This window comes from Eimeria tenella, genomic scaffold (genome assembly GCF_000499545.2).
Source record: "Eimeria tenella Houghton genomic scaffold, Eth_scaff23, whole genome shotgun sequence".
Lineage (NCBI taxonomy): Eukaryota > Apicomplexa > Conoidasida > Eucoccidiorida > Eimeriidae > Eimeria > Eimeria tenella.
In genome coordinates, this window is record NW_013542157.1 from 69,635 (window position 1) to 174,107 (window position 104,473).

At 51.2% G+C, this 104,473-nt stretch overlaps 18 protein-coding genes across 18 annotated transcripts in view, besides 1 other annotated feature; 9 read left to right on the forward strand and 9 right to left on the reverse strand.

The window, feature by feature from the left end:
• ETH_00016900 (UBA/TS-N domain-containing protein, putative) overlaps positions 1-3,728 on the reverse strand; it is a gene marked incomplete at both ends in the record, with an annotated part of 24,410 nt that extends 20,682 nt beyond the window's left edge. The window contains 7 exons of the mRNA XM_013374791.1: positions 111-513; positions 729-968; positions 1,098-1,875; positions 2,177-2,546; positions 2,649-2,769; positions 3,202-3,342; positions 3,582-3,728. Coding sequence (XP_013230245.1) covers positions 111-513; positions 729-968; positions 1,098-1,875; positions 2,177-2,546; positions 2,649-2,769; positions 3,202-3,342; positions 3,582-3,728 — 2,200 coding nt within the window. The remainder of the gene's footprint in view (positions 1-110; positions 514-728; positions 969-1,097; positions 1,876-2,176; positions 2,547-2,648; positions 2,770-3,201; positions 3,343-3,581) is intronic.
• An 8,392-nt stretch (positions 3,729-12,120) lies between these two features.
• On the forward strand, positions 12,121-15,417 carry ETH_00016905 (GPI transamidase 8, putative; the record flags this gene model as incomplete). Its single annotated transcript, XM_013374792.1, has 10 exons — positions 12,121-12,311; positions 12,436-12,491; positions 12,896-12,997; positions 13,277-13,428; positions 13,969-14,074; positions 14,320-14,427; positions 14,562-14,620; positions 14,740-14,777; positions 15,101-15,150; positions 15,323-15,417. 10 exons carry the CDS (start codon positions 12,121-12,123, stop codon positions 15,415-15,417), a joined length of 957 nt encoding a protein of 318 aa, XP_013230246.1.
• A 363-nt stretch (positions 15,418-15,780) lies between these two features.
• Positions 15,781-20,283, reverse strand: ETH_00016910 (protein kinase (incomplete catalytic triad), putative; the record flags this gene model as incomplete). Its single annotated transcript, XM_013374793.1, has 14 exons — positions 15,781-15,972; positions 16,184-16,254; positions 16,525-16,600; positions 16,887-17,089; positions 17,208-17,317; positions 17,448-17,564; positions 17,772-18,019; positions 18,176-18,246; positions 18,468-18,600; positions 19,056-19,130; positions 19,367-19,436; positions 19,685-19,834; positions 19,953-20,028; positions 20,277-20,283. The coding sequence occupies 14 exons, from the start codon at positions 20,281-20,283 to the stop codon at positions 15,781-15,783; spliced, it is 1,599 nt and encodes a 532-aa protein (XP_013230247.1).
• A 3,501-nt stretch (positions 20,284-23,784) lies between these two features.
• ETH_00016915 (uncharacterized protein) lies at positions 23,785-24,838 on the forward strand (the record flags this gene model as incomplete). Its single annotated transcript, XM_013374794.1, has 4 exons — positions 23,785-24,214; positions 24,344-24,399; positions 24,517-24,616; positions 24,705-24,838. The coding sequence occupies 4 exons, from the start codon at positions 23,785-23,787 to the stop codon at positions 24,836-24,838; spliced, it is 720 nt and encodes a 239-aa protein (XP_013230248.1).
• A 7,084-nt stretch (positions 24,839-31,922) lies between these two features.
• Positions 31,923-32,126, forward strand: ETH_00016920 (uncharacterized protein; the record flags this gene model as incomplete). The annotated part of the gene is made up of 1 exon (XM_013374795.1): positions 31,923-32,126. One exon carries the CDS (start codon positions 31,923-31,925, stop codon positions 32,124-32,126), a length of 204 nt encoding a protein of 67 aa, XP_013230249.1.
• A 354-nt stretch (positions 32,127-32,480) lies between these two features.
• Positions 32,481-37,826: a repeat region.
• A 3,997-nt stretch (positions 37,827-41,823) lies between these two features.
• On the forward strand, positions 41,824-46,475 carry ETH_00016940 (uncharacterized protein; the record flags this gene model as incomplete). The annotated part of the gene is made up of 4 exons (XM_013374796.1): positions 41,824-42,636; positions 42,790-42,974; positions 43,199-43,532; positions 43,674-46,475. The coding sequence occupies 4 exons, from the start codon at positions 41,824-41,826 to the stop codon at positions 46,473-46,475; spliced, it is 4,134 nt and encodes a 1,377-aa protein (XP_013230250.1).
• Positions 46,476-47,487: 1,012 nt separating this feature from the next.
• On the reverse strand, positions 47,488-51,926 carry ETH_00016945 (uncharacterized protein; the record flags this gene model as incomplete). Its single annotated transcript, XM_013374797.1, has 4 exons — positions 47,488-50,076; positions 50,218-50,551; positions 50,776-50,960; positions 51,114-51,926. 4 exons carry the CDS (start codon positions 51,924-51,926, stop codon positions 47,488-47,490), a joined length of 3,921 nt encoding a protein of 1,306 aa, XP_013230251.1.
• Positions 51,927-55,533: 3,607 nt separating this feature from the next.
• Positions 55,534-60,030, reverse strand: ETH_00016950 (uncharacterized protein; the record flags this gene model as incomplete). The annotated part of the gene is made up of 10 exons (XM_013374798.1): positions 55,534-55,748; positions 55,941-55,989; positions 56,209-56,382; positions 56,488-56,612; positions 56,821-57,312; positions 57,506-57,707; positions 57,856-58,537; positions 58,686-58,969; positions 59,193-59,536; positions 59,898-60,030. 10 exons carry the CDS (start codon positions 60,028-60,030, stop codon positions 55,534-55,536), a joined length of 2,700 nt encoding a protein of 899 aa, XP_013230252.1.
• Positions 60,031-60,677: 647 nt separating this feature from the next.
• On the forward strand, positions 60,678-60,938 carry ETH_00016955 (uncharacterized protein; the record flags this gene model as incomplete). Its single annotated transcript, XM_013374799.1, has 1 exon — positions 60,678-60,938. The coding sequence occupies one exon, from the start codon at positions 60,678-60,680 to the stop codon at positions 60,936-60,938; it is 261 nt and encodes an 86-aa protein (XP_013230253.1).
• Positions 60,939-61,537: 599 nt separating this feature from the next.
• Positions 61,538-65,183, reverse strand: ETH_00016960 (uncharacterized protein; the record flags this gene model as incomplete). Its single annotated transcript, XM_013374800.1, has 3 exons — positions 61,538-63,326; positions 63,736-64,206; positions 64,504-65,183. 3 exons carry the CDS (start codon positions 65,181-65,183, stop codon positions 61,538-61,540), a joined length of 2,940 nt encoding a protein of 979 aa, XP_013230254.1.
• Positions 65,184-66,726: 1,543 nt separating this feature from the next.
• On the reverse strand, positions 66,727-69,083 carry ETH_00016965 (uncharacterized protein; the record flags this gene model as incomplete). Its single annotated transcript, XM_013374801.1, has 7 exons — positions 66,727-67,091; positions 67,287-67,397; positions 67,738-67,844; positions 68,037-68,143; positions 68,476-68,549; positions 68,742-68,840; positions 69,023-69,083. 7 exons carry the CDS (start codon positions 69,081-69,083, stop codon positions 66,727-66,729), a joined length of 924 nt encoding a protein of 307 aa, XP_013230255.1.
• A 4,629-nt stretch (positions 69,084-73,712) lies between these two features.
• Positions 73,713-76,034, forward strand: ETH_00016970 (uncharacterized protein; the record flags this gene model as incomplete). Its single annotated transcript, XM_013374802.1, has 1 exon — positions 73,713-76,034. The coding sequence occupies one exon, from the start codon at positions 73,713-73,715 to the stop codon at positions 76,032-76,034; it is 2,322 nt and encodes a 773-aa protein (XP_013230256.1).
• A 1,792-nt stretch (positions 76,035-77,826) lies between these two features.
• ETH_00016975 (uncharacterized protein) lies at positions 77,827-80,410 on the reverse strand (the record flags this gene model as incomplete). Its single annotated transcript, XM_013374803.1, has 3 exons — positions 77,827-78,185; positions 78,283-79,657; positions 80,084-80,410. The coding sequence occupies 3 exons, from the start codon at positions 80,408-80,410 to the stop codon at positions 77,827-77,829; spliced, it is 2,061 nt and encodes a 686-aa protein (XP_013230257.1).
• Positions 80,411-83,655: 3,245 nt separating this feature from the next.
• ETH_00016980 (uncharacterized protein) lies at positions 83,656-85,380 on the reverse strand (the record flags this gene model as incomplete). Its single annotated transcript, XM_013374804.1, has 4 exons — positions 83,656-83,932; positions 84,068-84,152; positions 84,260-85,155; positions 85,271-85,380. The coding sequence occupies 4 exons, from the start codon at positions 85,378-85,380 to the stop codon at positions 83,656-83,658; spliced, it is 1,368 nt and encodes a 455-aa protein (XP_013230258.1).
• Positions 85,381-87,780: 2,400 nt separating this feature from the next.
• On the reverse strand, positions 87,781-89,426 carry ETH_00016985 (uncharacterized protein; the record flags this gene model as incomplete). The annotated part of the gene is made up of 2 exons (XM_013374805.1): positions 87,781-88,453; positions 88,696-89,426. 2 exons carry the CDS (start codon positions 89,424-89,426, stop codon positions 87,781-87,783), a joined length of 1,404 nt encoding a protein of 467 aa, XP_013230259.1.
• A 994-nt stretch (positions 89,427-90,420) lies between these two features.
• Positions 90,421-92,396, forward strand: ETH_00016990 (uncharacterized protein; the record flags this gene model as incomplete). Its single annotated transcript, XM_013374806.1, has 4 exons — positions 90,421-90,486; positions 91,114-91,370; positions 91,906-92,009; positions 92,173-92,396. The coding sequence occupies 4 exons, from the start codon at positions 90,421-90,423 to the stop codon at positions 92,394-92,396; spliced, it is 651 nt and encodes a 216-aa protein (XP_013230260.1).
• A 1,432-nt stretch (positions 92,397-93,828) lies between these two features.
• Positions 93,829-97,151, forward strand: ETH_00016995 (uncharacterized protein; the record flags this gene model as incomplete). Its single annotated transcript, XM_013374807.1, has 7 exons — positions 93,829-94,221; positions 94,422-94,933; positions 95,372-95,514; positions 95,737-95,823; positions 96,106-96,339; positions 96,445-96,506; positions 96,786-97,151. 7 exons carry the CDS (start codon positions 93,829-93,831, stop codon positions 97,149-97,151), a joined length of 1,797 nt encoding a protein of 598 aa, XP_013230261.1.
• Positions 97,152-97,914: 763 nt separating this feature from the next.
• ETH_00017000 (nucleoside diphosphate kinase, putative) lies at positions 97,915-101,391 on the forward strand (the record flags this gene model as incomplete). The annotated part of the gene is made up of 8 exons (XM_013374808.1): positions 97,915-97,956; positions 98,381-98,818; positions 99,006-99,168; positions 99,314-99,399; positions 99,595-99,662; positions 99,780-99,889; positions 100,063-100,326; positions 101,015-101,391. 8 exons carry the CDS (start codon positions 97,915-97,917, stop codon positions 101,389-101,391), a joined length of 1,548 nt encoding a protein of 515 aa, XP_013230262.1.
• Between the last annotated feature and the right edge of the window lie 3,082 nt (positions 101,392-104,473).

Consider the following 104,473-nt stretch of genomic DNA (forward strand, 5'->3'; position numbering starts at 1 on the left):
GGTCAGCGCTGAACTCCGTAGCCCCCGCTCTAAGAGGACTAACTACAGGGAAAGCCTGGAAATAGCCTAAAGTCTAGGCCCTAAAGCCAGCCCCAGTTTCCCCCGCTGACTTGGTTGTACGAAGGCATGTATGACGCTGTGTGTGGTGCCAACTATTGCGGAGTAGGCCGCCAAAAGGTGCATGAGGGTCTGCATGCGGTTGAGGTCATTTTCAAGTTGGCGCAGGGCCCCCGGCTTGGCCACTCGCTGCTCCCAAGAGCGCAGCTCGGCCTCATCGGCCGCCTCCACAACCACGTACTCGATCACCGGCTGCTGCTGCTGCTGCTGGCAGCAGCGGCATTTGCTGCTGCTCCTGCTGGCTCTGCTGCTGACCGCCGTGTGGATCCGAGACACGCGAAAGGGCCGGTCAGCAAAGGGGTTCGCCAACAGCCGCCGCAACAAAGACAGAAATAAACCGTAGGGAGAAAACACACCGACAAGACCAGCGGTTTGCCGATATAGGGTCTTGTCTTCCTGCAGCAGAAGCCCCAGACAACAAACGAAATACTCCGATGCTCAGGTCGCAGCAAGCAAGCAAAACCCCAAAAACCGGCGCCAGCTGCAAAGCCGCAGACTGGTGTCGAGTGCTGCAGCAGCAACTGCTCTTGAAGCTGCTTTCGAGAAAAAAGAGACTGCAAGCGCGCCCCAGGCGATGTCTTAAGATTTTAACAATTGCAGTTGCTGCTGACGAGGAGGAGCGACAGAAGGTCCGCAGCGAGGAGAAGAGTGCGGGAACTGATCCGTTCTGCATGCTTCAGCAGCGCCGCAAACTCCGGAAGCAGCAGCGGCTGCTGCTGCAGCATCTGGGAGAACTGAGCCGGAGATACAATCATCAGGCATGACAGAGAACACAAATAGACGTCGACCAAGCCGCCGCGGTACGCCGGACAACGCAGCCCGTGCAGTAAACGCATGCGATGGCGCACGGCCTGAAACAAAAAGGCAGCACCAGCAGAAGCAGCAGCAGGAGCGCAATTACATAAGAAATGGCAGAATCTGGCAATGCCACGTCCTGTCTGCTGGCCTTCAAACTCCATCTTAGAGTCCCGAGTCCGTACCGGATGGTGTTGCGGCGGTATGTTGTACTTGCGAATAATTGCCTGGCAGTGGGCCTCGAGGGCTCCACAAGCCGTGCAGTCTCTGCTGGAGCTGCTGCAGCAGTCCGGTGTGCTACTGGTGGTGCCGCTGCTGCAGGAAGCAGCAGCAGCAGCGGTGCTGGTGCAACAAGACGAGGCGGTCCCATCAAGATGGGGCACTGTGCGGCGAGAGAAGCCGGGCAGCAGCAGCTCCGAGCAAAACAACCTCACGGTGCGCGCTGCTTGCGGCTGCTGCAGCTGCTGCGGCTGCTGCTTGCTGCTGCTGCTGTCGCTGGGATGGTCCACCATCATGGCGTCACTGCAGCCACTTCCCCTCCTGTCTGCTGCAGCTGCTGCCGCTGCAGCAGCAGGAACACTCCACTGCAACTCGAAGAACCCGTCGATGTCCGACGGCAGCTCATCGGCGAGACAAAACGATAGGAGGTCCAGCCGGTTTGCCGCTGTTTCGCTGTTGCCGGCTGCTGCCGCTGCTGTTGCTGCTGCTGCATCGCCTTCAACCGCCATGCCCGCACCGTCGCCGGGGCCGCCGCTGCCTCTGCTGCTGCTCCTGCTGCCGCTGCTGCTGCTGCTGAGCCGCGGCAGAGGGGGCGGCGACGGCGAGTGCCTTGCGGTGCGCGCAGCTGCCAGCTGCGGCTGCCGCTGCAGGACAAAGGCGTCATAGGCCACGGGTCTGAAGCAGAACAGCGAAAGGCGATTCCCGAAGTCGGGGCAGTCCCGCGGAAGGGCATTTCTTCGGTTGCTGCAGCGCAAACGACACAGCAGCGAAAGCCCCCCTTAGGCCTGGGCTGCAGCTGCGGGGGCCCTGGAAGGGTGCTCTGCTGCTTGTTCTTAGGGGCGTGGGCCCTTCTGCTGCTCCCGCTGGGGCCCCAGCTGCGCAGCTGCTACGCAGCTGGGGCCAGCAGCAGCTGCTGCGCAGTAGCAGCGCGGCTCGGGCCACCAGCAGCAGCTGCGCAGCTGCTGGGCAGCAGCTGCACAGCTGCAGCAGCTGCTGCTGCGCAGCAGGGGCCAGAGCTGGAGAGGGCAGGGACAGCGGCAGTTACCGCCTTATGAAGCCGTAGCAGACGGCGAGGAGCTGAATGGCCCCGCAAACTATGGGGAGGCAGAAGGACTCGAGCAGGGCAGTGACGACATCCACGGAGGCGTAGAGAAACTGGCAGCAGCACAGCGCAGCAGCAGCAGCAGCAGCAGCTCCCCTGCACACAGAGCGGCCTCTGCAGGGGCCCCTGGGGCCCCCAGGGCTACCCTTCTGAAGACAAGTCGCGGGGGCCCCCGGCTCGCCGGGGGCCCCCAGGGCTCCCTCATTCCCCCATAGTGCACTTGCCTTGGAGGAACAGTTCTCGAGCACAATGTAAGAAGTCTCGAGAATGGCAACAACAAGGGCTTCACAAGGGACAAAGGACGGGGGAGGCTCTGCACGCAGCACAAGTCGCAGGGCCACTGCCGCGGCTGCCGCTGCTGCCGCTGCTGCTGCTGCTGCTGCTGCTGCGGGCTAGGTAACTGCGCTGAACCTACGGGAAGCTGCAGCCTCTGGCGCAAGCCCCGTGTGCACTGCGTAGGCATTCAGGAGATCGTCAAAGCGGTTTAGGGCCGGCGCCCACGCAGACACATCCCCCTGCCGTTCCCACATCCAGCCCTGCGCACACAGCAGCAAAGCCCCGCGCCCGCGTGCTGCTGCCTTGCTGCAGCAGCAGCAGCAGCAGCAGCACGACAACCAGCAGCAGCAGGACGACCAGCACCCGCAGCGGCAGAACAAACGCCAGCAGCAGCAGCAGAACATGCAGCAGCAGAAACAGTGCAACAACCAGCAGCAGTAGCAGCAGCAGAACAAATGGCAGCAGCAGAACAACCCGCTGCAGCAGCAGCAGAACAACTCGCAGCAGCAGCAGCTGCAGCAGAGCAACCACCACCACCAACACAACTAGAGGCAGCAGAACATCTACCACGCCCCGGTTGCAAGCTCTGAGCTCTTATTGTCCTAAAATGCGTCTCTGATGTGCCAGAGCGAAGAAAGGGGCTGATCACTTAAACCCTAAACCCTAAACACTAGCCAACTCCTCCGCAGTACCTTGAAGGGCCGCAGGTGGCCTAGAAGGTCCTCATCTTTGCAGGTGGAGATGGCGATGATGAACTGCCTCTGCGTTTCAGGAAGAGAAGAAAGTGAGAGGAGAAAGTTATCGCTCAGGCAGGCGGCCACCCGCATGGTGCCCTGTACGTACACCGCAGCAGCATACCTCCCCCCTGTGGACTGTCCCCACCAGTCAGAACACAACTCAAGTCTTTAAGAACAGACTTGGCTGCTGCAGAATTGCCAGCGGCCTGCTGCTGGTTTTGCTGCTGCGGCCACTGCTGCTGACGCACACGCAGCTGCACTAGTGCTGCGCTGCTGCACTAGCGCTGCGCAGCAGATGAGGCTGCTGCGGCTGCTGCAGTCGCGCAGAAGGCGACGTTATCGATACAGCTGATGCAGCGCGTCCGCCTCTCCACTTTCGCGGACTGTTGCTGCTCTTTCTGCTGCTGCTGCTGTTCCTGCTGCCCCAGCCGTTTTTGCTGCAGCATTGGCACGTGCAGTTGTGGAGGGCACTGCCGCGCCATTGACAGCTTCTGTGCCACACGGGAGCAGCGGCGGCTAATGCAGGCAATGACAGCAGTCCAAACAGCTGCTGGCAGCGCCGTTTTAGTGAATGTCCTTGGCTACGCCCCACAGCGCTGGCTACAGAACACCCTGGGAATTATGGGATTTCCGAGGCCCATTTCAGGGTATGAGCTACTGCGGGAAGCCCGCCGGTGTTCCCAGTGGACTCTGCGTCGCCTGCAAGCGTACCTGCGGAGAGAAGGATGGGGTGGGCTGTCGCGCAGTATACCTGCAGGTGTCTGAGTGGTGTGTGGAGACATGCGGGGCTTGTTTTCAATCCTGTGCTCCTGTTGGCTTCTTTAAGAAACCCTGGAGAGGCTTTGTAATGGGTTTCTGTGTCTAAACCCCCCGTTCAAGGCTAAAGACGACGAAACGAACCCTGCCGAGGTGGCACTAGGCGGCTGCGGCTGCGCCGGGAGGGAAGGCGCAGCGGGCTGATGCAGCAGGGAGAGAACAAGCGAAAGAGAGAAAGGGAATTTATACTTGAAAGCTGCAGAAAGAAATGGCAAAGTTAAAAGACGGGTTCCTACCAAGCGCACCGCACCCAACGCCGAGTGTATCTTCACGTTGGGCATGCAACAACACAACACGTACGCCACCGCTGCTCTCTCAGCCAAGCTTACTTCACTTGTGGGAGGAGCGAAAAGAGTTTTCCAGCAATTTGGCACGCTGCAAGCTTTCTAAAGAGCCTCCAAGCAGCAGAAGGGTGTATCTACATCCGCAGATGTGCACAGCCGCTCCCGCCGCAGCAGCTGCAGCTGCTGCTCCGCTGGACTGACTGCCCTTTCCTCACCCAACAAATCCTTAATAAATCCTAGTGGTCGCAGGCATCGTCGTAAAGTCACTTAGCCAACTGTCAGTATTATTACAGGGCTCCCATCCCTTCCCTTCTCAGCAACCCCTGCACGAGCGAGAAACCCTACAGGTGTCGACAAAAGGTATCAGCAGCTAGCTGTAGATACTCTAGACGCATGCATCAGCATATGGGTAGTACTCAGATCTAAAGGAGACTCTGTAGGCCTCGGTGGGATCGTTGGCTTTCTCTGAGAGTAGAACTGCTGCAAACTTGTATAGTCAGCACTGAAAAACACGGCTACGTGCAAGAACGATGTTGACGAAGTCTGAATGGAGGAATGCTCGGTGCTATAAATGCAACGCGACTATACAAAACCCACGATGAACCTGTGCGAACGCTCCCCAAATTCCCTGCTTTGTGCGTTGAAAGTGGCACTGTTGTGCAAATGAATATCGCCCATGCAATTGAGAAACTTCCGCTCGGAGTTAATGCCAGCGGTGAGGACTCGATATTGAAGTTTAGCCTGTCCGTTAGCAAAAGGCGCTATTATTTAGCTACGGCTCCTGGTTTAGGTAGCCTGTTGCGATTTCTCTTATCGAACAGTCGCGCCCTTTGTAGAGGCTGACTGCCGGTAAGCTGTATCCCAGCGGATGTTTTCCTTTTATATGCACATGCCTCAGGTGTCTTTACATTACGGATGAAGAGGCTAGCTTCAAGCAGCGTCTAGCGGGATCCAGCTTTAAGATTGTTTGTCTGGTGCTCGGCCGACTTTCACTTTAAAACTGGCGAAACTAAAGGAACAAATTCCTTCAGGATGAAGCCGTCGCGAGTTTGTGGCACTACAGCAATTGAAATGCTCTCAGAACGTTATTTACATCCTTCGTAGCTTCATGACACACTTTGGTAGTTGGCTCATATCCAATGAGTGCTCCCAACAAGTTTTGGTCAAGTAAATTCACCTTCCCCATGAAGGCTCGATTAGTCGCTCAGAGCTATACGACGCCACCCTCGCGTCATCGCTACTGCATTATTTTAACCGTGGAGCCATAACAGAACTCTTAAATACAGTACACGTCCTAACTCCATTATACAGTAGCAGCAAAATGGAAAAAACTGTAGCGGAGGCTGACTATTTGCTGATAAAGCAAAGCTCTACATACTGTAGACATCCATTGAAGAGGTATGCCATCTGTGAAGGGTATCTCGTGATGCTACTGCTCGCAGTGTGCATTCCACTGCCCTCTACGGCGGATGGCAAAGTATACATGGACTGAAATCCTGTGCAGAGTTGCCTGCACTGAAACTTGTCAGGCTTTTTGCAAGTCTCCATCTGTGAAGAAAATCAAGCAGCTAGCAGCCTTACCCCAAAGCCTCATCAATTTCTCCCTGGTTATGGCTCGTATATGTATAGTAATATGCCCGAGCTACTTTATAGGGAAATGCTCCGAACATACTGTACAAGCGGAAAGCAACCTAAAGAGCAGTCATTTTATGTGACGTTGCTCTGAAATGATCCCCGCCACAGGACGTTTTACTGATTGTCGCCACTTGCGACCCTCTCTCCCAAAGTGCAATTAAATTCATGTTGCTCCGTGAGTTGCCGGAAAAATCGTTCAAGGATGCAAAGATAACGCTCTGCCCTGAGCTGGTAGCGTTAAAATTACGTGCTTATACTGGTTTGAGACGTGGTCGGAGTGCATGAAAGGCTAGTCGATACTACCTTGTACTTCCATAGCTTAATGACTGAGCGAAAGGCAGTCTGTCACTTAGCCGTCTTTTTTGGGCCACTGGATCTAATGAGGGTTTTCGTCGGGGTCCATTCATGAACAGTAAAGACGTATCCGCAATGTCTTTAGTATAGTATGAAGTCGCGGAACGCAGAAGTTAGAAGCGAGCACGATGGCATCAAACGTTTCACTGTTTAAAAATGTTCACCTCGCTCTCTTCAGAGCTGTCGCGGTGTTTTGTAAGGAGTTTGTGTCGTGATCTCTGTTGGACTGGCTCGTCTTGAGCCTGAAGTGCACGCAGCGATACCCTCTGTCATTTCTCACGTCAAGCGGCCTGCTTTTTAAGTTACGGAAGAGCAGTACGAATTTTAGCCGTGGCAACGGAACACTAAGCCAGTTCGAATTCGCTCATGTTTGCCAAAAGAGTGTGTTGATATGGTTTTTCGTCTTTAGTTCCTTTATCCTAATGTGAGGACTCTATCATTTGAGAGGCAGATGCAGCGGTGCTTTTGACTCTTGCGCCGTCATATCTGACAATCGTCTTCCCAGAAGGCCTGCCCTGAGCGCATCTTGGGCTGTGCCACGCGAGGCCGGCACTCTCCTCTTTCCGTTTGGTTAATGCCGTCCGCTCGTATTCTGGACTTGTCGGATTGGAAACCCATTACTCACTAACTAATCGAGTCCTATGATCAAATCATATTCAATTGTTTCTACCAGCAAGTCGCTTGAAAGGCATTTACGTCGACATGACATTTTTAATCCAGTAACTACACTGTCAGTACTCAATAACTCGTCGTTTGCCATACTAAAAGTGCACTTCTCAGGGAGCTGCCTCTACAGCCCATGGATCTATAGAGCTGTGCGACTTTCCGTCGCATAGCTCTTTAGACCCACTGACTGTATTCATTTCCATAAATATCTCCATGTACGTTGACTGCATAAGCTCTCTTGTACCCGCGCCATTTAGAGGCTCCAGGCATTTTCCAGCAGCGTCTTCTTCTATCATCTCATTCAACTACTGTCGCACAAAACCAATAGCTTCACCCAGGCTAACAGAGCTCCCACTTCCCCCACCACCCTCACGTTCGTCGCGCATTACATCCTCTAGTTCTCCCTCTAAGTTCCCAACCTTGAGGTAGACTTATGCCACCGATTGAGAGGGGCCGTTCTATAGTCTCGGCAGGTTGATCCTGATAATTTTCTAGGCTCCCTAGCTGTTTCCGCTAGATCCGGGAGCGTGCCCTCTCTAAACGGGTCACTTCATCTCTACCTCGCCTCTGGCGACTTGGACATTCACCTCCGCAACGCTGAAGTTCGCTTACTGTATCGCTAGGTTTCGCTTTGTGTACGATCACGTGGTGGAGGTATTTTTATACCACATGGGATTTCCCGTTATTTACTGCGCGCAGGACAGTCCCTGGCAAATTTTGACCCATTTAAGCAGGCCTCTTATGCGTGTGCATGACTATGGGATTTCCTGATCGGGCCCCTGCTGCTTGGAAGTTTTTGGCCCGGTACTTTCTTGAATGACGCTCTCTGAAGCCCTTGATCTTGTCGCATTCCCCAGTCTTTTTCCACCGTTTTCCCGTAGCCGCTGTCTGCGTTTTGAGCAGACAGAGTTCCACTCACGTACGTGTACCGCTTTTCTGTTACGGGAACCAGGACTCGCAAACGTAAACTGAAACTGCCGCTAGCTCCGTTCAAGAGGACCATTCTACCTTCCCGCCTTTCGCGATTGTGTTATCTTCAGCGCCCACGAAAATTTGCACCCTACACGCTGAGCAGTTCTTTCCTGCCTCTATTGACATGCTGCTGCCTTATAGTTCTGCAAAGCGTGCCGTGCACACCTGGCGACAGGCCTTCCGTTCGCCACAAGGTACAATCTTTGTAACCGCCGCTTCACTAGGCCCCCACTCGCCAAATTTCATATTGCCGCTATGTTATACTCACTGCAGTAACACCGTGCTCATGAGGTAGTCAGTTAGTTTCGAGCTCCAACACGTTCTGCTGAGCGCCATTATTGGTTAAACGGATTTCCACTGTGCCTGCAAAGGTCCTAATCAGTCTCCTTCTCATGTTCCAGTGGTTTCTGATGCCCCCAAAAATAGCCTCTACAAACCCTCATATTTTAGGAGTTTTCGTAAGAGCTCTAGCTTTCGCAGTGAGGAGTTGAATGATGTTAATCTCGCTAGCAGCTATACCTGCGGCCCCGGAAACCAGAGGTGTACTTAAACTGTTGTTTTTCTCTGCCTTTGGGTGCTCTTCACGAAAGCTTACGGTTGCCTCACTGCGTGCTCGCTTCGTGGACACATCCGGCAATGACCCTCCGGCTACGGGGGATCGTCTGTTTCAAAGACGCATACCGCGCCTCGAGGGCTATCGCTCTTAAGAAGGCCCTAGATACTGGACTGTCAACAAATTACAAAGAATTCGGCACACGCAGTTGTTCACGAATTCTCGCGAGAAGCGAGGAATTGTAGTTTGCCAAACGCAGTTTCATGACTACGGAGCTCCCTATTAGCCGCTCTGTATGCCTTTCTGCAACTCTTATACCTTATAAAATTACCCAAAACCTCTAGCATTTAAGAACAAATGCCAAGACTTTCAAGTGGAACCGGAATAGAGCTGACCTCTGGCCGTTCTCCCCGAAGTGTCGCCTTGCACAGAGTGGCTGCAAGTTAGTATCGTTAGGATGCTCAAACCCTGAGCTCGGCTGCGAAACTCTCCGCGTCAAGCCACCGTCATAGCCTAATCTCTATGAAAACTTTATATATGTTTGTTTCAAATGCATGGCATTTAATTTTTCAGCCTTTAATTTTGCCTTCGTGCTGGAATGTGGCGAACAGCAGTACAGCTTGGGTTGTGCCATGTGCCAAGAATGACATATCTTTTGCTATTGTGCAGCATATCCCCGTAGAGCTAGCTTTTAGTTCCAGGAGAGTTCTCTAGGTACAATCTAGTTCACTGAGATTGTACACTGCCGGATATAATAAATTAACTGATCTAAAAGGCGTCCTCCAAAGGTCGAAACAATTTAAAGACAGACTTAATAACGTGAAGAAGAGAACAAGGCATGATTGATAGTGAAATTTGAGGTACAATTTTCCCGGCGGTCGTCTGTGGAATCCCCCCTTGAGGGACAGTTTACGTCATCTGTCTAAACGTTTATCTGCATACGTTTGCATCGATGGCGCCTTCTTTGTGTGGTTGAGGTGGACACGCGATGTAATTAAATCCATGCCAACTCTTCTTGCTACACACGTTGCGTTACGTTGACGTTAACACGTTAAAAGGCTTTCATTCTACGGTCACTGAGCCACTGTACTTCCTCCTTTGTGGACATGTGTTTGGGTATATGTGTGTTTGTACGTGCATATTTGTGGTATTGCTAGAGTTGTGATGTAAGACACATCCAATATGTGCATGATGCACATGAGAGTGTATGCCCACTTCCACTTTAGCTTTTGAGGACGACACGCTTGAAAAATCTAAAACATGCTGCAGGTGTAACTAGCTAACACGCGATTCCGCGCGACGTCTCATTAGTTGCAACGAACGCGGAAGTGAGGAAGATCGGCAGTCCACTGTTGCCAGGCAATGCCGTGGACTGAGCTGGACAATCAGACCAAGCCTGAGCAGAGCCAACTAGGATCGTGGAGAGAAGACATAGCTGCGGCAGCCCAGAACAGTCCTGATTAAGTTTCTACCCTCGGGCTGCAGAAGTTGTTAACGCGGCAGCTATGCCTCTCCAGAATCGCTTGCTCCAAGGTTTCCCGTAGTCTTTGCACCTCAGCAGCCAGTTTTTGAACTGTTTGCTCATACTTAGTATCTTCGCTCACGCCCATGGAGACTGGGGGTGCAACCACGTAGCCCCGTGCCATTTGAGAATTTTGTAGAACTTTCAGTTTCGATTTGAACTCTTCTACTTGCTTTTGTTCGGGGTCAGCACTGCGTAATCTCTGTGCAGTGTAAACACCCCAGGAGCTCCCTGACTGCTGCGAAGGCGCCTTTCCTATTTTAAAAGTTTATGTCCCTTCAAATTCCCATGGCTGCTGTTATATATGTAGAGCTGCGTATGTAGAGCTGTGGAGTGACTCCCCTTTTCATCTGTGGTAGGGTGCTCCATAGACAGTCTTAGCACTGAGCAAAAATAGTACAAACGCCCCAATGCGGACAAAAAGGGAAGCGTAAAATTGCTGGGAACTTTAATGAACAATCAAACAGATAGTTAACCTGTCCCAGTGGAGCATATTGTGGCTGTCAGCAGCAAGCGGGGCCCTTTGAGCAGACCATGCAAACTTCGTCCAGTTTAATAATAGCAATAGCCGATAGGGCATGTTTACCTTCCGTGTGTTTTGTGTGGCTTACTTTATGTCCCAAGTCCACTTACGTGCCTTGTCGTTGTGCGTAGCACAAATGCAGCGCTGCGTGTGAAATGCCGTATCTCGCATTGAAAATAATTGAAATCTTGCTATATGAAGTTTCCTCTTGTCTTAAATTTAGCGTGCCACGTAGTGGTAGCTGTTGGTAGGATAGAACTGGCTCAGCACGGAGGCCAAGTGGGTTTGGGACTAATAAAGTTGAACACACTGAGCACTGCAAACAACGAAATGCTTCTGCAAGCACTTCGTTGCTCCACTACAATAGTTTTTATTTAGCATGTAGTAGGGAAAGAAGTACTTTCTTAGCTAGGAGCTGACTGAAGCTTTGCTTGTCTTTGCGGCATTGGTGAGACGCACCAAATGCTACGGATCCAGCCTCACTTTGCAGGTGCAGACTGTTTCTCCGGGCAGTCGTATATCTAGCAGTGTTATGAGCAGATTTTCACAAAGAAGCACATTAATAGCTACAGATGCAGCCACTTTTTCTGTCCAAAGCATTCCGAAGCCTTCCTGTCGATAACCGTGTACATAGCACTGTTGTAAGCAGATTTTCACGAAAAACCACAGCTCAAGTGCCTCCGCATATGCAGAAAAGTAGATTTTGATCTTCTATAAGGACAATGCCACGCGGCAAACCTTTTGGCCCAAGGGGGCAGCGCCTGCTGTCATTACTTTGCACTGCGATGGTTCTAATACATTGTAAAAGTACACAAAAGAGTTCATTCTTACTGTTTGTCCTAGGTTTGGGGACGCTGTGACCCTGTGGGTTCGCGCCATCAACGGCTTAGCAGGCGCCCACTTGTATGCGTACTCGGGTCAGCATATCGGTGTTCTAGCTAAATGGCTGCGAGGTCTATAGATATGCAGGTATAAGGGCCATACAACGAACACTGCAGATTGTAACGGGCTAATGAGTTCGAGGCCGCTGAGCGCTGCGTGGTTCAAATGGAGACCCACTTGGAGAGGCTAACTCATGAACATCAGAACGTTAAGTCTTCTTCTGTAGAACGTAACTCTGCAAGAATTTGAATAAAAGGTAATGTTTCGAGTGGTTGCCAATTAACAAGGTGATACAGAGATCTTCGGCGTTCATCTTGCAGTCTTGCGCCGAAATGCCACGATGGAGGGAGCAGCGGGCTTACAGCTCTCCCCAACGATACGTAGTCCGTAAGGGAGGCATTCAGATGCATTTTTCGAGTAAAGGGTAATTACAGGAAGAAAAGATACATTTCCTGCGCTTTTCAATGTGCTCAAGCGGACTTCACTGCAGCGGCTGGCTCTAGAACGACTCCGAATGAGGCTACACCGATGTCTTCCTCATGTTGAAGAGTCTGTCGAAGCAAACCAAGCTAATTTTATGTTATAATTTTGTACCTCGGGTCTAATGCTGTAAGAGGGGGCCCCATTTTCGCCCGAGTGCAACTTGGAACCTCTGCTGTATTCTTCCATGGAGTTTTCTCGGCGCTTCGTTTTGCTGAAGGACGTGCTATTGAAGGCCGGAACCCCTAAGTACCGGTTAGAGCAGTTAACTCGCCAGCTATATGCTGGCAAAACCACCGTGTCTGACTTGAAGGCACTCGGCACTCAGGCGAAAAATGCGATTGAGACACACTTCGGTCCTGATTTGCTAACGCTGAGGTGTGTGTCTGTCTCTGAGGCACCTCGGGCAAGAAAAATACTATTTGAGTGCAAAGATGGAGTTAGAATCGAAGCTGTTGCACTGAAGTTTGCCTCGCACACTTCCCTCTGCATATCTTCGCAGGTGGGCACTTTTCTGGAGCTGGGTATTGTCTTCAGTTTTCGTATTTGCTCCTTGCAGTTCAGGAAAGAATGGCTTTATGGATAGTTGTTGTGTGCTTACCTTTATAGAATGCAGCATGTTTAAGCAAGAAATGTGAGGGCATTGAAGCACTGGAGCATGCTGCAAACCGCGCTACACAACAGTCTGGATGAATTTAATCATCGCTTTCATAGAGCTGTCGTGTTTTCCTCAGGCTGGGTGCACTTTCAACTGTAGTTTCTGCGCCACTGGTAGGCATGATGTTCGGCGCCTGCTGCTCTCCACTTCCAGGCTAGCACGTCTCTGGAGACTTTTTTCCCGAGCTGCAATAGGCACATGTTCCAACAACTCCCCCCCATTTGCTGCTGCTGTAGGATTTTCGCTAAGTTAAAATGTGAGCAGGCCAAAGCGTCACAATTCCTGTTCATGTATTTTTTTTAAGGGAAGGTTGGCCTTAAACGGCAGCTGAGTGTTGACGAAATCTCTGACCAGGTGCTTTACTTCCAGGCGAATGGGATACGAGCTGACTCTATATCTTTCATGGGTATGTCACATATGTGGAGTTTGGGGACTGGAAGTCGACGTATGCGGAATAGATAGAATAGCACCTGCGCGGCATAATTGAACCCAGCCTTTTGCAGACAATGGTGTGGCAGTCTGAATACCGAAGAGCAAGTATTATGATGCGCTCAGATATAGGTGCATGCGTGTCTATGCTTCGTATGTGTCGTGTGCACGCTAATTACCTGAAGTATGGTAAAGGCGCCCGTTGTCCACTGCTTTTTAGCCAGGAAGTGGAATGAACTTGCTTGTCGTGGTGCAGGCATGGGGGAGCCTCTTGCAAACCCTCGTGTCTTCGAGACCCTCAAACTACTAACAGACCCCAGAGCATTTGGCATTTCGGCACGGCGTTTGAACATTTCCACTTCAGGCGTCCTTCCAGGCATAAAGAAGCTCAATGAGCAACACCCACAGGTGCGGTGTAGGAAGTACCATAGCTGAGTAGCCTATCTCCGCCGTGAGGTAGCGGCAGGAGATGCAAATGGTAGGCATATCACTCATCTCTTCTTGATTTGGCCTGAATTCTACAACAGCGAAGGAAGAGTTTTCTAAGAACCTGGTCGTTTGTTCAAGGCCGACGTCCTGCATGTTTACTTGTGGTTCCCCTCTCTGTACGCAATGAGGCGTTCCCCTGAGCCCTTTGCTTGCTAGGTTAACTTGGCATTTTCTCTCCATTCCCCCTTTGCGGAAGAGCGCAATATCCTGGTGCGTCTGCAGTGCAAACACATTTGGGGCAGTTTCTCCACCAGCTGTTTGCAAATGAGCAAGTTACTATCAAACAGAGCCATGGACGTGGACCTTGTGACGCATCTAGAGAACACAGCACCTATGTACTCTTGCGAAGTTAATGAGGCTGCCAACGAAGCTTGTTTCAGGTATCTCATGTCACGAGCCGCACATTTAATAAATCTAGGTAAACCGAATGGGCACTGCTGACTTCTGTGTATTGCTCAGGTGCCCGCCAACCGCATGTACCCATTTCCGGAAGTATTCACTCTGCTCGACGAGCGCATTGGCTTGACGGGCCGTCGTGTTTGGATTGCATACTTGCTGCTTCAAGGCAAGTATCCGGAATTAAGGGATTGGAGCTCACACGATTATTCCTTGTTCACCATTGCTGTCCCCCCTATCCTCAAAATGTGGAGCTCATTATTCCTCCAAACTCTTTCAAGTGCTGCTCGTTGTGCTCGACAAGTACTTGGGTTTGCCGCACGTCGTTACTTCTAAATGCCTGACCTGACAGGTGCAAGGAGTTCCCACGGGCCAGCCTTTAATTCTGTAGCCTGCGAGGTACTTACGTTTCAGGCGTCAACGACTCTGTCGAACACGCAAAGGCCCTTGCGGCCCTTATCAGGAGTCGCCAACGAGAAATTAGACATTTGTACCACGTATCATTAATCGAATACAACGACGGTAGGTCTTGATTGCTCTTCTAGAGAGAACAGATAATAGAGGTTGTGGCTGCGAAATACGTATATGTGGGTTTGGAGATTGTGGTGGGGACGTGAACAGTCCAGTGATAAGTGATGCACATTTGTTGGATGCAGGGAAAGGGGTATCGATGTCGCTGCAGCGGTCTGACGATAGACATCTCCGGCTATTCGAGGTATGCGCTAGTCCAACACTTCCAAGTATACAAATTCCCATGCGGGGGGGTTTCGATGCGCAAGTGTCACCACGCACCGCACAATGTAAACACATCAGCTGTGATTTTGGTTTCCGTAGGATGTCCTCGACAACGCGCACATCTCACATTCCCGCAGGTGAGTTGCTCGACGGTTACTGCTAGTTCTTGAGTTGCCCAAACATTGGGAGTTTGTAAGTTGTCGCAAGCAGCTGAAATGTGACGGCGTCTTTGGCGTGCCGCTGTGCGCAGCAGGTTGAAGCCCTGAAATGCGTATATGTTCTACTGCTTCGTAATCCTGCTGTGGAGTGAACAACACGAGTCCGTTTGCAAAACGGCATAGGCTTGAACAATCTTAAATATATGTATATTGTATAACCACCACAAGTGGCAGGGCTACGCCTTGTTGCCGATGTTTCCCGAAACTATTCCAAGTGAATGCCGTGTGAGGTGTGTCTACAGAAACTACTTCGGACGGGAGATCGATGCAGCATGTGGGCAACAGTGTGCAGGTGCGTAATTTAGCAGCCGGAGTGAACCGAAGAAGCACTGAGAAGGCGCTAAACACGCCGCTCCAGCGTAAAACATGCACTTCACGGTCACCCAAGTCTCTGTAAACTGAAAATTCCCAGTTGTTCTCGACATTTTGGTAGTGTGCGTATTGTGCTCTCAAACTGGGTGCAGCCTATGATCCAGAGCCCAAGCGGATAGAATCTGCATGCTCAGTCCAACTTCGTGGGGCACCCTGTGAGGCGCGTGAAGCTCCACAAATGCCATAGCGGGCCTATACCTGTTGCTTTACATTTGCTGCCGTCTACCGAGTAAGAAATGATAGCCCTCACAGGAAGTGCTTCCTGGCGACCACCAATAACTGTACAGATCATATAAATTGCGCCAGTTCTGCTTCGCCTCATCTGCTCGCTGTGCAGCACATACCAGCCTGGTGCCATTCTCTGTGTACTAAGGAACCCACATAGTACATCACATACGTACATTGGAGAGGATCCGCCTAAGGGGGTTCCCCCTGTTGCTAGCGCCTATACGTGGTTAAAAAGTACACAGATGTTCACGAGCAGGCTACAGTACTAACAGATGCTGCAGCTCTATACAAGAAGGGCTTCATATGTGGCTATGCGCCCAGGTCACATGACAGTGCAGGTGGATGACTCATTTTTCTTCTTTGGTGTAGGTGGACGAGTCTGCGTCCCCATTCCTGGAGGAGTCAGGGACTTGTTTAAGTATAACTCTTCGGCCGGTGGTTTCCCGAAACCTAGAAGTTCGGCGGCTCCACGAACCCACTCCGATGCTTGAAGAGTCCAGCGGTCTTGCGCATCCTGTAGCATGCCACAGTGGAAAACGGCTATCCAACGAACCTCAGGCTGCAGCTTGTGTGGTCGCCAACTGTGGCTAGCGTTAAGTAGTGCTGTCCGCCATCGAGATGAGGGGAGCACTGAATTCCTGTTTAGTAGTGCATGCACTTTTTCCGACGAAACAACTGTTCAGGTTTAGCGAAATGTGGGTAGATGAGCTGCTGCAGTGACGCACCACCAGATCCTTGAACAGTGGCCTTTCTGTAGGGTTCATTGTTAGCATCCGACTGAGTAGTGAGGCCAGTTCTACATACAAGGCAAATGTAGGCAAATGTAGGCGAAGAAAAGCGATACAAGAACAGTATACTGAGTAGCATGTGCAGAAGATACAAACGAACTCAAGTCAATCAGGAGGAGCCATCGTAACTGTCCTCCGAAGGGCAACGCTACGTAAATGATTTTTGCACAGCTGCAGGGCTTCAGAATCGTCGCACGAATAGCTGCTGCCTTATATCCAGACACTTCTGGCACATTGTTCCCACGGCTCATAGTTCCTACAGTTACCTGCTGTTGTACCTGGGGCTGCTGGTGAATCGCTATTCTTCAGTTTCTCCAGTGCTGCTGTAAGCTTCTTCGGCTTATCACGATATATCTGCGGAGAGACGGACAACGGAGTACACTCACACACGCACGTTTGCACTCGCTGCTTCGGCTTTACCTGGAAGAAGCAGCAAGTAAACCACGCTACAGCAATGGAAGGAACACCTTCCTTCCAGATATACAAGGCACGTAGGAGATTCAGCTGCGGACAAGGCTGCAAAGGGTTTCGCTGTCCAGTTAATAAGCGCTCTCCGTGAATGTCCACATGCGAAAAACCGCATGGTTCACTCCACATGTCCACTGTGCGGTAATAATGAGATTTAAAAATGAAACCTCACCGTCACATTCTGTAATGTGGCTAGCTGAAGAATGACAAGGCCTAGACAGAACACGTCATGCTTATGAGGAGACAGCGTGTTTACGTAGGCAGATGGCCGCTGTATCCGCCGGTCATACAGTGCAGTGTAGTACTCGGGAGAGCAGTAAGGGGGAACAGCAGCTAATCCCTTCGCCACTTGTACAAGCCACCGTTTAAATTCGCCTGGGCAAATCCGCAAGGTGATTACAATAGCAGACGGCGTGAAGGGGCGGCATGCTGTCTTAGTCGGAGTAACATACAGATAATGCTAGTAGTTTGAAAGGAAGGATGGTTTACGTACTTGGAGGGACGAAATCGCCGATAAGGAGACGAAATCCGTCGTCTGAAACCATAATGTTGTATGGGTGAATGTTGCCGTGATACACTCCGTAGTGCTCCAAGAAAGCCATGCTGCGGCGCAAAGCCATGCCGTCCCCTGTTTTCGACTCTGCGCAACGGGTGTACTAAATGTGCCGCGTCAAGTTGCGCTCAAGATATCTGGCACTTCCAAGCAGAAAATTACTGGCAGTGTTTACCATACCATGAAACTAGGTTCCTTGCATTCGCCAGCAGGAGATCCGCTTCGTATGCGTATGTGTTCGTTTTTCCAGCCAGAGACTTCATCACCGCGCCAACGCTGCCATTTTGCATGAACGGCCTGCAACATTAACGCTGCACTTCCCCAACTGGCTGACAGCGACACAATTACCGTAAATCATGCCTGCTCTTTGCAGTTATTCATGCCCGTTATTTGCGCAGTAGCAAACTGCTAAAATAAGGCTCACTAGGAAAAAGTTACGTACTCGACTTAGTTCTCAACTGCGATGCCGTCTACAAGCATAGCATGCGCTGTACGTTGGCTCACGTGATAATGGCCGCACCAGACATAGTCTTTGAACCGCTATGAGTGCGGCTCACAGTGGCGGTGTGAACCACCGGCAGTAATCCCACTTGTTCAAAATTGAATTTTCCCTTTTCTACGATGTACCGCCAACAGAACCTCATAAAAGCCTCAGTTTCCTTGACAAGCGCATTTGCAGCGGCATCGTCGTAGGCCGCATCACTCCGGTAGAAGACACGTCCGTCTGCAGCTACGGCCAGCCCCGGATCCATCTGACACAGTCACTTTAAAAGCACTTCCCACACATGCGAAACAAAGACAAGCCAGTTTAGGTCATGCCCATCAGCTCAGGAAGCCGTATAACTGGTCGCATTGCATGCGCTAAAAAATAGAAGACTATTAGTGTGGTCAGCATGTAAAGGTCTTACAACTTTCGCGCAAAAGACTGTCGGCACGTCACGTATTTTAGGTGCCATTTTCGGTGCTGCAACTTTCTTGCCTGAAAACACAACGGAAGGCAACAGCAAAGTAGTGCGAAGACCAAATTGGGCTTTGCCGCGAAGTATTTCTTGAGAAATTATGTTGCAGTTGACAAACAACCCGTTCACGTATTCACGGCAGTGAACACAGACCATCCAGCCTACACTGCCAAAAGGCATGACATGGTAAACATATTCGGGCCTATCTCGTAGACAATATGCCTAGGCAGCTGCTACATACCTTTCTTTGCTGCTCTTTTGGCTTCCTGCTCGAGACGTTCCTTTTCTGCAATTGCCATGGCTTGTGCCTCTAAATGAGCCTGGACGAGCAAGTCGTGGCTGAAGTCCTCCCACGGTTTATCCAGCCTCCGAAGCTGCAGACGCGCTAAGGTTCACATCAGTTAGCTCTGAGGGAACCCCCAGTAACGATATAGTCGACAGAAGGCCATGCCAAACACAGCCGTACTTGTTGGCACTAAACCCAAAATCCTACAGCTCTATGGTCTACGTGGACCCTAAGAGGAACGCTTGCAGCGCTCTGTTGAGCTTCTAATACTACCGAACAAGTGAAGACAAAAAAGCTGGATCCGCGCAAAGCTGCTAGTGTGCAAGAGGTAAAGTAGTCAACACCGTAAGTATGGTCTTGTTCAATGAGTGAAAGCCACGTAAAGCACCATGCATCACACAGCACTCCATAACGCGTTTTCACGGAACGCTGATCCATAATATTCGCCAGCTCGAATTTACATTGCAAACACAGCACCTCAAATTTTCATTAACCGCCATGCAAGCTGCTATTCTGCACAGCAGTGAGTAAATTCTAGCTTACTGCTATCGGAAGCTCACGGCGTTCCCAGGTGAAATTAAGGTTGCTTGACTCAAGCTCCTTTAGCTTCTTCTCGACCTAAGCACCAAGCAAGTTAAAAAACCTTAAGCAGGCTCTACCATGCTACCTATGCGGCACTGCCTTAGCCTATTTCTGTGCGCGCAACGCAAACTGCTAACAGATGGCTAGTACAAGAAATCAAACTACTGTTACTGCGCAGTCTGCCGCTTTCTGCTTCTTCAGATTTCAAGTGGTACGCCAGCAAACGGGAAACGAATGCCAATGTACTAAAACACAACGACGTCTCTACCCACCTCCTCTAGTTGATCTTCGATATCTGTCTTGAGCTGTTGCCTTTCTTCCAAAAGCACTTCCGGGTCCTCTCTTTGAAGGCACACATAGCACCAGTTGTATACATTCCGCTGAGGTATGCCTCGAGAATGGAATTCAAAGAAGCGACTGCATTGACGGACTTCCATTATATTTCACTCTGCCACAACGCCTATGCATAACATTGTCCAGTAACTTTCCAAGTGTACTACGCCCGACGCCAACAGCAACCAACGCTTCTACGAAGTCTATTCCGCCTCAGTCAGCCTGCCCCCCATACACGAACTTTCCGCTGTAATTACCTGTCATGGGGGTCAAATCTCTCTGCGTAGTCCATTTCATCGTCATAGTGTTCATCGTCTTCGAATGCTTCTTCTTGCTCCTCTTCCATGTCTTGAGCGGCTTGGTAGATGCCGAGATCGAGGCGGGCAACTGCTTCCTCGAGCTTCGCTCTGCAGCAGCACAGGCCCCATTGTGCTCGAGCAACATAATAGTCACTGAAGCAGTAAAACCACTGTCCAGGTACAGATGTCCGACACGGTACAATGTAGGTCCAACAGGCTTCCTTACTTGCGCTTTGCTAGCTCTTCTTTTTGGGCGTTTACGTCGTTTTTTATCAACCATGTTTCGCCGTGGGCTGCGCTGCCTGATAAACATTGCCAGGCGAAAACGCAAAAAGCTGGCTCTACATCTCTGCTTAAACCTAGTGGAACCATCTCCAATCCAACCCCAGGAGTGTTGCTTTACTGTCAAAGATAGGAACCGAATGCCGGAAACTGCACAGCTCTTGCAGATCAGCCCGCATCCCCAACACCCACAATACTATACTTCCTGCTGCATGTGACTGGCTCTTGTTAATACACATGAAAACATATGTATTGTCAGTGTCCTCACCAGGCATCCTCTGCAGTGCAACGAAACCCGCAGGCCACAAAATGCGTTCTCCAAGAACACCATAGTTTGACACCGGGAGACTCATCTTGCTGTGTCCTGTGGGCCGCTTGCCTCCAATAGGTGCTGCTTTCTTTCCACCATCCACGTTCCGTATAACATGTGCACATTGACCTCAAAGCGGTCACTCCGGAGTGAGGAGCGAACCAGCAAAACCCGTCCTCTTGGAAGCCACACTACACTCTTTGTGGCCTGGCTACCGCAGGAAGCAGACGTTGATGGGCACTCAAGGGCACTCAAGAGCAGCGCACTACATTTCTATTCACCAGTGTGGAGCTTTAAGGCCTCTGCTATCACGAGAGGCAGCAGAACCGATGCAGCAGTAGCGCAAGGGATGAATGGCGCGGAGGGCCTGAACTAACCAGTGACTATTACCACTCCCAATTCAGTAATTCAATGGGTATAAACCTTGGTTGAACAAGTACAGTACCGAAGCACCTCAATCATTCAAAAGGGGAGCACGAACAGGGAGCCACAGGCTCGAAGCTCAACTGCAGCATGAAATGCAGGTCTAAGTATAGGCAAAAGCTTTAAGCATTTATAAATATGTATGATTCTGCACTGTTATGGGGAGAAATATGCAGGATCGAATCTGTTGCCTCCTGCGGTTTGAGCGCCCAATCTTTACTTTCAAACATTGAGCCACTGGTCAACGCAGCTGGCAGGCGGTTCCTGCATGCGAAGTGCAACATATCCTTGACTTAATCAATATCCTTGTTTCATATTTCAGACTTCTGATAATAACAGCATTTTTGTCGCTATCATTATCAGCCAGTGCCGTGCTTCTGTCTTGATTGTGAGCCCGCGCGTGTTCAATTACGACACCCGTTAAGTTTCACCACGGCGAATGACCCTGGCCGGCAATATCCCAATGAATGGATTGTTTTAATAGTAATGATAGCTTTTTCGTTCACAAGAGAACCATACACCGTAATGACAGTTTCTACTCGGCGTGTGGGCAACAGCAGTTCATAGCACTTTAGTGGTTTGTTCAACGGGCTGGTTTGCCCGCATGCCAAAACAGCTGCAAGTGCGCTATAATACACGAGGGCAACACGGGTAAGAAGCTGCAGTTTCAGTCGCTAAAAAAATGACGTCAGGGATGCGCTAGAGGGAGGCAAAGGAGTCAAGGCAGGCGCTGTTTGCACCACTGATTTTGACAGTTTCCGAGTGTAGCACTTTAGGAGGATTACAAAATGAAGTTAAACTTGTCCGTCTTCCGTTTTTCCCAAAACGTGAATGGCGGGCTGCAGCAGTGCGGGAGAGACTCTGTGGTCCCCAGGGAACCAGGAGCAGATGTTAAAATAGCACCAATGGTAATGGTGCTTTCTAGCATGCGCGCTCATAAATGAAGTTTAACGAGCTGAACTAGTGGGTCAAATTTGACCACGTTATGCAAGGAGGGAAGTGCTGCAACAATTGCACACGAGGGGGGTGGGACGCTGTGTCTTCAGCCGACGGGAAGACACTTGTTACTTTATGCTGGGACCTCGACTGCGGATTGCAACGGCAGTCGTTGGGACTGATGTAAAAAGTATTTTTGCAACTTCGGTCCTTTCATTTCAAGTTGAAGAGAAGGGAACGCTTCCGTCCTTTGTCGGCTCTGTCAACGGGGACTGTTGTGCAAACGAGGCTTCCCGTGCACTCTCGGGGAAGCTGGAGGATAGCTTCCAGGCCAGCCTGCTACAAGGAACCACGTGGGAGCCACTTTGTACCCACGTAGATAAAGGGCCGTCCACTCGGCTCTAGAAGCGCGAAGTATCACAGGTGTTCTGGGTACACATGGGCTTTAAAACTGCCCTGCCTAAACGCTTTTGCTCCGGGCTTTTCCCTAGGTCTCCAGTTTTGGCCGCCATTTGTTGAATGAGATTTATCTGGTCAACAGCTGCACCGCCGCCCGTGGCGAAGGGGAAAAGCTGCCGTATGGTCTTGTTGCCTCTGTAATCTCTGATGCTTCTAGAGCTAGGCTTTTTGGTTGGCTCTAATACATGTTCGCTGTGTACTGCTGGTTTCCCGCTTAGACGGCGTTTTCTGGACATCTTTGGTATGGACTCCTCAGGTGCTCTTGCAGCCCGGCCGCTGAGGGGATGCAGGGCGTTCTTTGGGGATACACACTCTCTCAAGGTCCAAAAGTTAACTGGACTTGAGCTGCTATCTCCAAGTGGGGATGTACAGTGGTACGCTTTTCGCAGCGTATAAAACCAGGCATGGAGTCTACTCGGTTCTTCATAAGTATGACTGTGCTCTCGGGTCACCTCAGGGCGATGCTGTGCGAAAGAAATCCTCGCTACACATTCTCTTCAACTCTTTGAACCCGGAGCATACTGCAGAGGTCGCAGGCAGAGCACTATATTCGACCTCTGGCAGAATGGACCACACTGTGTTTGGCAAGGCTGGCCAGGCCCTTGAATGACTTGAAAAATTCATTGCTATAATTCAGGGACTTAATGCCCCAAACGGCACCCATGGTGTTTTGCGCGACAGTGTCCGCGACAGTATTGTCTACACTAAGACACTCAAGTGAAATGCACTTATGTGAAACAAACGCAAGTGAATTCTGCATCTGCCTTCAATTTTGCGCCCACGCTGAGCAAAGTTTTTGCTTCAGGGCATTCCAGGAGGCTTCTGGGCGCCTTCCTTGAGTGTGAGTGAGAAGCCGCTCAGAAGGCTCTAAAGTAGAGGCTTAGCACAAGATATGAATCCGCAAATGAGTGCAAATGTACAAGTCACCAGGCTTTACACTTCCGAAGACACCCTACATAACAAGAAAACGCAGGTATCGTCGCATAACATCAGGTTATGACTCGTCACCAAGCCCTTCTAGTGACACTTGGCACTATCACTTACGTCAGAAATAAATAAGTTAAGCAGACAAAATGTACGAAGCATAGCTCTGCAAGAACCACTGCGGGGAAGGCTACAGAACTTCAACCCCACAGGCCACAACAAACAGTCTCAGCTCTGCCCACGCCAAGGCCGAATTCTATGGATAACCGCGTCAACATATCTACGACAGTTCTTGAATTCTAAATTTATCTTGTAGGCAAATGTTGGTGGTAACGAGTTTCGGAAAAAATTGCGCGGAACGCTTATTCCTTCCTGGTTGACCTCCATGAGTGACAGAACGTCACTAGTGCTTCAAGAAAGCCAGAAGCGAAACAACAACCAACTGATGATGGCGAAGGACCCAGACATTTGCATCGATTGCATAAAATAGCAGAGATATTAAAAATACTGGCATTCGACGACAAATGCTTAATGCAACATACGACACCATCACTGGGTCCCCTTCGGGGACAGTGGTGGTAGCGGGGTATAATAGAGGCAGCCAAGCAGCAGCTCGCTGCTATACGCGTTAAGCTTTTTATCTATTTTGTGCTGTCACCATGCGATACGAGGTTCTATAATTTTTCCACGTTGCATTTACTTCGTAGAAGCACCTGCCTTGCAAATGGTGGCACTTGCACGCCGCGGTCTGGCATTCTTGGTGATTGCAGCTTGCGCAGCCTCCGCTTTGGCTGCAGAAGAAGCCGGAGGAAGTGAATCGTTCATAGCAATCGGCCTTGAGAAATCACCACGACCAGAGGGATCGCATCCTGCGAGACTTGGAGTCAAACCCATCCTTGGTGGAGCGGCCATCGGTACGGCCTTGCTTGCTGCCATTGTTTACTTTGGCTTGAAGGTCCTCGGCACAAAAATCGTCGAGGTAGACGCTAAGGTAAGTGATGCAGAGGCCTTTGCCGTTCCCCCTGAGATTACGGACGGGGATTCGTTCTCCCTCACGTTGATTGAAAGTTCCGTGCTACGACTATGCAATATACGGCTACTTTTGCTTCAGGAAGCTGGAAATAGGCTCGCTGAAGAAGTGTTAAATCTCACTTGTGAGCTAGAAGGAAGTGACTTGCGACAAGAATAGCGAAATTTTCGTAGCACCTCGATTGGGTTTTCGTAGCATCTCGATTGAGCTTGCGTGCTGGGGCTGCAGCTGGGCTTTTTCTGTTTGTCCGCAGCAAGTTTTACACTAGTAACTAAGAAGTACACCGCCTGGATTGAAATTACAGCACAGGTAAGGCGCAAGCGGTCCCACGACTCGGGATTTGTCACCAGAACATCCCAAAGATTGACTTACCGAATGTGTTGTAGTGCAATGTTCGCAGCAGCAGATGCGATGTGCCCTCTGCAGCAACCAATTAGTCCAATCAAAAAGTTGACTGCTACTGAGAAGCGAACCTGGAAGGAAAGGAACTCAAGCGCTCTTCAAACTTTCCTTGATTGCGGAAAAGGTAGGTCATTTTGCGGCTCACTTGTAGTATTTTCCTCTCAAGAAAACTACGCGTGTGAGCTCTATATGTTGCGTCGTGATGCTTTTAGGGGAAGGCGAATCAACCTGTACTGTACAGGTTGCCGGCGTCCCGGTTACCATAGTGGCCGACATGAGGCGGCCAAACCCCCAAACAAATGAAACAAGCGACCCATCATCCGGAGCGCATCCCAAAGACCAATGAATGCATTGGCCAGCATGTCAATGAACACCAGCTCCATGTTAGCAGTGGTCAACGCATATGCATGCTCACAGTGTAAATTTTTCGGCAGGTCTGAGCCATACTTTGTGGTGTCCCTTAGTAAATGCCATCAACGAAGGGATTCCCAGCCAAACCTTCGCGGCCAGGGATAAGTCGCAATTTTATTACGCGCATCTCCCCTTGCAGCTTTCACAACGTTCACTCGCAACTGCAGTTCGCGTCTCATTACGTCAAGTTGACGAGAAAACAGCACACAGGAGTATATGCGCGCACTGAAAGTAACGCGATGCAGAATCTTGTTACTACTGTTAATAGGCTCGAGTACCCCCCGCGGCCTAGTGATTCCAGTAGTCTCACGAAGCACAGATCACCAGTGAGGCTATTATGATTGGACGGTGCCCTCTCCTTTTTCAGTGCTTGGATGTCACACCCTACAGGTGGTGCGACATGCATGCGCATGCCATCAATTATATTTCCGCCCTTAAGTGCAGCAGAATGTCGGGGTGGGGTGGAACCTGAAATCCCCGTACGCCGTGCCACACGGTTGCCTTCATCCCTTCTTGATTCACGAGCAAGATGAGCAAATGCAGCGGTTGCCTGGCTGTGGACAAACTGCGCGGTTTGCACGCGTGCGCTGTACACGTAAGTTTGGTTGACCTTCCCGATAAGAACGGACATTCACTGGAGCATCGTGTCAACCGTTGGGTTCTTTCTCCGTGGACTGATTGCCACAATCCCCAGACGTTGGGTGTTCCAGGGAAAGAAAGGTGAAAAGGAAAGGCTTGCATCTCCGGACACCAGCTGGGGGACCTGTCTCAACCAGAATCCAGCTTTAAGGGGCGCACGTAAAACCAAAATGACTTCCGGCACTTCGGAAGGGAACCCCAGTTCTACTTCTAGGACAGTAGGGAGGAAAGGCCTCGCCCTAACCTGCCATATACCCCTAAAGGACAGGGTGTTGTTCACGGGCCAGCTGCGCAAAATTCTTAAACTTGCCACACGGTTGTTGGACAAGGACAACGACAAAAGCTTCCCACCCCGCAGAGCTTCCCAGAGGCGCGAAAAAGCTTCTGCTTCGCTAGCTCCAGCGGCGCTCCTTATCGCTTCTGCCGCTGCATTTGCTGCGGACACGTCTGGTATACCTCCCGCATCGCCATTCTGTGCCTTCCAGTGGACATCCCATTCCCCGGACATCATAGCCTCCGCATGCTCTGGAATTGACGAATTCCACGAAGGCAGTACTGCAGGCACGCTCCGATGATGCGGCATAGAGGTACAGACTCTGCTACGGCATGCTGCAGGAGTGCGCAAGGATTTTGTACCAAGAAGAGAGAAGCTCCCGAGCAGCTCGCGACGGGCGGCGAGGTGTTCAATCGTGGGGCGAGACAGCAGTGCCGCTGATACTTCCCTTCCACCCCCCGAGCATAAAGCCACTGCGAGAAGTAAAACAAGCGACACCGTTCCGGAACAGTATTTTGCTGCCGCACAATTTCTAAACCCTTCAGGTATCACCAGGCACATAGGAAGTCCCATCTGGTAGTTAGTGCGCCGGTAACTTCAGTTAGTTGTACTATACGCGGTCCCAAAACCAGCTTTTCCATCAAAATTTATTGTTTAGCCTGTAAAGAGAACAGAAAAAGCGCTGTGTGACAACTCAGTTGCTGGAAAAAGATAAATCGAAATGATGAAACCCATGGGAGTCACGTCCGTAGCTCCGTGATTTCCGGGTGTCTGCACACCATAAACCAGATTCCCAAGGTACGCAGACAGTGGTGGTTTTCCATTGAGAAACAACGTAAATTCACAAGATCTGGATGGTCATAATTGCAGGGCGGGTTGAGCTGGGCCTTGTTGACTATGTGTCACCACACTCGATGCTGCTCAAATGACAACGATGTTAACCCTTCAGCATTTGAAGATGTCCCATAAAATATCGAGCATCCACGGGGTGGAGTTGAAGCATTTCCATCTGTGGGTCCGAAAAGTATGTCTACAGATGAAGCCGAAGATTGATTGCATGCTGGACGACCACTCTAGGGCTGGGGCTTCAAAAGCTACCTATTTGCGGAGAAAATTTTCAGGCAGTTTTAGCAATACATAGAAGTCAGTGAAACAAAAGCACAATCAAATGTGGCAAAGGAAGAACATGCAGTTTCACCTTACGTTGGGCAGCGAGCTGTAGAAGTACTTTGGCCAAGGGCTTAATGGGAAGAATGCCCGCACCGCGTTCAGTATTCAGCAAAAGGCAGCAGGCGCCATGGGGGATATGATGTATGCTTGCGACTGTTTGGGAGTGGAGCATTAGTGTCTGGTTCTTGAGCTTAAACAACTTGCAGCCCCACAAGAAGTTTCCAATGATGACTGTGAGGACAAGCTCCCTCATGGAGCACAGGTAGTATGTCACCACATCAACATGCGGAAGCTCAATCGCGGGGGAGGTATGCACGCTTTCACTGACAAAAACGTATGCGTTCTCGCCTCCACGCACTCTGGCGGTAGATGCTCATTCCCTACAGTGTCATCACCATATCTACATGCGGAAGCTCAATGGCGGAGGAGCTATGCATGCTTTCATTGACAAAAGCGTATGCGATCTTGTCTCCACGCACGCTGGTGGTCGATGCACATTCCTTACAGGGTCCTCACCGTTCCAAGATGTAAGTGCGCATTCCGCACGTTGCCACACTACTAAGCACTAAGCACTAAGAAATGAATGACGACTTTCAAACTACAATAAATATATAAACGGACGAGGCCCATCTGCCTCGTCTCCTGTGGTTGTAAGTCAGAGGGAGAGAAGGGAAGCAGACAACATCCAGGGAAGCGGGAGAGGAACCCCCGGTTCTCCTATTTAAAAACTGCAATGATAGCTGGCTGCGAAAAAAAAACGGGGAGTCAACGTAAATGCGACGAAGTTGCACATAATTTCCCCTGCCGAGAGGGGGCCCGACAGGCAAATGCGTCGGGGGTAACACCCTGTGCAGCGCAAGCCTCGGACCTCCAAGCCTAAGAAAATGCCCGAATTCATCTCGAAATTTACAAACAAGTCAATCGGTGCCCACTGTCATGGTTCCCAATCCACCTCCTACCACCCGCATGGGAACTTATGACGAAGAATGCTATCGCCATTGGGAGACGTGTTCGCTCCACCTTGTTTCCATTATGGCTGCATGACCCTCAAATCAAATGCAAGGACGATTTCTTCGTCACCTACTTGGAGAAGAAAGGATCTTTCGCCTTCCGCTGAAGACAACAAGGGGAAGACTGCATCAAAGTAGTGACAAGGTTCACAGCCAAGTTGGCGACGCTTATCAAGCAAACCGTAAACTGATACCCACATTTAATGGTTTGAAGGAATCTTTGAATGGAGCGTCCGCTGTTCTTAAGACATGACTCCCTTGCGCTTCCTTGTAATTTTTTCAATGCCTGCTTTGCTTTCCCCTGAGGACACATCGACCCGCTCTTCCGCGTTGCACCATAGAGCGCATCCAAACAATACAAATCGCCAAATTTTACTGACGGCATGCAGACGCTGTACTGCTACGCACCTCATATATGACTTCAACCCAGGCAGTGTATGCCTCAGTGGACAGAGTGAAGCCGTCTGCATACATCATCAGAGGAGGCACTGATACACATTATGCGGGGGACGTCGACAGGCAAGTAAGTCTAAAAATGGCTGCAAGGACTTATGGTTGTACACGCACCCACACCGGAAAAAACTACTTCTGCAACCTTTGAGCCGGCCGTCTGCGGAACACAACAAGCGTGGCACATAGGACTGTGCTCAGAAAGGAAGAAGGAGCCAAATCGATGTCTCATACTCTGTATAAGCACATGTCAAGATGCACTCGCACTTCCCACCTTGGAATCTGTTTGGACAACCTTTTTGCCGAGCACCTTCAAGCCGAACAAGAGAAGGGCAAGAAACAAAGTCGAGCCAACGGCTGCGCCAGCAAGCACGGGATTGACTCCCTTTCTACCTGGAATAACAGCTTGACCCTCATTTGTCTCAGATACTTGAGCAGCAACATTTTGATTTCCTCCCTCTACTTCATCGGCCCCCAAAGCCGTAACTGCGCAAGCAGCGATTGTCAACAGCGCGAGGCTGTGACAGGCTATTGCCACCATCCTAGAAATAACTGTTTCTGGAAAATTGAGGTGAGATGAAAAGCTAAAAGGCAACAAAATAATAAAAAAGGCGAAATAAACGTTGACCTTAATGTGAAGAAGTCTTGGTAGAGGCAGAGCATGCAGAGGTGCCATCACCCTACGTCATTGCCATGCGTTCTGTGCGCCACCCCACGATCCCCGCACGTGACCTGTTTCAACGAGAAAGCATTGGAGTGCCAGATATAATAAACACGGCATTCATTCTAGCTTTCGTTCCTTTATTGTGGTTTAGAGCTCCATTTAGGGTGAAGCACAGTTTTTCAGCTGCAAAATTCCTTCCTTGCGCGTGGTCCAACGCTTTGCCTAGTTGTTTGGACACACTCGTGATAGAGTTCTTTTTTTTGCGCCTCACCTCTGCAAACTAAATCAGAATCAGAATGCAAGTGTATTTGGTTTTTCATCGAAGCAGTCTGGAACTTGGAGTCATTTACCTCCGGCACACCCGTAAAATGGGGATGCGCTTCTGCAACGCACGTAGCGCTGATCGCTCACAGTCTCTGTGAACACCGCGAAGCTAAGCTTGCACTTAACTTGCCTGCATGACTGAAGCGCAAGTAATTGAAGTTTCAGAACTTAGAAGGCCAAATTCTGTTTCAATTTTCTTCATGAGTGGGATCTGAGACAACAGCAAGCAACGGTAGACGGTGCCTTTACTCCTCGATTGTCCACAGCGCAGTGAGTCAATGTTTAAACAAAAGCGCAAGGACCATTTATTGTTATCGGTTGACTTTAAGTAGACAAAAAAGAAAGGAAAGTCATGCCAAACTGACGAAATCAATTTATCAGCAGGCGCATTGCAAGCTGGAGAGGTAACCCCCTTACTCCGAGAGCGTTCGTAACATCTTGCAGGCTTGCACGCAGGTTCGTGAATTGTGAAGGAAGAGTTAAGGTAATTAATATATGGTTTTCCCTGCAGTAGACAGTGGGAGCGAAGAGTCCTGGAGACTTTAGGGATGACATGAGCTCTGTGCCCTTAGTCCTGATGATATGCAGAGGTATACTAGCGCTCGGCTACCACTTTTGCAATTCTCTCCCTTAAATTATTGGCATGTTTGCATGCATGAGTGTTCAGGTGCCCTTATTTGCAAACATTTTGGGCTTTGGTCTTTTTTGGTGACAACGTACAACTAGGCATTGCTCACATAAGGACGGACGCTTTACTTCGCTGCGCACTCGTGTCAACAGCGAATGCGCATCTTTTCTGTTAAAGAAGAAATGTATTGAGGTCTTTAAGTGGCATAACAGTGATCCCCCATGTCAGTCCCGGGATTTTCCCCTTCCACCTTCACTGAGAGTGCTTAGACGGTGTACCTAAACCCTAAACCCTAAACCCTAAACCCTAAACCCTAAGTGTTTAGCGCCGGGCGTAGGGAAAGAACAGTTCTGTTCACGTTAGAGCTTTTTATAGTCAGGGCTCTGATCTTAGTTGGTCCCTAGTTGCTACTCCCTGCGTTATATAAAGGATTAGCGATGTCCAGAGCTATTAGTTGCTAATATTTCGTCTTATGCGGCGTATCCTCGTAGAGTTCCATTGCAGGAGCACATGTAAGATGTGCGGATGCTTGGTGCTGGCACTTAATCTGTAGTATTATTGATTAAAATTTGGCTGCTTGAAATAAAGAGGGGCAATAAAAAAGGCGCGTGAAAATTGAAAAGCAGAACTTACAAGCCTTGGCCTTGAAGTTGACCGGTAAGATCTGAACACCGCCAAAGGCTTGGTTAACGTTGTCTGTGCGGACGCTGCGGTTTAAGGCGCTGGGAACAAAGTTAAAGGCTTACCAAGTGAACGAAGCATTTCAAGATTTTCTAGGCAAAGGTGTGTTCGTTGTATTGAGTAACTTACGGCACGCTCAAAGGGCGAATATACCTTCTTGGCCGGCCTCATGGAGGCCCTCCCAGTCGCCAGAAATAAAATCAGAAGAAGCACTAGGCGAGAAATAAAATCAGAAGAAGCACTAGGCGATAACTTGATTGAAAAGTGAGGGTGAATGACAGGGAAACGACAAGATGAGTGCCACGCTTCTTGCAAGAATCAAGTGCGTGCCGCAAGCAGGGCCCTAGAGGCCTCTGTAGGATGGGCTCGACTTGTAGTGCACAGGCACTAGCATAGGACTTGCTGGTGATCTATAGAAGATAGCTAGCTAGGGACCTACAAGAGGTCGTGACACTAGAAGAGTACAGGACCCTCTTACCAGGACCGAAGTAAGGCAATATGTCTGCGAATTAACATGAATACACTAGAATTGCCTGAAAATACGTGTAGACTGGGGCTGGCGATAGCGCCGGCACCGGTGCAGGCCTCCCTGTAGTGCACAGGCACTACAATAGGGCTTCCTGGTGACCTATAGAAGATAGCTAGCTAGCGACCTACAAGGGGTCGCAACTCTGGAGGAGGACAGGACCCTCTTACTAGGATCAAAGTAAGGCAATTTGTCTGCGAATTAACATGCATACACTAGAGGTGCCTGAAAATGCGTGGAGACTGGGGCCGGCGATAGCGCCGACACCAGTGCAGGCCTCCTCCCCACAGGGCCTAGGAGGTGAGCACCCCGAGTGAGGCGAATGGAAAGACAAAAGATTTTGGAAAACTTAAGAATGACTGTATTTCGATATATATAAGCTACTGTTTCAAGGAAATGGGCCAACGTTAGGTGCCGATCATAGGCCCTGCTCGAGGGGCAGGTAGCAGCGTGGTCGCAGCAGTAGGCGCTGTGCACTACATTTGGGGGCCGTTCCGCGAATGAAATCTTTGTTCTTTCCGGACTTGGGAGTATAAATACTATGTTTTAACAACTCACGCCTAGAAATATTCGCTCGGTAAGGGATGCATCTCCGCAACGGACGCGTTATCGGCCCCACACCGCAGGAGACTTCTACAATGTCAGTCAACAAAATGCCGAGCGGGACGCCGGCCCATCATTGCCATGCTAGTCCGAAGCCCACCGTGGCAGAGCGGCCGCAGGCGTCCCCGCAGATGATACCTATGACCAATGTTATGCCACGGGAGAGTCCCTTCGTCACGTGGGACCAATTCTGTAGTGCACAGCGCCTACTGCTGCGACTACGCTGCTACCTGCCCCTCGAGCAGGACCTATGATCGGCACCTAACGTTGGCCCATTTCCTTGAAACAGTAGCTTATATATATCGAAATACAGTCATTCTTAAGTTTTCCAAAATCTTTTGTCTTTCCATTCGCCCCACTCAGGGTGCTCGTCTCCTAGGCCCTGTGGGGAGGAGGCCTGCATTGGTGCCGGCGCTATCGCCAGCCCCAGTCTCCACGCATTTTCAGGCACCTCTAGTGTACGCATGTTAATTCGCAGACAGAGTGCCTTACTTTGATCCTAGTAAGAGGGTGCTGTCCTCCTCCAGTGTCGCGACCCCTTGTAGGTCGCTAGCTAGCTATCTTCTATAGGTCACCAGGAAGCCCTATTGTAGTGCGTGTGCACTACAAATTCCAGTCCGCTATGAGTGTGATAAGAACTGTTATAGGGGGGAACGTGGAATCGGGCGCAACGATTCCCATACTACCGGAAGACGGCAGCATTATGCAGGCCTTTCTGCTGCGCATCGAGCGCCGGTACACCCAGATGGGATTGGAGCCGCGCGAGTGGAGAGATGCACTTATTGACCACCTTGTGGGCCCGGCTCTAACGTCTTGGATGTATCTAAGGAGAACTATCGACCTAAGCGACTGGGCGACAGTACAGCGCAGGCTTTTGGAGCGGTTTGACAAAACAATGTCGCAGAGTCAATTGTTAACGGAGTTGGATAAAGTACGGTGGAATGGTAACCCGAAGGAATACACGGACCGGTTTGCGGCTGTAGCGGAGCGTGGTTTGGGTCTTGCCCCCGACGAACTTGCTGACTATTACTGCACCGGGCTACCGACAGACCTTCTAATAACCAATAACGGACAGGTGACATGTCAGTCGTGGGAACAGGCGGCGACAGCCGCAACACGGCTCTACGAGCCCAAGCAGAGTGTCCTGGAACTCCGAGAAGGGACCAGTCGAGCCATTAGGGCTGCTGTCCAAGCTAATGGACCCCGTGGGCGCCAGGAAATTGAAAATCGCCCTGGGGGAACCCACGCGAACTGCTTTGAGTGTCAGGGTCGTGGACATCCGGCACGTGTCTGCCCCAGAAAAGGGGAACGTACCGAACGTCCGGGGGAAATATGCAAGAAGTGTGGCGGTGTGGGACACTATACTCGGGACTGTCCTACGTATGAACGAGGCCAGCCCGTGCAGGCGGACAAGAACAGTAGGGAGCCCACCCGTCCTAGCACTGAGAAGACGGAACGATTAAACGTGCGGGCCTAGGTGTGGTTGGAGACGAACGTTCTAGGCCGCGTAGCCGTAGCAAAGGGATGATGTGTGCGGTAGCAACAGGCCCGAATGCCATTCCAGTCTCCCTTGAGTGGGGAAACCAACCCCTCAGCAATGCGGAAGGAACTAACACGAGCGATGGGCACGCGGAAGGGACTCAGCCATTTTCGGAAACGCGGCGGGAGTCTGGGTCAGCGTCGACCCTGAGTGAAAAGACTCCGGAAGCGACGACGGACAGCAGCAGGAAGTCTGCAGACGCAACAGAAGACGGCTATAGGTCAGACACGACAGAGATTGTGCCACACTGGTGGAGGGAGACTTGCACGAAAGAGTCTTACGACCAAGGGGGAGCGTTGTGTTGTGTGGGTGCGACGGCGGTACTTCGCGTTGAGCTCGCAGGGAGTCCTTGTGAGGCCCTCTTGAACACTGGGGCTTCGAGAAGTTTCATTAGTCCTAAAATAGTCGAACGACTGCAGCTGAAAGTTGTTCACCGTAGCTACAGGTGAACAACTACGCATTGATCGGGTTGTGACGGGATTGACGATGTGGTGCGGACATGCACGTTTTTCCGGGGACTTTTTAGTGGGACCCGTTCCCTATGACTTAGTCTTGGGTTTGGATTGGCTGACGGCACATAAGGTGGCCTGGTATTTCCAGTACTCCAAACTCCGAACCTATGTGAATGACCAGTGGTGCGAGTTACCGGTCGTTAGGGCTGGTGAAGCAAAGCTGCAAGGTGACAGTCCCACCGTAGTCCACCCAAGGACCCCGGCAGAGCAAGCAGGCAGCTATATTCCTACGCCCGCCTCCAAGGAGGTATGAGTCCCACGCGAAGATTAAAGCAAAGGCGCGGATAACGTCGCTCGTTCGTCAGGCGGCGGCCGACACAAAGAGTCTCAGCGCTTCACTGCACGGTTTGCATCTCATACTGGCTTTGCCCGAAGCCGGTTCGGCGGTGCCCCTAAGGCTCTCGGATGAATGGCAAGGCGCCCTTTGTTGCGCGTTAATTGGGAATCAACCCACGTCCTCCGGCTGGACTAGTCCTTTGGCCTCAATCGCCTTGGCGGCAGCGGAGAGTGACGAGGAGTCTCCCTGGCCTATGGCAAAACTCGAGCACACTCTGTTCGACGAATGGATAAATTCGACAGAGGCACAGGATATTCCATGTGAGATTGTCCAGGTGTTGCAGGAGTATCGAGTGGTCTTTCCCGACAAATCAACTAAGGGATTACCGGCGAAACGCCCTCATGATCACCATATTCTAAGTGTGCCTGGAAAACTTCCAGCGAAGTCTGCAATATACCGTATGACCCCAGATCAGCTCACATTCCACAAACAGGAGGGAGCTACATTATCGGACAATGGTTGAATCGGACCGACCTATTCGCCTATTTGCTCTCCTAAGATCATGGTGGACAAACGTGGTGATGGCTCCGGGAAGCGGAGGATGCGTATGGTTGTCGATTACCAGGCTCTAAATGCCCTTACGATAGCCGCTGATTTTCACTGCCTCCCATTCAAACCATTCTAGAGATGCTGGGAGGTGCTAAGCATTTTTCCACTTTGGATCTTGAAGCAGGATTCCATCAAACACGTATGGCTAAGGAAGACCGGTGGAAGACGGCTTTCCGGTCCGTTCTTGGACTATTCGAGTACCGAGTAATCCCCTTTTGCCTTGAGGGCACTCCCGCTACGTTCCAGGCCAATATTAATGCCTATCTACAACCTTTATTGGGACAGGGCGTTATTGCGTACCTAGATGATGTACTTGTCTATAGTCCCGATCTCTCTGGGCACGTTTCTCTCCTGCGACAAGTCCTAAGTATTTTCTTACATATCAATTCTACCCAAAATTCCGCAAATGCAAGTCTGCAAGGCAAACAGTTACATATTTGGGTTATGCCATTCCTGCTGCGGGGATCAAACCTGTAGACGACAAAATCGAAGCCATCCAGCATTGGCCAGAGGAGCTGGAGAGCGAAACGCAAGTGCGCCAGTTCCTCGGTACCATAAGTTTCTGTCGCATGTTCATGGGACCGGACTATGCAGACGTTGGCCGGCCGCTGGTTGATCTTACGCGTAAAGACATCAGTTTCGAATGGACAGAGCTTCACACGAAAGTGGTGCGGCAGCTCAAACAGCGCTTAATTGACGTCACTACACTACAAGTCCCTGACACCACGAAACCCTTCGACAGACCTACCTCTGGTTATGCAATCGGAGCAGTTCTGGAACAAGATGGCAAACCCATCTGCTTCCTCAGCCAAGTCATGAGCCCCACGCAACACAGGAACTCTTGGCGTTGGTCACGGCACTGGACAAGTGGTCGCACTTGCTCCGTGTTTCCACGGTAACGGCTTACACTGATCATCAAGCTCTCACCCATCTCCAACGACTCCAAGCATCGAAGCCTCTACGCGGACGCACCGCCCGGTGGTTAGATATTCTGGCCAAGTTCCCGGGTTTCCACATCACTTATGTTCAACGAACGCGCAATCAAGTTGCTGATGCCTTGTCTTGCCGTCTCGGTCTTCCTAACGCCTGCTCGCCCGACAGACCATCGGTACCACTGATGCTCGCAATAGGATAGGAAGGGAGCGCGGCTCCCCGCTCTCGTGGTTGGCCTGCCAACTACAGGGAGCTCACCGGAATTCGTTCGCGACGACCCAGACGACGCAGCTTGTCGTCCGCACCTTCACCTTCGTTGCCGGAACCCAATCCAGAGGCGGAACACCCTACCCTTACAACGATGACACCAGCTGACCCTCCTGATGTGCGCCAGTGGCCGCAAGCTTACTCGAAGTGTCCTGTTTTTCGCGTTCCCCACAAAGCCGCAGCAAACCAACCAGGAGAAGCTCTGCAAATCGAGTTTTGTAATCGCCAGTTCACCTTTCGCTACGTAGAGCCTTACCTGCACATCCGCGTTCATGGACTGTGGCGCATCTGCGTCCCATTCCCTGAGTTCCTTTCTCAAGTTCTGCATTCACATCACGACCATGTCACAGCCGGCCATCGAGGCCAGAAGAAGACCTTTGCGGCTCTTAGCAAGCACTACTACTGGCCAGGAATGCGCGCCTACACTACTGCTTACGTTGAATCATGCACTCACTGTCGAGCGTCAAAGTCCCTTAACCAGAAGCCTGCAGGCCTTCTTCAACAGTTGCTCATCCCTTCTTGTCGGTGGGCGCACGTGGGTCTTGACTTTATCACAGATCTTCCCCTTACAACGACAGGGCATGACTCGATTTTTGTCATGGTCGACTCCCTCAGCAAGATGGCTCACTTCGTTCCTGCAAAGAAGTCCTTCACACCAGCTGACACCGTGGCGCTTCTGGCAGACCGTCTTATCTGCTATCACGGCTTTCCTGAGGTGCTCATATCGGACCGCGACCCGCGCTTTCACTCGGATCTCTGGAAACAACTCTGCAGCCGCTTTAACATCAAACGGTGCATGTCCTCGTCCTACCATCCCCAAAGCGACGGTCAAACTGAACGGGTTAACCGCACACTGGAGCAGATGCCTCGTACCTACATCCAATCTGACTAACGCAAGTGGGATCGTTTGCTTCCGGCCTTGGAACTTGCTTACAACACAACAAGTCATTCATCCACCGAGCTCTCTCCCTTCGAGGTCATGAATGGCGAGAATCCGTTGACTGCTGCGGACCTTGATATCGTAGGCGCGTTAGCTCCTACGCTCACTCCTCCGATAACTAAGTTTTTCCGGCAGCTCTGCGACAGAGCACAGAGTCGCATCCTGAAGACAAAATGGCAGCAGAAGTACTCCGCAGACACAAAGCGCAGAGCAGTGGAGTATGCAGTGGGAGACAAGGTCTGGCTCAGTAGCAAGCACTTACCGCCTTTCAACAGCTGCCCTAAGTTCGAACTTCGTTACCGCGGACCCTTTGAAGTCATCGAACGCATAGGAGCCGTCGTTTACCGTCTCGCTGTGCCTCCCACCTATGAATGCCATAACTTTTTCCACGTTTCGCAGCTAGCTCCCCACCGTTCCCGCCCTCCCGATTTGGTTCCCCCGGAAGCTGACGCCGCCTGGACTCCTATCCGCGATGCCGCAGGCAAATCAACAGAGGAATCCGAAGTCGACTACATTATGGACCAACGCGGCTCGGGAGATGAAGCCCAGTACCTCGTCAAGTAGCGCGAGACCCCTGAAGATCAAGCCATATGGGAGCCCGCTCACCACCTTACAGGCTGTCCGGCCTTGCTTCTCACTAGGCGCCGCCGCCAACGAAGACGTCTTCAGGCTCGAAACAATCTTGGTCCTTCCGAGGGGTAGAGGTTTGGGTCCGTCACATTCCACCGCCTGCAGCACGGGCACCCTTCAATATGGAGGGTGGAGGGAACGCTGCGCGCCGCGTGCGCTCACGGCGTTAGCTTTAGAAGAGCATAGAGATTGAAAAGGCAAAAATAATGTGTTTTGAGTAGGCCTGTTCAATCCGGCAAGGGCGGAAGTTGTAGTTCACAGGCACTACAATAGGGCTTGCTGGTGATCTGTAGAAGATAGCTAGCTAGCGACCTACAAGGGGTCGAAGCACTGGAGGAGGACAGGACCCATTACCAGGATCAAAGTATGGCAATTTGTCTGCGAATTAACATGCATACACTAGAGGTGCCTGTAAATACGTGGATATTGAGGCTGGCGATAACGCCGGAATCGGTGCAGGCCTCCTCCTCACAGGGCCTAGGTGGCGAGAACCCCGAGTCGGTGGGGAATTTCAAGAAAATAGATTTTAAACAACTAAAAAGAACTGTATTTCGTGATATTTGGGCTACAGTTTCAAGGAAATGCGCCGAAGGTAGACGGTTATCATAGACCCCTACTCGAGGGGACAGGTAGCAGCGTAGTTGCACCAGTAGGTGCTGTGCACTACAACCGCCCCACAGGGCCAAGGAAGCAAGAACCCTGAGTGCGGGGACTCTTAAGGAGAACCGATTTCAGGACTTGAATGATGACAGCGATTATTGATATTTGGGTATTTGTTTCATGAGAGATGCATCGAAGGTAGAAGGTTTTTCATAGGGCGCCCTATTCGGGGTCCAGGTAACAGCGTAGTTGCAGCAGTAGGCGCTGTGCACTACAGCAGCTCTACAATCCGCTAAGCATCAATCAGCCCATATCCTCCTTCTACCAACCCAGAGCGGTGGACAAGCCGAGCGTAACACTAAAATTGACTCAACGGTTCCGTGAAATAGATGCTTTGTTACACTCAGTCTGACAAGCTGAAGAGGGAGCGTCCCTTTTTTGTCGAATAATACGACCAGCCATTTCTCAATGAAATTCTCTGTCGTTGATGTCCTGAGGAACTGGAACCTATTTTACTGCCAGCGTTCTTGAGATTATGGGTGCTGTGACACCGCATCTTCAACCACGAACGATCAAGTGCTTCAGCAACTCTGTGGCGGGGTAGAGAGTCATATTCGACAGGAGAAGCAAGAAAAAATGCATATGCTCCCTCCTAAGTGAGCTCCATTGAGTTCGGCGTAGCTCGAGCCTGGTCACTGGAGCGCCTTCACAGCTACAGAGTTGGCTTCGCGGCGTCCCTTTTAGCGTTTCCTGGTAGCGTAAAGGGGTGTTATCACCCCTGCCGCAGCCATGTGGGACACTTGCTGGGCCTGCAGGTCGTAAGCATTCTCAGCAGAAGTCTGCCTCCTCGCCTTCTGTTGCGTTTTTTCCTGCTTCTTTGCTTCTTACATTCACTTGATGCGCGTATTGTACACAGATTGCCCACGTAGGCTCATCGCTTATCAAGCTGGAAGTACCAGGCTACTTCATGGCCCACCAGCGAGCCAACTTCAATCTTATAAGCTACAGGCTCCAAAAAGAAATATTGGTGGCTAGAGATTTTACATAGCCTTTATGTAGCTACCCTTTATTTGCTATGGTGAAGCGGCAAAACGGCAGGCCTTGTGTAGGCAACATACACGAAGCCCCACCCACTAAAACTAAGGCCGGGCTAGTAAAACTCGGCAAATCACCCGTGTTTGGCAGCGTTTTGCACTCATGCCCAAGTATCTAGAAGTCAAGCACAGCTGTCTTTAACACGCTGCATAATAGCCCCTGTCCATCGTGTGCCGACACAGTACTCGCTCGACCACTGCAGTTGTAGTGCACAGCGCCAACTGCTGCGACTACGCTGCTATCTGGCCCACTTGGGCATGAGTGCAAGCGCTGCCGAACACGGGTGATTTGCTGAGTTTTACTAGCCCGGCCTTAGTTTTAGTGGGTGGGGCTTCGTGTATGTCGCCCTAGAAAAATCTTCTACCTTCGACGAATCTCTCATTAAACAAATACCAAAATATCAATAAATGTAGTCATATTCTCAAGTTCTGAAATCAATTTTCCTCAGAAGTCCTCGCATTCAGGGCTCTTGCTTCCTTGGCCCTGTGGGTAGGAGGCCTGCACCGGTGCCGGGGCTATCCCCAGCCCCAATCTCCAGGCATTCACAGATAGGTCTAGTTTATGTTTGCTAATTTGCTGATAAACTGCCATACTTCGCTACTAGTAAGAAGTTCCTGTCCTCTTTCAGCGTTTTAAACTCTTATGGGTTACCAGCTATCCATCTTTTTAAGGTCGCCAGCAAGCACTATTGTAATGCCTGCGGACTACAGCAGCGGGTTTCAATCCCACTACATCGAATTGCTCATACGGTTTCCCTGCCTTGCCTTCTCCCTTGGCCTGCGTGCTGACGGCCGTCGCACTAGCCAACAATTTCTCTGGCAAGGTGCGCTTCTTTCTTTCAGCATGAGCCTTGGGCACTGATAAAGCACTTGCATTTTTGGCATCCCCTTGCTCTTGCGTTAGGGTCCGCTTCCTGTATTGCTCTGTTCACTTATTCTCTGCTTCTTTTCATGAGCCTTGCGCTGCTGCAAATTCTACAGAAGTCAACCGTTGGTCGTAGCTCTGCTGCTACATACTTGCTTCTTACTGATGTTAGCTCTTTTACCCTTTGCTGTGTCTGCGTGTACTATTTTCCGGGAGCCCGTGTTGGCGCTACATCAACTAGTTTAACATTGTGTTTGTATATGGGCCTCCAGAGCCAACCGCATTTGCCGCTATGGAGACGGCTTCAATGCCTGTAGACTTAGGTCCAAGCACCTGGGTTTTCTGTTCTTGTAGTCCGTGCCGGCCCTTCGTAGGCCTCAAAACCATAGCCCGTTGGCCACTATTATGCGGAAAAAATGAATGAAAGAAAGGCGATAGTGGCGATTCCTCATACTGTGTGAAATGGTATCCATCGCGGTTTGCTGCGATTGCACCCGGAGCCATTGGCGATCGCCAAATAACCTTCTCGCTGCCGGGAATGTGAAACCAATAGATCCTTTGGGGCCTGTCTTCTTACACAGTTTAAAGCCCTACTTGTGAAAATATTTTTCGAACTCAGCCTTGTTAGCGTTAGTTTCGTAACCTCGCAATGTGCAGTCTAGCACGTGCAACAGCTCGAAAGCTGAGCCAAGCAAAATGGGTGCCTCCTCTGACGTTACAACAAAAACTGGGGAGGGAGCATCTTCAATTATCGCGCTGCTTGGAGCGCAGCTGAGCCTGACCTAAGGGGAACGGCAGGACACGTCCGTCAGCGTCTTCCAGTGTTGTCGTCTCAGGCTGAGACCCCACAGGACCGGTTGAGGAAGTATCCTGTTGGAAAACGCATTTGAAGAGCACGCACATACTGGCAATTACTCACGACTGCTATACCACAATAGAAGACCTGTAGATCTGGCGTGTTTCACTGACGCCTCGCTTCGATAGGAGCCAATCAGTCGGACTCTGGCCACCAATCCATCAGCGACACGTACAGCAACAAGAGAAGAAACAGGCTGGATCCACGGTTGAAGCTCGAAATAGCGATGCACTGAAACAGCACACTGAACGACTTCGGTGAGGCGAACGGCTCAAATCGAGTGTCCAAGGCTAGAAAAGTATCAATCGAATGTTTTCAGGAGGCAAGCCCCCATCCCATTCTGTACACAGTCTGCATGACCAGCTTACGCGCTCAATACAACTGTGTGAAATTAAAACTCAGAGTTAAGATTGGGCTTTGATATATCGTACAAGTGCTTCACTGAGATAGAAACAGACCATTCAGGTGGCCTTGATACCACAGCATCCAGCATGTGGTGTTGATCCCCCTAGAGTGTCCTAAGTTCAAGAGCTTGGTGATGTACTATCCCTGGATTCTGCAGCAACACGCCAGAATATGCAATGGAGCTACATATTAAGTGGCATTTGCCCATAATTGTGGCTCTCGATGAGGTCTTCGACGACCCGCGCAGTCGGCAGAAGCGGGAGATCTTTGTTGTGACTCGCCCCCAATATGCGGGGAGTATGATGTTCAGCTGCTTAGGTGTCGAAATATAGGACCTCGAAAAAACTAAAAAACTCAATACTTCACACGCTGCTGCGCACGTCCCACACGTGAGTATTTGCGCCGCGTGGGTGTACGGGTGCAATGGAATCACTGTCACGCAGCGTCGCCCTGGAGGAAACTAGCGCATCTTCACCTCCTTCAGCTCCTTGGCTTGCCGAATGCACGTTTAGTGACGCTGCTGTCACGTATGAGGCCTCCCCTCCCTCGTCGGATACTGGCAAACGCAATGAAAGACATCAAACAAGTTCCCCTGCTAGGAGCGCCTGCCTACAGGGCATAACTTGCGATAATCATGGAGCTCAGATGAAGCCAAATATATTTGGTTCTGCTTGCGGTGAACCCACGGAGCCTGCCTCGGAAGTGGTGGGCCACGATGCAGCGCTTCCAGCAGTCGGCCCACAGGGAGGAAGCCCGGGGATTGAAGTGTCAACTGAATACGTGATGGCGCTGCAGGATGCGGGTCAATTTAATATGTGGGAGCCGGTACTCCGTAAAGTGCTTCCATCTCGGGAGCATTCCCTCTTGCTGGGTCAGATCTGCTTCGACGTGACAGATGGGGACCAGCGAGGCTCTTGGTTGCTACCGGAAGAGCTGCTGGCTGAGGGGATCGCGTCGGTTGGTGAGGATCACGAGGACAGACAAATCTTCACTAACACGCCGGTCAGTGAGGAAGAACAAGAGGCCATAGAACAGGTCCTCTTGCAGCTTCTGGAGTCACAGAAAGCGGATGTCGAGGAGAACACAGCAAGTCGAGACCCCAGCATGATTCTGGGGGTACAACCAGTCTGGTTGGAACAACTCGTGCTGCGGTACCTGTACAGCTGCTCTTTTGATACTCAAAAAACCTTCGACCTTTTACAATCAACACTGTCTTTCCGGAGACAGCAGCTTCCCGTGAGTCTTTGTCATTTGCTCCTGAGCCGCAGCCAAAAGTCCCACACTCGCTCCTGGCTAAATAGGGTCCTGCGTGCCTTCTTCTGCTTCTGTAATTTTGGGTGGATTATCTGTGTTACTATCACATTATCTCCTTGTTGAACTGCTCGACAGGTGCTTGAGTCTGAAGTGTACTATGAGCTGCGGAGCTTGGGCGCATGTTATTGGCATGGAAGGGACAGGAAGTTGCGACCGCTTCTTGTAGTCTCACTGCAAAGATTGCAACAGCTGCAGAGGGACGGTGGAATGGAAGAGAAGGTTACTCGCCTTATCATCTTTTGCCTGGAATTCTTCCTAAGGTAAGCTGACCTGCAGTACTGGCTGCCACTGCGCCGCGGGACTTCATGGTTCAGGAATTCAGTGAGATTAGTAGGTGCTGATGCTTCGTAGACGTGACAAGTGCGGATGCGTGACCTATGTACAAGACCAATGAGCAGTTGATGATTAGACGTTATCGAGGCAGCTCTGCCATTGAGCTTCTATGGCTGTGGCTATTGCGTATGTTTGCACTGGGTTCCTTCAGGTACTTGTGCGTCGCAGGAAGGGTCGAAAGTTGGTGCATCCTGTGTGACCTGAGTGGTATATCCATTTCTAGTTTTCCATTGCCGCTGCTTTTTAAGTTGATGCAACTAATACAAGGATCGTATAGAGGCCGCCTCTATCGTTTTTACATTCTTCACGCACCAAGGCTGTTTCACTTTGTGGCTAAACCACTGGTGGCTTCTTTGCCGTCAACTACAGCAAAGAAACTCCGAGTGTTCACAAGCTTCGATGAGTGGCAGCAGGAGCGGCGAGCACAATTTACTTCTCATCAAATTGAGGAGAAGTTCGGGGGGACAGCTCCGGATGTAACCGAGGTACTAACGACTGCATTTTATTTTGCAGTGTCTCATCGTTAGCACAGTATTTCCTGTAGGCTGATGCATGGACGACAGCGCAGTGCTATGGTTGCCCTCCCCCACCGCGCTGGAGGCGCATGTGGTGCGTTTTGTGCACAGAATTGGTATCCTTTCCGCTTTTACCCGGGGCCGTTTGATCCGGAAGTGGAGAGTAGCCCAAGCGCTGTTGAAAGAGGAGTTGTTCGTTGGGACAGCGAGCCGGCGTTGCACACCAGGGTCCACCCCGTCGTACACTGTGGAGTATCTCTCCACACGTCTATTTTGCGATCCCACAGCCCAGACCGAAGTAGCTCACTTTTCCGATATGCAGCGTGGCTCCGTCATCTTCCTGAACTGCAGTTAGCTTCAACAACAGTTGTATGGGCAAAGCGTATGGTTTGCCATCACCTGGTGGCGCATCATAAGTGTTTAATTCGCCATCTGAAAGGGAACTTGTTGGAAACAGCAGTGGATCTAGATGGGCGAGTCTGCAAGGAGTCAGCTACCGAAGAACCCGGGACTTTGCCTGCGGTTTCAGATACAAAGACATGTCCGCTCACAGTGAGTACCAGCTCACAGAGCTCAACTGAGCAGCTGCCACCTTCTGCGATGAGAAAGACATCTGGAAAAATACCTAGAGCATGTACTGGGCAGAGTTACCCTTCGCAGAGACTTCTAGGTTGTGAGATATCTTCGACGACCTCTTCGGCACCTGATTGTCTGCTTGCACTGCCGCCAGAGAGTATAGCAGCGCACTGCAGTGAGTCACATAACTCTGTAATGGAGGATTCACTCGCGCGCTACACAGAAGTATTACCAGCCGGCAGCTTCAAAGTTATGGAATCTGCAGCGAGCCAGGCAAGAACCATGTTCGCTTCCGCCAGCTCAAAGGCATGCATAACAGTGATACGACTTCACAAGGCACGCTTTTGTCTCATTACTGAATCTCTTTCAGCGGCAGCGCTTGTTGCTGGGTCGTTTAGCGTCTCTTCTCGGCGGCACGCCCCTTTAGAGGAGCAGCTTTATTCGGTGCGGCAGTATTCTTCGCATGCCCGCTCGGTATCGATGCACACTACTACTGCTACTTCCGAGAACGCTGCGAAGCCTCGCGAGGAGGCGCAAATGGCTCGTGAAACCAGTGCGATCTCTCGAGTGGTGGACTTGAAGTTGCAGGCGCTGTCTAACGGGATCATATTTTTGAATGAGAAGTGTATGACACTGCCAGAAGAAGGGCAGGCGGCGAAAGGCTTGAGCTCGCTGGAGGTTACGCGCTTATATAAAGCGGAGGGGAAAAACGAGGAAAGTCTGGGGGCTGCCTTGTTTGAGTTGAACAAATTTTATGGAAGCTCGCACGAGCCCAGCGCGGTGGCTCTAGGATGTCAATCCTCCGTGCAGCTATCATCAGATGCTGAGAAGGAGGGTATAGGCTTTCGACATGCGGATAATTCAGTGGAGAAAACGCATCACGGAGACAGGTTACTCTCATCGGGGCATCTCAGCGAAGGCAGCAGCTTCCTTAGTGCGGCGGGGAAGTGCGGTAGGACCATCGCGCGGACATGCTTGACAATGCGAGGAAGCAGGCGAAACATGCCTGATGTTTCGTTAGGAGGATCCAGGGCACCAAATTTGCGCGGAAGCAGCAATGCAGGAACATTGGAAACGCCATCACGCTTCTACTTGGAGAAAACAGTCCGGCCTGCCTTACCACCTGATGGACGAGTGTACGGAGGAATCCAGCGGAAAGCAACAGTACCAGGAGTGATGGGGCGCCAGTGTGTTAGAAGCCCGCGACTACAATCGAGGAAGCCAAGAACTGCGACGCAGATGCTAGTGCCTCAAACTCGCGGCAAAATTGAGTTCCATGCCCATAAAGCGACAGGCGCCCATTTCCTTGGGGACCAATCCACTACTTCATCACATTCTGAGGAACTAAGCACGTCAGCAACTCGGCATCATGATGGCGTTTTATGTTCAGTACCATCGTATCGAAGCAGAGGTGTATCCTTGCATTCAAGGCATCGAGAAAGGATGGCTCAAAATGCAGACGCAGAAGGCCGGCGCGTCGCACCAATTGACAGAAAGGCAGCATATCTTAACACTTTGCAGCCGGCTACCAAGACAAAACGTTGGGAAGCAAGTAGAGAAAGCTGCCAATCACAGGAGGCTATACTGTGCAGCGTTGACCGAAGCTCCAAGCCGGTTGAGGTTCGAATTGAAGCGAACCAGCCAGACTCCGGGGTGCTGGGAAAAAGCGGGATAAAATCTGGCGTCAGCCTACGGCCGAGGCGGGTAATTGGGAGGCTGCTGCCGCTGTTTCTTTTAGCATTGGCAGCGTTTCCTTCGTCAATGTGTGCAGAGCCACTTTTAGTTTTGGCGGCGCTGACACATAGTGGTGAGAACTTGAGCAGCCAAGCAGGGCACTTCATTCGAAGGTGCGTGCTGAACAGGGGAACTTCGGCGGTGAATTCGCAAGGCCTCACACAACGGTTTGAACCCCTGCAGTGTCACGTCGCGTGGTTGGAGTCAACGCGTTACCCTTTCTCGCCACCTGCCGCCTTCAACTATGTCGTGGGTAGGCATCGGCAGGTAAATTCTTCCAGCTATTATGTGGGCCCGGGCGTACCTAGACCGTCCCGCTATGAACGCTTAATTCTCGGTGGTCATTCGAACCCTGTCTGGTGGACTGCTCCACAAGGCCTTTCAATGCGTCGCGCTGTTCGTGTTGCCGCGGTGAAGCCGAAGTCTAGGGGTTCAATCGATAAGCGTTTTAAAGTTACAGCAACTGGGAAGCTACTTTACAAGAGGCCAGGGCTGCAACACCACGCGCACACGAAGTCTTCAGCAAGACGCGCAAGGCTTCGCCGTGTGGCGTCGCTAAAGGCAAGCCACATTTCGAGGCTTCTTGGGCCTCTTAGCGTGTGATGACGTGGGGAACCACAGTAGTTCATGTCCGGCTCCACAAACCCTTGTGCATTGCTAAAACAAGCGCAGTGGCGCGCTCGGACATGGTTCATTCACATGTGGCAACGCACAACTTCCAAAGGTGACTGTGCCTGTCTCTGAAAGCGTGCTCATCAACAAATTTCTTGGAGGAGCTTGATGCTGACAAGTGCGTTTGCATGTCACGACTTTACAGTCAAAAACGTCAAAGAGCGTCGTGGTACAAAACAGTACTTCTGTTATGTGTGCGGACCCCGCATCGTTCTATACGCGATGCTCGTCGTCACATCGCCTATAAAACCAATATGAATGAGTACCAACGCTCGCATGCATATAAGGCGTAGCTATGTACAGCATAAAATTCAAATTCGCTGCTTCGAAGGAGAGCTGTACTGGTTCCTGGAAAACTCTGCAAGACCTTCAGTCAAACGGAACAAAATACTTGGAAATGCTTCAGTTCGCCCAAACAGTAGTGTGGTGGGAACTTAGCCAAGGTGGAGGTGGGGAGAGGACAGCAAAAGACTTGAGATGCTTACTACGCATGCAGATGTTGCAGGCATGTAGAAAACGCAAGCGATAAATGTCTCGTTAGCGGCGACACTACTTGACGCAAATTGGACCAAATTTCGGCCCAGTACCGAGCCACAAGGACCGCTGAACCAGTTATAAATGCAGGGCTTCCAGCGTGCCAACTCTGGCTATCTCATGAGCCCAGAAGACCCTACGTCAAATGAGCACGGACACACGATGTGGCGCTACGGCATAATGCGCCATCAATCAGGTTTGAGCATCAAATGTACTGAAGTCGAACCGTTCTAGCGACGGGTGTCACGGGTATCGTTCGAAGTCGAGCACTAAGCAGTTAGAATCCCACGCGGCGTGCAAGCCTCTACGGGTAAAGGCAGACTGGTTGCTCTAGGCTTCCCAAAGTAAAGGGCGTCATCCTAACAGAAATATGACTCAGTAACAACTGCGGCGGTGATCAAATATGCTGCTATACTTTTACCTTTCGGCGAACACTGCCCTGCATTCTCCTAGCAAGCCCTAGCGTTCCTCGCCGCACTCGGTCAGAAAGCGATACTGGCAGCCGAATAATTCTTCTTGATGTACCGCATGTTGAGAAGAAACTCCTAGACAACTTTGCATCACTCGGTACACCCACGCAGAGTTCGCAGTCACTCTCACTAGCACGTAACGTACTCTCAGAGACAGGAAAACGCGTCTTTGGGATAACTCCAGGGTGCTTCCGGTAAAGCTTCGCCTTTCTGTGACGACGGATTCCACTCGCTTGTTTCAAAATATTTCCTGGGACAGTGGCACCCTCTGCGCGGCAAGTCTGTGGGAGCAAGCGGCAGCTGAATCGCCGCCGTAGCCCAGTACAAGGCCGCTCTTCACTCTCATACTTTTCAAGCTGTTTTACTTCAGTCCTGTGCAACTCTTTCCCAGTGCAGCGTCTTTGCAGCTGCCTCGGTCGAGTTTCTCGTGAAGACGAGTCGCACTGATCGAGTAACCCACACTGAACCGCTGGCCGCCTTTCCGAATGTCGATGATTTCCCGAGACCGAATTACAAAGTGCTCGCACCACACGCCTTAGCCTTCGGAGTTCCCTAACACGAGACGTTTCTGATTCGGGGAAAATTCCCGCAGTTTCTTTTGACTGTTGCTCCGTGGCTGATGAACTGCGTCTGTGCATTAGCTGCGCGGAGATACAGGGTCCGCCACCCGTGCCTCCGCACGACTGATCTGCAAGCCCTTGCCTTTGACTGCTGGACCAGTCTTTTCGCGAACTAGACAGTTCCTGGCAGTTTATACTGCCTTCACAAAACACGCAACTTCCTGACATGCTGCTTTCTGTAGCAGATAAAGTTGAAACACAGGGAGACGGCTCAGGTGCAACCGGAGAAATAAAATGTGAAATGCCTTGGATATGGATCTTTTGCAAGTCCACTGACGATGTTGTCCTGCTGAGCTTGCTGCGGTATGACACGCTGCCATGATTGAGGATAGAATCCACCACGTTATTCTTCGGGGATTTCGAGATAGGAGCTGGAGTCGCAATCGATATGGGCGGCTGGTCCACATGGTCAGCCCTACCCTCAAGAAAGGCGCAAGCCAGCCTCTCTGCGTTTAGAACCTCCCTCGGAGCGTCGCATGAGAGAGAGAAGAAGCTATCGCTGGACGAAAGCCACAATTTCGGTGTGCGTTCGCATTTTGGTGTATTGTGCCAGCAAGCGCTCGACGGAGAGCCTAAGGCTCCTTCACTTGCATCTGGAAGTGATACTGTCCGACAGGAACCACCCACTGATCTTGAAAGCGGTGAATGAGGGTGCTGCAGCTGCCTTGGAATGATTGACTGATACACTTCTGCCTCAGCATATAGTTCCTGTTGCTCTGGTATTTCCGTGCAGCCCGCCGGTGACGGAAGACAGCATACAGCTCCTGAATTTTCCGCAGAGTCCGCTCCGCTACACTTACTGTTCGTGCGTTTTAGCGGCTCCACAGAAGAAAACCTGACTACAAGCTGATCGTTTCGTTTGGTTTCTGGTAGAACAAGAGATTTGCCTGAAGTCCACCTGGCACGGTCATGCGCTAAGGTCCCGAAATTATCCAACTTTTTGGAGGGGCTCGAGGCACACTCTGCATGTTTTGGTATTCGATCTGAGGGAACCTCCATGTGAGCGCTTTCTGATAGGACTTGCGAGTACTCTGATGGTGCATCGGTCCTGCCAGCACTACAGAGCACAGAAGGGCCAGAAGTGCCATGCTCTTGCTGCCGGACTTCCCCCGCACACTTTTGTGGAGATCTCACACATCGCTCTGCTTGCCCGGGAACAAGCACGGTACTCTGGACGGCGGTGCTGTTCCTAATCAAGGCGTCATTTTCTGCACCAAGTGAGCGGTGTTCGGTTGCATGGTTCTGCACTGCTTCTGGGGGTGCAGTACCACCTGTCTCATCGTTCAAAAAGTGATCGCCTGGCCATAAAGCAGAAGTTCGATGGGAATTTTTCTGCGAAGCTAAGACCTCCGTCTGCCGCCCTGATGAACTACAGGCAGCATCAGCCTTGTATTCCGCTGAACGCAGTGCAGTAGAAAACGAACAAGCGGGAGATGTCCCTGGAGACACAATGGCGGGGGAGAAAACTTCAGAAACAGAACGGGGTCTTGTTCGCGACAAAGGAGAAGCCACAGTAGGAACTTCACGTGCTTCACCAGACGAATTTTCCGCTTTCGACACTTGCGCCACTCTCTCTTTCCGTAGCAAATAGTCGGCCAGAGACCCATGGTGTTCCACCATGCGACTGCGAAGCATATTCTTTGCCCACGCAACAGTCGCTGGAGCTAGCTGCAGTTCAGGAAGATGGTGCAGCCAAGATGCATATCGGAAAAGTGAGCTACTTCGGTCTGGGCTGTGGGATCGCAAAATAGACGTGTGGAGAGATACTCCACAGTGTACGACGGGGTGGACCCTGGTGTGCAACGCCGGCTCGCTGTCCCAACGAACAACTCCTCTTTCAACAGCGCTTGGGCTACTCTCCACTTCCGGATCAAACGGCCCCGGGTAAAAGCGGAAAGGATACCAATTCTGTGCACAAAACGCACCACATGCGCCTCCAGCGCGGTGGGGGAGGGCAACTATAGCACTGCGCTGTCGTCCATGCATCAGCCTACAGGAAATACTGTGCTAACGATGAGACACTGCAAAATAAAATGCAGTCGTTAGTACCTCGGTTACATCCGGAGCTGTCCCCCCGAACTTCTCCTCAATTTGATGAGAAGTAAATTGTGCTCGCCGCTCCTGCTGCCACTCATCGAAGCTTGTGAACACTCGGAGTTTCTTTGCTGTAGTTGACGGCAAAGAAGCCACCAGTGGTTTAGCCACAAAGTGAAACAGCCTTGGTGCGTGAAGAATGTAAAAACGATAGAGGCGGCCTCTATACGATCCTTGTATTAGTTGCATCAACTTAAAAAGCAGCGGCAATGGAAAACTAGAAATGGATATACCACTCAGGTCACACAGGATGCACCAACTTTCGACCCTTCCTGCGACGCACAAGTACCTGAAGGAACCCAGTGCAAACATACGCAATAGCCACAGCCATAGAAGCTCAATGGCAGAGCTGCCTCGATAACGTCTAATCATCAACTGCTCATTGGTCTTGTACATAGGTCACGCATCCGCACTTGTCACGTCTACGAAGCATCAGCACCTACTAATCTCACTGAATTCCTGAACCATGAAGTCCCGCGGCGCAGTGGCAGCCAGTACTGCAGGTCAGCTTACCTTAGGAAGAATTCCAGGCAAAAGATGATAAGGCGAGTAACCTTCTCTTCCATTCCACCGTCCCTCTGCAGCTGTTGCAATCTTTGCAGTGAGACTACAAGAAGCGGTCGCAACTTCCTGTCCCTTCCATGCCAATAACATGCGCCCAAGCTCCGCAGCTCATAGTACACTTCAGACTCAAGCACCTGTCGAGCAGTTCAACAAGGAGATAATGTGATAGTAACACAGATAATCCACCCAAAATTACAGAAGCAGAAGAAGGCACGCAGGACCCTATTTAGCCAGGAGCGAGTGTGGGACTTTTGGCTGCGGCTCAGGAGCAAATGACAAAGACTCACGGGAAGCTGCTGTCTCCGGAAAGACAGTGTTGATTGTAAAAGGTCGAAGGTTTTTTGAGTATCAAAAGAGCAGCTGTACAGGTACCGCAGCACGAGTTGTTCCAACCAGACTGGTTGTACCCCCAGAATCATGCTGGGGTCTCGACTTGCTGTGTTCTCCTCGACATCCGCTTTCTGTGACTCCAGAAGCTGCAAGAGGACCTGTTCTATGGCCTCTTGTTCTTCCTCACTGACCGGCGTGTTAGTGAAGATTTGTCTGTCCTCGTGATCCTCACCAACCGACGCGATCCCCTCAGCCAGCAGCTCTTCCGGTAGCAACCAAGAGCCTCGCTGGTCCCCATCTGTCACGTCGAAGCAGATCTGACCCAGCAAGAGGGAATGCTCCCGAGATGGAAGCACTTTACGGAGTACCGGCTCCCACATATTAAATTGACCCGCATCCTGCAGCGCCATCACGTATTCAGTTGACACTTCAATCCCCGGGCTTCCTCCCTGTGGGCCGACTGCTGGAGGCGCTGCATCGTGGCCCACCACTTCCGAGGCAGGCTCCGTGGGTTCACCGCAAGCAGCACCAAATATATTTGGCTTCGTCTGAGCTCCACGGTCATCGCAAGGCAAGCCCTGTAGGCAGGCGCTCCTAGCAGGGGAACTTGTTTGATGTCTTTCATTGCGTTTGCCAGTATCCGACGAGGGAGGGGAGGCCTCATACGTGACAGCAGCGTCACTAAACGTGCATTCGGCAAGCCAAGGAGCTGAAGGAGGTGAAGATGCGCTAGTTTCCTCCAAGCCAACGCGGCTTGACAGTGATTCCATTGCACCCGTAACTACTTTGCAGAGCAGATTAGTCGCGAAGAGTACGCAACTGCTAGTGAAGAATGTAAGTGCGTGGCGTCAGGTCCTGCGGAGCCTTAAATTTGCACTTTAGATAGAATGAGCATTGTTTTCTCAGAATCCTGAATGAAGTAGCCGGGTGAGTCGTCTGCAGGCCTGACAACCTCTGTACGCACATGCAGAGTGTTGTGAGGAAAAGGATAGAGTGAGCGAAAGAAACTGTCAAATTATGCCATTACACTGCAACAACATGCTCGGTGAATGGGCCAAATATTCAAGGTGGCACTGGGACATAACTAATCACCAGCTCCTCAGCGGGTTGGAACTCCGAGAAGATGCTGACAATGCGGATTGCTCCAGAAATGAACGCGAAAAACCCGCGAGCCACTACAAGCTCAAGTTTACACAAAATATGCGCAATTGCTCGGAATATAGGGTCGGTAGAATCCCTGTAGCGGGTTCGCAACCCCACATGGGCTGGTGCGACTGGAACCGGTCTGCTAAGGAGTGCTGGGACTTAGTTGGTCGATGGCACATTCAGTTTTTCTTGCTACATATTTCGTTTCCAAATGAATATGTATTGTTTGGAGTTTCCGTATATGAGAGGTACTTTCTCTGGCCGCACTGAGCCACTGGAATGGTCCTGGCCACACTGATCCCGCCTTTTTCGTATACAGTGAAAACCTGCGTTTCCAGAATTTCTCACGCTAGATTGTGGCAAATATTTGCGCGTGCAGCGGTCTTCAGTGGGCAAATTAGTTTGGTGAGCGCTCATGAAAAGTTAGTGAGTCTGTTGTTGGCCTGCAGGGGTTCACTCCATTTCCATGTAGGCACGTCACGTAATAAAGGGTCTGTGTCCACATTTCGAAGCAACTCTCTACACATTTATTTATTTTTGCCGAGGCTGAGTTGATTAGCTTCACAGTGGTCAACGCTCTGGTACTTCGCTTGGTTGGTTCAACACATTGAAGTCAACGCGCGGAGTAAATTGGGGTAAATCTTGCTCATGAGATTTCAGGAAAAAGTAGTAACAATCCGCTCTAGTAGTGGGACACCTGAAATGGTAGTTTTGGGAAGCACAGTGTTTTCAGGCTTCTGTTTCATTCATAAATGGGGTGCCACCACCGGCGTCGAGAAAAAGCCTGAGCATTCCCTCTAGAAACGGAAGTTCAGTGATACCTAGGGCATCGCCTTTTGCAGCTCACCCACTGAGACAAAAAAAATACGTCGGAATATTCTGCACCTGGAAAATATTCCGTAGAGGCAACTCGGTGGAAGGCTAGCTAAGTGGGCGCCTTGTTCACAAACAGTATCGGGCAACAGTGAACATATGCTTTCATAGCAGTCCCAGAAAAATAATTATCTGCCTCTATGGTTAATCCGTTAATTAAAGCTTATACAGATTACGAGAGCTGCGCCTCCGCTCTTCTATACTCCCTGCAATGACACTCCTCGTGGCTTGCACTCCCCTCATGAAAATCAAATTCTTCTTGCTGGGCATGGATGCTTCCTCGGGTCTTGATTTTCTGTTAAGTGGAGTTTCGCGCGGCGATGATCCTGTGGGATTCTTTTCCATGTTGGCACCACGGTTTTGCACGCGAGATTTACTCACTGCACTGCGAGGAGGTCTGCGAATTCGGTCCCTATTCGATGAACAAGCATAACGATTACCGGCCAGTAGACTCGAATAAGGCGGCGCCTCAGAGCAAATAGTATTTTTGCACTCTATCGTAGCAAGCTGTCAGTAGTGAGAAGGCACAATCTCCTAACAGTGCTCATCGTTAAAGCAATCTGAAGTACGATGACTGTTAAGCGGCAGCGAGCTGAATGTATGGGCCTCACTCTGTTCCATGCAAAAATAGTTCAAAGGCGCATTATCTTGCATCGATATTTCCTGAAAGGATGACAGCTTGCCAGGGACAAACAGCGTGGCACGGAAAACCCGTGATGGAAGCCTTTTGCAGTGAGGTATTCATGGACATCTGCATTCTCCTCAAGAACGGCAGAGGCACACTGCACGCTCAGGCATTATGCACTTCAGCGCGCTAGATTTGTTACTGTAGATACGCGAGTGCAAGAAGATGTTATCCTTTGGCTAAGTGAACAGATTAACATCTGCTTGCATTTTGGCTAAGTAAACAAAATTGCCAATATTCGAAGCAGGCAGTTGTGTTGAAGTCACGCCCATGAACACGGGAGCCAGCAGCGCTCAACCAGTACGCAGTTGTTCCCAGGAAAAGCATCATGCTAAAGTAGGCGAGCTACAGCTCAGAACGCATCGAAGAGTTTCGCATTAGTTTTTCCGTCGATTACAGTCATTCAACACTCAGCAACTCATATAAGGCGCTGGGCCCCATGGAAGCCAGGTACCAAGGTACAATGATTACCAATGGGGTAATTGAAGCTCCACAGCTATCACGAGGAATAACCTGTAAAAGACGAAAAGCGATCGCAGCATAAAGCAAAATGTGTGGCCTGTCACTTGCAGCATCACTCCGTTGGTGTCATTCTTCAAGACTGTCTGCGCACTTGGCAAACTTCTTCCAAAGAAGCATGAAAGGGCTCGACAAACACCGGAGTTACTTGCACGATTAAGGAGTCAGGAAGGCTCGTGACAACACGCAGCAAAGGTGGCCGACTTTTGAGAGCCAGAAAGCCGGGAATGCGAAGCATGGAGCCCAAAAGATAAGCGCCGCTGCAGATTAGGGAGGATTGAACGGCGATAAAAAATTGAAAACGGGGCGGAACGAAAACATAGAGGCATAACTAAGGCCAAAATCAAAAGCAAATGCGGCCAGCAGCTCTCTGGCCTCCCAGAGAGGCCACTACCTCGAAGAATAAATAATTTACACCGGAATAGTATGAGCAGCAAATGACCCTCAGTGCATTTGCCTCTTAGGTCTGCACAGTAAAAATATGAACACGAGCATAACTCAACCATGATAGCTTTCACGTCTTCGCGCATCATCTACGCTGCAGAAGCCACTGGCATACATTACTATCGCTCTGTAACAAAGGCCACATCATGCAGTTTTAGCATTAAGAAACATACCACAACTGGGTTACAACGCCCTACAACTGTCCAAAGTCACAAATCGCAAGTGCATTCCAAGTGTGTATCCTATGTGAAAAAGCAGTTGAAGTACATAAAGGTACAAATAGTTTGACTGTCCACTCAGTAAGACTGAAAAAAGATTGGTAGGTCCACTCCGTCAGAATTCATATCCTTACAACTCAAGCTGTGCTTCCACATTAAGCTAAAAAAATACCATAAGTAGCTCCTAATTCTACTGCCTGCAGTGTCTCAGCTACACTTCACACACGAGAAGCAGCGTCATTTATATGCTGCCACTGAATCGTGCTGGTTCACCGCATAGTGCCTGCTAGCGATTAGCATGCTAGTTACAATCGCGTAACTCCTCTTTCGTTGCGTCTGGCAGCAGCTTACATAAAGCGGCTGCTGGCCCGGCTCTCCCTCCACTGGTGCAGCAACCACTGGTGCAGCAACCGGAGAGGTTGCTGCACCAGTGACAGTTCCAAACTGGCAAGAACTTGTTTTATGTATGGGGACTCATGGCGAACAGGCGGATCATTTGATGAACTTGATTCTAACGGGTACATAACGCTTGAAGTTTGCGACTTTGATTCCAACAAAGTGTCCAGGATTTGCCGTGGAAGTGTACTGGCGAGAAAACATCATCCGCTTGACCAAATGCTGGCACTGCTCAGGGGCGAGCTGCCTGAGGGATCCTACGACGCAAGCGACGGCGTCTGTGGACGGCATTAGGGTCAGTTGCGCTATACCTGCAGCAAAAAACACATGCATCTCGCCAGCAGATTTCTAGTCCTCTTCTCTGCCTAAATTTGCTGAATTTTCAGCTGCCTTGACTTCTTATAAACGTCAGTTTGTATTTCTCTGTCACTGAATTGTGCTTGCTTGACAGACGCGCTGGCGCTTGCTGCTGTGCATGAAGCTAGCAGGCAGTGAAGGCATACGGTCGAACGCTTGGGCTGAGCGATGCAGCATCTTGAAAACGACACAGATCTATAATTTCGCGCTTTTCGGCAGCACCAGCTCTAGTGGCTGCAGGAACAGACGCGGGTTCAAGCCTGTCCTGAGATTCGCACCGTAGCGGACACTGACGGAAAAGGAATGGTGTCCCATCATGTGGCAGTAGAAAGGAACCAGATGCGTCGGCCAGCGTCCAGGAAGCAACACAGAACTACCCTCCGCTGTTTCAAGAACCGCTGTTGTGAAACGTACATTGATTGGGATGCCATCTTTCTTCAATATATCCAGCGTATCTCCGCACCAAAATTTATGATGGTAGTCTCTCTTCCGACCTCTGGAATGCCGCAGTAAAGGGAGCAACTGCAGCAGCACCGGGCCAACTAGAAGGTAGTCGCCAACATTGGCTCCCACGTCAGTGTAAGCTCGCTGCATACGCAAGAGCACATTATTATAGGGAGACATGGCACGGCTCTGCGACTGCTGCTGCGCAGTACCTCATCCAAATGCACTGAGCTTTGAGGATAACCGTACTTCTATGATGTCAAGGGCGTTGAGTTGTCTGTACAACCGCAGCTTCGCTGCTTCGCTGCTGAACTTCACAGGTTCAGTTAACAGTGGCACAAGGGGACCCCTTAGTTCGAAACATCGCCGACCGCCTGTGCAACACGAAATTCGGGGCGACATTGTACATGAGCGCCGGCACAGTTCTTTTGTAGCTGTTGCAGTGCCTTTCGTTATTTGAAATGTTGTCGCCTTGCAAACAGACAGTCTAGAGTATTCAGGAAGCACAGATAACTGCTGACGCGAAGAAAGTTGCTACTGATTGTGGAGCTGATGCCTATTCAGCCAGAGATGACCGCGCACTGATGCTGTCTTCACCCGCAAAGTCTGGGGAGGCATGCAGCACCTCTCGGCTCTGCAGCAGTCGTTGCAGAGTTCCGTGTCCCTCAAGCTCCACGAGGGTCCACTTGTATGGATCATCTAGAACAGGAAAACAGGGGTACACGTGCTTCTTGCTGCTGATGCTGGATACGCGTTGGGGAGGGGCTGACGCCGGACGCTGCACCAAATCTGCTCCTGGGTTCTGCTGTTGCTGCTGCAGCTCGCGGACAGAAAAAAGCAACATATGTCGACGCGCTGATGCAGCAGCTGCAGAGTAAGCGGCGAAAAACGCCAGGTGATAAGCAGCTGGGTCGATCTGCTTGAGTTGCTGCTGCTGTTGCTCTTGCTGCGGCTGTTCCTGCTGCTGCTGGAAGTGCAACAGCAGCTGCTGTTGCTGTTTTGGGCTGATAGCTTCTAAGCCTGCAATCCTTCGAAGCGCTTCTAAAAGACCACGACAACCGTCGCCTCGTAGTGCTGCAACCAACAGTACAGAGAGTAGTTCTTCAGGGTAAGAAGGCGCTCATGTTGCATGTTGCATGCCAGACACGATCAAGTGCTGCAAGCGAGCTGCTTGTCGCCTTACGCTAGTAGCAATGCATTTCAATGGAACGAATGATACGCCACTGCTGCAAATAAAAGCAGAAGCAATAAAAAACCAATGACTCACCCGACACAGCGTACACCTCCTTAATTCCTGTCTGTCTTCTCACGCTCTCCACCAGCTCTGCATCATGCGATGGGCCTTGCTCTTGCTGTTCTTGCCGTCGCAGGTCTATCTTGTTAAGAACAAGGATAACTGGTAGCTCTGATAGCTGGGGATTAGCTTGCAGCATCTCCTGGTGGAGCATCATAAACTCCCCTGCAGGATTCTAAAGCAACAGCCCTCACAGCATCTGTTTGGAGATGTTAAACGTTTGCTGCTTCTACGAGCTTAGCTCTACTGACTGTGCTGCCTCAGCTGAGAAGGCAATGCTCTTGCCACTGCTGCTTAACAGTGATACGAGTGGCAGCTCTCACGGGAACGGATCCATCGATAACAAGTACGACGGCGGTGGCGGCACTCAAACCCTTGAGGGGATCGTCCTGTTGCCCTGCTGCAGGAGGCCATTTGCTCTCTGAGTATGTCGCTGCTTGTTCTGAGTCTGAGGAAACTGCCGGTGTTAGTAGTCCTGGTGTGTCGAGGGCCACAACTGGTGCCGCCGAGGCGAGCTCCATAGCCTGCTGTAAGGCATCACCCAGGCCTCGTTTGCCTTGCTGCTGCTGCTGCTGGATATCTGTGCCGCATTGTTCCGCTTCCATTTGTTCTGAAGGTGCAGGAATTATGCAGATAGCTGGTTCGGTAGTTGGTAGCCACACATCATCTGGGACCGCAGCTGAAAGCCACTGTAACTGCCGTTGTTGCTGCTGCTGCATTGTTGCTTTATCTAGCAAGACGTGTTCACCTTGCTCAGCAGTGACGGCGATGGAGTTACTACCAGCTGTCTCACCAACAGCAACAGATGCATCAGTAGCCGCACCCACAGAATCCATCGCTTCCGCTGGAGCAGTGTCAGCTGCTGCTGAAGTGAGGGCTCTCAGCAGCGTGGATTTGCCACTTTGCATGCGACCTACGACGATGAAGTCTGCAAAGTCGTGCATCACCAGTAGTTTTCGTTTTTCTCCAGGAGACCCTGTTTCGCTTAGTAAGGGATGCCTGTTGCTACAACGCCCGCAAAAAATAGCAGGACCATGCTATATATAGCAACTGCACTGGCAGCAGCAGCGTGAGTGAGCGGCCAAGTTTGCAGCGCCTACACTGCTCTCAGTGATGCCATTTACGCCATCAAAAAAGGTTACGTCGAGCTCACTTATTAGAAACAAAGGCGGAGTTGCCACGCCCCCCGGACCCGCCGCGGGCGGCTACGAGGGTTTCCCCTGGAGCTGCAAAGTAGGTGCAGCAAAGCGGGCGCGATTGTTCCTCTTGCAGCTGTCGATGTTCCTCCTTTAACTGTTCTGCTTCAATGATCTCATGGTCGCTCTGCTGCTGCTGCAGCAAACGCCGCATCGCAACAGCAGCAAGCGTCTGCAGAGGGGAGACGTCTACGACCAAAGCATTTGGAGGGAGCCCCAGTAGCAGATCAGACCCACTCGCCTGAGACGGAAATGCCACAAACACCAACTGTTCATCTCCATCTTCGTTTTCACTTCTGCTACGCCTGCGGCCGCAACAGTTCTGTGCGGGTAGCAAAGCTGGAAGCCATCAGGCCCATGCACCAAGCATCATCAGTAGCAGAGTATCTATGAGTAGCAGAACCATAAGTACGATCTGTGGCACAAGGTGCAGAGATATGCATCTTCTAGCAAGTCCCACACACCCCCGTCTTCCCTTGCCCTGCTCCTGTCGCCCCTGAAGCCGCACGCCAGCTTCCGCTCTCCAGCAGTGATGTAAAACGCCTCAGGCCCCCTGAGGATTCATCAAGGGGCCCCACAGCCCGCAGCAACACACATCCACCTCGTCCACCGCAACCCCCTGCAGCACCGCTGCGTGGCGCCGCTTTGAGGCGAAGGAAGGCAATGGAACCATCGCCGCCACTGCCGCCTTCTACAGTTACAGGTGTACATACAATAGCAGCTGCAGCGGCTGCTTCTCTTGCTTCAGCTCTTGGACCCGAATCACCCTGAGTCAGTTTTTTCAATGGCTGCTCCAGAAGGCGACGAGCTGCAAGAGCGAAGAGGAGCGCCGGGTCAAGGGAGAGGCCACCACCCAGCAGAAGGCAGGGCAGTTCCTGACGATTGTTTGGCAACAGTGTTTTCGATTGTGAGGAATCTGAATTAGCTAGCCGATTGTTGCAGTGGCCCCTCTCTATGCGATTACAATTGGCAACGTTGCGCGAGCTATCAGAGCAAAAAGACACGCTCCACCGACGTGCATGTGACACGAGGAACGGATGCAGCCTCCAACAATCCGCTCCTGCTGGCCTCTTTGGTACGCTATGAGCCATTAAACCTTCGAGGAATAAAAAGCCTCCCTGGGGTGTGGGGCCCCTGCCTCCTCTGGTGTCCCCAAGAAGGCTGCTTACAGCCGGGAACAGAAGCAGTAGTAGCAGAAAAGGAAACCACACCACGAGAAAGACCCCACGCGAATAACAAAGAACCATTTCGCATCATTTCACTCAAGTCTGATATCTTCGTCTGCTGCCAAACTTCACACATCCCGTAAAGGCTGCCACACTTCCACGTGTGCAGTGGTTCGTGGCCCTCAAATCTGAAACCTACGCCCTAAACAAAAGGCGTGCACCATACATCTTCGAAGCTTGAATAGAAACTCTTCTATATAGATCGTACGCCAAGCGTAACTGAAGGTCGCAGGCACCTCCAACGGCTCAAGCGGTCTTCTACATTGCTGGCTGTCTCCATGAGGGTTCTTGTTATCTTCAAGTGCTACCATTGCAGTAACTGCGGTGCAAAGTGACGACGAAATAACACTGAAATACACCGTGTTACTCTCCGTAGGCCTTGCACCTTACTTGTCTTGTGTTGGGGCCCCCATGTCTAGTTCCTTTAGGGTACTCACGCAAGCCTTGGTGGCCCACCCTGATCGAGTGTTCGCGCGATTTGTTCGTGTACTTCTCATGATCGTTAAAGCTTTGTTGAAAATTGGCCTTAGGTGTAATTTCGCGGGTCTTTTGCGGGGAAGAGAGGCTGTGGTTGCCGTCGCCGCTGGTAGTGTGCGTATGCTGTCGCGGGAACTCCCAATGCATGCAGGTGAATGCAAATATCGGCACCCATTAAGGGAAGGTACTGCTTAATTATTTTAATTCGATTTGCGAGCGCGATTTTGCCTACGTTCATGCTTCACGATGCCTTTGTTCCACCGCAAGGATCCATCGGAAACCAAATGCCCAGCTGCTGTAGGACCCCAGAAGGTCAGTGAAGTATCAGAAAGCGGTGTTTTAGGGTCTTCTAACCAACCTACTGAGGGCACAGCAACAGGAGTAATTACATCGATAGCCCAAGGGAACCCTCACTATGGAGAGGACGTGGACGACAAGATTGATAACACAGGGTGTTCAAAGGAGTACGGTATTTTGCAGGATTGTCTGGATGAAACAGACAAGTAGGCATTGCTCACACACCCTAGATCACAAACCGCCTATTCACCCACATGCTTTGGCTTCCCACTACCTGCCTCTCCGTACGACTGCTTAGCATCACCTGCTGCTAAAGAGAGCTGCACGGTGTACGTGTGTGACTTACTAGAGATGAAGGCGTACGAAATCGTCAAGAACCTTACACTTTATGCTTTCATTTTAATCCCGCAAGCGCATGAGTTGCCAGCGGCACTCCAGCCTTTCACAATACTCGAATTAGGAACGTTTGTAGAGGGGGAGCTAAAGCGAGATACACAGAGACAGTGAGATACGAACGAAGAGACACAGCCCGACTCGTGCGCTTCTTATTGATCAGGGACTGGCGAAAATGCCAAAAACAACTCCGTGTGTTCCAGCAGTGCTGCCAGCGGAACTCGGTTGCCGGAGCGTAATGAACAGCATCTAAGCCTTGAGCTGTATATCGGTGGACAGTCAGCGTAACTTGGAGCCAATGACTGCACTCGTTGGTAAATCCAACTGACTGCTTCCTATTGTTTCGTCCACAAGGCCCCTGGGCGGCGGACGGCTGGTATTGCCGCCGTTGTTGGTGTTGCTGTTGTCACTTGAGCCTAATCGCTGACTACTTCGACTACCACGTGTTCCTTTGGGTTCTCCTTTCCCTCGTGAGAGTGGCGCTGAGCCTGTATTTGTCGGTCTGGAAGCTGCTGTCTTTGCTTCCTGGACAACTTCAGAAGTTCAAGCACTTGCGGCTGTTGCCGCTGTTGGTCAACTTTCTGACGCTTCTTCTGCCTCAGTCGCTGATGAATTGGAGGGGATGGGAGACGACGGCGTTCGTGCTGCGGCTGCCGCTGCCGCGGAGTCACGTTTAGAAGCAACTGCTTCTCGCCTTGTCGCTGGCTGCTGCTTCTGCTCCCGCCGCCGGTCTCGCAGCTCTGCTGCTGTCGCGCGGACCTACAGACGGATTCGCTTCGTGATTTTGGGGTCCGCTCAACAGCACCAACGTCGACCTGGGCCGCTGCCTCCGCAACGGCTTCTTTGACTGCGGCATCTTCCAGTTGGACTGCTACTGCGCCTCCCGATACTGCTGCTGGTGGCAAATCTGCCCCCACTGGTGATTTTGCAGCTGGTTGGGATTCTTGTGCATACGGCACTGTCTCTGTTGGTGGCAGCCCTGCCTCCTCCGGCGGCGATGCTGCTCCTGCAGCCGCCTTCTCATTTTTGTGTTGAGAGAGAACTGCAAGCAAGTCGTCGAGTTCCTCAGCCTCGACGCACCACTCTTCTTTAGGGTGTGCTACAGCATCGCGTGCCTCTGCTGCGAGTTGTTGATGCTGCTGCTGCTGCTGCTGCTGCTGTGAGAAGAACTCATCTAGTTTACGCAGCCCCTTGTTCCGTGTCTTCGCCTGTCTGAAGCCGGAGCAGCGCACACCTAGCAGCCTCACCCATGCCGCCGTGCCTTTGACGCTACCTGTGCAGCCGGCGTTTGTCGGCTTCTTGAGTTGCTGCTCCCGGATGACGGATTGCAGCAAGCCTTGGGCAGCTGTTGCGATTGTTGCAGCATCACCGGTGTGCTGCAGCAGTCTGTGTGAGATAGTTCTCACCGAAAAGTCCGCAAACTTGACCTTGAGGGTCACATGGTCGCTCTCCTGTCCCATCTCCTTCAGCTCCTCTGCCACTGCTGATGCCAGCTGCTCGACGACCCGGCGCAGCACAGGCAGCTCATTCGTTGCAGGAAACGTTTCTTCCGAGCTGACGCTCTGCTGCTGCTGCTGCTGTTGTTGTTGTTGCTGAAGTTCCGGAGGCATCCCGTCGACCCCGAGAGCCATGCGTATCAGATGTACTGCTGTTATTTTGGGCAGCAAGTACAACAGTAGCGGTGCGTGCTGCAAGAGTTCCCCACAGGTGTGTATGCCCAGGGCGTTAAGCATTTTCTCTCTGTATTTTCCAACACCTGGTATTTTGCGTACATTGAGCGAATCCAAGAAAGCTGCCGTCGCTGCTGTTGCTGCTGCTGTTGTTGCTCCCGTTGCCTCTACTATCTTCTGGCCGTTTGGCTTGTTCATGTCCGATGCAATCTTAGCTACGATGCGACTCGCTCCAGCACCCGCGCTACAGCTAAGCCCTGTAGCAGAAGAGACAGCGGCGCGAATTTCCGATACCAGCGCCGTCACCCGGTCGGTTGCTGCTTTGGCTGCTGCTGCGTCTGCTGCTGCTGCTGCAACAGATGGTTTGGTAGCTCCTCTGGTTATCGGAATGGTTGCTGTGGGAGAATGTGATATTGATAATGTAGCTGCTGCTGTTGCTTTTCTTCCTGAAGGCGTATTGTCTGTGTTTTCTTGAGACTCGGTGATGTCCACTGGGCTGCAGGCGTCTGCACTCTCGGCGAACCGAAACCTTTTGCTGCAACAGTAACAACACTAGCAACACCAGCATGGGAGCAAAACGCAGTGATCATATGGCTGTGATGCAGTGACGGAAAACGAAGAGACTGCGCAGATGTAAGACGAAGGGAGGCAAGGAGTCTGGAGAGGAACAGAAGAGACGGCAAGGCTCCAAACAGCTCCGCGGGCTCCCTTTGGTACAAGGTTATACAGAGACGAGAAACAGCTACGGAACATCATAAGGCAAGCACAAACTCCAGAGGAAGGTCAACTAAGGCCAGAGCAAAAAAGAACTTGACACAAGCACCAAGGTTTGGGAAATGGACGACAGACACGAATTTTGTTATCTCAGGGGCACCCAGGTTCCCCTCCTGTCCCTCATGCACACAGTTGCCACCTCAGCAGCAGCAGTGGCTCATGAGTTTTACTTGAGGTAGTCTGTGACATCCAAAGACGCCTCATCAAGTGAGTGCGAGGAAAGACCGGGGTCGTAGGCCTCGAGCACACGCCTGATAGCGTCCCCTGCTGCTCTGTATTTGCTGAAATTGGGTCGCACAATCACCAGAGACGGGCACAGCTGTTTAGCAATAAAGCCAGGCATTGCCGACCGCACCCCGTACCGCCGCGCGGCGTAGTTGGCTGTGGTCAGCATAGACAGGGAGCCCACGGCCATGGGCACAGACAGGAGCGAGGGGTCGTCGCGCATCTCGACGGCACAGAAGAACATATCCATGTCCAGGTGGACATACACCCGACCTGACTCGCGCTGCTGCTGCTGCTGCAGCTGTTGGAGTACTCGACGCGCAGTGGCAGAAGCAGCGGCGCTCCCACCAGATGACGCAAATAGCTGTACGCGGCGACGTAGGACCGACAACTGCTGTTCCATCTGTTTGTTCTTCCTGTAACAAGCAGGCATGATGAAGTGACAGCCAAGGATTGGATACAGAAAAGTAAAAATAAGCATAATGAAAGAGTTCAGGCAACCCAAAACAGCAAATAATGCATCTCCACAACAGCTCCGTCTCAACCGCGAGGTTCACAAGGACTTCCAGCTACAGTACTTTAAGCAAAGCAATGCTCGTGAAATCGCTGCTGCGCAAGTGCTGCGTCAGCCACAATGTAAGTGCAACCGTTATTGCAGTACTGCTGTCTCTACCGTCGTGAAGCTGCAGTTGCAGGTACGGTGTTGCAAGCACCTCATTTCGTTTGCGTAGAAAGGCGAGTTCTTGGAGAGCTCAAAAATTTTTGCTGCTATTTTCGCCTTCTCCTCTTCCGTCATATCCATTCCCGCCTTCGAATTTGCAAAAATAAATGTCTGGCGACATACTGTTTCGAGGTCCGGTCCGGCAGCTCCTGATGTAGAACTTGGCACCGCGGTTGCTGATACAGCTTCACACGCGTTTGCTGAAGTAGCACGTCCTGCAGCTGCAGCGCGGTTTTTTCTCTGAAATGCATACGCGTCACTATCCGCATTGGGCTTCTCCAGAGCATAGTCCTTATCGCTGCCTTTCGTGTCAGGGCTTGCATCGAGGGCTTTCTGCTGCAGATGGCCACGCCGGTGCAGGCGCTCCTGGGGCTCCTGTCCTTGAATTTCGTCGGGATCATCATGAACTTTTTCAAGGGCTCCTTCGAGTCCATACATTCCTCCTGGCTCTTCAAGAGAAAGGGAGCGCTGTATAGACGAAGCCTTGGGAAGCTCCCATGGAGGCGCTGGTAGAGGGTAGTCAACAACATAATGAGAGTCGCTACTGGTTGAGCCCACAAGAGGGACGGTGGCCAGGTCAACAAAGTTAGGTGGTGTTCCAGCAGCTTCTCCCCCATCATCTGCAACACAAGATGCTTTTGTGCTCTCTTTTGCGGCAGTTGGGTTCTGCATTGCGTCTGCAGAGGCCTTTTGTGCCGCTGCTTCCGTATAGGACTGACGTACACTGCGTCATGCTGCTCTTGCGGCCTCCGCTACTGCGCTTCAATGGCAGTGGCCACCACCACTGAAACCCCCCTGTGCTCCATGGTTTCTGTGCATGTGCAATAAACGCGTGCAGATAATAACATGTACCAAAAGGCAGGCAAGTTATTGGGCTAACTACGGGGAACTCCAAAAACCAGGTGGATACGCACGCGTGCTACGAATCGTTGGCAGCAAGAAGCCAATAGAAGAAATGGCGGGACATAGTAAAGGCGAATCCCGATATTTCTGCCTCATGGGTCAAAAGAATTGAGATGAGTAAAGAAAAGCAAATGCTGAAGTACTCCAAGTTGTATGAGCAGCTATCTACACACCCAAGGTGATGTGGCGGTGCAGGGACAGTGGCCCTGCTTGGCAGGCACAACTAAAATAGTCCCTTGAAATACCTTCATTGCCAGCTGCACCGCAGTACCAAGGTCAAAATTATTTTTAAAGGAACCTTGTAGGACAGGCACCTCTGTAGTACTGCATGCGGGGCCCTCATACAAGTAGCCCCAAACGTGATCTTTGAATTGTTTTTTGAACTCCCACGTAAGCCATTGCTAATCCTGGCTGTGTTCTTTGTGCTCCCATCGGGAGATTCGTAAGAGCTTCAACTTTTAATAGACTTAAGTGTCGACCTCCCAATACGACTCCCCGTCGATTTATCTGCATGTCCTCGAACCGGGTTTCGTTGGTACACTGAACGGTATGTATATCCCTGCTATATGTATATAGCGTACGCCACTCCCACACTATTGATAGTTAGTGAAGCACAGTTAAGCACTGCTAAATGCTTTCCGCCGCCACTGTACCAATGCTCCTGCACAACGATTGCAATGCTGTTCTACTCATGGGCATGACCACCTTATTGGGATCGGTAACCATCATACCACATTACCTGTGGCTGCCGCTCTAAAGATACCAAAAGCAAGGGTTCAGCACGGACTAGTTCAAGCCGTGGGAACACATGCACCTTAACTATAATGAAGGTAAGTGCAGCTGCTGCCATATTCATCCTTTTCAATGGTTGGTGCTTACAAGAGTAATTACAACAAAATTAACAGCAAAAGAGTGCTAATGGAAACGAGAAGAATGCTAAGGCAACTCAGTGAGCTCTCCGCTGGGCAAGCTCTCAAAACAACCAACTATTCCTATCCACTCTGGGCAGGAAGTTTGGCAGCGCTGCATGGAAATCTGTATATGTGCAGATGCGCGTTTGCACGTGTAAGCACTTATTTATACGTTGATCAGAAAAAACACATACGTAGATGCATGTAAACCTGTAACACGCAGAGTAAATGGTACACATCAGTGTACTCAAGGGGCTTTCCAACGCTGCTCCAACGCTTCTGCTGCTATCGCGTTTGTCAGCCGCATTCCCGTGTTGTAAATGGGAGCTGCAGAGATTGAGTTTTGTCGTGCATGCGTCATACGCATCTTACATGCCTTGTGAGTCTGTTGTGGCTCGGGATTATTCGGGTCTCTGGGGTGCCGGCTCTGTGTCATTATCTGCTTCTTCTGCAGACGAGACCGACTCTTCCTCCTCCTCGTCCTCTCGAGCACTATAGCGCTCTAAGATCTGCTGCCGACGCTCGAGCTTCTCCTCCTGTTCGTGAACAGCCACTATCTCCCGGGCCTGTTGCAGCAGCTGGTTCAACAAAAAGCCAAACACCAGCAGCAGCAGCCACACCTCAGGTCGACTGAACAACTCATACACTGTATACCAGTTCCCCCAAAGCCAGTTTTCGAAGGCCTCGCGCTCGCTTCGATGGCTCCCGTAGCCACCCTGTCTCTCCGAAAGCTTCGGGGCGGCGCTAAATGAAGCTGTTGGCACACCTGCGACAAGCAGAAGCCCCAAGACATGTGCAAAAATTAGCATGAACCATCAATGTCCTTGAAATGGCGAAGCGCAGCCCCGAGACAGCTCTCAAGACTTCCGTTTCGTGATACAAAATGTCACAGACAGCATTCCTCTGCGCTTGCATGTCAATTCTCAAGCGACAGCCCTGAACCCCAAACTAGAAAAATTACCACCGTAACAGGCACGCCGTCTCTGCTTTACGCCTTCAGACGAGTCAGATGCATCCTCCAGAAGAACCTCATAGCCCATCCCATGGCAAAAGGAGAGGCTATTGTCCAGCGCTGCATGCAAGAGGTAGAGCACAGCAACAACAACACTACCACTGTGCGTGTATGGCAAATCACACATGTACATGCAATCATGCTGTTAATATGTGCGCAGTCCTATGGTACACCTACGCATGCATCCGTACACCTGCGTAAGTGTACGGCGAAACACATCTTGCAGCCTGCAGCTGCTGCTCGTACATGTATACACAATGGGCGTTTGTACAAGCATTTAGTCCAAAGTGAGCTTCACTGAGACGTCTACAAGATTCTTCTGTCATTCTAAGCACCAGCTGGGGAAGCAGCTGCTGCATCAACAGCAGCGACCAGCGAAAGCACCAGGAGCAAGACGCACTTGCAGAGAGCCGCGAGCAGATGAGGCAATTGTCATCGCAGAAGGTCAAGGCGCTGGAGCTGCCAGATGGGGAGGCGGATACAAACGCTTCTTTACATGCAGCGAACCTGAACAAAGTTTCCAATAAGTCGAACCTAAACCCTCTAATCTGATCCCTAAGCCACAAGCCTTCTCAACTGCAGACCCGTAGAGTCCACAACTAAAGCGCGTGAGACAGTCAACAGCGTATGCCGGACAGGGCCCACTCTAAGAGCTGACCTAACAACGTTAAATCCCAGCTAGTGGCCCTACATCCTCACCACTTTTCACAGAGCTGCGGGCACAGGACAGGGTTGCCTTTGCTCTCCAATTCCCCCGTGCCAAATCGTGGCTCGCACAGCACGCACATTACTTCCTCCGACACCTTCTGCACCAGCAGTAGCAACAGGACGCACCAGCAAGGTGGAATGCCAGCCCGCAACACGTAGAGTCAGCACGCATTGAAGCGCGCCACATCAGCGGCAGTTCGAAAATCATGCTCAGCAACGGTTTCGCTGGGTCTTGCGGCAGCAGCAGCTGGCATGTGTAGCTACCAGCGACGGCTAATGCAAACTGGCATCGAGAAAGACAGAACCCCCAATCGGCGACTAGACTGGGCTAGCACCTACAGCGGGTCCTGCAGCAGCATTTCCAGTCTGTACTGGCGCTGCCTCATCTGCTAGCATCGGAGCAGCAGTTGCAGCAACCCCGTCCCCTCACTTTGCATTCTTTGTTGTCCTCCAAGGCACCTAAACGCCTTTTAATTAGCTCGGTGTGCTGCGGATAGCAGCAAGCTGCAGAGGCAGCAATAGTGCAGGCAGCGGAAAAGCGCCGACTAAGGCCTCTAACCTGACAATTCTAGGTTCACCTAGATTGTTAGAGACACCAACTGCAGCTTTATGCATCCACCGAACATCTCAATTGAGCAACAACAGCAGCAGCAGCTGCACTTTTAGCATTAACGCCAACAGGTAACAGGATCGTACTGTTGGCCGCATGATTTTTGCAGCTTTGGAATGAGTACTCGCGCTGGTCCTGTGGGGGCTGCCCATCAAAACTCAGTCGACGAAGACACACAGCTCGGTCTGCTCGCACGACACCCGTTTCGAGCCCTTCACAATGAGCTCAATATCGTAATTTCTGGAAAATGCCATGGCAGACAATGAAGTGGATATGTTCATGCCACTGCGGCGGCGTGTTGAATTCAACCCTTACGCCCCCACAGTGAGGGTTCTGGGTCCAGGCAGCGCCTGTGGGCAAAACTCACCAGAGAATGCGGCTCCTATGGAAACAACCAGCGCAAGCGGAAGGAGGACCACCAACAGCATCGTCTGCTCGTTTGTGCTGCCCGCGTTTTGCCCGTTGCTGCCGCCGCTGCGAAGCGCTCGTGTCACTGCCGCTCTTGCCGTAACGGGATCCAATCGCTGCCGGTAGCTGATTTCTAATGCACTCCAGAGATTCCTATTCGGGTTGCGGCTAATAAGTCAGCACGGGAGGATCGTTGTACCCCTTGTTCTTCTGGTGCTGTTGCAGCCAAGCGTCGTGGTCGTGTTCCCCCTGTTTCCCTATCCCGATGTGGCAACAGTTGGGACAGCGCGAGATGCAGTAGCTCCCGCTGTCGTGGAACAGGCCTGATACTTTTGCAGGAACCTGTAGTGCTGCTGCTGCTGCTGTAACAAAAATAATGCAGCTTAGGAAAAGCAGCAGCACCGGCGACGCCCCCTGTACCCCCAACCCTGTCAACACTATGAGAGCTAAGAAATCAGGTTTTCAAAGCTCTCGCGGAAGCATGGACTATCTGCATTCTAAATAGTTCATCATGGTGAGGCGTAAACTGCAGCAGCCGCAGAAACAGCAGCACACAGCTGCGGTTGCTGCGGCGAACCTAACGGGAGTCAAAGGCCCCTCTGAAAACCGGCGTAAATATCTCTAAGAGCTACTTTGAAAATTGTAGAAAGCAGCAATTAGACTTTATATTGCCAACACCTGGTTTGGATATATGTTTGCGGGGCCCCGAGATCTGGGATCCCTCACATCGGGGCCCCTTGATCTGACAGCCCTACCAATGCGTACGCATGCTCATCCGTGCGTTTTGAAGACAAAGTAGGTCAGTTTTTTAATGTTGAATATAGTTTTGTTATGGTAGAACAAACTAATAAGGAAAATCTTCCGGGCACTCGAACGCTGCAGCCAAACCCGGCCAAAACGTTACGTCCCAAGCGATTTCATCTACAGCCTAGCCATTCTACGCTACGTTGAAGCATCACAGGGACTGGGATTACACAGCAGCTGTAAAGCAGCGAACATGGATGGTAGCGTGGTCGCCTGCATTCCATGGCAATTCCTGTGAATTCTTTTGACCCATGGACAATCCTACTTTTTTGCGCATTGCCCATTTGCCTGACTTCCATGAAAAGCACCTGTTATACCGGGAGAAGTACTAAACAGCGAGAAAGAAGCCCCACATGTTCAACGGCCACCTATGCCACCTATGCGTCTGTGCCGACTCCCCAATATATTCGGTCACGCCTTACGTTGTCAGCACTACAAAGCACCACCCCACAATAATTGTCTCACTGAACCTGCTGTGAAAGCCAAACGTATACCTGTAGCCCTACAGGACTGTTGAGGAAGTGCTGCAATCCTGCTTGGGCATGGAAACGCATGTTAAGAAGCCGTGGAGGCGTTGGTCGTCAGTAATGAATGACCCATGTCGAGCTATCTGAAAACACCGTAGAATTTGGTGACAAGCCTGGCTGCACGCCAGAGCGAATAGCCAGCTCCACAGGAATCTTCAAGCAGCCCAGTGTGCCGCGCATCTTTGTTCCTTGCCGCCCTGGCGGCGGAACAGTGCGCATTCTCATTAGGATATTTACCATGATCCTTCTGGCATCTAGGCACACCTGCGTCTTCTGTTACTCTCCTCTTCTCCGCAGAGGCTAGCTTAGGTTGCAGGGCGCTCCCAGCAATTGGGAAACAGCGACGCCGTGTGGTGTGTCTGTTAATGTTCTATGGTGGTCACACTTGCAGTAAGACACTAACTGTCAGAGACTAACTGAGCCCCATTCGTCTTCCTCTTAATACCGCCAGCATCCGTACGCTTAACTAGCTCCTGATGCGCTCACATGGAGCTCATGCTACAGCTCATTCCAGTCTGCGGATAGTATGCCTGATCTTAAGAATCTGTGTTTCCTGTATATCACTTCAATATATCACTACAAGCCGTGTTACAGCCTGCAAATTTACTTGAAGCCAACAAGCTGGGGGCTAGCTATATTCGTTCGTCTTCTCGCTCTTACTTGTCTTTGTTTTTCCGTTACACCCGCCTACTTCCTGGCACACCTAGGAACCTCTTGACAAGCTGAAGGCTCAGGGGAGGTATCTGTAATTGTTTGAATTAAGAAGGTCTCACGAAAAAGTGAGGCGCCACCTATGCCCAGAGCAGCTTAAAATGAAGGGAATGATTCTGGTGCTTTTTATCTCCCTACACAGCGACAAGCCATGGCCCTGATGCTAACATAAGAGATGCGGAAAAGAAGCTGCCTTGAGTATTTCTGAAAGTGAAGTGTAGGAGTCAAGCCTCCAACATGATTGCTGCGTTGCCACAGGACATCTCCTGCGCACCTGCGTTCGTTTGTTTACTGAATACAATTCCATTTGTACGTGACCTCTCTGTAGATTCGGAAGCATCACTGAGGGATTTGAGAGAGCACATTTATAATGTTTAGGGGAAGTCCGTGCCGGCTGTTACTATGCTTTGTTCTGTCCTTCCCAGCTTAATATCATGGCAAGCGTTTGTCCAAGTTAAGTACGATTCAGCCTCAAGCTTTGTGTTGCAGATTCCTTGGCTGCACTTCGTGAACAGCCCTAAAAATTGGTCTCATGAGCTGTTGTTTAAGATACGCGGCGACTGGTGGCGCTCTGTTCAGGAACTGTTTCTTATTCATAGTGGCATGGGCCGCGTAGCAAGCTTTGCCCTCTCGTGAAATCAGTTTGTAACGGTGCCAATCGAAATAACAGAGGTAATATGATGAAACGAGCCCAAACCAAACTGCTAATTTAGGCCACCGTCGGATGCAGTGTAAACAGCCATGATGATAGTGCTGACAACGAACTGCCAATCGATTGAGAAAAGTCATTCCAACATCCATCATGTTCAGACATAAGTAGGCAGTACGATTAATGAAAACTGTCATGAAAGTAAACCCTAAAGATGTGACAGAAGAATAATTCTTGAATTACCGAACAGATAGCACAAAACCCAGCGGGTCCCACTTTCTTGTAGAGCATAATGCATATAGAAGCTTACGCGTCTGAAATGCCACTTTTGATCAGATTACATCCCATCAGTCGCTATTGAAATAAAATCCATGAAATCCCTCACTATCAATGCAGCTCGAGGGGGAAAAAATTGACAATGACTCTTACGGACCACAATGTGACAAAATGATGCTCCATATTAATGATCAGCAGTAGACCTGCCTGCACGAGCCCCCTTATAGCTGTATCCATAAGGGGTCAAAACTTTGCTGGCGAAAGTAATAAAGAAACACCAAGCCCGCCGATACTGACGAAATCCAGAGAAGCTGGGCTCTGAAACACGTTGGAAGCCCTTGGTTCAAGAAGCGGCAGCTCACGGGCACGCTTACAATGGCAGATTCGAAGTAAAAGTCTCCAACAAAATCTTGAATCACACTTTGATAGAGGTTAATAGACAGAAAGTGATCGAGTCCGCACTCTAGGAGCCTCAGGTGCTGACACTGCTTTGGCAGGAGTGACACGGGGGAGGCCACAGTCAGATGCACGCCACTCCGCTGCTTGCCAACTCACAACAGACCCTCTCTACACTCAAGTCAGCTAGTTTTATATACTCTACTGAATAGTTGCAACTACTGAGCTTTGAATTTGATTACGTAGTTTCAAGCAATTGGCCTGGAGCCGCCGAGGGCTCAGCCGAGACAAGCGATCGGAAGCGCCGAGTTGCTGTCTGCCGAAATGACCCGTGGGGCTGCCGGCGGACGAAGGCGCCTCTTCTCAGTGCATCACTCTCTGTTTCAAACTATCAAGTAAAATTAAAAATCATTTTTAATACATTTAAAGGTGAGAGGTCTCGATGCGGCTCTTGCCTCGCTCCTAGTTCGTCTGCCACTGCCGACAGGCCGCCGCCTCCAGGCCAGCAGGCAGTGTCAATGGCGCGGAAACGGTCGTCTTTGCCCGCCATTTAGCCCCTTTCGTTTATAAGTATCTATTTAAATTCGCTTACAGTAGCTGAGCTTAAACCTCTGCTGGCAGCACCCGCTTGGCCGTCGCCAGACATTGAAAGTCTTGCCGCCGCCGCCGGTGAAGCCCCGTGCACCCCACCGTACAGTACAGCAATTGCAATGAGTTTTTAAGGCCCCATGAACCCAGCTCGTGTCTGAGAGGAGGGGAATTTTTGCCCCATTAGTTGCCTTGGGAGCTGGGAGCGCACTACTCGCCACTGCTGGCGGTTGCTACAGCGGTCACCTTCGGTGGAGCGTTCTGCAAGCATCTCGACGTCGCTAAAAGGGGCACAGGTACCGCTTCTTGGCTCTTTTGCCACTATTTCTACTTCAGGTAGGCACTGAGAGTCGCGGAATGTCGCAGGTGCCGGCCACCCTCTCCAACCCGCCCCCTTTTAAATGCAGCAAGGCTTAAGTTGCTGCGCATCTCCTCTTCCGTAGCCACATGCTCCACAGACAACCAAGGCACGCTGTGAGAGAACTGACTTGCCGAAGCCTCTGAGCGCGACAGTCCCCAAGAGTGCCCACACCTCTACCACGCGCCCCAGCAGCTAGATTAGTTACCTCGGCACCAGCGGACGTCAGAGAGGGCACGAAATTTTCTTCGTGCTTGAACACTGAGTAAGCGGCGTCAACGCAAGTGCAGCAACTCGGGCTCGAAAGAGCACCGCGTTCGCGCTGCAGGAGCTCAACCGTATGATGAACGGATCGGACGGGCTCGCTACGGCTCCCACTGCAGCAGCTGCTGCAGCTGCAGCAGCAGCTCGTGACAGTGCGTCATGGTTTCTTAGAGCCGCGCGAAGCTCTGCGTCCGCTGCTGCCGGGCTTCATTCCCCATGTTCGATGCAGCCGTGCACAGATATCAAGGCCAAGGTTGGGGACACGCAGCTGGCTGCTTCTGCAGCAGCAGCTGACGCCAGTAAAATGATTACTACGAGCCGCCCTAGTACCTCGCTCGAATCCTCTAATGACAAAGGAGGGCTCCTGCAGGAACTGAGCATAGCTCTGTTCTCCAAACTTGCTGAGTCGCTGCCTAAGGATAGAGGTCCCCTCAGCTTCATGAGCTGGGAGGACGGCAGTTGGTACTGTGGCCAGATGGCTGACGGGGCCCTTGACGGTGTCGGAGTGTATAGGTACACGGACAACTCGGTATATTGCGGCCAATGGTCCCGTGATCGGCTTCACGGCTTTGGCGTCTTCATCACCCCCAGCGGTTTCGTCTACAAGGGAAGCTTCGAGGCAGACAAACAAAACGGGCCAGGTTGGCACCTCTTTGTATCTTTGTTCGCCTTTTGCCTTTGTTTTGAATATGTGCTTCGCTGCCGGCTATTGACGAACATGACTATACTTCTTAGGGACTTGCGTCGCGTGCTCGACTTCAAAAAAATGCGGCGGCACTTAGAGCAGCACATTGGTGGTTTGCTCGGTTCGCATGCGTTTCTCCTGTATTCAGGCATTTTTTTGGTTCCCCAGGGCCCAACCTTTTTCGGACATTTCCGCGAAGGTCGGCTGCACGGTTTTTCTTGCTGTGTCTCCCCGTCGGGGGCCTCACGCCCCCTGCTGGGAGAGTGGCGTGATGGGGAGTTCCTTCGGGCTCTGCCACTACACAGCCGCATTGCAGATTTTTACATTCGAGCTGCAGAGGCGCTCGACCTTTTGGAAGCTCCCTGGGGTCCTCTTCCCTTCCCAGTGCCCGACGCGACTCTTCTCGGGCTTCCCAAGGAAGAGGTCCCAGGAATCCTAGGATCCACCGGTGCCCCCAGCCATGCCCGGAGGGAGCCCAAGCTTTGCAGTGCAGCAATGCTAGAAGCGCTTCGCATAGAACTTCCTAGGAGTCTTCTGCAGGTGGCAGCAGCAGAGGGCGCGCGCCATGCGGCGCAGCAGCAACAACAGAATGGACGACACTCCAGTGGGCGGCTCGCGTGCAGTGGAAAGTCTTTAGTAAGAAAACGAAAGGCCAGCAATATGCCAAAGGTGCAGAGCAAGGACGGGAACGATGCCGCAGGATCGCGGTTCAAGGGACCCGGCAGCGATGGCTACGTGTCTGGAGGTAACGCCACTCCGCCCCCTCGCGCTACAACTACCAAGGCGCAGCTGTTGAGATGGGAAAGCGAAGCGAGAAAGCTGCCACGAATTCCGCACCTAAACTACAATAGAGTTCTCGGGCGCTGGTACGCGAGGGTTCGAGACCCGACAAGTGGCCGCCGTATATGGAAGGGATACACCTGCGCAGTGCACGGCTTCTTTCAGGCCAGGGATATGGCCATTGACAGGCTGAGACAGTTCAGCCAGCTCGTGGCTCCATTGCCCACAGCAGCAGCGCCGCATGAAGGCACTACTGAAGCAGGTGAAGGCACAGAAGTATACAATACAGGGACTTTAGGGGATGGCAAGGAGCGACAGCAACAGCAAGAACACGACCACCAAGCTGTGCCTCCCCGACAGGCAGAGTCGGAAATAGCTGTCGATGGCACAATTGTCTCAACTGCGCCGTCGGCAAAGGAAAACGTAGACGTCAAAGAAGCCCAAAGACAGCTGGGCCTAGTTCCTACTGTTGCAGTTTGCGGTGCCATGGCCACTGCAGAGTGCAACTCTTGTGCAAACTCTCCAGCTGTTACCCCCACCACTGCTGACACTGCAAGAAAAGAGAGTCCAAGGTCAGAGGCAAATAACCAAGACAGCCCTGATGTCGCACTACTTAGTGCGAGGCAAAGGTCACCCGCCGACCTCAAAACCCACGCCAGCTGCAGCACAGCAGACGAAGCAGCTGCAGTTACTGTTGCTGCAGCGACGACCGCTTCGCCGTTGCCGCCTCAGCAGCAACAGCAGCAGCTACCCGCCATCACGCCTTCAGGCCTATCCTTCGGGACAGAGGCAGAGGCAGCAAAGCACAGCTGCTCACAACACAAGGATTCAATGCAAGATGAAGAGGGTGTCTCCTGCAGCAGACTGACCACAGCCGATTGCAGCGACACGGTGATCAGCCGCTGCACCCCCACGCACTGCGACTCTGCCTGAGTGCCATTTGTAGAGCTTTCCCTTCTCTCTTCCCTATTCTGTCACTCGTGACACTGTTCCTATTACCTTTCTTAGCTCTAGTTGGGATTGCCAAGGCCCTCAGAACCCCTTGGCAAACATCCGGAGACGAATAATCGTCTTCGTCTTTGCTGCGTAGCTGCCCTTCGTATGCCATGCGCACTTGCTGCTTTTATAGACTCCACAGCTGCAGCATCAGCAGCTTATATACCAGCAGCTGAGGCAGCTTGTCATCGCAGCTAGGGCTGCAATAGCTCCCGAGTTCACACATAGTTACAGATTAACTGTTAACAGACAAAACACAAAGAGGGAAACTGAGTCCAACTGAATTCCGCACCGAATTTGCTTGCTGCTGCAAGCTCGCCCCACATTCCAACGCCGTGTAGATTGCGCAGCAGCAGCAGTAGGTACTGCTGCTCCTACACCAGCAGTTGCTGGTGAGGTGGCCGGCCGCGACCATGTGCTTCCGTTTCAAAGAGTTAAATCCGTTGAGGCGGGTGGCGCATTGACTAGCGCGCAAACATGAAATATTCCTTTGAGTACTTGCGGTAGCGAACTAACAGAAGCATCCCCCTTGAGACACCGAAAACCCAAAGCTGCGCTGAATTACAAGCAGCAATAAACAGTGAGAGCTCAAAACACACAAGGCACTTCCCTACTTTAGGGTCAGAGGGTTCCTCCAAGAAGCTGCTGCCACTTCGTTGGGAGCCTCTCCCATGCTAATCAACCAGGCAGATGTGGAGCGGGCGCCGTCCTTCTTGCAGCGTACAATGGCAGTCATAAAGTTAACCATACAATAAGTGTTTATACACCTATTGTAGTTATGTATACGTGCTTGAGGAAACAAAATGGCAGCATGGACATCTGGGCAGACGGTTTTGAGCTCAGTTGCTAACAAGTGCAATTGATATGTGTCTATTCAAAAGGAGTCGGGAAGACAGAACATTCATGGCTACATGAGTTTTAACGGGTGGTAGAGACGCTTGCGTAGCAATTACTCTTCACTGCTGTTCTGGAGGAGCAGAATTAGTGAGCACTCAGATAAGGTCAGCCAATCTGCTGCAAAGCAACGAAACCCTTGAGCGTTGAAAGGCAGCCTTAGCAAAGGGTGATGCGTTTTAGCTGCGTCTAAGGGAGATACGGCGATGCGCGTTATTCTGCCGCCTCTTGATACTCCTACTTCTGACTTCTCTTTCCTTTGGAAGTGTTAGTTGAAGGAATTAAAACTACAACTTGAAAATTGCAGCAAGGAATGCAGCCTGCACCTAGAGCCTAGAAAATTTATGACCAATTACGGCTGACGCTTGTATCGCTCTGTGGAAATGTACCAGCGGCAACAGCAGCAGCACAGCAGCTGCGCTTGCTGCGCACTACGCTACGCAGCATGAGAGTGCGCTCGACCTTGGATGAGTCCTCTGCTTTTGTTGTGGTGCAGTCCCTGCAGTTTGGAGATGGGAAGCTCAGCTTGCATAGCAGCTGCAACATACAAAACGAGTATGTTCATTTGCAACCTCAATTTTCTCAGTTACACAGCTAAGCTGCAAATAGCCCAGCCAACCGGAGTAAGTACATCTAAATACAGGTGTATGTATAAAACACGTTAAAATCCATATTCAAGTATAAAACAGATAGACACTCAGTTGCTGTGCCCAAAACGTTGTCGTAAACACTTATTCAAAGCTAAATCTTAAAACAACGCCTGCTTAATTAATTCCCATTCCAGGCACACACTGGTGCTGCAATTGCGGTTGCGGCTGCTGTAAGGACTGCGAAGCTACGGCGTGCCGGTCTGGAGCGGGGACCTAGCCTGTGGTTGCTGTCCCTCTTTTGATTCCCGCTCCTCCTCCTCGTCTTCTTCTTGTGCCACAGGTTGCTGTTGCTGGCCCTGTTGTTGCATTTGCTGCGGCTGCTTTCCCTCCTCGCGCTGCGCATCAAGGCCAAGGAAACTCTGGTGCCTCATTCTTTCTCGAGCCATGTATAGCAGTGGATCTGAAACGTTCGTGCGATCAGTCTCTGCTTTTGGTGTCGTAGCAGCCACCGCTTCTGCCTGGTGTGGCTGTATAACGAGCACTGGGGGAGGCAAAATCATCCAGGGGTTCCTCTTGATGAGCACCATGTGCGCAAAGAAGAGATCTACAAAAGACAGGCGGCGCAAGCTCACAAGCATATGAAGCTGTAGTGAGAGCATCGCCTGAAAAAAAGGGATCGCACTACTTCTGCTGCATCTTACCTTCACACCATTCGCCAAGGCTTGTGCCTATGAGAGGCAGCAATAACACAAACGCCAGTAGCAAAAAAGCAGCTGCTGTTTTCGAGCCCGGTTGCTCCTCCTTGCTGCTGCTTGAAATTTTGTTAAGTCGCAGCTGTAAGAAGGATTCTTCAGGCATTGCGTACAAGTTGGGGTTCCTTAGCTGCAGCTCAGAAGAAGCAAGACCAGCAGCAGGAAGAAGACCAGAGGACGGGTGTGATGGCTGCAGTGCGTTGGACTGAAAATGCCCTCGCTGAAGCTTCCGGCGGAGCCGCACCGCTGAAAGCGGCACCATAATGTTCTCCTGCTTTTGCTGCGGCAGCTGTTGCCGTTGTTGTTTCTGTTGGGGAGAGCGCAACGCCCGCACGCCGTCAGACTCTAGTGACTCATGGGCTTGAAATGCGACAAATGAAACTTTCGTCAGGTGCTCTTCCTGCTGGTGCCTAATTGGCTGCGGCAGCAGCAGCCGTTTGATGTCTTGAAATGCAGCAGGGCCCGCGAGGCCGTGTTGTGCTGCTGCTGAGTCGGCACCAAGCGCAAATAACAGAAGCGACGTCGCAACACATAGGGCCCCAAAGCTTGCTATGAAAAAATGGCCTCTGAGCCACAGGGCCACCAGCCATGCGCCCTCCGTAGGCACCCGTTTTTGTAGTGGGGCTTCTTCTCCTGTGGCATTATCTTGGGCTTCTGAGGCCTTCGGTCTCTCAGCAATAACAGCAGGGGCTTCTACAGTTCTTCGTTGTTGAGCCATAGCAGGGCCCAGGCGGCGGGGAGTAAGTTTCTCCCTTAAGAGTTGGACGAGGGTGTCCGGGGAAGGCGGGTAGATGGGCTTGCGGGGTGACAGGGACAGAGGTTTGCCAGACACAGCGTCTGCGGCCAAAGTGTCTAAGCTGTGCAGGTGAGGGTTGGGAGGACAGAAGATATAGTAACCGCCACGGGCAGTGGCCAATAACAGCTGGAGGTAGTGGGATAACAGCAACATAGCAGAAAGGAATGCTGCTACAATTAAAGGAGACAACCAGCACAAGTGACTGTAACCCACAAACGTGAACCAACCACGCGGCAGCGAATCCACTGCCAGAGCAGCCAAAAGCCGCTGGGTACCCACCAAGAAGAGCAACACCGCTGCAACGCAAATGGCCCAAAGCTTCCCGAGGGGAACCGGCTGTAGCAGGAACAGCAGCAAGAGCAGGCTGCAAGACGCCACAGCGGCCGCCAAACTTAATGGAGATGATTGGAGGCCGATACACTTCAGCAACGCCGCAGAGACGGCGCAAGCACAAGATGAAAAGACAATGGCCTTGAGGTGAGTCCCCACAAATAGCAAGGCGTTACCCACTTGCGCACGGCAGCTCGTCTGAGGCAGATGCACAGCGCATTCCCAGTCTTGCAATGCTCTCTGGGCGCATTTCGCAAACAAGAGAAAGTATAGTGTGTGCGCATGCACGCATGCATGAGTGCAAGCATGCATATACAGGCACACTTGCGTGCATGTAAATCTACATATGTATTATTAGCTGCGCGTATCTCTGCGTGCGCATATGCCTGTACATTTGCACTTCAGTGTAAAAATTAGCCAGTGCCTGTTTAAGTGTGGATTTGGCGTCAAGCTTTTACTTCTGGCTTTGCCTGCTTCATCACAGCACTGCTATGTGCATCTGCTTCTCTGCTTGGGTAGTTAGCAGCTTGCCAAGCTAGCAAGAGAGCAACGCGGCCAGTTAATACCAAGAGAGGTCAGGTGCCAGCGTTTTTAGATCTGCTGCTGCGTGCATGCTTGACTTACGACCCAGGCGACAAGTACTGCGGTAATGGAGCAAAGGAGACAACAGCCCGAGAAGGTGGTGAGCAACACGCATGCTATGCGTCTTAGTTTTTGCGTCTTGTCTGTTGATTCCGCCCAAGGCGAGGCAACAAAGCAGAAGAAGGCTGCAGCAAGCTGCCCTGCAAGGGCCACGCAGGCCGCAAAACGCAGAACCTTCCTCACGGTACCCAGCGACCAGTAACGGAGCTCCAACTGATATAGACAGTCATACTCACGAGAAACGGAAACGCAGCTGCTGTCACTAGAGCCCTTCAGCGGCGCCTTTGGGTCCTCCATGTCTGTCGACATGAGGCCTTTGTTTCTTTCGAGCCTGCAGCCCTAGTTTCTCTCTTTATATCTTTTCCCTTTCGCTTTGCTTCCTCTTCTCGTCCCTCTGATACTTGTTTTCGTGCCTTGGGCTCCTCCTCCGTTGATTTCATTCCAAATACTCCCCCAAAAATCAGTTTTTCTCAGTCGCCTCCTCAAGCTCATGTCGTATAACGTCCATCGCAACGGTTGGGGAAACACAGAACCAGGGCTGGCTGCAGGCCTCGTTCCCAAAACAGGCCTCCACCTGTCTCCTGCTGACGTTGGAAGCTGTACAGGATGGTGCTACTGCTGCGTAGACTGCGTTCAAGGTGCTGTGAGTCTAGCAAATGGAGGCAAAAACGGGTTAACGTTAGCTTTGTAGGCACCTGGGGTATCGGCTAATGGGCAACTTGCAGCTGTCTTTTGGCCGAGGCCCATCCTGCGCATTTATTCTTTCGTTGTTAGAATGAAGTGCCAGTGCTGAATCACGGACATTGGCGAGATTCCACGGTTGCAGGATATCGGCTGCCCGTCGTTAGCTGGCTGTATGCAGAATGTTCGAGGGGACTCTCGGGTCCGAATTATCGATAATGGGTCTCTTGAAAACCAAAATTTTGAAAGCCTGCATGAAAGGCTTGAAACAGTCAATTGGGGGCCCTGAAATGACACATTGCTGCCAAGTCAGCGATTGCCCATTGGTCTCCCCTTCGGCGGTGCTTGTGAGGCAGCTGTCGGCCAAGGCCAAGGCGCCGGTACGTCTGTTCATTCAAATTAGTCTCTTGCATATAAGCGGAGTTCGTTGACCGCATAATTGCCATTTATTTGTTTGTGCTCTGCATTTTTCTATTTCCACGGCGGGGAACGTCCACACGAGGCGCCTTAGCTGCCCCACTCTAGCTGAGGCTTGTCGCGCCACATGTAAGGTTATACACATTCACAGTGATACGCACATGAGTATAAATAAGCATAATTAAGCCTTGGTGTAGACTATAAAATATGCTCATACTTCAAAGCCAGCGGTTCTTGCCCCCGCATAAATCTAGCAATGCGGCCGTCTCTATGCCGAGCGTGATGCAATGGCGTAGACGTGGATGAACTACTTGTCCCCAAAGCCATTTTCCGCCTTTCAACCTGTGCATTATCAAAGGTTTCAGCTCCCTGTCTTAGCCGGTCTCCACCGCTGCTACAGCAGAGTAGCTCTGCCACAATGGTCATAAGCTACTGCCAGCCCCTGCAATTAGTCTGTCTCCTATCTATAGGTTCAATTTCGTTAGAAGGCACGATTCAGGCCGCTGAAACCGCTTGGCAGCATTGCGTAGTGTTGCCCTAGCCCAACAGGTACCCCAAAGGCATGGGCTTCAACCAGCTTTGACGAGTGCATCTGATGCATCGCCTCCAATTCACTATGAAAGGCGCAGAAAGGCTGTTTCAAGCGAGCTCTAAGTGGCACAAAACAAATTTAGCTTTTACTTTCGCCTCGTTCTGTAGATGCTGCCCGTTTCCAGCGGCTCGCGAAGTCAAGCTTCAAAAGCTGAAACAAGCAAACAGCAAAACAGAGGCAGACGTGTAAAATAACAAGCTGCAACCCGCCATCCCTTGGCGTTTTTCTCTACTTTCTTTCAGGGTTCTCCTTTTGCTGGCTCAAAGCGGAGCTGTATGTGTCTGCAGAGGCCGTCCAAGCAGTAGTGACCTCCAGTGAAAAGTTCCACGTGTTCGTGCGACGGGCAGTGGAAATTCATGCACTACTGTTCTTCGCTTGCAGGCCCTTCATGTACCCTGCTAGCCAGCGGATACAGAAGGATTCTTCAGCTTACTAAAGGCGTTGGGGGCCGCTGCTATGCCTGATATTCCTTACCATTTGTTTCCTGAAGTATAAGGCGTCGCCTTCTTCTGCCATGGGTGAGCATCCCTCAGCCAGCTGTGTTGCTATCATGCAGCAGAGGACTCCTGTGTCTCTCTCGTCATATTGAGCAGCGATAGACGGCTAAGAACACACGGAGAAACAGCCGCGACAGCCTTAAGGGTAGTGCTATGAAGAATGCCTGCCGCAAATATGCGGCAAAATGCCATGTAGAACAATCTAAAGAAATAAAAAAGACTAATAGTGACATGAAGGGGGCGAATTTGAGGCAATCAGACCTCCGAATCAAAGTTGGTACGATAGAGGCTGTAGACCCTGAGGCCTGCAGATTGGCAGCATATGGAAAGGTATCGGAAAGGTATCGAATGATTATATTAAAGGCATAAATTACGCGTATAAAAGCAAATAGCAAGGCAGTTATAATGCCTGCAGTGAATGCGCATGGGTCACCCCAACTGAGGATTTCCCAGAACTGGCTGTCCTGCCTTACCGTGCTTCTCTGCAAGCCGCTTGAGCAGGGGCAGCAGGTGCTGCACTGGAATCTTTCCTGGCTGTCCGAAAGGGTCAAACCAACGAAGCAAGAAGAGCACCGCATTGGGGCCCGTGCTGCAGCAGCACAGAGGAGAATTCCATCGCAGGTGGCAGTGATCCCCAACAACAGAAAGTGTAGCAGCAGATGCATTTCTTGGCAGAAAAATGCTAGTGGAAGCTTAAATCGCGGCGTAGATACAGAAGGCCATGCAAATTCTTATGTTGACGACTGTTGGCGACGATGTTGAGACTTTGAGTAGAACCGCGAGTGGGCATAGACAAGAAGGTTGTCACTAGAATGATTGAAATGAACCAGCTAACGCAAAGTCAAATGAGTCATTTCTAGAGCTCTGGGAGCCTGAAACCCCACATGGTGTCCAGAATGAGAGCTGAATAATGCGTTGAGCCGCTCAGTAAGGGCAAAACAGTTACTTGGGCTTCCAGAACCCCGCGGGTCTCCAACGCTTCCTGCAGCCCGAAAGATAGCAGACACACCCATTACAGAAAGGCTCTGAGCCACGAGCTGGGAGTTTTATACTCTATGTGGGGAACCTGCAGCAGCCGTCGTAAAGCATTTTCTTCACGCATTGACGACTTTCAGAGCCTATGGTGTTGCACCTAAGCGGGCTCCCTCACCAGAATAGCTTCGCTGTCATCAGGGGACAGAGCAGGGGAGAGAAGTTTTGAAGCCAACTCCACAGTCAGGCTTGTCTGCTTTGGTCTTCTCCTCCTGGAACACCACACGACACCGCAGCCAGCCACAGCCGTACTGCTGAATACAAGTCAATGGACTTTGCGCAAGTTGCCTCATAGAGTGAGGCAGCCCCCCCATGACTCAAAATCACTGATTTGCTCATGGGGGGGAGCTATGAGGCAGCACATGTACTTTGGCGTCGTCAGGGGTGTCTTGTTGATCTGCAAGGCCACATGCACAACAGCACAGCTTCACAGAAACCGAAGAACTGTCAGTTGGGTGTGCAGCGGCAGCTGCGGCCTGCGTGTGAAGCTGCAGCTCGACTTTGATGCATTTACAAGGCTGTGACATGGCGCTCACCTCGAGGGCCTTCAAGAAAACGTTCACGAGATTAGGAGTCAAGGCTTCGTTGTGTAGCATGATTCCTTGCTCTTCCCTGGGTGCACAATAAAATGCCGGCGCTAAAAGGAGTTTTGAGAGACCCGGCTCCCAGTAAAGCGGGCGCACTGTCTTGTGCAACAGGCAGAGCATATATGCAGGAGCGAAGTAGCGGCAGACGCTTGAACCTTACGGGTTTACTGTCATCCCTTCAATCTTGAAAGGCGGGAAACCCGCCTGCTCCCAGCGACTAACGACACTGCTGATGAGTTCCTCCTCTGCAGACAAGCCCCGATACATACTCTGCTGCTCCCCGTAAACTTCGTGCTGCTGTTGCTTGTGGGTCGCGGGGCAGACGTGATAAAGGCAGTCAGAGCAGACTCACCTGAGCGTGTCATTTTCCTGGCTGTCTCCCCGCACTTTTCATATCGCTTGTTGATCTTTGTAATCTGGAAAAATATGCAGCAACTCATAAGATGATTTTTAGTTATCAGGTGTAGCTCCAGCTTCCTATGAAGCGAGCTCGCGTGCTCACACAGACCAGTGCGGATAACTCCAACCGTGCTCACCGCTTTGTTCACAACTGACGCCGGTAAGGATGATCCTTCGAGGTTTCGCAAGTCAACGGGTCCCTTTACAGGAGCAGGGGCCTCATCTTCTGTCGCTGAAGGCCCCTGTTCTCTGCTCGTCTCCCCGTCGCTCCAGTCGCTCTCTTCGGAGTCGATAAACTCGGGAGTATCACCGGGTTGCTGCTGCTGTTGCTCTGCTTCCACAGGGATGTCTGTGTCGGAATCTTGCGGGTCGACATGAAGCTGTAAACGCGCAGACTTACGTTGCCGCTGCATTTGCTGCTCCTTCAATGGTCCTCCTGTGTCGCTGTTGTTTGACTCCGAAGAGCTAGAGTGCAACTGGAAGTGCACAGATTGCCGGTGTCGCTGCGTTTCCTTCTTCTGTTTCTGCTGCTGTAACAGTTGTTCGCCATTTACTGGGTTCAGCGAGCCTCGGTGCACCTTGAAGTGCAGAGATTTCCTGTGCCGCTGCTCCTCCTGCCACTGGCGCTGCCCCCTGCGATGCAATGACTGAGCTGCTGCTTGTCCCACGGGTTTACCGTGCAGCCTTACGTGAAGAGATCTCCTGCGCCATTGCTGCTCTTGTGATTCCTGAGGTTGTTGCAGTTGATCTTGGCCGTGTTGCCAATGACTAGTGGTCCTAAGCAAGGCCTCGCCTGGCTCCGGCCTGTCGACCGTCAGCCACCAGAAGCAGCTTGGCCCCTCCTCTTCCCTAGAAAAAGCACAAGCAAGGGATGAACCGCAGTTCCACTAGTGCGTCCAGGGGAATAATTGCCCCGGCGTGCACACACACCGCGATCTAAAGAGGGCCCCTGATGATCCCATACGTTTGTGCCAAACTGCTCCACCTCCTAAAAGACTTACGGCACTGGGTTCTCTGAAAGGGAAAAAGGCCTCTGGTAGCGTGGAGAAGAGAAGGGGACTTTCGGGGCGTCATGAGGCTCCAAGGCCCGCGTGGGGCTATAGGTCGGGATAGGCTCTCCTTCTGCAGAAACATGCGCAGCTCAGAGGGCACTGCAACGAAAAGGAAACGAGTGAAAACTGCGGATGAGGAGGCACAGCTTCATGTGGTGGCAGAAAATGGCCAATAGAAATACCTAGCCCCGTAATGGGGATCAAACAGCAGAAAAAATAAGAGAGGAGTACGTGCAAAGGCTCGAAGATCCACCGGGAAAACCAAGAGAACATATGAATTGGGAGCGGGCGGAAAGAAAAAATAAAAGTTTGAAATGCAGACAAACAAGCACGAATGGAGATGCGGGCAGAGGAAGAAGCGCCAACACGGTGGAGGGCACAAACGGGAAAGAGAAGTGGTAAGTAAAGAAGAGATAAAAAAGATAAATAACCTAGAGAACGAAAGCGGTTCCAAGAACAGTCAGGCTTTTAAGCTAATGAGAAGAAGGCTCCTTAAGCTCAATATTCACCCGCGCCATTCGCCCGATAAAGCAGCTGAAAGAGAGCTGCAGGTCCTAGAATAAGCCCGAACATGCTGTATCCGAGTTAACTTTTTTATTGCTGTTTCGTTCTGTGCCTCCTTCTCCCTCTTAGGCAGTCGGCAGCGCATGCCTGGACGCAGTTTGGCCCCAGGAAAATTCCCGGCGCCCCCAATCTCAGCTGCTTTGGAATATTAGAGCTCGTATTCAGTGATATAATATTTGTGGGTAAGCGTCTTGTGGGCTGTGGATCATCAAGCCACCGCACATGCACTACACGGCGAGACTCGGCAGCAGCCGGCAGGCTACTCAAGTGAGGGGCTAGAAGACTTGTTTCGTCTGTCTGTTCCGATTAAATCTAAATTGTAAAAATGGCAATATTATAATCGGTTACTAGGTGAAAATGCATGCATGCAGGAACCAAGAAGGTCTGAGGCCTCAACAGACCGCCTCGCCCGCTGCCGCCTCCAAGTCCAATGGAGTCTATGGGTCCCGAAGGCGTGCAACAGTTTCTGGTGAACTATAGAACAGAAATGGAAAATAATATTACACGATTTTATTTAATTTTGTTTGTTTCTAGGCTTTTGTGTTTGTCTTCAGCAGGTGCTGGAGCAGTAGCGTTGGGCGCGGAAAGGGCGTCCCGCTTGGAGAGAGTCGCGGCCGAGCCCAGGCGGTCGTCTGAGCATAATCACTTTCCGCAGTGTTTTGCTTTATAGAAAATCAGGCTTCACACATTTTTAAAGTTTGTTTTACAGCTTTACAAAAGGGGAGGGATGCTGAAGGGGGTGCTCTCACTGAGGCCACTGGCCCGCCGTGCTGTCCACAGAAAAGTCGTACAGGAGCTACTGCTTTTGCCACTGCTCTTCCTGCAGCTTTTCGCCTGCTATCTTCACCTTTTGCTTCCGATATTTGTTGTTTAGACAATCGCACTAAATCAGCCGTGTTTATTATCGAGGGCTGTGTCGGCGGGTTTTTCCGTCTGACTGAAACTGAATGGTGCTACTGTGTTCAGCGTTCATGAATAACGCGTTGCTCATATTGAGGCGATTACTTCTGTGTTTCTCAGTGCTTTTTCAGGCCTTTTCATGACACTTGGACCATGGTGGCACCTGCCTTCCTGCTCCCCACTTGAGCGCGTTCTCTTCTCAGCCCTACTGTTGGGCGGTGGGAGTAGGCAAGACGATAGTCCTCTGTTTCAGCGTGCATCGCCTGCTATTGCCTCTGATGCTGCTGCGCAATACTAGGGTAATGCCTGCCCGAGCCTAGCAAAGGTCGTGCCACTACGGCAGAGGTTTCAACGATACTAATTAAATTACAGCAGCTAAAGCTTGGCTTCATTGGCAGTAGTAACTTTCTGCAGTAGCAGCATCGCTCACAGATGTCTGACCCTGAGTTTCCCCTGATGTTTTCGTATTAACGGTTGCACGTGCCTTGACCGTTTGAGGCTGTAATTGCAGGATTAACAACAGCAACAAAAGCAGCTGCAACTGTTGCCCCTAAAATAAATGTAGCATTTAGTTCTGCTGTCTCGGCAGTGACGGCCCACTTGCCTGTCTCAACTCGAAGCCCCAAGACCCTCCTGATAAGTGTTGTCCCACAGAACCCTTTACTAGCGATACCCAAACGGATCCCTTTCCGGTTCCCTCAGGCATTTCCTGCCCAAAACCACATGTGCTTGACTTTTTAAATGATTTCAAGTGAATTAAAAAAGTGTTCAGAGTTTATGATTTGTATAGTAGACGCTCTCGTGGGTTGTGGCTGCCCCTAGAGCTTCAGGCTGCACCGGGACTCAGATCAACCTGTCTCCAGCGTGCAGGCAGGAAACTACGTGCCCCTCCTAGCCTGAACCTATTGGTCCCCTTTTTCCCTCGCCAGAGTCTTCCTCAATTTTTTTTACTCTGACACTAGGGCAATACTGCATGAGGCGGGGGCGGCACGAGTATTTTTTGGGGAGGAAGGCACTGGGGAGGCAGTGGTAATGTGGCCGGGGGTGGAGGGGGCCCAACCGGTGTGGTGATCACTGGCGTACCGCACGTCTCGATCACTGCGTGAGCGTGTGGCTGGTGTGCTGCAGCGTGAGCAACAGCCTCGCAGAGCTCCCTGTCTCTTTTTTTCTGCCTCCTCTTTCTTCGGTAAGCATTAATTTTTGGCCCGAAGGCGCGAGCAAACATGAGTGTTGCGGGGTAGAGACAAAGGAAGACCTGCATTGCTGCCATTTGCACCAGGCCAGCCACGCCGACTTCATGGCCCAAGGCAGTAGCCCACTGAGCTAAATTCACCAAGGTTTTTAGCTGGGCAAGCAGCGACGACTCTTTGTGGGGCCTGTTGCTATAGTTGACGACATATGTCTCTTTGGCGGCTGCCCAAGCCACGGCCGCAACCAGCGCCGCCGCTCCAAACAGCCCCATCAGTCCTGCGAATTGCCATCTCCCCAAGCATCCAAAATTCAAGCATAGGAGACAGGCAACAGATAGCAAAGCCGCCGGAGCTCCAAACACGGGGGGCGCCAGGCCCCCTATTGCCCCCTGCACCAGCAGAAAAGTCACTGCCCATGACACTAACAACGCGAAACACGTCCTGGACACAAAAAGCACATACCGGAAAATGTAATTTCCAGTTTGTAAACCGTAAGCGACTGAAGCCTTCTCCTTAAGCTGCAGCCATATCCGCGGAGTGTCAGCTACTTGAGTTGGGGTCTCTAGAAAGTCCGGAGAAGCTCATTACGCTTTAAGACGGAGTTAAAGTAGAAAACTACTGTAAACTTTGGTTTACGCTACAGAGGCTTGTCTAGCTTGTGAGCATTTTGTGGATGTACGTACGTGGCGGCGCCCGCTGCAGTGTCATGGCATGTGGCTCTTGCTGCTCTTGCGCTTGCTGCTGTTGCTGCTGCTGTCATGGCGCCTGCTGCTCTGATAATGTGCTCGTGAGTCTTAACAAAGAGCAGCGTGCCATAGTTAAAGGGGAGCATGAAGGCGACAACTGCAGGGGACCGCTGGGCAGACTGAGCCACGGCGTAGCCACAAAGCCACATGCCACAAGTGACAGTGGTAGCAAGGCAAATAAGGGACTGCACTATGCTAAGGGCGCGAAGGACTTTCGCCCATTTGCAGCAGCCGAGGTAGATCGCAACAGCGCCCGCAACCGCAACAGCGAATGTAAAGATCAGGAGCAAAGCCACCAACACAAACGCCAAACACCAGGCGTATGTCTTGGGGTCCCTTTGTAGCACGTAAATGTATATAGACGGCAGCTCAGGGTCCAGAATGTTGGGGAGAAGCCCGTGAAGTCTCATGCCGTTGGTGGCGGCTGCCAATAAAAGCAGCGCTGCGCCCAGCTGCAGGCCCACAGAAGCAGCAACTAGCCCCAGCGGCGGAAGACATGGCAAAAGCCGACACGTCCACTGCCTATTAGAGCTCTCTGTAGACAGCTCAGAGTCAACCGAGTATAGGGGATACGCCACGGTCAGTGCGCCTGGCTCAAGCACCTCTTCAGGGTCGGCGTAGGTCACCCCCACGTCCCCCCGCCAGACCACATCTGCCGGTGCTATCATCAGACAAAGGCTTCATGCTCTTCTGCCGCGGCTGTCGTTGCTGCTAGGGTTACTGCTCTTGCTACAATCAATCTATACTCAAACGGTTCCAGTCCCCGCGCTCCTGCCAGCCGTTCTCAGCTGGCAAGGGAGACAGCAACATGAACCTCCTCATGCCGCCCGATGCCTAAGGGCTGCTGTTTGCCTTTCGGACAGAGCAGCGAATCGAAAGGCTTTCAGGAGATGTGTAGACGTCTACTGTATCTCTGTAGCGTGCGACCGGAACTAGGTCTCGCTATTGCATGTTTACGGACTCAGATTAACCCTTATACGTGTTAACACTCTTGTTTCATTTCAGATTATGTAAAGCCACGAGCAGGCGACGCCTCCGCTGGCCATTCGCTCATTGGTTGTTGGCCGCACTCGATGGGCACTGCACATGAGACGGCTGCACAGGACAAAATACGGCTGATCAGCCAGCAGCTAGTGTTCGTCTAAAGTGAATCCTGAAGTCGTAAAGGACGGGGTGGCATCGCTGCTGCACGGAAACCAGCATTCGAGCGGTTCTAACCGTTACCGGGGCTGCATGCGAGTGCAACACCAGATCTGGAACTGCTGTAAAAGCTGTCAAGCTGCAGGCCCCGCATAAAAATGAACACTATGATTGCCAATATTGATACATATTCCAACTCCGAAGAACCTTGAGTTAGCGCTTACGTGTGATCTACGGGTTACCAGCCCCCTCACCGTCTATGGCGGTCACCGCAGGACGAAGTCACAGCTTCATGGGGGCCTCAATACTGCATGTATCCATTCTTTGATGAATTCAGGAGTGCTTGAAACGGCTGTCAACTCAGCATAAAACAGCAGCCGCCCCACGTTCGACTGCAACGGAAACGGCAGCAAATAGAAACACGCACACGCCTTTATCTCCTCGCGTACCTGCCTAATAGTGTTTTGATTAGTACTCATTTTAAGAGTGGGCAAACTGCAAGTAATTGAGGCTACCCTGGCCATGGCGGCGCGACCGGGAGATGGAGCTGTGCTGCTCCTGTTCCCAGAAATTCTGCGACAGAAGAAGGTATAGCGCTGCGCATAGCCGTCGCTTGCTAGTTCTGCTGCGATCAATTCACATGCTCACAAGCCCAAAAGAGCCGCCAAACGCTAGTTTAGTTGGGTATTTCAACGGGCGAGCTGGCATGCGTATAGAGTTCACTTAATAGAGTTGTACTTACCTCCTGGTTCGCTGACAAATATTTTTCAAACTGTGCTGCACATACACCAGAGCTGGTCTGATCGAATTGCTGACGCCTATTGATGTTTGAGGGCCTCCCTACATCGGGAGCCCGTGATAGCTGTATGCGCCACAAGGAAACATGCCATGAAGGCTAGACTGCACAGACTATACACGAGAACTCTGGGCTTTTGTTCAGGCAGCAGAGGTGGAGGAGCTGCTGCTAGACATGTGCTATGACATAATCAGGACAAAGACCGTCGCATTCACTGAGGTACTGCAAACTTTAATGCTTGGGATTTATGGGTCAAGGCCAAGGCTCTGCTTAGTCTTCTTATTCGAGTTGAGAGAAGAGGGCTACGATTGATGGCTGTTGCTATGACAAGAGAGAAGCAGCAATCTAACTGCTTCACGTCGGAGCCAAAAATCCTGCCTAGGGCTTAACTCTTCGGGTTCAGGGCTTTGCTGCTGCAGGAAGAGGCGAATGGAGCTTTTGCTGAAACTCCTGAAGGATGGATTCGCTCCCAGTTTATCGAAGAGCTTACACAGGGTTTGTCAAGCATCATTTTGTTGCAGCACCCTCTAGGCAAGACGCGTAAGCGGCTGGCTGAGTCTCTCGCTGCTGCGGCTTCACTAGCTACTACGTCAACGACTGATGCAGCTGCTGCTGCAGCAAAAGCTGATACCGATGATGACACGCAAGAAGAAGATGAAACCGGCTTGGCTGAAGCGTGAGGCCCCTCAGCGCACCTGCCATCCCTAGCCTGCTGTAGAGATATGGTTACAGAAGCAAAGCTGTGGAGAAAAACGGAAGCCATGAATCCACTAGACACGAGGCATTCACACAAGGAAGCATGAACAGAAAATCTGGCCCGGAAACAGACACAGCCAAACACAGGGAGAGAATGAAAAAAAAGGAACAGGCAAATGGGGACATAAGGAAGCAGACTGCGACAGACATTAGAAGGCAGAGAAAAACACTCAAGAGAGAGACACTGCGGCCGATAACCAGAGAAAAAGACAAACAGCGCCTAACATCCTCAGATACTTGCCCCAAAGGAGCTTCATAAAATAAGTGCAGGGGACAGAAGCGCAAACTAAATGAGCATTAAAGGGGAAGCAAGGAGAGAAAAGCAAACACATACCACTGAACGTTTCAGTTGAGCCCCTTTTTCACGTACTAGAGCTTCGAACTTGACGTTTCAGCCCTGGCACTTCGAACTAGTAATTATTCACCATTAAGTGTACAACAGTGTCCTTCTGCAGGTTTCGCAAAGCTTTCTGCATTGGACCCACTGGACCTCAGCAATTTTATCTGAGCACTTGCAGATGGACCTTTGAAAGAGATGTACTCTTCTTCTACCCTTCAGGTTAGCTGTTGCTGCTGCTACAGTTGCTGCTTCGCTTGTTGCTGCTGCCGCTGCGTGGATTGCTGCACTTCGTGCAATTTGTGGCACTGTTTTTCTGGATCGCAAAGATGGCCATGGCCGTATCACCACTGCAGCTCTTGCTTCACTGCTTCTTGTGTTACAGTGAAACCGTCTCAAGTAGAGCGTTCTGTGCTGCTGGTAAAGCCCAACGTGACAGCAGCTGTTGCAGCAGCGGAAGCGCGTGGGGAGTCGTGTCCTGAGAAGGCTTTGGAGGTGCTGCTGCTGGAAGAGGGCCTCACAATTTTGGCATCCATTAATTTTCAGCCCAGGAAAAGGGATATACAGAAGCTGTTCCCCGGCCAAACTGAGAAGGTGCTTACAGCTTAGAATATCAAACTCAAAACCATAACTGATAAGCCGTCACCCACACTGGGCTCAACAAGCCAATGGTTGGCCACCAATGAATTCCCAATAAAGTCCAAAGTCTACGCTTCTGAACACGTACATAACCCTCTTTCTCCGTAGCAAAGTGCGTGAAACCCTGGGTTGCATAGAATCGTTGCAGTTTTGGCTCTTCTGCCCCGCTTTTAAAACCATAACAAGTCACATGCAGAGCTTCCGCAACAGATGAAGCCCACGATACACTATCACAGGTGCTCTGAACTATCCATTGCACACCTCAAGCGCCACCACGACAAACAGACAAGCAGTTCTGGGGTGCTCCAAGGTTGACAACGCACACCCGCAGGAGCTCCCAGTTAATTTATGGCGGCCCCTGTGTCCAGCATAGCGTATAGGTACTGTCACGCATGCAGACACCGAAAACCTCGCGGGGGCACTTGCAGCAAGCATTGCACATAAGCAGGGGCTTCGAAAGACTGCGCACTAGCACTCCGCAGGCCACTCAGGGGCGCTGGGGCAGCTCCAACGGATGTCAGGAGCCTAAAGGACTTTCGGATTTTGTGTGCCTCCTCGAATCTTCGATACTCTGCTGCCGCTGAGGATTATGCAGACCATTAAATACTGCTGCTACTTTTGTTGCAGCAAATGCCCATGATGCGTACCTGGAGCTGCTGCCTGAAGAGCTATGATGGTGCGCTTTCTTGTTTTTGACTTTGCGCCTGCAGCCCTACTACCGTGAGATGGAGGACTTTCTGTGCGAATCCCCTGGATGCAGTAAGTCTGCTGCACTGTGAGTCAAGCGCCCGGCAGCATCAGTAGCAAAAAAAGCGACTCCAATAACAGTTGACGCAGCTGTTTCATAGCTCGGACGCAGCTGTTAAGCTACTCTTACATTTGAACTTCCGCAGAACTGTTGAAGTCCTTTTCGTTGTCACTACCACCATTATTGGCACAAGCAGCAGCAGCAATACTAAACGCAGCACCAGCCGTAGAATGATTATAGCAAGCCAGCATGGGCGTTGCTGCAGCATTGCCAGTGCTACCATCCCCCTCAACAGCTAAAGCAGCAACCACAACAAATGATAAGGCATTGTCAACAGCAGCAGCAGCAACAGACATCTGTGTGTGCTACCATGTGCAGAGGCCATCGCTGTGGAGGGCTACGATGCCCTCCGTCGACTTCGGCAGCTCTGCGGGCCCCCTGATCCCGCAAGAGCCGCCATACTCCGCCCCAATAGCCTCCGAGCCCTTTGCGGTTCTTCTTTGCTCAGAAACGGATTTGTGAGAATGGAAACTACAGCACGACACCAACTGCGGCAAATTAGATGTCGTGCTTGCTGATGCATACCTTCATTTAGCAGCAGCCCTAACACAGATAAGAACTGGTTTTGCTAGTTCATCTGGTGTCGCCGCTAAAATGTTTTTCTCTGGAGGTTTTGCTGGTATTGCTGCTTCTGTTAGTGGAGATGCTATTTTTCTGCATTTTATTCGGCTCCTGCAGCATGCACCGAAAAACCGAGCCGAAGCTGCGCGTTTCTTAGAACTGTTGTTCGGAAGTCCTCCGCATCCGTTGCCCCTCATCCGACCTCAACGCACGTTTGCTGTTTTCCTCATCAAGGAACTGCCGCTTTTGCAGTTGCACCTGGAGCAAGAAGATCACATGCAGCAAAAACAGCAGCAGCTCCATTCGCAGCAACAAACACAGCAACAGCAACAGCAAATCCGTAAGCTACTCAAGCAGAGGGGATTCTACATACTGTGGGAAAGAGAGATGAAGCTGGACAAGGAGGCAGTTGGCCTTCTCTGTCAGGTGGGGATTTTTTGCATCTGCCAATGCTGCTGCTGGCGCTGCCATTATTTTCGCTACTAGTTTCGCCTTGAGGGCTCCAATTGTTTTCTTCCAACTTGCTCCTTTAGCGATTTCCCCTGCTGTTACTGATATGCTCGTTTCCGTTGCTGACCCTGCTTCTGATGTTTGCACTGCATCTGTGGCTGCAACGCCTGCTTAAGGAGTGGCAGGACCGCCCTGGCTACGATTCTCTTTCGTCTTCACTTGAGGGTCAGCCAGCCTGGACCTTGTTGCTAGCGCGCACTGGAGCCCCTCGTGTCTTTTCGGATCTATTGGGGTCCTGCTGCCCCATGCCTCTAGGAGCTGCCGCTGCCGCTGCAGCAGTAACAGCGGCAGCAGCTGCTGCTGCCGCAGCAACGGCGGCCAGAGTCTTGGCGAGTGAAAACGGCGGCAGCAGCAGCAGTGGAGAAATTCTTGCAGCTAGGATGCGAGCAGAAAGAGCCGCAGCAACAGCAGCAGCAGCTGCTGCTGCCGTTGGGATGCCGCGACCAAGCAGCTTCTGCGGAATGGCCCGCCGGTGTGTTGGCTTTGCTGCAGCAACCGAGGAGGAGGCAGCAGCACTCGCTACCGTGTGTTCTGACCGGCAGCTGCCACTGTTGCTACCACCTACTGCAGCAAACACTGCAGCATCGTACCTTTTAGAGGCCGGAGACGCAATCGAAGGCCCGTCAGCGTAAGCACTACCTAGGCACTGCTGCTGCTGCTGCCCATGAGACACGCAGCAAAGAGAACTTCTGAAGAGATTACATGGTAGGGGCACCTGGGTAATCGCTGTCGCTGGTGCTACCCTGCCTGCTGTCAGTTTCTTTTTTCCTGGTGCTAGTGCTGTTGCTTCACGATATGTAGTCCAGGAGAGTGGAAAGGCTCCAACGCCGGGCAGCAAAACCTCCAATCACTCCTCCTGAAGTAAGCAGGCGCGAAACACGCAGCCCTTCAACTTCTTGCTGCTTCTTCTGCGAGTGCTATGACTAATCCAGTCCTCGACGGCGCTACCCATAGATTCCAAACGTCCCGCTTCTGTTGCTACGAGTGTAACGCCTGCAACTTCTGATATTGCTGCTACCTCTTCTGCGGCTGTGTACACATTCGTTCACATTTGTTCTCGTTGCAGGTGCCTCAAGGCTCTGTGTGAGCAGAATCCTCGACCCCAGGGCCTGAAGGCGATTGCCTGGATGGGCCATTGGATAGAAGACGAGGTCAAAAGAGAAAGACAGTTAAAGCAAGATTTGGCTAACTCTGCTAACCTTGCAAACAGTAAGCTCCACGGCCTATGGGATTTAACAAGTATTTGAAGGCTGAAACATTTCTGTTCGAGTCAGCAGTTAATATAGAGAGTTTGACGGCGACTCCGAAGGGTTGGCGTTTGAAGTGAAGGGCAAGAGGAAGTGCTAAAAATGACAAAAGTCAACGTGTAGCTGTATGAGCTACCGTCGCTGCCACTGCTCCTGCTGTTCCTGATGCGAATTTGCTGCTAAGGCGTACGCCCTGGAGAAGAAGGAAAGAACGCTGCGGAGAAACAGCAGCAGCAGCTGCAGCAGCAGCAAAATCGACAGAATCCTCAGCGTAGGCAGAATGCTAGCACAGAATGCAGTGCCGGCGGCCCCCGTGTGGTATTGCTGCTAGGGTACCAGCCGGAACATCAACCGCCGCACTCCGGAATAAATCCGGCCCCAATCTTATCTGCGGGTGTGTTACTGGGCGAAGCATCTCTCCTGAAGACGCAGTAATGGCACGAGTTGTTGCTGCTTGAATTTTTTGCCATTCGCGCCAACTGTATCATTGCCTAATATTGCTACTCCTGTGTATTCCCCTTAAGCAGTACAGCTTGTGGTTCCTTCTGCGCAGCTGAGCTGCTAAAGGTGGCTGTGGCTGCAGAGGAGCCTGCAAGGGCCCTACGGGACCTGCTTAATTTGAAGCTGTCTCAGCGCAAGACCTGCAGCAGCAGCAGTACTTGTGGTAGCAACAGCAACTGCAACCATGCAATGCTGATATCCGTAGAAAACGAATTGGGAGCCAAGGACTGGCGGCTCTTGACAAGGGCTTTCTCCGAAGTGCAGCCCCTCACATTCATTCCACAAGGTGCGGAGCCCTGTGGTCAGTGGTATGGGCAGTACCAGATGCAAGAAAGGCAGTGGACGGCCTAGCAACAGCTGAGCTACTTATATTTGTTGCGGGGCTTGACAGGCACAGTTGTCTCCGGAGCTGCCGCGTTGACAGCCCTCGCTCGTGCAGAGGCCACCGGCCGGGTATGGAACTGCTGCAAATGAAGCCGTGCACCCTAACGAGGGGGCTATAAACTCTTGCTGTTGACTCCTAGAGAAATATTTAAAGATCGCTGCGTCACATACCTAAATCCAGTTTACTAAAGAGTGACTGCGCATGACGTAAAGAAGCGGCATTTGCCCCGAAGCCCCCCGGTTGTTGAAAGCAGTTAATTAAGGCCTGCAACTGAAGGTTTAGATCACGGAGTAGTGGAGCGATGCAACCTGAGCTTAAAAGTAGAGCCCTTTCCTACTGTTTTGCAGCTTGTCAAGTACTGCAGCAGCACAAGCACTCGTACTGCTCTTGCTGCTGCGCTGCGGCCCTCTCTTTTGTTCGTTTTCGCCGACTCGGGGTTGCCCCTTGCGCCACTGCTGCAACGGCTGTGCTGCTCTCTCGGCCTGGCTCACATTGACATGGATAAACTCGCAGTGTCAGCAGCACCAGGTGTTGTTGCTGCTGCTTCTGGTGCTGTGAAAGTCAAGGTTTCTCAAGCATCCCTCTCCGCGGCTGTGACTTGCCCTGCTCTGATAGACAAAGTAGCGGAGCTCCAGAAAGAAGGCAAGAACCTGAGCCCTAAATTGCTGCCCTCTAATTGTTGGCTCGAAGCATTTAAACTTAAAAAGCAATAAGCCCCGAGTACTACGACTAACCTCTAGCTCATGATTATGGCGGTACAAAGTAAAGAAATTCAGTGCCGCATGTAAGCTCTGATCAGAACTTGATTTGCTCCAGGTCGTCCAGCTTAGATGCGTTTGAGCCTTGTCAAGTGCTTATGGGTAACGAAGTGGTGCGGGGATCTTAGAGTCTGGGATTAAGGTTTTAGTCTTCAGCGTCGATGTTGTTCAGGCTACTCGGGCTTTATTGTGTCAAACTTCCCACGGAGCTCTCTTCAGCTTGACTTTGTCGAGGAGATGGTTAGAGACACACAAATACACACAATAAAAAGAATCGCAGTGAATTCAGGGATCCTCTAGGGGTCCCTGAAAGCCCCGTAAGGTTCTTTTGGAACCTGGCTGAAATTACGAGAGGCACTACACGTTCTACTTCGGCAGTCTGTTGAGAGTCTCTCGCCAGTGCTTAGGCGGCGCATTGAGGATCTTCAGCAGAACCCACGGCGTCTTTGTAAAAAGCACATACATCCTTGTGGAGCCCTTAGGGAGCCACTTGCAGTTCAATGTCCGCTTGTTGTTACGCTGGCTGCGTTCGACGTTCACTGTGCAGAAGCTCAGTTGCTGTAATTAATGCTAGCCGTCTTGCTGCTGCTTGCATCCTCAGCTTCAGTGCCGCATGTGGGGTTTGTCTCTCTCCTGCCCACTGAGCTTCTCAAAGTCGCTACCCTTGGGTTCCCCCAGCGGTAAAACCATTTTGGAGCTGGAGAAGAACAGAGCCGCGATGGAGTCGTTAGAGGCGCAAGAAGCTATCGATGCAATGAAAGTAAGGGAAGACAAGCACTCACCCAGTACAGTTACTGCCTATTTCGCAATTTGGAGCTCTTTCGAATTTCTGTGCAACTCTGAGGAGTTCCATTGACGGCCTGCACCAGGCTCGTGGAGGCGCGCTATAAAGTCAGCAACTCCATTCTGTGTCGCTGAACACCTAGACTGTAGCACGGAGAAACAAATGCAAAGGCACGAGGTGCTACCACAGCGGGAATGGATCTGCTAGACTGCTCAGACACATGTAGAGAATACATGGATTAAAGTGGCTGAGACGGCGGCACCTAAATGCAAATACGCCTTCTGCTGCAGCTACAGCCACAGAATCAGCCACAGCAGCAGGTGTACAAGCAGTAGCAGCAGCAGCACCTGAATACTAACACCTGAATACTAACAGAGTGTGCGATTCTTCATTATTGCAGAATCGGGGCCTCTTGTACACTGCAGACTTATCTCCCCTTCTGCGGAAAGGCCTTGCTGCTGCACCACACGTGCTGCAACGACTGTTGCAGCAGGCGGCGGCGCAACAATTGCAAGCTCGCGTGCTGCTGTTGCATGGCCCACCCGAAACCACAGAGGTAGCAGCTGAAGCAGCAAAGGAGGTTTTGCCGGGTACAGTTGTTGCGGATGCGGAAGCTCTTCTGTCTTTGGAGCAGCAGCAGGAGCAGCGGTACCAACAGCAACACCTAGGCAGCAGCTGCTGCTACTGTGGAGTTCCGAACGCAAATTGCGAGTGCCTCGACAACGTCAGTGTCTTTCACGGTGATGGCGTTGCCACCAGCAGCAGCAGCTGTTCAAGCAAGAGCAAAGGGATTTTTTTCCTCGCACAGCACGCTGCTTCCGTTTCGCAACAACAGAAAGTGCAGAAGCAGCGCTACAGTCGCCGCAGTCAAGGAACCCTTAATGCTTTGTTTCGGGGCATATCTCTGCGCACTAAAGCAACTATTTGTGTGTTCTTATTTCTGCCACCTATGGCTAGACGCATTGCAGTCAATTTATTTTATTTGTTTTATTCAACACTGGTTTACTTTTGTGTTTTGCTCACAGCAAGGGCTCCTGCTCTCCAGAGCAATAAACAAGCTCGCATGGCTACGCACCGCACCTCTGGTGGCCCTCCGCCTCCCACCGTCACTTTTAAGCCTAAACGGAGCTCGAACGCTGGACTCCAACTGCTCTGTAGCAGCCTTGCTGCATCTGTTGCCCGTCACAGGTAAAGGCTCAACAACAAACGCAAATCCTTTTCTGGTCTGGCCTGCAAAAGGCCTGCAATGCTATTCTCTCAACTTGTGGTCCCTAAAATCGCAAAGCTGAGGGTGAAGGGCTCACGCATTAAGGCTGACGAGCTGTGGCTGCAGCGACGGAGCATGTAGAAGAAGAAGGGAACCTTCCTATCGAGGACCAAGAGCCACCCAGTGCCGCTCTTTTGCATTTCGCCACTGAGGTAACCTGCACTTGTGATCAATAAAACATTAAAGTGACTCTCTACGTGCACAATGACTCTCTTCCATTCACAACATTCCACTGAGATCTGCCTCGGTCTTTAGGGGTTTGGTCGCCGAGCCGTTGGCGGTCTCATCATCTCCAAGTGCAGCTGCAATGCGCTTGTAAAATTCGCCTGTGTGCACTACTTCTGCAGGGCAAAGCCAAACGCATTCTGGTGGTCACAGGAAATGATCCACTGATGCTACGCGAAGAGCTGTCGAGGTGTCTTAAGCAATCTTGCGGTTGCTGATGCCACTGCCGTTGTTGTTGCTGCTATGTATACTAATGTTTTTGTTGCGTTTGATTCCATTTTGCGTCTGATTGCACTTTTTGTTGCAGTGTTCTGCGCCCTGAAGTCGCCGCTGTTGTGTCCCCCAAAGGCCTTGCAACCCCTATTTTCGGTCAGACAATAGCTAAACTGCTGGGCCTTAGGCTCATACCAGACTTCGGTAAGCAGCAGGACTACAAGCAACAGTTGCTATTGCTGCTTCTCATGAGGCAGGGACCAGCGACACAAGCAAATCCTTCTCTTCCTGCTATTGCTGAGAGGCTGCGTGACATCTGCACCAGCGCGACGGTGAAATAGCTTTAAAATATTGCGATATTTGATGAGCCCCTGCAGATCAGCACGTTAAGCAGCAGCAGCAGCAACAGCAGCCGCTACATCAGGGATCAACAACAGGAGCCACACCACACGCAGTTGCTGCGGGTGGAGCGGTGACAGGATTAGCTAAGGCAATTCAGCAAGCCAAAGGCAACCTAAGGGCCCCGACGGTCATTGCTGAGGCCATCAGGGTCCTCAGGAGGCCTCAGGGCAAAGCCGTGAGCAATGGAGTTTTGCTGCTCGACGTTCTCGACAGCGTTGAACTGGTATGCAGCAAAAGCAGTAAGAAGCAGCAGTGGAAGGGGCACGAACACAGAACAATCAGTAGCAGTGACGCCTTGTTCACCGCTGCAGCTGCATGACTATGAGATGCTCTTAAGACGGCTTTATATGATTACGGTTTACTGAGCTGCCGGTGTAATGATGGGGCTAAAACTATCTGCTACAGGCCGAGGAGCTTGTGAGCCGCAAGGTTCCTCTGACCCGTGTCATTATCCTTGAGGCTCCTCAAGCGGTGCGGCTGCATAAACCACCTGCAGCAGCTGCTCGCTGTACATTACTAGCTAGCAATGCACAAATTTTCTAAGATGGCCCAACTTAGTCACCGCTGGCAACCGCAAACCTGGGCCATTTTAGTCGCTGACAATGGCGCTACTTAGGTACTTGAGGAGGTAGACGGACAGATCGAGGGGGAGAACGATGACGAAGGAAGTGGAGAGGGAGAAGAGTCAAGGCTAGTTAAGGAGAAAAAGACAAGAGGCAAGCACTATGGCCTTAAATTGATCATTGCACCCTAGCGTCTAAGTTCCGGAAGCAATTAAGGAAGCAGTTTTTTAAGACCTGTGTAAGCAGTTCTCAAGGGTAAAGGAAGTCATGAGGCTTCAAGACCTGGAATTTTGGACATCGACTCAAGGCGCCAACAGTTTTCAGGATCAGAAACATGTTCTTGGCTACTGTTGTTCATGCTCAGATAAAATTGCTGAAGTGTACAAAGACCGATGTGTGCGCATAAACTTGAGTGCTGCTGCTGCTGCTGCCGCCCTCGAACCTTCCCTAGAGAGCAGCGGCGAAGGGGACGATGAAGACTCAAGCGTTGCAGCAGCAGCAGCAGCAAAGGCAGCAGCAAATGCAGCATCCGAAGCAGTAAAAGAGATTTCTGCTGCCCTCATGAAGCCCCCCGCAATACTGCTTACAGATGGCTTTTTACAGCAAGAAGCAGCAACAGCAGTCCGTCAGGCTCTCGCGCTTAGCCTCAGCTGCAAGCTTCATGTCCTTGACAACGAAGTCCTAGGTAAAGAGAAGCACTGTGTTCAAGTCCTTGAAGCCCAAACCTTAAGCACATCGTGAAAGCCAAACCCTAATCTTTATTGTGCATAGCCCAAAATTCAGCATCTGGGGACAACCCAAGAAGTGATTCCTCACGCACACATGCTATATTGTCCATTATATGTCCCAGTGTAATTAGTGGCAGCCGTTACAACCTTCAGCTCCAACTTGTCGATAAACGAAAGATTAAAGTTGTATTACGGTGCAAAGCGTCAGCCGCTTGAGTTAGTCGTGCTTGAGCTGCTTGGGATGCAGGGTTGGTGGGTCTCTTGCTCTTACAGTCTGTCGCTCCTGCGAAGGGCTTTAACTCTAGGATTCAGTTTTGGCTCTTCGCAGCAACTTTCCAACTACGGATAAAGGGCAAAAGAGCATCACTTGCTGGATCTTGAGGTTTTCGCCGTGGTATAGGATCTAGGCTGTAGGGCCAAGGGTACATAATTCGAGCTTCATAATCAAGCTCATGCTGGCTCTTTGGGCCCTTCTGCTGTTTTTACAGGGATCATCCTTGCCACTGCCAATCAGCGCCATTTCCCAGACCGGATCTCACCTTGTCCTTGCAGGTTTTCCTAACGCAGTAAATACTTGTGCCCTTCAGCGTATACAGTATATCACTGCTGTAGCCGTAAGCTTTTTGTCGCTTGCATCCATGGATTTGAGGCTCCCGGCTCGGCGCAATGGTTGTGCTCTCAGTCTCTTCCTAATGACCCAGCAGACATCCATGCCCAGCTGTTGCGAGTTCGCGAACTGTGTGATATTAAAGGTAAAGCCTGCCCAGAAAGAGAGATCTGCCAAGGCTTCCCTTAGGGGAATCAAGTCTGGGTTTTCGGGTCTCTTTCGGAATCCCAGGCGTCCCGTAGTTAAGGGTCTTGAGGGCTCTCTGCTACGAATCCAAGGGCGCCTTTAAGATAGCGACAACCGGGCGTGAATGGCTTGAAATATGTGATTTTGGGGTGAACAACTGAACTTAATTGCAGCGGCACTTGCTGCCGCTGTGGTTGGCACTGCTGCTGTTCAGGCATTCTGATTGTGAAGCATCTGGCTGCACAGAACAGCAGGATATCTGTATGTGAACTCAAACGAATGATAAACGTTTTAAAAGCTTTGAACCCAGTCTCCTATCCGAGGGCGGTTTGGATTCTATGTTGCGACGGACACGCATGTAGCCCTACTTGAGTTAATTAGAACTACAGCAAGAAGTTCCGCCGCTCACACGTTGCTTCAATTCGATTTTAATGATTAATTTCTGTTCATATTTATTTTCGTAGACACATTCTGGCCTCCGGAATTCTCTGCCCGAAGTTGCCGCTGCAGCTGCCATTTGGAAAATCAAGACTGCGGAGCTTCAAGTAGAGGTAACCTTAGCCTACACCTCCCTTCAAACAGCAGCAAGAGCAGCAAAATGATGAGCTAAGCCAGCGCTAGCAAAAGCGGTAGAAATAACAACAATACCAAGCATCGGCGTCAGCAGTTGTTGGAGTGCCAGAAGTTGTTGCTTTTGTAACTAGACCGAAGTCCCGAGGCAGTGCACGCACCTTGCAGCTAAAAGCAGTGCGCCTGTCTCGTCTTGCTTAACCTATGCGGCTTAGGAGAATGCAACAGCCACGGAGTTGCTACCACACACAGAGTTGCTGCTGCAAGAACTGCAGGAGCCGCGAGAACTAACTCCCCTAGAACACCTGCAGCTGAATCCTCCACCCCCCGAGTCCTCAGAGAGAGAAACAGAAGACGAAACGGACGGAGAGGAAGAAACTTAATCAACCCAAGCTCGTGTAAAAGGAAGAAAGTATGCTCTTGCTCAGGAATGAATGCAGCAAGCAGCGGCGTGGCCCACGGTAGAAGCCTCGATTGAGAGCTTTAAGCTCTGATCCTGAGCCGCTTGTGTGTTACGCCTCAAGCTCTACGCGACACAGACAAAATATGTACAGACACAGCAAAATATCGAACGAGCTAGCCGGCATACGGTCTCAAAAATACTAATGGACCTTTTGGAATGCCTTTTGTGCTGGCTTTTCTTTGTCGTATGTGGCGGTTCATGCATAATCATTAGCGCTTGTGTGATGGAATGCATCTCGCGTACGACACAGTGTGCAGCTCCTAAGGCTCAGCGTTTGATCAGGGCTTTCAGCCTGAAACCATATTTCAAAACATGGGATATATATACGCATATGCATGACGCTACAACTATATTAGTATACATATGTCTAGAGACAATGTACAAAAACAGCATGAAACAACCGGAAGGCTACTGTTGGCACCACTTTCACTACATGTACTATCCTCGTTGGCCGAAAGTGCAAGGAAAACACCATTGCCCTGTCTAGGCGGGTAGATGGCTAGGCAAAGCGCACAAAAATGGCCAGACGGGTCGCTGCAGGTTCAAGATGCTTGCCTTTAGCCCTGATGTTTTCTTACCTTCAGCCCTTTGAAGAGAGTAGAACATGGCTACGTAGACAAAACTGTAGTAGATGAAAAACTGGCAAAGCCCTTCGAAGGAAGCACGTTGATATAGCGACCTGATGCGAATGCCTCGCCCAATAAATATGGGCATGTGAAAGCTTGAGCCTGATCAGGGTCATCTGACAGAGCAGCTATCAATGTAGTGAATTAGCCCGATGATCATGTTATAATGCCTGTGGTGTGCGAAACGTTTGCCATTCATGTGGCCACGCTATGCAGACACAGATTTGCATACGAAAATCAGAATTCCAAAGCATCGTTGCGATTTACTTAGTTGTTCGTCTACTTGACATACAGACAAGCATTAGTTAGGTATATAGTCAATGAGCATGCATGGAGAGGCAAATGAACTCCAAGATATTGTGGTCACACCATCACCACGTTGCGGATCCGTTTATACTTTGATTTACTTTGAATTTATCTCTACATAGTTTAATGAATTTCTTCCACTAGCTCGCGTTAAATGGATGTTTCAAAGAACAGTCGGAGAAAGAGACTCCATGGGACTGGCGGGCCCCAACTGCGTCTCAAGGCCGCCAAATAACGTGAGGAGCGCTAAGCCGACAACAAAATGCTGAAGCATTCAATATTTAAGTTCCTAATGCGATTTCGAAACAGCCGACCAGTGTTTTTTTACTCGCTCCGA